Consider the following 144179-nt stretch of genomic DNA (forward strand, 5'->3'; position numbering starts at 1 on the left):
AAGTTTAAAATGATACCAGGGCTGTGCTCTATAATATCATGGCATGCATTTGCTAAAAGAGGCATATTATTTTATTTTCCCTTTTATCCCGCCCTGATGGTAGAAAATATATCCAAATGACCTGTGATGACACTTTAAGATAGCTAGAACTGGTATGCAGACTGACCTTATGACAGGCTAATAAGCTGAAAATGAAACCGAAATCCTCTTTATCCCACTTTAAAAAAAACAAAAACAAAACCAGGAGGCTCTTCTTAGCGCTAAACCAAAGAGCGCCATCTGCTGGCTGTTTGCTAGTAGGTGTTATCTAATCAGGGCCACCAAACAAAGGTGATCGATAGGAGAAAAGGGAGAAGCAGGCTCTGTCCTCACTCTTGCCTCTGTGCCCAGGGGACTCCCTGTCACACAACCTCTGAAACACAAAGATGACAAGGCTTCTTTCTACGATAAAACATTCGCATTTCCCCAGGAACTCATGTTCCCCCCACCCCCCACCCCCCACCCCTTTCTTTGAAAGAAGCGCCCAAGAACTGAACACACCTTGGATTCAGCTTGGCCGTCAGCAAACACATTTCTTACAAACAAAGATTACCTTTAACTCTCTCATTTTCTGTTTCTACTCCCGTTCTTTTCAATAAAGAGATTAACTACAAGCTTGCCAACCAATCACTGCAAATACATGGAGACTTTGAATCTTCTGCCCAAGCTCCCCCAGGATGGACAGAAGGAAGCAAAGATAACAGTCACAACTACTCTAGCATGAAGCGTGCTGTTTGTTTCTACTCACTGGCTTCATGTTGCAATTCGCGACATCAGGGCAAACCCATTTTTTTGTGTAAACTCTTAGCTGAAGTGGATAGAGCTGGGCTTTTGACTGTCTCGCCATTTCCATAGATGGGTTGGCATGAAAAATATTTATATTTTAATCAAGTACAATTGCACATGAAACTGGCTTTTGAGGAATTTCTTTTCCTGTGTAACAAAGTGAAATGAGGGAAAACACTGAACTGACTAAATCGGCTCCACCACTCCAAAGACGCTCAAATGTCATCACTATGGCAACATGGTAGCTAGAGTCCACACTGGTCTCTTCCCTCCGATTGGAAATCGTGCGCAGTGTCCTTGCCAATTAATTAACATGGCAGACACATGGAAAACAGTGAGTTTTGGCTATGAGGAAGGGTCTTAAGGCTGATTTCATTCATGAAACACTCTATCCTATTTTTAGTTTTCTTTCTCCAAATTTAATTAGCCTCTGAGGACCTGCTTGACACAAAGGATTTGCTCATTTGCTGGCTCCCTCTCGGCTTTCAGAGGGATCCCATGTTGTTGAGCCCTTTGTTCTGGGAAGTGACAGGGGTCACTTATACTTTGGCCCCCAACGGGACAAATCTCAGGTGATACAATGCGAAGGGGGAGGCTAGTGTATCCACTAGGGGCTCAGTTTTAACATATTAAGAAGGTATGCAAAAGATTCTCTGTTCCTTAGAAGATCCCTTATTGAAAAACCTGCGTAAGTCTGACTGAACACTTCCAAGGCCAGTGTTTAGAGAGGCAACCGATTAGTTTCAGAACGCAGGAGAAACGTCCCTTTCAATCAGTGGTGTGCCTGACAGTCATGTTCTTCAGGAGAGAAGATTGATGTGAACAGCTAGTCCAAATCCTCTGTTCTCTCCTAAGTGACCATTTCTGTTGATCTATCCTTAAAATTGTAGAAAATGGCTCAAAACTATCTTCCTCGAGATTCTTTTCATACCTCATAAACTTAAATTAGGATCTCACCTAGCTTTCACACAACGAGGCCAATTTGCCAAAAGCTCATTTTCCCAGAAGCCCAATACACCACATTTATGTATTGTAGGTTTAGTTACTTTAATAGTTTTAAGCGGAATGTTGGATTTTAGTGACTGATATGTATTTTTGGAAAGTGAAGCAAACTAAGGGTGGCATGAGAATCCTAAAAATGCCAAAAGTCAGGCAGAAGAGAAGTAAATGTACACTTCATATGGAAAACTATTTTTTTAAAGAGATTGAGAACATGCGTGACCCGGCGAGAAAGGCAGCGGGTGGGAGGGAGAGAAACAGCACGTGAGAAAATCCCAAGCAGGCTCCACACTCAGCTCAGAGTCCAATGTGGGGCTTGATCCCATGACCCTGAGATCATGACCTGAACTGAAAGGAAGAATTGGACGCTCAGTTGACCGAGCCACCCAGGCGCCCCTGGAAAACAATTTTTAATTTAAAAATTGGCATTTTATTTGCAACAGGACTGTTTCAGCTACTTCTGATTTCAGTCTGGATGCTTTTAAATGACACTTCCTGTTTTTTTCTAATTTAAACCGTTTAGCTCATTTTGTAATGGACTATCAGTCTTTTCCTACTACAGCTAGCAACTCAAAACATTTTAAAATTTAAACGTAAAGAAATTAAACTAAGTTTTATTTTTTTATTTTTTATTTTTTTAAACGTTTATTTATTTTTGAGACAGAGAGAGACAGAGCATGAACAGGGGAGGGGCAGAGAGAGAGGGAGACACAGAATCTGAAACAGGCTCCAGGCTCTGAGCTGTCAGCACAGAGCCCGATGCGGGGCTCGAACTCATGGCCAGTGAGATCATGACCTGAGCCGAAGTCAGACGCTTAACCGACCAAGCCACCCAGGCGCCCCTTAAACTAAGTTTTAAATAAGTACAATTGTAAACACAAATTAAAAACACAGACTGGGTCAATCAACGTTTCAAATTAGGAATTAAGCTAAAATTTAATTCGAAGTAAGCATTGAAATTTAAACCCGAAAGCAAGCATTCATACATTGCCCAAACAATTCCATCTTATGCTTTGACTATATCTGTATCAACACATCGATATCCATATATCTATGTAGCTTAAAGAGTTGAGATTTACTGAAGGATTTGAGGGGTAAAATCATGTAAAGGAGTAGAAAGGGAGCATGGCAGCCCAGAATTGGGCATTTTTTAATAAATCAGGAAATTTACACATTAGCTTTTGGTGAACTGACTGAGAGCCACGGTGTGTGTGCGCACGTGCGTGTGTGTGTGTATACGTGTGTGTGTTTGAAATCTAGCTATTTTATACCTCTTCTCTCTTAATCATTGTGTTCTGACCAGTGCAGAGAACAGCGGGTCTAATGGTGTGTTCATTTTAGATGCTACGATTCTATTGATGCAGCCTCAGGATACATTATTTGAACCCTGAGTCATGCTGTGCCTTATATTAGAGCTTTTAGTCAAATGATATGCCCAAGTATTTTTTTTTTTTTTTGGCCAGAACTGATGTAAATTCAAATCTCCCTGATTCTGCTGTCGTGCAGTTGACCCTTTCTGAACTTAAGGATGCGATTTTTTTTTTCCTGGTGATGTTTTGTCTTGTTTTACACACTACGTTGTATCGTTTGTTGTGTATTAGTTAACTCTGCTGAGGTTTAGTGGAAACCTCTTGTCGAATCAAGGGTGTGGCTTCTACCACACCCGCCCCCCGGCCCCCAATTCTCTGCTCCACTCTGGCACAAGGTAGGCTATGTAACCAATCCTTCACTGAGGACTGATATGTATTTGCTGAACATACGTGTCCTGTCCCCAGAGCTAATACCCCCAATATCTTCCAAGATTCCGTTCACCCAGACCTTTAAAATTAGTATTTTCCATTTCTCCTGCCCTCACTTCTTTGAAGTTGAATTACTGAAGTGCAACAAAGTGCACTTACAAATGGCATTTAAGTAAAAAGTTAATTAATCAACAGGCCAAATTAATTAAAAATTGAGATGAAAACAATCTGATAAAATCATTAATCTTCCAGGAAGTGTTTAATTAAAACATAAAGCAGATCTTCATTAACGCAACTGCCATAAATATCTTAGTTATAGTGATATCTATGTATTCAACTCTAAGTTTTAGGCAGGTATCTAAAATAACAGGAAGAGGGGTGCCTGGGTGGCTCAGTCGGGTGACCGTCCAACTTCAGCTCAGGTCATGATCTCACAGTTTGTGAGTTTGAGCCCCTGCATTGGGCTCTGTGCTGACCGGGTAGAGCCTGCTTGGGATTCCGTGTCTCCCTCTCTCTCTGCCTCTCTGCCACTCGTGCTCTATCTCTCTCTCTCTCTCAAAAATAAATAAGCATTTAAAAATAAAACAAAATAATAGAAAGTTAAAACTACTTATATTTTATTGGGGATTTGGATGTATTTCAATAGTGCATACATCCAGCATAACTCAAAAGATAATAATAATCAAACAGTAAAGAGAAGAAACCCTCAACTTCAAAACCTCAGCAATAAAGAGGAGAAGCCCTCTCTTACTCAATTTTTGAATAGGAGAAGAAATCAAAAGTTTTAAGTGAACTTCTCCATATGGAACTCAGAATTTTAAAGGATACCAAGACACTATGGATTTACTGGTAAATTCTTCTCAACTCTCCTATGTTAGCAAAATCTTTCTTGGAGATAATTATGGCCTCAATTCTAAAACCTGATAAACCTAACAAAACATTTTAGTAATAAATAGAATGTAGTGAGGCTTTAAAAAAATCCCAAATCCGGGATGATTTATTTCAGAAATATTATGATGACTCAATTAATAGAAATCCATTAACATAGCATTCTATAGTCTAATGAGAAAGAGCATATGACTGTTTCAAGATATAACAAAAGATATTTGATAAAATGAATGCGTTAAAAAATTTTTTTAATGTTTATTTTTGAGAGAGAGAGAGAGAGAGAGAGAGAGACAGAGTGCAAAAGAGGGAGGGGCAGAGAGAGAGGGAGACACAGAATCTGAAGCAGGCTCCAGGCTCTGAGCTGTCAGCACAGAGCTCGACGTGGGGCTCGAACCTGTGAACGATGAGATCATGACTGAGCCAAAGTCGGATGCTCAACTGACCGAGCCACTCAGGCGCCCCATGAACGCGTACTTTCTTAAAGAAGTAAGTAAGAATAGAAACAGTGCCGTTGAATATGTCATAGCAGACCCAGCTTACACGGAAATCTAACAGGAACATTCTAGCCCATTGCCGTTCAGTAGAACTTTCTGCGATGATGGCAATGTTCTCTATTTGTGCTGTCCGTGCGGTGGTCACCAGCCATAAGTAGCCACTGAGCACTTGACATGTGGCTGTTGTGACTGCAGAACTGAATTTTAAATTTTATTCAATTTTTATTCATTTAAATTAAAAAAGCTACATGTGGCTAATGGCCATTATTAAGCACAGTATAGCCCTAGAGGGCGTTTCTTTCTTTTTTTTCTTTTAAATTTATATTTATGTTTGAGAGAGAAAAAGAGAGAGAGAGAGAGAGAGAGAGAGAGAGATCATGAGTGGGGGAGGGGCAGAGAGAGAGAGGGAGAGACAGGATCCCAAGCAGGGCTCCAAGCTGTCAGTGCAGAGCCCGACACGGGCTTGATCCCATGAACCGTGAGATTGTGACCTGAGCCAAAACGCTTAACCCCTTAACCGACTGAGCCACCCAGGCACCCCTGGGCATTTTTTAACTCAAGGTAGGAGGGAGGGCAATGATGTGCATTTTAACTTTTATTTTTGATGGTGAAGCAGTTGCTGATATCAATTATTAAGAAATTCTTAAAAAGACAAAGAATGAAAAATTTAGAAAGTTACGTAGATATTATAATTTTCTACCTAGACCATCAAAAGGAGTTACCTTTAAAAAGTCGTCTAGGGGCGCCTGGGTGGCTCAGTCGGTTAAGCGTCCGACTTTGGCTCAGGTCGTGATCTCGCGGTCTGTGAGTTCGAGCCCCATGTCGGGCTCTGACAGCTCAGAACCTGGAGCCTGCTTCTGATTCTGTGTCTCCCTCTCTCTCTGATCCTCCCCCCATTCATGCTCTGTCTCTCTCTGTCTCAAAAATAAATAAACGTTAAAAAAAATAATAAAAAGTCGTCTAAATTAGGATTGTGTAAAGGGAAGAGAAAAAAAGTGACTTTACAAAATTCAATGGCACGAATGCCCAAAAGCAGTACTGACATTCTGAAAACAGTGAAAATATAATGCCACTCACAATAACAACCAGGAAAAATAAAAACTATCTCTAGCTATTAGATTACATGAAAATAATATAATATGGCTTATCTAGGAAATGATAGCATAAGTCTATCAAGGAATATCATGCACAGGTCTTAGGGGGCTTTTCTTCCAGCTTCTCAGACTAATACTAGTCTTTCGTGCTGCAGAAGAAGAAAGCTAACATTTAGTTATGGAAACCCGATGCGAGATGTTTTGCTATCTCAGCTTGTTATAGCAGAACAATTGGATTAATGAGTCATTTTCCATCCCATTTTTATAAGTAAGGAAACCGAGGCACAGGGAGGTGAAGTAAAATTGCCCAAGACACAGAGCTAATAAATGGCCACCTTGGGCCCTCACTCTCCAGAGCCAGTACCCAGGGCGTTAAAACATCTGTCTGTTTATTCCCTTTCTCACCCATTTTTCCTCCATATCTGTCCTCTTTAGTTCAGGTATCTGCACATCTGATTTAAAACCCCTCATTTGGGGTCACAGAGGGCGTGAAGGCATAAAACCAAAAGAAACTCCTGATAAATGTTGCAAAAATTAGCTGAACAGAAGAGTTTAGAGTCGATACAAGATAGATATAAGCTGGCCTGGTTTACACACAGGCCAGTGGCCCATGTTGAAGTTACTTGTTTGGGGCATGAAGCACATGTTCTATGAAACACACATAATAATAAGGACACAGAACTCCAGGAGTGATTGCTAATGTACATGCTGGAATCTACACATCTACATGAACGTTGGTCCTTAGAAAGAGCCATCTTGGAAGCTCAAATGTAGATTCTAATTAACCTAAACTTGTTCAGGACTTTCAGAATCGCCCTTTCAAAAGTTCCTCCAGAGCCAGTTTACAAGTAACAGTAAATTAGCCTTATAGATTTTTGAGAAACTTGCAAAACCAATATTGTGAAAAACAGAAAAACAAAATGTATTAGGGTTGCTTTTAAACATGGCCTTAACTTGAATTCTGGCACTCCAGGAAAAACAGCTTTGATGACGAGAGAGCATGGAGACAGTCAAAGGCTTTCATCGAATTCTGAAGGGGCCTCTTTGTTACTTCTAAGTCCACTTCAAATCTCAACAACATTTATTTTCTTTGCTGAAGTGGTACAGTTCTAATTCTTCTGTTTCACATGGATGATCTGGACACCATCTTTGAGCTCTAAAATGCGTTGTATCTTATCAAGAAGCAAATCGCAATGGGTTATTTTGGAGGTCCTGAATGGTACTGGGTATTGGGGGAGGGGGTGGGGATGGGAGAAGGAAAATGGGGGAGACAGAGAGTGAGTGTGTGAGAGAGAGAGAGGACACCAGTGGAGGTTTCACCCAGGTCACCAGGCAGGAGTTGGGAGTGAGAGAGGATAGAGAATGGGAATTATACAGCACGTGAAGAAGAAGAGATGATCTACAATTAACTGGGCCGCAAGACGGGCTAGTTGGGTGGTAAGGGAAGAGCAAAGCAGATTGGCAAGAACGGGGGAAGAAGGTCAAGAAATCTTACGTTAGACATTTCTCCACGTTGGACACCATAGACCATATACGATTCAGATGTGCTTTGGCCCCTCCCTAGCAGAGGGAAAGGAGGGGAGGGCGGGCAAGGAAGCAGGGAGTATCCATGCATTTTTATATACCGTCAAGTCCAATGTTCACTAACTGAGTCACAAATGAATGATTTGTTTTGAGATATCACATTGAGAAGCCGCATGACGGAAGCATAGCACTGAGCGTTATAAAACAGAATAATGCAGGCATTAATGAAGCCCCTGCATCAGACACAGACACTGTGAGTTTCTACCTGTCAAAGGATTGTAGTGCGTGGGATCCTGCAAGCCAGCCGTGGCCTCCCTGAAGACTGCCAGCCTGTATATACAGGTTGATTCAAAACCAGGTGATGCTAGGGAGAAAGGTATTTCTTCTGCTCATTTAATCAGCGATAGCTTCAATGGTTCTTAAACTTCAGGCTCCTACACAAACAGCTCCTGACAGGTAGATAGGGGAGGAAGCTTGTTCTCTTTTGAATCGTCATGAGCTACCGGGGCCAGATGGAGAGAAGAGATTGAATTCCTAAGGTCACTGTCCAGATTACATGAAGGCATTAAGGCCTGCCTTCTATTCCTTCTCCATCAGCATGAAGGCTTCCCAAGAGCCTTCACCTACGAGACAAAGCCAAACACCATTTTTTTCCCCCAAGGCAGACTCCTAACCATAAGTTGCAGTCATATAGAGGTCTGTGCCTTTTTTTGCGATGCTTTCTACGCTCCTGTTTGATCTTGATAATATTGTGAAGCAGGGGCAGGTAAGTTTTCAAAATGAGGACACAGAAGCTCTAAAAGCTGAAGTGATTAACCTCAAGCCACTGCAAACAAGTTAGTTACAGAATCCAGGCGGAGCTTAGGAGGGTTGATGTCTATTCCAGTATTCACGACAGCCAGAATATCTAGTTTCAGTATTCTCATCTGAATTAAAATTTTATTTAACTTGATTTGAATTAATTTCTTACAACAGTGATGAAAGAAGAGCCTCCAATTCAAGTCCATACAAGTATTGAGCACCTAGAATAGTACTCAGGATGCTATGTTTGCGGTCAGGTTACAATAAACTAGACATGGTTCCTGGCTTTAAGCATATTGCTCTGCATGAGAGACAAGAAAACAGAAAAAAAAAAACAAAACAAAACAACCGAACTAAACGAGTTAGGTTTTCCCTGGTGGAGAAGGTGGCAATGGGCATACCAGTTTGTTCATTTATTTTCAGTTGTTTATTCAATAAATATACGTTAAGCAGCGACTATGTGCCTTGCACTGCACTGCCATGTGCTGGGGACACATAGATGGGAAGGTACATGATTCCTTGTCTCCAGAATCTCTAAGAAATAAATACATGTGTAATAGCCAAATGCCAGGCAACGAGGTTACTTCTAGGGCAAAGAGATGTGTATACAGGAAACAGTGGGATCACAAAGAAAGGAGCTAAACGTCAACCTGGGGAAGGAGAGAAGTTTCCACTGAGCATGCATATGTGAAGAGATTATCTGTAATTAACGGAGCGGCAAGAAGGGCTAGCTGGGTGGGGAGGGAAGAACAAGGAAAATTAGAAGGAAGGAGGAAGAGGGAGAATTTGGAATCTGATTAGAAAAGTTACATCACACCTCGTATTGCCCTTGTGAAACTTACCACATAGCTAGAACAATAGCCATATGAACAGAGAGCTACAATAAACTGGTAAGCGCTGCTATGTTTATGAACACAGAGTGCTGTGCCAGCCCAACCTCTAGCAACGTGAGCACGTGAGGAAGTGTCACAGAGCTGAGGACTGAGCTGGCCCTTGAAGCATGAACAAAAGTCTCTGGGGTAGAGAAGGGAGAAAGCCATTCCGGGTAGATGGGAACATACGAACAAAGTCGCAAAAACATGGACGTGCACGGTAATCGGAACTGAGGAACACAGAGACCTGGAGTTTGGAAACAGGATCTGAAATTCACTGGGACAGAAGAACAGGTTAGGAGTCAGGAAAGCAAATTTGGATGGTGTTTAATAAGTCCAGGGTAGAAAAGTAGAGGTTCTAAATGGAGGCAGTAATGATTAGGATGAAAAGATAATATATTTACAAGGAGGTTCAGATGTTGAACATATGGGACCTAAAAAACTTACAAGGTAATGGATGAGAGAGAGGAATGGAAGATGGCTCGGAAGTTTCCGACTTCACTGGCTGAGTCACTGGAAAAACATTCACTGAGATAAAGACAGAGAGAGGAATGGTTTGGGGGTGTGGTAGGCAGAATAATGTCCCCAAAGATGTCCATGTTCTCATCTCTAGAAACTAAAACTAATACCTGAAGGCAAAGGGGTGATTGTAGATGTGGTTAAGTTTAGGATCTTAATATAAAATTTTTTTAATGTTTACTTATTTTTGAGAGAGAGAGAGAGAGACAGAGCATGAGTGGGGGAGGGGCAGAGAGAGAGAGAGGGAGACACAGAATCTGAAGCAGGCTCCAGGCTCTGAGCTGTCAGCACAGAGCCCAACACGGGGTTCAAGCTCACGAACTGTGAGATCACGACCTGAGCTGAAGTCGGACACTTAACCGACTGAGCCATCCAGGCGCCCCAAGTTTAGGATCTTGAAGTACGGAGATCATTCTGATTCTGGAGATTATCCAGGTGGGCCCAACATAACCACAAAGATCTTGTAAGAGACAGGAGGGTCAGAGGTAGAGAAGGAGCTGTGATAATAGAAGCACAGGTGACAGAGAGAGATTTGATGATGTTTCACTGCTGGCTTTGAAGATGGACGAAGGGGTCATGAGCTAGGAATCCAAGTGACCACTAGAAGCTGGAAATGGCAAGGAAATATTCTCCTCTACACTCACCAGAAGAAAGGCAGTAATGCTGGATCATTTTGGACTTTTTGCATTGTTTTAAGCCACTAAGTCTGTGGCAATCTCATATGCTATAAGCTTACGTTATATCGTCAGTAGGAAACTAACACAGGGGACAAACAGGGAAATGAAGAATTCAATTTTATGTGCGTTGAATTTGAGTGCCTGTGGTGCATCCACTTGGAATTCAGACCAGAGCTGGAGCAAATAGGTTGCGCTGGGTGTCTGAAGTATAGTATATAGATGATGGCGATGCCAACGGGCCAAAGGGGTGATCACTAGGAACAAGAACCAGAAAGTGGCCAGTGTTACACCCCAGAAAACAACGACTTTGGAGGATTTCACAAAGGAAAGGGGACCGGCAAAAGAAATGAGAAGGAGGTGGGAGGAAACCTTTGAGAAGCCTGTGCCACGAACACCTCGGTGAGATGACTAGAAAGGCAATTGTCAATGAAGTTGAAGTCTATTTCGAGGCCAAGTGGGAAGAGTTCAGAGAAGAGGACTTTGGACTTGACATTATGGCAGGTCTTTGGTGATGTCGGCAAAAGTAGCTCCAGTAAAGCTGTGGAATGGGAACCAGAGCTGGCGAAAGAGTGAATGTGAGGTGAGGAAGTAGAGACCACGACAGTCCATGATTTCTAGAAGATTCTCTTGAAAGCTGAGTGGACAACAGGGAGAGAATTGGGTTGGTTGAGGGAGAAGTATTTGAGTAGTTGTTCTCTAATTTTGAAGTTGTATGTTATCTGAACGTGTTGTAGGCTGAGGAGTAATGATATTAAAGTAAGAGACAAGAGGGAGTGTCGAGTTGGGGCGCCTGGGTGGCGCAGTCGGTTAAGCGTCCGACTTCAGCCAGGTCACGATCTCGCGGTCTGTGAGTTCGAGCCCCGCGTCAGGCTCTGGGCTGATGGCTCAGAGCCTGGAGCCTGTTTCCGATTCTGTGTCTCCCTCTCTCTCTGCCCCTCACCCGTTCATGCTCTGTCTCTCTCTGTCCCAAAAATAAATAAAAAACGTTGAAAAAAAATTAAAAAAAAAAAAAAGAGGGAGTGTCGAGAAAGGCTGGATTCCCTGGAAGCTTCAGTTTTAAAAGTAACAGTTTTAAGGGAGCCCATCTTTATGGGGTTTACGTGTGAACACATAACATGAGACTAGTTACCAATAGCCTTTCAAGTGTCCATTAGCTGAGAAAGTGGTTTTCACGACTTGTCTCATTAATTTCTATCCATCAGGAGGGTGCTAATTGTGGGTGTGGAGGGGAGGAGAACCGAAAGTCAGGATTGTATTTGTAGAAGTTGCAGGGAGCATCAGAAAGAATTAAAAAACTTAATCCAGGCACTTGGTCCTAAATAGAGAGATAAATCTTTTAATCTGTTATGGGAGTTAAACTAAACTAATTGTTGAAACATTCATTTCAGCCAGGAGCATGTTTTTAAAAACAATTTGGGAGGAGGAAAGCAATGAATCCAACCAGAGTCATAGAAACATGGATGAAGGAAGTGACAATGAATTCCTGAGTTCCACTGGGTTGAAAGTTTGCATTTTAAGCTGAGGATTGATTATTGAAATGGCCTAGATAAATCAGAAAAAAAAAAAAAAGAAAAAATGAGCTTTTCCTTGGGTTAATCAAAACAACTTTTTAATATCAAACTCCTTTAGTTTGTGAACATAAGAATTCTCAGTGATGTAGGAAATAACACATTTTCCACTTTTTGAAAAGTGTAAGAAGTGAGAGTTATATCTGAGAATGAAATTTCCTTTCCTGGCATCATGAAAAATTTCCCCAAATACCTAAGACAGTGATATCTTTAGTGTATACCCTGTGATGTTCAGGTCCATGGAAAATAGTATTCTCAAGATGGCCACACTGCTGTTTGTAGGTTTAAATGTGATGGATGTGTTATGGATATTGAACAAGAAAGAAAACCATCAAATTCTTTTTGGTGACCTGAGCAGATTTCCCAGAGCCTTTCTAGTGTGTTATTTGACATTAATTTGTTGTTGCTAAAATCCCCAAATATTCCATAACTCTTGTTATATTCAAAGGTAACTTTATGATTCACTGTTGCGGGTTTAAAACAGTACCTGCTAATTACTTCCATCACTAGATCTCCATATGTGAATCGTATTTAGGAACCTCTTTTTTTTTAAGATTTTATTTTTAAGTAATCTCTACACTCAACGTGGGGCTCAAACTCACAATCTGAGGTCAAAAGTCGCATGCTCTACAGACTGAGCCAGCCAGGCACCTATAAATGGTAGTTGGGATGATCTTTTGAATAATAAGTAATACATTGTAATAAGTTTGATCAGGTTGTCCATTGTTTTGGGGGATGTGATTTTTATTTATAAAACAACAATACATTTTTCTAAACATCAAGAGATTAAGTTGTTGTATAAAGCTCTCAAGGTGTTTTAAGAACTCTAGACCAATCCTAAATCTGCAAGCTGTGTGGTACTTTTCCTAGGTCTTTGTATTACTAGACTATTATTTACCTGTCATTTTTTTCTTATTCCCTATGTTGTACTTTTCAGCTCTGTAACTTAGTTATTTTACGACTGGAAGTTTGTACCTCTTAATACCTTTCATGTATTTTGCCCAGCCCCTCACCTACCTCCTCTCTGGCAACCACCACTTTGTACTCTGTATTTAAGAGTCTGCTTGGGGGCGCCTGGGTGGCTCAGTCGGTTGAGCAGCCGACTTCGGCTCAGGTCATGATCTCGCGGTCCATGAGTTCGAGCCCCGCGTCGGGCTCTGTGCTGACAGCTCAGAGCCTGAAGCCTGTTTCAGATTCTGTGTCTCCCTCTCTCTGACCCTCCCCCGTTCATGCTCTGTCTCTCTCTGTCTCAAAAATAAATAAACGTTAAAAAAAAATTAAAAAAAAAAATAAGAGTCTGGCCATTTCTTCCCACTCAAGTAAAAAGTCATCATCAGGAGTAAGCAAATTAGGAAAGGAAAAAGTTGCACAGGAAAATGCAAACATACAATAAAAGTAGTAGATGAATGACATAAAACCAGGAAGGAGGTTAGAGCACAAAAGCAGTAAAATCAATTATATCTATAAAAAGCAGTCAAGGGATTCACAAAATAAAAGGATGTAAAGTATTACTTCATATACAAAAATGTGGGAAGGGGAGAGTGAAAATTTAGTGCTTTTAGAATGGGTTCAAACTTAAGTTACCATCAGTGTAATATAGACTGCTATATGCATAAGATGTTACATACGAATCTAAAGGCAACCACAGATCAAAAACTTGTTCCAGATACACAAAAAATAAAGAGAAAGGAATCCAAGCATATCGCTAAAGAAAGCCATCAAACCACAAAGGAAGAGAACAAGAGAAGAAGAAAAGATCAGAGAAAAACTATAAAAACAACCATTAAACAAGCAACAAAATGGCAATAAGTACTTACCTATCAAGAGTTACCTTGGATGTAAATGGACTAAATGCTCCAAACAAAAACAGAGGGTTACTGAACAAGTAAAAAAGCAAGACCTATCTATATGTTGCCGACAAGAGACTCACTTCAGACCTAATGACACATGCAGACTGACAGTGAAGGGATGGAAAAACATTTCCTGTGCGAATGGAAGTGAAAAGGAAGCTGGGTAGCAATATTTATATTGGACAAAATAGACCTTAAAACAAAGACTATAACAAGAGACAAAGAAGGCCACTACTTAATGATAAAGGGAACAATCCAACAAGAGGGTATAACAATTGTAAATATTTATGCACCAACATGGGGACACCTAAATACATAAAGCAACTATTAATCAACATGAAGGAAGAAACGGACAGTAATACAATAATAGTAGGGGACTTTAACACCCCACTTACATCAATGGATAGATCATCCAGACATAAAATCAACAAGGAAACAGTGGCTTTGAACTGGACCAGATGGGCCTAACAGATATATTCAGAACATTCTATCCAGAAACAGCAGACTACGCATTCTTTTCAAGTGCACATAGAACATTATCCAGAATAGATCACATATTGGGTCACAAAACAAGTATCAATTAATTTAGAAAGATTGGAATCATATCATACATCTTTTCTTTTTTTAAATTTTATTTTAGAAAGAGAGTGAGTAGTGGAGAAGGGCAGAATGAGAGAGAGAGAGAGACAGAGAGAGAGAATGAGAATCTCAAGCAGACTCCATGCTCAAGTGTGGAGCCTGACAAGGGGCTTCATCCCATGACCCTGGGATCATGACCTGAGCAGAAATCAAGAGTCAGATGCTCAACCGACTCAGCCACCCAGGTGCCCCTACCACGCATCTTTTCTCACCACAACATTCTGAAACTAGAAATCAAACATAAGAAAAAACCTGCAAATAACACAAATACATGGAGGCTAAATAACATGCTGTTAAACAATAAATGGATCAACCAATAAATCAAAGAGGAAATAAAAAGATACATGGAGACAAATGAAAATGAAAACACAATGGTCCAAAATCTTTGGGATGCAGCAAAAGCTGTCCTAAGAGGGAAGGTTATAGCAATACAGGCCTACCTCAAGAAACACGAAAAATTTCAAATAAACAACCTAACCTTACACCTAAAGGAGCTTAGAAGAAGAAGAATAAAGCCCCCAACAAATTGGACAACCTAGAAGAAATGTATAAGTTCCTAGAAACATATACCCTTCCAAAACTGAATCAGGAAGAAATAGAAAAATCGGACAGATTCCTAGCAATGAAATTGAATCAGTAATCAAAAAACTCCCCACAGACCAAAGTCTAGGAGCAATGGCTTCACAGATGAATTCTACCACACATTAATAGAAGAGTTAATACAATTCTTCTCAAACTATTTCAAAAAATAGAAGAGGAAGGAAAGTTTCCAAATTCATTCTATGAGGCCAGCATTATTCTGATACCAAAGTCAGACAAAGGCACTACAAAAAAAAAAAAAAAGAGAGAAAACTACAGGCCAATACCTCTGATGAACATAGATGCAAAAATCCTCAACAAAATATTAGCAAATTGAATCCAACAATACATTTAAAAAAATCATTCCCTGCGATCAAGTGGCATTCATTCCAGAAATGCAAGGGTGGTTTACTATTTGCAAATCAATCAATGTGATACATCACATTAATAAGAGGAAAGAAAAAATCACATGATGATCTCAATAGATGCAGAAAAGAATTTGATGAAGTACAATGTCCTTTCTTGATGAAAAGCCTCAACAAAGTACGTTAAGAGGGAACATACCTCAACCTTAATAAGGCCATATATGAAAAACCTACAGTCAAAATCATCCTCAATGGTGAAAAACTGAGAGCTCTTCCCCTAAAATCAGGAATAAAACAAAGATGTCCACTCTTACCACTTTTATTCAACATAGTACCAGAAGTCCTAGCCACAGCAATCAGACAACAAAAAGAAATAAAAGGCATCCAAATTGATAAGGAAGGAGTAAAACTTTCACTATCTGCAGATGACATGATACTGTATATAGAATATCCTAAAGACTCCACCAAAAACTACTAGAACTGATAAATGAATTCAGTAAAGTTGCAGGATACAAAATTAATATACAGAAATCCGTTGCATTTCTACACACCAATAATGAAGTAGCAAAAAGAGAAATTAAGAAAACAATACCATTTATAATTGCACCAAAAAGACTAAAATACCTAGGAATAAATGTAACCAAGGACGTGAAAGATCTATATTCTGAAAACTATAAAATATTGATGAAAGAAATTGACGATGACACAAACAAGTGGAAAGATATTCCATGCACATGGATTGGAAAAACAAACATTGTTAAAATGTCCACACTACCCAAAACAATCTCCAGATTTAATGCAATCCCTATCAAAATACCAACATTTTTTCACAGAACTAGATCAAATAATCCTAGAATTTGTATGGAACCAGAAGAGCCAAAGAAATATTTTTTTTTTTTTAATTTTTTTTTCAACGTTTTTTATTTATTTTTGGGACAGAGAGAGACAGAGCATGAACGGGGGAGGGGCAGAGAGAGAGGGAGACACAGAATCGGAAACAGGCTCCAGGCTCTGAGCCATCAGCCCAGAGCCCGACGCGGGGCTCGAACTCACGGACCGCGAGATCGTGACCTGGCTGAAGTCGGACGCTTAACCGACTGCGCCACCCAGGCGCCCCCAAAGAAATATTTTTTAAAATGTTTATTTATTTATTTGAGAAAAAGACAGAGAGAGTGGGGGAGGAGCAGAGAGAGAGGGAGAGAGAGAGAATCCCAAGCTGGCTCCGTGCTGTCAGTGAAGAGCCCAACATGGGGTTCGAGCTCACAAACCATGAGATCATGACCTGAGCTGAAATCCAGAGTCAGACACCTAACTGACTGAGCCATCCAGGAGTCCCACCAAAGAAATCTTGAGGAAGAATGAAACTGGAGGTATCACAATCCCAGATTTCAAGATATATTACAAAGCTGTAGTAACCAAAAGAGTATGGTACTGGCACAAAAATCACACATCACTGACACATAGATCAACAGAACAGAATAGAGAGCCCGGAAATAAACCCATGCTTATATGGTCAATTAATCTACAGCAAAGGAGGCAAGCATATACAGTAGGGACGATGTTGTCTCTTTAACAAACGGTGCTGGGAAAACTGGACAGCTACATGCAAAAGAATGAAACGGGGCCATTTTCTTACGCCATACACAAAAATAAACTCGAAGTGCATTAAAGACCTAATTGTGAGACCTGAAACCATAAAACTCCTAGAAGAAAACACAAGCAATAAACCTTTTGACATTGGCTGTAGAAACGTTTTTCTAGATAGGTCTCCTGAGGCAAGGGAAACAAAAAACTAAATTCTTGGGACTATAAAAAATGAAAAGCTATTGTACAGCAAAGGAACCCACCAACAAAACAAAAAGACAACCTACTGAATGGGAGAAGATATTTACAAATGATATAACTGATAAGGGGTTAATATCCAAAATATATAAAGAACTTATACAACTCAACACTAAAAAATCCCAAATAATCCAATTCAAAAAATGGGCAGAGGACCTGAATAGACGTTTTTCCAAAAAAGACATCCAGATGGTCAGCAGATGTATGAAAAGATGCTCAACATCACTAATCATCAGGGAAATGAAAATCAAAACCACCATGAAATGTCGCCTTATATCTGTCAGAATGGCTAAAATAAAAAAGAGAAGAAATAACAAGTGTTGGTGAGGATGTGGAGATTAAAGGAACACTTGTGCACCGTTGGTGGGAATGCAGACTGGTAAAGACACTGTGGAAAACAGTATGGGGGTTCCTCAAAAAATTAACAGAATTACCATATCCTCTAGTAATTTCACTACTGGGTATTTACCCAAAGAAAATGAAAACACTAATTCAAATAGATACATGAACCCCTATGTTTACCGCAGCATTATTTACAGTAGCCAAGACATGGAAACAACCTAAGCGTCCATTGGTAGAGAAATGGATAAAGGAATGGATATGTGTTGTGTGACACCACACACACACACACACACACACACACACACACACACACACTGACATATTGCTCAGGCATAAAAAAGAATGGGATCTTGCCATTTACAACAACACCGTTGGATGGTTGGACCTAGGAGGTATAATGCTAAGTGAATGTCAGAGAAAGACAAATACCATATGACTTCATTCAGATGTGGAATTTAAGAAAAGAAAGAAAGAAAGAAAGAAAGAAAGAAAGAAAGAAACCAAAAAACATACTCTTAACTCCAGAGAACAAACTGGTGGTTGCCAGAAGGAAGGAGGGTGGGAGAGGGTGAGTGAAATAAATAAAGGGTATTAAGAGTACACTTATCTTTAAGTTTATTTATTTATTTTGAGAGAGAGAGAGTGGGGGAGGGCCAGAGAGAGAGAGGGAGAGAGAGTTCCAAGCCGGCTCTGCACTGTCAGCACAGAGACTGATGCGGAGCTCGGAATCACGAACTGGGAGATCATGACCTGAGCTGAAACCAAGAGCTAGATGCTTAACTGACCGAGCCACCCAGGTGCCCAAGAGTACGCTTATCTTGATGAACACTGAGTGATTTATAGAATTGTTGAATCATATTTTACACCTTAAACTACTGTAACACTGTATGTTAATTATGCTTTAAAAAAGAAACAAAAGCCTTTTTTGGTTTGTTCATTTCTTTTGTCTTTTAGATTCCACATAGAAGTGAAATTGTATGGCATTTGTCTTTCTCTGACTTACGTCACTTAGCGTAATAGCCTCTGGGTTCATCCATTTGCCATCGCAGATGGCAAGATTTCATTCTTTTTTTTTTTTATCTGCACCATTTTAAATGTCCAGTCTCCCATGCAAATAATTTTCATATGAGTTGCTCACCCAACAGGATGCTTTTCTGATGTGCGCACTAATGACCTATGAAGTACGCCTCTGAAACGAGAGTCCACGAACATCCGAAAGGAAAACCACACGGAGGAGTGAAGCTTAAATCTGATCTTAGGGATAACCGCTCCTCACCATAAACTGATTCAGGTGCCTCTCGTGTTTCCTATTTTGGCGAATGCCACGGCTGCCCTTCTGGTCGCACAGGATCGAAACCTCAAAGTCATCATTACCTCTCTCGTCTTCCTCACACCCCACATCCAATTAGCTGCCCAATCCTGCTGATTCTATGACCTCAACATGGTTGGCATCTGACTCCTCCTGTCTGCCGCCCTTAGTTCCTTCTGCCTGGATCTTGTCGTGGCCTTGGAACTGGTCTCCCCAGCTCTGGCAGCCTCCTTTCTCCATCACTCCTCTCCATCGCTACCACATTACCCTTCCTAAGACTTGGCTTATGTAATTTCTTTGTTCAAAAGCTGTGAAGTATCGCTATTATTATTATTTTTTGAGAGAGAGAGAGAGCGCAAGTGAGCAAGGGTCAGAGAGAGAGAGACAGAGACAGAGACAGAGACAGAGAGAGACAGAGAATCCCACAAGGGGCGGGGAGAGAGAGAAAGAGAGAGAGAGAAGCGGGGCTCAGCTGGGGCTTGTGTTTTACCTGAAGCAGGGCTCAAGCTCACCTGATGTGGGACTCCAACTCACGAACTGTGAGATCATGACCTAAGCCGAAGTCAGATGCTTAACGACGGAGCCACCCAGGCGCCCAAGAATCGCTATCATACGCAGCGTGAAATCGCAAGATCGCAAGATCCTCAAGCCGCTATTCAAACTATAATAGTTTGAATTGTGTTCAATTCAAGAAAGAGAGAGAGAGAGAGAGAGAGAGAGAGAGAGACAGAGAGCGGTCCGTGGACCAATGTGGTCCATGAACCCCTTGGTGTGGTTCCCCATGGAGCTACATAGAGAAATACGGAGTAATCACTTAGAACCCTTCTTGATATTCTTTCTTTTTTCTCATATTTGTGCTGATTATATTCATTGAAATGTAATTACACAGCTGTCAAATCTGCTAATATAGCTACAATTTTGTAAGTTACATATATTAAATTTTTTGTTTAATATTTATTTGTTTTTGAGAGAGAGAGAGACAGAGCGTGAGCAGGAGAGGGACAGAGAGAGAGGGAGACAGAATCCGAAGAAGGCTCCAGGCTCTGAGCCAGCAGCACAGAGCCGGATGTGGGGCTCGAACCCACAAGCCGCGAGATCACGACCCGAGCCCAAGTCGAACGCTTCACTGACTGAGCCACCCAGGCGCCCCATGTAAGTTAAATATTTTAATGTCCTTATTGTAGTAATTCATCTTTACTGTTGAACAGATATGTATCAGTATACCACATTTTGGAAATTCACGCAGTGACCATTTGTGAATCACTGTTCTAGAACAGTGCTACGCCAAGTGCGGTTCACAGACTGCCAGCATCCACATCACTCGGGAGCTTGTTAGAGAAGCAGACTCTCCGGGCCCACCCCAGACCTACTGACTCAGAGGCTCTGAGAGTGGGTCTTAGCAATCTGTATTTTAACAAGCCCTCTAGGTTCCAGCTAGCGTTTGAGATACGCTGTTTAACAATCTTTCCACCCCTCCTTAAAACCTTTGTAGCCCATGATGTCTATTAAGCACTTGAAACATGGCTGGTATGACTGAGAATATTTTAAACTTTATCTAGCTTCATTTAAATCTAAACAGTCACACGCTGAAAACTAAAATAATATTATATGTCAATTATATCTCAATTAAAAAATAAAATAGCTACCAATAAAGAACCATTAGCTGAAGAACAAAATCTAAACATCTAAACAACATGGCTGGTGGTGTCCATATTGGATAGACATGTTGGTCTGTTCCCTATACTATACCCTTAAATAGACAGCCACAGTGTCATCTCTACGCTGTATTTTAAGCTTCCCAGTCCATTTAGGAATATTTATTTTCCAACGCCAGCACTCTCCTAGTAATCTATTAAGTTCCACCCATTTTTCAACGTGTTCACCTCTTCCAAGAAGACCTCCAGGATGTTCCTTATTTAACTTTCCTCCTTGTTTTTCTTTTACACTGTTTCTTCTCATTCTCTTACAGAACTCATTGCTTTCTGCTTTGTACCCAAGTTACTTAGGGATGAGTTTGCCCCCTTGCCGCCCCACCAGATGGAGACCTGTTGATTTAATCATGTGTTATCTCTTGATAGCACCTCTCTGATACTTTGCAAATGGGAGGCATTTATCAACCATGCAATTGAATTAAGCCTACATGAAAGCAGAAAGAAAAGTCTTCAACACCAAGAATGCATCCTAGTGTTCTTAGAAGTCGAGACAGATCAAAATGTTAACATACACAATTTAGTTTAGAATAGGAAACAATGTTAAAGCCATGGTGAAACATTTGTCACAGGATCAAAATACATTGTTATAAAAATAAACACAGTGCCTGCCTCATCATTTCTTTAGCAGCAGGAAAGCATTTTCCTTTGGCAATCCTCTACCTCCATCAGAATTGTTCCTTAACTAAATTTGAAATTAAAAACAGACTTGTAGCTTTTTTATTTTTTAAATAGCACTCCTATTGGAGAAACACGGTTTTTTTGGTGATAGAAAAGCAGTTTTCCCGTCAATTTCGTGAAAGATATTAGACTTCTGAATGGACTGACATTTTGCTACAAATAAGAACAAATAATGTTTATTTTTACAGAAAAGGTGAGAAGAAAACACAATTCATTCTGCTTTATCTCAGAGCTCTATACTAGGTCCTGTTTTTACAAAGCTATAAAATTAAAATACATGAAATTAACCACACCAAACCAAACATTAAGGTGGCTAATAATTAAGTATATTCTGCCATCAATGTAATAAACCTCATTAGATTTTTATAGGGATTACATATTCACGCTGACTCACAAATACAGCACTCTAAAGAACTTACACTTCACAATGCCTTCACACAAAAGTCAATGGGAAACGTATGTTACTTTCCAACAATGGGCAATGGCAGCATTCATATGAGATTTGAAAAGCTGAATGTCCAATACAATTGACAGTTTTCTGTGTGCCTGTCATTATGGGAACTCACCAACTAACATTAGTGCCAACTCCCCTTACAAGTTGTATTTCCAAAATTTTTAGGTTGTCTGATCGTGCCATGGTGGAAAAGCACACTATTCAACCAGTTCTAAGTGTCCACACGTGACACATTGGATGCTTTTTTAAATCTGTTCTGAGAAGCTTGGAAAGATGCAGTTTTCTAGGCAATACTTTCTACTATATTTATCTCATAAATGCACCATTTATTAGAACATAATAGCAAAACGATTTTTAAGACATATGGATAACTGAATAAAAAAGATGACACGCATATATAATTCTAGTTATGTAAAAAATAAAGTAAATATATGTGAAAGCAGAAAAAGAACTTGAACACCAAATTGTTAAAACTGGTTACCATTGAGTGAGTAACGATGGTAGGGGTAATGAGGAATATATTTTTAATAAATCTACTTTAGGTATTTTTGCTAGTGTGAATCTTTTATAACCAGAATGTTTCCATGTACTACTTGTGAAACCGAAAGCAAGAATTATTCTAAGAAAAAAAACATTCTATTTAAAGAAAAGCCAAAGAAATATTTTTTTCCCCTGACAAAGGATTTTTTTCAGGAAAACCTAATAAAATATAATAATATAAAAATGTAATAAAATAAACAGGCCTCCCTAATGACCTCTGATTAACTCTCATTAATGATAATGAATATTTGTATTGTACTTTATAGTTTAGAAACTACACTTTACATTCGTTATCATGTTTATGAGTTTAACAGTGAGATAGATTTCACCATCATCATTTTACAAATTCGGATTCCAAAGCTCAAGTGTCAACCCCTACATTCCCTCAGCTCAGTCAAGTGCAGCTCGGAGAAACTGATTCACTGACTCTGGCTAGAGAAGTTAAACAACCCAATCTAGACCATTAATGACTTTGTAAAGTTTAATGGTTTCATTTGAAGCAATTATGTATGACATAGTAATGTCTTATAGAGCCTGGGAGGTCTCTAATAACTTCCCTTCACGCTCTTTCTAGCGATCCTTTCTTTAATGAGAAGAGCCAGCAGTGGGAGAGAATGACTTAAGTCTCCTCGAGTCTCAATCGCACGCTTGTATCACACATAAGGTCCACTCATTGTTCATTCACTCGTTCCACATGGCAGACACATGGAAAACAGTGAGTTTTGGCTATGAGGAAGGGTCTTAAGACTGATTTCATTCATGAAACACTCTATCCTGCTTTCAGGGAACCCCACATCCCTGGGAAAATAGGTGGAAAATTAGAATCCCAAATGGAAGAAAGAAGAACACTACCACAGTATGTGCTAAGCTGGAGTGGTTCTCGATCAGGGCTGACTGTACCACCCAGGAGGAATGTTCGACAGTATCTGGAGACATGTTGGTTGTCACAACTTAGGGTGGGGTGGCAGGAAGTGGCCTGAGATGTTACTGAACAGCCTACAATCCACAGGACAGTTTCCACAGCAAAGATTATCTGGGCCGAAATGCTAACAGTGGCAAGGTTTAGAAATCCTTTGCTAAGGCGTATCACTCCCCCAGATTTTAAACGAGAAAATTTACACCAGGAAAACAAGAGGAATTTACCACTCCATGATAACGAGTAGATCAAAAGTGTAAGTAATGTACTCTTGGGTAAATGCTCTAATCTTATTTTTAGCTGTCTGTGAGATTAAAACAAAAATATAACTCTTTTAGAAGTGGGTTAATAATACATAATTAGGAAGGGTGGGGGATCCTTCATTTTTATGGGAATGGATTCTCCTTCTTCTGCCCCACCCTTGGCCAAGCTCCCATCATCTCTCCCTTCCCAGACTGCCGCACACCAAGGCCAGGTTGTCTCCAGTCCAGTATTCTTAATAAATTCCCACTGCACTGGGGATAGCATTCAACCTTGCTTCAAAACCAACAAGGTGCCCATAACCTAGACCCTGCTGCCTCATATCCTTACCTTGTTCACTCTGCTTTAGCCACAATGATCCCTAAGTTCTTTTCCCAACTCAGAAGCTTTACACATTCTGTTTCCTCTAACATGGAAATCTCCTCCCCGCTCCCTGCTCCCTAAATCCTCACATTCTATCTCATGACCTACATATCATGCCCTAGAAAAGGCCACCTCTAACATCCCCTTTTCTTTCACCCCCTGCTTCCTTATCCATTCTCCACCCTTCAAGCCTTGCTCTGTGCCTCTGATCCCTGTGTGATCTCTGAGTAAGAGATTTGAGGGCTGGAGGAGAAGGTCATCCAGGCATTGCCACCCCAATTCCTACCTGGGTTCCATTCTTTTTTAGTTTTTTTTTAAGTTTATTTATTTATTGAAAGAGAGTGTGTGAGAGAGAGTGAGAGAGAGAGAGAGAGAGAGAGAGAGAGAGAGCACATGCGAGTGGGGGAGGGGCAGAGAGAGGGAGAGAGAGGATCCCACTCAGGCTCTGCCCTGTCAGCACAGAGCCCGATGTGGGGCTCAAACTCACGAACCTCGATCCCACAAACATGAGATCATGACCTGAGCCAAAATCACGAGCTGGCCGCTCAACCAGCCGAGTCACCCAAGCACCCCTACCTGGACTCCATTCTGGTGCTAGTGGGAAGAAGTTTCTCCCAGAATGGAGCCCAGGTGCCATATCCTGTCCCCTTGTCCCTCCAGTTGATGCTAGTTTTAGGTGAAGTTGGCATCTCTCCTGCGTTGCCTTAACTCTGCCCCCACCTCTGGAAGTAACCCCTTCAGTAACGCATTTTTATTTGACCCACCCAAAGTAAATTGTGTTTCTGGCCAGCGGTTTGGCATTCACACTCCTCAATCCCAGTTGGTATAGATTCTTCACAGTCTCCCATTATGTTTCCTCTGAGCTCTTATGGCATTTTATAAAGGTGTGTGCTTGTGTTTGTATTTTGGTTCTTTGTGTAATATCTGTCACCTGACCCAGCACGGTTATGTTCCCCAGGGATCGTGGCTGTTTGGTTAATGGCAGTTGCATGGATGGATTAAAGGGCAGACAATGGCTTTGTTGAGGACAGACACCTCATCCCTTCATGAAATAAATCATGACCAATCTATTAATATGAGGAATTTATGGATAAATAAAATGACATATGTGACGGAAACTGCTTAAAGCTTTATGTACATGCATGCACACGTGCATTCACCTGACATGTGCTCAGACCTTCATCAGGCATTTGGAGCAGAGGCATGGAAAGGAAACAGTCTCTTTTCTCAAAGGCTCACAGAACAGAGGACAGATGGGAATGTAAAGACAACGGGGCATACGAGATACTTGAGCCAGGGGCACAAGGGCGTCAGGAAAGAGACTGCTATCAAAGTGGGAAGATTTACAAGAGAGGCATCTGGAAATGAAAAAAAAAATATACAAGAGCATGATTCCCTGTTGTTAAAAAAACAATGATTAATCGTAATTGGTTGTAATTGTAAATTCTTCGCTGTTTCTTAAATTCAGAGAGGAAACGATGGACGCAACACCCGTGCCAAATATATTGCTTCGGGGTAACGTCTCAGCCCAGATAAAAGAGTCCAGTCGGGATTGGCAGGTAAAGAGGCAATGATGTGAAAATTTCCCGGGTTTTACTATAAGAGCCCAGACCCGTGAGTCCAGATGGTAATGGAAGCCTGTCAAGTTTGATACACATGTTGGTACAATGAGTGTCTGTGATTACAATACGACATTTATAATCCTCAAGGTAACAGTTACGTTCACCGACATTCTTTCTGTCTGGTGATATTAAGAAATATTCGAACATCGTTTTTCATTGAAATAATATTTTTTTAACCCTCCAGTGTAGAGGAAAACAGTTATTTCAACAAATGCTTTTATCATCTTCCTAGTTTTGTCAACGAGCTGCCCCCGTGCAGAGAGGTCACAATGAGTCACAAATCATTCTGATTGGAACCAAATAAGCACGGAGGTCCTGTCCTCAGCCAGACATTAGACCAGGGGTTGGCAAACTTTCGCCAGAAAGGCCAGCTAGTAAGTATTCTAGGCTTCGTGAGCCAGATGGTCTCTCTCGCAACAAGTCGACGTCGTTGTCATAATGTGAACGCAGTCAGGGACGATATGTAAATGAGCAGGCATAGTCATGTTTAATCAAACTCTGGTTACAAAAATAGACGGCAGGCCAGATTTGGCCTGTGGGCTCTAGTATGCCGGCCCCGCACCAGACTATAAAGAAGGATAGGGAAGAAACGAACTGGGAACAAGGGAAGCAAATGCGAAGAAAGAAAATCACCGATGGCAACACTGCGGTGGTACGGAAAGGAGAATATTCTAGTTGTATGAGATGCTAAGGAAGCGACAAGAAATCAATAAACTGTGAGTAACTGAACACACATTCTGCCTTGTGATGAAATGAAAGCCACTGGTAGAATTTCCCATCAGCTGTGGCTACTATGTTAAACAGTTCCTGTTTTGAAAAATACAAATGCATATATAGTTCAGAAACGGGAGCTAACTGTGACATAGATGAGCTTTGAAAACATGATGCTATGTGAAGGAAGCCAGAAACCAAAGGCCACGTATTTTATGATTCCACTTGTATGAAATGTCCAGAAGAGGCAAATCCATAGAGACAGAAAGCAGATTAGTGGTTGTGGGGGGCTGGGGAGGAAGTAGGGAATGGCTGCTAATGGGTACAGGGTTTCTTTTGGGGGTCATGAGAATGTTCTGAATTAGACAGTGGTGCTGTCCGCACAGAGCCGGGCGCAGGGCCCGAACTCAGGAACTGTGAGATCGTGACCTGAGCCGAAGTCGGACGCTCATCCGACTGAGCCACCCAGGTGCCCCTGAATTGTACACTTTAAAAGGGTGCATTTCATGGCACGTGAATTATATCTCAATTTGAAAAAAGGGGGTAGGACATTCCCATACAATGTTTCCATCCTTCTGGAAGGTGATTTGAGGCAATGTATATTAATATATTAAAAGTCCTATAAATGTGGGAGGGAAGCAAAGGAGAAATAGGATCTAAGAAGATGCGGAAACTAAAGAGCAGAAGGAAGGAAGGAAGGAAGGAAGGAAGGAAGGAAGGAAGGAAATGATTTCTGTAGCTGGGATAGTTCTGTATACATCAGTTCGAACACCAAAGGGGCTCTATCACGTCCTAGAGCAATTCAAAGGTAACACTTTACCTTCCCATATCCCTGGAAAATGCCCACAGATACCTGATCTGTTTATATGAGTTAACAGATTTGTCTGGACATGAAAGGGTTATCGCTGGGCACTGTGCTGGGAGCTTTTCACGTCTGTAGACCTTTTCCGCAGTTCCACAGGGTGTGCATTATAAATCCCATTTTACAGATGAGCAAACTGATTGTCAAAGGTCCTGTTCTTTCCCCCGTCCCCGATCTCACGCATCTCGGGCTGCCTGCACCTCACTCGCTTAACGTTCCTCAGCTGCGTTCTTTCCTCCAAACGGGACGCATGGGAGGCACCCCCATGACAGGGGAGGCCCTGCACACAAGATCTTGACACGGCCCATCTGGATTTCAGCAGCAGTCTCTCAGCTGCCCTCCCTGCTCCTTCCCCGGCTCACCACCACCAGAGGGATCTATTTAAAACTTCACTCACTCATACACTCACGCCCCACTCCCCCTTAAAAAGTCAGCCTCCTCACCCGATTAGAGGGGCCTGGGTGCCCTGGTTCATTGGCGAGCAGCCTGCCCTTCCCCCTCCTCCGTCAGCCCAAGAGCCTTCCTTCACATCCACCCTAGCTGGTCCCTCTGCCTGCCATGCCCGTCAGTCACACGGCTGACTCCTTACGCAGGTCACCTCCCGCAGAGACGGTCCTTGTCTGCCGTCCTAGAATAGCGACAATTCACTCTATTTTAATCCTCGGCAAAGCCCTTACCATCCGATATTTTCTCTTCCCTCCCTCTCTTCTATCCTTCATCCCTCCCTCTTTCTTCTTTCCTCCCCCCTTCCTTCGTCTCCTCTCCCTTCCCCCTTCCTCTAGAACATAAGCCCTACAAGAACACGAGCCCTCGTGCTGTTTACTGAAGGATCACCTGCCCCTGGCCCATTTCAGGCACTCTAATGGATTAATGAATGCGGATGGAACTTGGCCGAGTCTCCTAGGTCTAGCTAAATGATTCAAGATCTTAATCCCACGGCTCGCGGTCTTGGCTCTGCAGAGGGCTAACCAATAAATGGGACTTCTAATAACCACAAACTTCAGAAGGTCCTAACCAACACTGACCATTTACTACGGCCCCCACCCCCAAAGTTCCATGTCTGAGACAAGTTTCTGCCTGGAGAGAGTTTTTATTACCTACTCATAAAGCCCTGAATCATGTGGTTTACAGGGCAAGTGCTAATGCGGTCATAATTATATTGGTGCGAACACATTGTCATAGAAATGTAGCAAACATAGACACAGGCATTTAAGAGAAACCAGCGGCTCTCAACACGACATCAACCGTCACAGAGAAACCAGTGAGCAGGCACACAGCTCAGGAACTTGAGCCGACTGACTGAAAGTGACACGCCCTGTGACTCGCAGAGTCAAATGACAGTTTGCACCAGCGCCTCGGGGGGAACCGCCTCACTGCCGGGAGAGCAATGCATCCGGGGGCAATCTATAATCGAGGCAGGGATACCACCTTGCCCAAGACGGTGACTGCTATTCATTGCTGTTTAATTAACCCGAGCACAAAATAAGCAGAAACTTCAGTCTGTGGGTGATTTCCTGTCTTTTCTCTTTGGAAGCAGATCAAGAAACAAGAAGGGACATGACTTCATTATAAATTCACCACTTACCTAGGCTTCTTTTCCTTTTTAATCTTTGAAATAACAGTTGATCCATTAAGAGACTTGAAGGTGAAAAATGTCAAGTCTTTGACCTTTCCTTAATTCACACATACTTACTGAGCCAAGGAAAACATACTCACCCCCCCCCCACTCCGTCTCCCCATAATTAGTGCTCTCCATGGACTCGGTGATGATTCTAAGGCAAAGTTTCCCAGCCTAGGCACTGCTGACATTTTGGATCAGGAAGGGGCTGTCCTGTGCATTGAAGGATGTGTCTCCCCCTCTCTGCCCCTCCCCTGCTCACGCTCTGTCTCTGTCTCTCAAAAATAAATAAATGTTAAAAAAAATAAAATTGCAGGAAGACACCTTGAAATCCACCGCAGAATTGTATGCCTTCATCAAGAGTTGCATGCCAAGATTACGCTTTTTAAAAACAACAAGGGCCTGTAAATGCCTCTGCAACTCCGCAATATTTGTAGTTGGTGGAAGGATCTTAAAACTGGTTTCAAACCAGACGTGTCAGGATCACAATATTTGTACGGAGCGCTCTTGAAGGAGAAAGAAGAGGGCCGGGTTTAGTTTGAAATCAATGAAAAAACAAGTCTTCTGTCTCTGCCTTTTGCTAAAGTAACGAACCTCTCTTAACGAGGACGTATTTAGATTAACAACAGAAAGGGCAGAAGTGGTCTCCGAATTGGCCTTGCAAGATTTTACAATTCTGAAAAGGCCATTAATCAGCACACAATCTATACAGACAACCTAAAGAAAATGTATAAAAGCCACCAACCAAATCTCTACATACTGCTTTTCCCCCTGGGGGAATGAGGCTGTAAGTTTGTTCAGTAGGTGGGAAGGAAGAATAATAAGCAAGAAATCGAAGATAAATCTTCATCGGCATTCTCACGTAAAGCTGACACGGATTTAGAAAAAGCTTTTCTTCAGGGTTTTCATAAATTTTACTGTTTGCCCGGAACAACGTATTCTAGTTTGAAAGAGTGCATTTTAAAAGCTGTTGACAATCGCACATGGGTTATTTCACATCGCACAGGAAGCTGACCACTGTAACATTCCTATGCCATAGTCACAGTATCGTCTGATTTCGTTTGCTTTCAGGATTTTCTCGTATGATATTTTATGGTTTTTGACTTAGCACCAGATGCACATTTGGCACGAATGGTATAATTTCCTTAAAAGGCTGTTTACAGAGAGATGAAAAGTTGAATAGTATTATTTTGAATCTTTTTTTTTTTTTTTCCTGATGGGTTTATGACTTGCTTTGTGCAAGGCCCACATGTTTGTTTGGCTGAAGAGAAAACTATTTGACATCGTCCGCCTCAGCCTAACTTGTGATCCATTTAATACCTTGCTTTTCTTATTAACAAAACCCGAAGTAGGCCACGTTCAGGGTGATCAGCAGGAGAGAACGTGGCTCATCAGAGAGGGCGGGTGTGTACCCAGCATTCTTCTCCAAGAACAGTGGCTCACCACAGATGGAGGAGGGGAGGTGTTTGGGAAGTCTGGGCCCCTTGTCTAACTTTTGATTAGGGGGCTTCTGAGCTTTGATTGATTTATTTTTAAGTTTATTTATTTATTTTGAGAGAAACAGAGACAGTGTGAGTGGGGAGGGGCGGAGAGAGGGGGGAGAGAGCGAATCCCAAGCGGGCTCCGCCCTGCCAGTGCAGAGCCTGACATGGGGCTCGAACCTGAGAACCGCGAGGTCAGGACCCGAGCTGAAACCAAGAGTCGGATGCTTAACTGAGTCACCCAGGCGCCCCACCCTGAGCTTTTATTAAGGACAATTTAAAACACCCTTCCTGGGGCGCCTGGTGGCTCCGTCGGTTAAGCATCCGACTTCGGCTCAGGTCATGATCTCGCGGTCTGTGAGTTCGAGCCCCGCGTCGGGCTCTGTGCTGACAGCTCAGAGCCTGGAGCCTGTTTCAGATTCTATGTCTCCCTCTCTCTCTGACCCTCCCCCGTTCATGCTGTCTCTACCTGTCTCAAAAATAAATAAACGTTAAAAAAAAATACAAAAAAAATAAAACACCCTTCCTTTCTATAGGTGTCCCACCAACTAATTCAACAGCTGCTTGTGGGGCAAAATGGCATTGTGGACTCAGTGTCAGAGAAGGAATCTAAATGCTTCTGAATAACCTTCATGTACTTTCTAAAATAACTGATCATGAATAGCAAGCATCTTGTAGTGATGAGTCAAGGAAATTGATGACGCGACTACTACCTGAATAAGAGAGCACTAGTGTTTTCCCTTTCATTCCCCCTGTCCAGGAAAGACATACCTATCAATGTACCCTCTTTGCAAAACTTTGGTTGCTAATGTTAAGGTGATCTAACACCAATTAATCCACTCAGCTTCCTGAACTCTCAAGGTGCAATTCACGGGAGAATCTAGCTCAACGCCAGATCCGACGTACGTTTGCTAGGACACTAACGCATGAAGGGCCTCAGCGGTCAACGTTAGCACTCACTGCTGAGTATTGTTCCCTTCCGTTACCCCCTCGCTGAGACAAACAAATGGCAGAATTGCCACTCCTTAAAAATCTCACCAGCACGGTCTAGTCACCTCCTGCTTTCTTCTCCGTGCTTTGCCAATCAGCCATTCCTTATTCTGTTACCTCTTTAAATAGACAAAGAGTAGGCACTGAGTGGGAGGCTGGCCTTTGAAGGCGCCTTGAGTACAATATGGGAGCTGCAAACGGGAGCCCTGTGTTCTGAAACAGTAGCTGTTTTATTGTTATGGATGCCTAGACTATAGGGAGCATGGCGAGGTGTTACATTTGCAACTGGCTCTGCTGAGGGGGCGGGGTAAGCTGTGGCCGTGACCTGTAGAATTCCTTACATTTTCCTTTCAGAGCAATTACTCTCTGCCGCTCCTGTCCCCATAATGTGTCCCGCAGGATCCCTCCCCTCTGCTTCGTTCCTCACTAGGTTCACATCCTTGCTTTGTCACCTTGCGTTAAAATGTGTCCTGACTAGGGGCGCCTGGGTGGCTCAGTCAGTCAAGCATCAGACTTCGGCTCAGGTCATGATCTCACATTCATGAGTTTGAGCCCTGCGTCAGGCTCTGTGCTGACAGCTCAGAGCCTGGAGCTTCCAAATCGGTGACTCCCTCTCTCTCTCTCTCTGCCCCTCTACCGCTCACACTCTGTCTCTCAAAAAACAAATAAATGTTTAAAAAAAAACAAACAACCCCAAAAACGTGTCCTGACTAGTCTGTGAGGACTTGGAGCCCCTCACAAGTAGATACGCTGCTCATGATTTTGGATTGCCTAAGGGTCTAGCACCCATGCCTGGCATGCCTTGATGCTCCCCTCCCCTATTTTCGTTTATATCCTCTGAAAGTTCGCATCTGAATTCTTTATTTTTTAAATGCTGATTTATTTTTAAGAGAGCGAGAGATGGCGCACGAGTGGGGGAGGGGCAGGGAGAGAGAGGAAGACACAGAATCAGAAGGGGCTCCAGGCTCTGAGCCATCAGCACAGAGCCTGACGCGGGGCTCGAACCCACGGACCATGAGATCGTGACCTGAGCCGAAGTTGGACGCTGAACCAACGGAGCCACCCAGGCACCCCTCATCTGAATTCTTTAAATTTCATTGATGCAAGTAACTACCCAGCTTTACAATAGTAATTTACCACCTTGACTCCTCACTCCGCTTTGCTTCTATTAGTGATTTATCGTCCCTTAGATTTCTAGCTCAAGTCAGAAAAGTGAAGAAGAAACACTGCAGACTTGGGAGTCACTAGCTAGCTATGTGGCAAGGGGTGTCCATAATCATGCTGAACTTATCATTCGTATTTCTAAGGAGAGAGTTGAGTGGGTTAGAAGGGAGAAAAGGGTAGAAAGGAAGAAAGGAAAAGAAGAAAAGAAAAAAAGAAAGCAAGAAAGTTCAGTCTTATATGGTGGTTGCAGAAATTTTCGAGACTGTGTTTTATAAGCACCTGGCATTTAACGGTCATTTATTTGATGGCAGCCATCCATTTTTGTGTTTCTGAGTCTAAATGTGAATACTCTAAGGCCAAATTCAAGATACACCACATATCAGAGTAAAAGAAGATGTGCCTTTTAATTTTTTTGTGTCACCACGATGGTATCTGTGGGTGGATTTTCTTGTTGTTTTTGTTCAGTCTCATTGGACTTTTTATTTATAGAGTGAATTCATATTACATTTAGTTCTTACTGGTGTTCAGATCAACCTTCTAAACTGTGTAATATTAGCAACCAGCACTGAGTTGAGGTCACCAGATCAACCCTCTCACTCGCCAGGCCACCATTACTAACATTGCTGTGCTGTGGCCTCTCCACCTTGGTTTCTGCTCTTTAATACAAATTTTATTCATTCTTCTTCCTCCCCACTCCCTCAAGCAAATGTTAGTGGGAATAATGGGCAAGCAGACTTAACATTTTCTAAATACATAACAGGCCCTCAAAACATTGTTTTAGAGATAATTGTATTGAGTTTGGGCAAAATGATCAATTATTGGCCAGCCTACCGAGTACAGCAAGAAACAACAAATACTGTAGAGCTTGTAGAAACCTTAGGTTTCTAATTGTGCATATAGACCATGGCATGAAGGTAGCAGAAAAAAATCTTACGACAGTATAAGGCCAGAAGTGGGTCCCTTGGGATATTTTATAAAACTATCCTGATTGGAAACCATCATTATGGAAAAGTATTCATTACTGAATGCTTGGAAGGCTGTTCTTCCCCAGTCAAGCCTCCAGATGAGATACCAGCCTCTGTGGACTCCTTGATCATAGTCAGTAAGGCCCTGAGCAGAGGATTCAGCTGAGCTATGCCTGGATTCTTGACCCATAAAGCCTGTGAGATAATAAATGTGTATTGTTTTAAGCCTCTAAGTTCTGCGGTAATTTGTTAGGCAGCAATAGGTCAGTGATGCAAGGGCCTCATGGAATGGCCCAGTAAAACCAACTGGCTAGCCACCAGTCTGAGATCCATGGAAGACAGCGATGCTAGTTTTCAAAGTGATAGATACTGCAACTCCTCCACTGCATCAGACCCAGAAAACAGGCGAAAAACAATATGGCAAACACATTGCCACCCGGGCCTAATACGTTTGCTTAACTTCCATGTCAAAAACAGAAAGGATGCAACCATTAGGCAGGGATATAGTCAACTAATACACAGATGTAACAAATCAGTACAAAGGAGCAAAGAACAAGTACATACTGACTGATAGGAGTTTTAGAAACCACTTGATTTAGCCAGGCTACAGCTAGAGAGAATTCGAACCTAAGGTGAGATTTAAAACTAGAGAGTGGCTGAGTCCCTCCCTCAGGAAGCATTTTGGTATCCTGGTTGGTTAGGCTAGCTCTGTGTGGCTTCCTCATCAGGGAATAGTCTTTCAGAGGAGAATGTTTCCATCTTTTACAGAGCTTTTATTTAAAATAAATAGACAGTCAAGACTCGAATGCAACAAATGTCTGGCCCAATTACATCTAGTAATATGAGAAAATTATGGTATTTCCCCTGGCTTTTAAAAATCAGTCAAAGCTCATTTAGAATTTTAAGAATTCCTGCTATTTGTTTGATATTGTTTTTCTCTTCGTTTACAGATTGGCCTTTATGTTCAATATCAGCTCCTTTGTATGAATATTGGAAGTGACAATATACGTTTGATGATTTCTACACTAATGGGAAACCACGGCTCTAAACTTTATTAACAAAATGCTGAAATTTAGAACTTTCTGTTCTGAGGTGAACACTTACTATTTCTTAGTACTTAGTACACAGCTTTTGGGGTTAAGTAGTCCTGACTTTGAATTCTGGCCAAATTCACTTCTTAACCAGGTGGCTTTAACATCGCTGACGCTCAGTTTTATAATCTGTAAAGGGGGATAGATATAAAATCCTTGAGATGGAGGTTTCCATGTAAAGGAAATGACATAATGTATGTGAAATGTTTACATTGTGCTTGGCACGTAATAAGTAGCTGCTACTATGTTTTAGAGATTTTTGTCTTCGGTTTTCTGCAATTTAAATATGATATGGCTAGGTGTACACTTTTTGGTATTTATCCTGCTTGGTGGTTTTTGAACTTCCTGGATTTACGGTTTGGTTTATGTCATTAATTTTGGAAAATTCTCAGCCATTATTACTTCAGTTATTTTTTCTGCCCCTTTCTCTCTTTCTTCTTCTTGTATTCCCATTAGGTATTTGCCTTTTGTAATGATCTCACAGTCCTTGGATATTCTGTTGTTTTTTTGTTTTCTTTCCTTTTTTCTCTTTGCATTTCAGCTTGAGAAGTTTCATTGGCATACTTGCAGCTCACTGATTCTTTCTTTGGCTACATACAATCTCCTAATGAGCCCATCAAAGGCATTCTTCATTTCTGTTACTATATTTTTGATTTGCAGCGTTTCCTTTTCATTTTTTTCTTAGAGTTTCCATTTCTCTGCTCTGTTACCTGTCTGTTCTTGCGTGTTGTCCATTTTTTTTTCCATTAGAGCTATTAGCAAAGTAATTGTAGTTATCTTAAATTCCTAGTTTGGTAACTTCAAATTCTCTACCATATCTGAGTCTGGTTATGATGTAGGAAATTCTTTTCCTATTTAGAACTGAAAGAAAAATGTTTTATTAGAATACTCATTTAAAAAAAATCAATACTGGGAACTTCTAAAGAAAGACAGTGACGAATGATATATTAGTTTTCTATTGCTGCATAACAATTACAACACATTTAGTGAATTAAAAAGACACTTTATTAGCTCACAGTTCTGTAGGTTTGAAATCTGGATGGGCTCTATTGGGTTCTATGCTCAGGGTGTCACAAGGTTGAAATTAAAGTGTTTTCAGCCAGGGCTCTTTTCTGAAGGCTCTGGGAAAGAATTTACTTCCAAGATCACTCGGATTGTTGGCTGATTTTAGTTCCTTGTGGTTGTAGAATTAAGGTCCCTGTTTCCTTGCTAGCTGTCAGTGGAGGGCTGCTCAGCTCCCATAGGCTGCTCTTCCATTCTTGCACATGGCTCCTTCCATCTTCAAAGCCAGAAATGGTGCATCAAATCTTTTTTGTGCTTCAAGTCTCTCTGTCTTCCCCCTCTGCCACCAGCCAAAAAATGTTCTTAGCTTTTAAGAACTCATGGGACCATATCATGCCCACCCAGATAATATCCTTAAGGTCAACTGTACCATATAACATAACATAGTCATGGGAGTGATATTCCACAATATTCACAGCTTCCAGGGCTTAGGGAAGGAGATATATAGAACCCTGCCTACCACAGATGGGTATCTAAAGGACTTTCAGGATGGGAGGAAGTCAGGAGAATTTAGCACATGAGAAATTTTTCTAAAAACTGGGCCAATTCAGTCTGCAAAAAAAGAAATGGGCAATAGGTTTTACATTTTTCAATAGCTTCATACAGAAAAAATGGTATACATATATTCATTCCACAAACAAGATTAGGTACCTATTATGTGCCAAAGTGTGCCTTCAATGTTGGAAATGTAAAGATGAATAATGCATGCTCTTGCTCTCAGGGAGCTCACAATTTGGTGTCCAGAGAGGAGAAGCTGACATGAAAACCTCCAAGATGTTCCTGTCTGATAGACTTCTCTAGGATGGTCCTATGTTGCTTCCCTCTATGATGACGTTATATGTGATAACCATCAAACCTCCTTCCTGTGAAGTCCATCTCTGTAAGACCTTCTATGAAGTCCCTTATTATGATGCCCTTCTTTGTGATGAGCCTGTCTATGATGCGGTCAGTCTATGATACCCCTCTCTGTACTGTCCCTCCCTATAGTGTCCCCCCAACAGTGATCCTCTTCATTATGCCTCTATGTGAAGCCATCATCCTCCCAGATTGAAATTCTGTATACATTAAATAATAATAATAATAATAATAATAATAATAATAATAAAATTATAACTACCCATTTCCTCCTTCCCCTCCAGACCCTGGTCATCTCTATTCTCCTTTCTTATTTTTTCATTTTGTTTTATAAAGTTATTATGCTTCTTTTTGCTTCCCCTGCCTTCCAGCTTTATTGAGGTATAGTTGACAGATAAAATTGTGCATATTTAAAGTATACGGCATGATGAGTTTTTGTGTGTATACACACTGAAATGACTACCATGCTCAAGTTAATTGACCCACCCATCACCTCATACAGTGAATGACCTTGTATGTGTGTGTGTGTGTGTGTGTGTGTGTGTTGAGAATACTTGAGATTTATTCTCTTAGTAAATTTTAAGTATACAATACAGTATTATTAACTACAGTCACCATACTGTGAATTAGATCCTCAGAACTTACTATCTCATAACCAAAAGTATGTGCTCTTTGAGCAACATCTGTTTATTTCCCCTGCCCCCAGGGGCTGGCAACCATCATTCTCCTTTCTGTTTCTATTGAGTTTGACTGTTAGATTCCACATACAAGTGATACCACGAAGTACTTTTCTTTCTTTGTTTGGCTTATTTCGGTTATAATAATGTCCTCCAGGTTCATTCATTCATCTTGTGAATTATAGGATTTCCTTCTTTTTAATGGTTGAATAATATTCCATTTCTCTCTCTCTCTCTTATTCGATCTTTATCTATAGTGTCACATTTTCTTTATTCATCCATCAACAGGCACTTAGACTGCTTCCATATTTTGGAATCATATGGAAGTTGAATTTTTAATCTTTTGAGAAAAAATTATTATCATATTATTTTCCATAATGGCTGTACCAATTTACATTCCCACCAACACTGAACAAAAGATTCCCTTTCTTCCACATCCCCACCAACATTTGTTATCTCTTGTCTTTTTGATAACAGTCATTCTAACAGGTGTGAGGGGATAATTCAGTTTTGATTGGCATTTCCCTGATAATTAGTGACGTTGAGCACTTTTCCATATACTCATTGGCCATCTGTATGTCTTCTTTGGAAAAATGTCTCTTCAGGTTTTTAGCCAGTTTTTAAACATATTATTTATTATTTTGCTATTCTGTTGTAGGAGTTCTTTATGTATTTTAGAAATTAACCTCTTATCAGATATATGGTTTGCAAATATTTTCTCCCATTCTCTAGGTTGCTTCTTTCATTTTGTCGATTGTTTCTTTTCCTGGCAAGGAAAACATCTTTTTTCTTTGACGTAGTCCCACTTGTTGACTTTTGCTTTTGTTTCCTCTGCTTTCGGTGTGATGTCCAAAAAGTCATTACCAAGACTAACCTCAAGGAGCTTTTTCCCTATGCGTTTTTCTAGGAGTTTTATGGTTTTAGATCTCACATTTAAGCCTTTAATCCATTTAGAGTTAATTTTTGTGAGTGGTGTAAGATAGGGGTCCAGTTTCATTCTTTTGCATGTAAATATTCGGCTTTCCCAACACCATTTATTAAAGAGACTGTCCTTTCTTGATTGTGTGTTCTTGGTGCCCTTATCAAGGATTAGTTGACTGGATATATGTGGGTTTATTTCTGGGCTCTCCAGTCTGTTCTGTTGAACTGTGTGTCTGTTTTCATTTTGGTACCATACTGTTTTGATGAGTACAGTTTTGTAATATAGTTTGAAATCAGAAAGTAAGATGCCTTCAACTTTGTTTTCTTTCTCAAGTTTTGTTGACATTTTCTATTGTTTTTCTAGTTTCTATTTCATATATTTCTGCTCTGATCTTTGTTATTTCCTTCCCTCTCCTAACTTTGGACTTACTTTTTTCTTCTTTTTCTAGTTCCTGGAGGTATAATGTTAGGTTTTTCATTTTAGATCTTTCTTTTTTTTTCTTTTTCTTTTTTAATTTTTTTAAATGTTTATTTATTTTTGAGAGAGAGAGAGACAGGGCACAAGCAGGGAAGGGGCAGAGAGAGAGGGGGACACAGAATCTGAAGCAGGCTCCAGGCTCCAAGCTGTCAGCACAGAGCCTGACACTCTTGAACTCAACAGCCATGAGATCATGACCTGAGCTGAAGTCAGACGCTAACCAACTGAGCCACCCTGGTGTCCTGATCTTTCTTCTTCCTTAATGTCAACATTTATTGATTTCTCTTTTGATTTTTGTTAAGTTTATTTATTATGAGGGAGGGAGGGAGGGAGAGAGAGAGAGAGAGAGAGAGAATAGGAGGAACAGAGAGAGGGAGAGAGAGAATCCCAAGCAGGCTCCCCACTGTCAGTGCAGAACCCGAACTGTGAGATCCTGACCTGAGCTGAAACCAAGAATCGGATGCTTAACTGAGTGAGTCACCCAGGAGCCCCCTTTTGATTTCATCTTTGATCCACTGGTTTTTCAGGAGGGTGTTGTTTAATTCCTACATTATTCGTGATTTTTCTAGCTTTCCTCCTGTTACTGATTTTTTTAGTTTCATGCCATTGTGGTCATAAAAGGTACTTGATATGATCTCAGTTTTTAAAATTTGTTAAGACTTGTTTTGTGATTTAACGTATGGTTTATCCTGGAGAATGTGCTGCACACATGAAAAAGAATGTGTATTTTGCTGTTGTTATATGTAATGTTCTATGTACTTCTGTTAGGTGCATTTGGTCTAAAGTGTAATTACAAAGTATGCCCATTATTTTCTTAGTGATTTTCTGTGATCACTAAGATCACTTAGTGATGATCTATCCATTGTGGACAGTGGAGTATTAAATCTCCTACTTTTATTGTATTGCTGTCTGTGTTTGTCTTTAGATATATTAATATTTACTCAATATATTTAGATGCTTCAATGTTGTGTTCATATATATTTACAATTGTTTTATCTTCTTGATAAATTGACATCTTTATCACTATATAATGACCTTCTTTGTTTCTTGCTACAGTTTTTCACTTAAAGTCTATCTTGTCTGGTGTAAGTATAGTTGTCCGAGCTCTCTTTTGGTTTCCATTTGCATGGAATATATTTTTCTATCCCTTCATTTGAGCCTATGTGTGTCTTCAAGGTGAAGTGAGTCTCAGACCTCTTCTATGGATGCATCTATTCCACACTTCTTGTTCCCTCTTGAGCGAGAGATTCTTAAGATTGTAGGCCTTCTCTTGATCCTGCAAATCCGGGTTGGATGCTGAGAGCCTCACAATTGTTTTCCTTATGGCAGTGCCCTGAAATGCTCAAGTTTGTGAATGTGCTTCCAGTCCCACAGAGTTGAGTAGGCTTTCTGTGCTTGCTCACCAGCTGTTTGTAAAGGCTTGCGTTTGTCATTTGTGGGAGCATGTGCTGGCAACTGGCCACAGCTGGGGAAAGAGAGTGTGTGTGAGGTGTGTGGGTTGTTGTGAGTACCCATGGGCCAGTTGGTAGGAGCCTGCAGTCAACATGTCCCCAGTGGCTTATGGGCAGACTTCCTGATGGAGTCTGTGGATTGGTTAATAGGAAGAAGTGTATAACAGTTACTAGTGTTCCTTTGATGAGTTCCAAGCCCGGGCTGTTGTGCATTTAGTCTCTCCTAACTCCTCAGTCTTGCAGATCACCTCAGTAATACAAGTGAGTGAAAAAGAAGTGGGTCTCTTAGACGGCTGGGAAAGCTAGGTGGCCACTCACACACTCTCACTTTCCCCCATGCCTGAGATGGTCTGTCCTGGAATTGAGTTGTGCTGCCTTGGGGGAAACCAGAGAAGTTGAGAAATTTGTCCAAATTAACATAGCTGATAAGTGGGGAAGCTAGAATTCAAACCCAGGAAGTCTGGCTCAGAATCTATGCTCTCAGGCATTGAGTTGAAAAGTCAACAAATGTTTTTTGAAGATTGACCATATGCCAGCTACAAGATATAGATATAGTTCTTGTGCTTACTAAGGATTCAAGTCCAGAGAGGGAGAGAGGCTTCCAATGATAGTGATTCTGACACACAGAATGCATGTATGTGAGTGGTGAAAAATATGGTTGGGAAAGTAGGCAAGGGCTAGATTGAGAAGAAGAGTTTTGCCATGGGTATTGGAAGTTGGAACTATGGGGGATCAGACTAGGATTGATTCATGATGAAGTTTCCAGTGAGGAATGTGAAATGAAGAAAATGTAGACAGTTTAATAATTTCTTAATAAGGTTAAATGTATTTACTATAAAAATTCTCTATTCTAAGATTTGTCCTACTTGTATTTTTTGATGGTAAAATATCCATTTTTTTAATATTTTGTAAGTTTTCTTTGTTATCTAATTAGTGGCAAAATTTAAAGTCATATTGGTCCCCTGCCTTTTTAAAAAAAATACTGGTCCCCCTAGCAGCGCGACAGCATCATGGTGTGGATATACCCACTTTTAATGTGGCTATAATTGGCATGATATCCCATACCAAAATGTCTTTTGAGCAGAAGAAATAGAGGTGAACTATAAAGTGAGAGCCAGTTTCCTCTCTACTCTGCAATCTAGAAGAAAAAGCTTTTGCTCAAGGACAAATCAGCCAGATCAACACTAAATCATCTTACACACCTAGAAAACTGATTTGAGGATTAACACAACAATCTGCACAACCTGAACCACAGAAGTCAGCAGGTATGCAGCGTGGAGAAGTGAACTGGGGGAGAGAGATGCCGCAGAGGGCAGGAGGGCAGGGAGCTATTTTTGCTTGTGGAGAGAGGACAGAGATGGGGGGAATGTATGGGAAAGTCCCCCCTGCCCTGCCCTCCCCCCCCCCCCCCCCGCTGAAAGCAGCTGGAGAGAAAAGGAAGAGTATGTAAGGGACTGACACAAAAAGGGAGAAAGGAGAAAGGAGAGGATTTAAATTCCATTAAGACACTATGAACATTGGGGGGGGGCAGAGAATCTGAAACTCTGCAGCTCAATACCTGGTGGTGCTCTGGTGGGAAGAGCAAATCCCCAAGATCAGAGAGCAAGGTGCAAGGGGTCCGCAGGCCACATGGGGAGAGGCAGTTCCCTTGCTGGGAGGACATTTGGTAGAGACGGTGTGGCCTCCCCACAGGCAAAGGTCCCAGCAGACCCCGGAGAACAACCACATTTGCTGGCATTGAAACAAGGACGTTAAGGGTGAAGCCTGGTGCCAGATGTGGGTTGTGATTTTCCATAATCCTTGAAACGCTGCTGCTACAAGATCGCGTGAACATTTTCTGGGGTAGGCTGGCACCCAGCGGCAGTCTCTGGGCATCAGCAACAGCACAGTCTCATGAATGTTCCTGGGGGCAGGTGGGCACCCAGCCATTGTTCAGTGAGACCCTCCCCCAGAAGGTCTGAGTGGGTCAAAGCTGCAGTCCTTCAGAAGTGAGGGGTTGGGAAACACAGCTGTATCTGAGATAAAACTCAGGAGGGAGGTGCCTCCTGGTAGCCTGACGGCTTGATCATGGGTGGTGTAAAAGTGGGGAGTAGAGGGAAGCTGGAGACAAAGGAGGGGTGCTTGATTGCTGGTCAGGGAGAGCATAGAGTTCTGATACCAGAGACGGGGTAGCTGGGTGATGCCATTTTCACCACTCCCATGCATGCGCATACATACCTACACACGCCACAACAATCCACCCCAGGAAGCTAAGCAGCGCCATCTAGTGGAGAACAGAGCCGTTACACTAAGCCCCAGCCAACAGGGCCAACCACGCTCTTGAGGACCACCACAAGTCTCTTTGCCTGCTTAGTTTACAGACTATAACGTGCTTCATAGTTTGACTTCTAGGGGAAACCAATGCAATTTCAATCTTATTTCAGTCTGTTTGCTGGCCCATGTATATTCAATTTTCTTTTCCTTTCTTATTCTTGAATACAAGAGAAAAAAATTATTTTTATTTTCCATTTTTATTACAAAGATTTTTCTTTAATTTTTTTCTACTATATTTTTTACTTTAGTGTAAATTTCTTAAATTCTATTTTACTTCCATCATTTCATTTTATTCTATTTTTTTGTACTCATTTTTTCAAATTTTCAAACGTTTTTCTTTTTTTCCTTTTTTCCTTTTTTTTTCCCTGTTCTTATCTTTCCATTTTTTTCTCTAATCTATCAAGCTCCTTTCAACAACCAGACCAAAACACACCTAAGATATAGCATCCTTTATTTAATTTTTGGGGGTTGTTTTTAATTTTCTAATTTTTATTTTTTTACTTTATTAATTCCTTTTCTTCCTTCAAAATGACAAAATGAAGGAATTCACCCCAAAAGAAAGAATAGAAAGAAATGACAGCCAGGGACTTAATCAACACAGAGACCAGCAAGATGTCTGAACCAGAATTTAGAATCATGATAATAAGAATACTAGCTGGGATTGAACACAGATTAGAATCCCTTTCTGTAGAGATAAAAGAAGTAAAAGCTAGTCAGGATAAAATAAAAAAATGCTATAACTGAGCTGCAATCTCGAATGGATGCCATGGTGGCAAGGATGGATGAAGCAGAGCAGCGAATCAACGATATAGAGGACAAACTTATGGAGAACAATGAAGCAGAGGGAGACTAAGGTAAAAGAGCATGATTTAAGAATTAGAGAACTCAGTGACTCATTAAAAAGAAATAACATCAGAATCATAGGGGTCTCAGAAGATGAAGAGAGAGAAAAAGGGGTAGAAGGTTTATGTGAGCAAATCATAGCAGAAAACTTTCCTAGCCTGGGGAAAGACACAGACATCAAAATCCAGGAAGCACAGAGGACTCCCAGTAGATTCAATAAAAACTGACCATCAACAAGGCATATCATAGTCAAAATCACAAAATACTCAGGTAAGGAAAGAATCATGAAAGCAGCAAGGGAAAAATAAGTCCTGAACCTATAAGGGAAGACAGATCAGGTTTGCGGCAGACCTATCCTCAGAAACATGGCAGGACAGAAAGGAGAGGCAGGATATATTCAATGTGCTGATATGGAAAAAAAATATGCAGCCAAGAATTCTTTATCCAGCAAGGCTGTCATTCAAAATACAAGGAGAGATTAAAAGTTTCCCAGACAAACAAAAATTAAAAATTAAGAGTTCGTGACCACTAAACCAGCCCTGCAAGAAATTTGAAGGGGGACTCTCTGAGGGGAGAAAAGACAAACAAAACAAAACAAAACAAAACGACCCAAAGCAACAAAGACTAGAGAGGACCAGAGAACATCACCAGAAACTCCAACTCTACAGGCAACATAATGGCAATAAATTTGTACTCACTGTGAATATCAATGGACTAAATGCTCCAACCAAAATACATAGGGTAACAGAATGGATAAGAAAACAAGATCCATGTATATGTTGTTTACAAGAGACCCATTTTAGACCTAAAGACACCTTCAGATTGAAAGTAAGGGGATGGAGATCCATCTATCATGCTAATGGTCACCGAAAGAAAGACAGAGTAGCCATACTTATATCAGACAATCTAGACTTTAAAATAAAGACTGTAATAAAAGATGAAGAAGGGCATTATATCATAATTAAGGGGTCTATCCACCGAGAAGATCTAACAATTGACACATTTATGCTCTAAACGTGAAAGCACCCAAATATATAGATCAATTAATCACAAACATAAAGAAACTCATTGATAATAATACCATAATAGTAGGGGACTTCAACACCCCACTTACAGCAATGGACAGATCATCTAAACAGAAAATCAACAAGGAAACAATGGCTTTGAATGACACACTGGACCAGATGGACTTAACAGATATATTCAGAACATTTCATCCTAAAGCAAAGGAATGCACATTCTTCTCCAGAGCACATGGAACATTCTCCAGAAAAGAACACATACTGGGACAAAAATCAGCCCTCCACAAGTACAGAAAGATTGAGATCATACTGTACATATTTTCAGATCACAATGCCATGAAACTCGAAATCAACCACAAGAAAAAATGTGGAAAGATAACAAATACTTGGGGACTAAAGAACATCCTAGTAAAGAATGAATAGGCTAACCAAGAAGTTAAAGAGGAAATTAAAAGGTACATGGAAGCCAATGAAAATGATAACACCACAGCCCAAAACCTCTGGGACACAGCAAAAGCAGTCATAAGAGGGAAGCATATAGCAAACCAGGCCTTTCTAAAGAAGGAAGAAAGATCTCAGATACACAACCTAACCTTATACCTTAAAAAGCTGTAAAAAGAACAGCAAATACAACCCCAAACCAGCAGAAGACAGGAAATAATAAAGATTAGAGCAGAAATCAATGCTATCAAAACAAAACAAAAACAAAAACAAACAAAAACAAAAAGTAAAACAAAACAAAACAAAAAAACCCCAGAACACATCAATGAAACCAGAAGCTGGTTCTTTGAAAGAATTAACAAAATTGGTAAACCCCTAGCCAGTTTGATGAAAAAGAAAAAGGAAATGAACCAAATAAATAAAATCAAGAGTGAAAGAGGACAGATCACAATCAACACAGCAGAAACACAAACAATAATAAGAGAATATTATGAGCAATTATACACCAATAAAATGGGCAATTTGGAAGAAATGGACAAATTCCTAGAAACATATAAACTACCAAAACTGAAATGGGAAGAAATAGAAAATTTGAACAGACCCATAACCAGTAAAGAAATATAATTAGTAATCAAAAATCTCCCAAAAACCAAGAGTCCAGGGCCAGATGGCTTTCCAGGGGAATTCTACCAAACATTTAAGGAAGAGTTAACACCTATTCTCTTGAAGCTGTTCCCACAAAATAGAAATAGAAGGGGAACTTCTAAACTCTTTCTATGAAGCCAGCATTACCTTGATTCCAAAACCAGACAAAGGCCCCACTAAAAAGGAGAACTGTAGACCATTTCCCTGATGAACACGGACGCAAAAATCCTCAACAAGGTACTAGCCAATGGTATCCAACAATGCATGAAAAGAATTATTCACCACAACCAAGTGGGATTTATACCTGGGATGCAGGGCTGGTTCAATGTCTGCAAAGCAATCAGTGTGATACATCACATCGATAAAAAAAAAAAGGACAAGCACCACATGATCCTTTCAACAGATGCAGAGAAAGCATTTGGCAAAACACAGCATCCTTTCTTGATAAAAAAAAAGCCCTCAAGAAAGTACGGATAAAAAGATCATAACTCAAGATCATAAAAGCCAAATATGAAAGACCCACTGCTAATATCATCCTCAATAGGGAAAAAAACAAGAGCTTTCCCCCTAAGGTCAGGAACACGACAGGGATGTCCACTCTCACCACTGTTATTCAACATAGTATTGGAAGTCTCAGCCTCAGCAATCAGACAACACAAAGGAATAAAAGGCATCGAAATCGACCAGGAGGAAGTCAAACTTTCACTCTTTGCGGATGACATGATACTCTATATGGAAAACCCAAAAGATTCCACCAACAAACTGCTAGAACTGATCCATGAATTCAGCAAAGTCACAGGATATGAAATCAATGCACAGAAATTGGTTGCATTCCTATACACCAACAATGAAGCAACAGAAAGAGAAATTAAGGAATCGATCCCATTTACAATTGCACCAAAAAACATAAAATACCTAGGAATAAATCTAACCAAAGAGGTGAAAAATCTATACACTTAAAACTATAGACAGCTTATGAAAGAAATTGAAGAAGATACAAAAAAATGCAAAAATATTCCATGCTCCTGGATAGGAAGAATAAATAGTTAAAATGTCAATACTACCCAAAGCAATCTACATGTTCAGTGCAATCCCTATCAAAATAACACCAGCATTCTTCACAGAGATAGAACAAACAATCCTAAAATTTGTATGGAAGCAGAAAAGACCCTGAATAGCCAAAGTAATCTTGAAAAAGAAAACCAAAGCAGGAGGCATCACAATCCCGGACTTGAAGCTGTATTACAAAGCTGTAATCATCAAGACAGTATGGTACTGGCACAAAAACAGACACTCAGATCAATGGAACAGAATAGAGAACCCAGAAATGGACCCACAAACGTATGGCCAACTCATCTTTGACAAAGCAGTAAAGAATATCCAGTGGAATAAAGACAGTTTCTTCAGCAAACGGTGCTGTTAAAACTGGACAGCAACATGCAGAAAAATGAACCTGGACCACTTTCTTACACCATACATAAAAATAAACTCAAAATGGATGAAAGACCTAAATGTAAGACAGGAAGCCATCAAAATCCTCGAGGAGAAAGAAGGCAAAAACCTCTTTAACCTCGGCTGCAGCAATTTCTTACTCAACATGTCTCCAGAGGCAAGGGAAACAAAGCAAAAATGAACTATTGGGACCTCATCAAAATAAAAAGCTTCTGCACAGAGAAGAAAACCATCAGCAAAACTAAAAGGCAAGCGACGGAATGGGAGAAGATAATTGCAAATGACATATCACATAAAGGGTTAGCATCTAAAATCTATGAAGAACTTACCAAACTCAACACCCAAAAAATAAATAATCCAGTGAAGAAATGGGCAACAGACATGAATAGACACTTCTCCAAAGAAGACATTCAGATGGCCAATCGACACATGAAAAAATGCTCAACATCACTCATCATCAGGGAAATACAAATCAAAACCACAATGAGATACCACCTCATACTTGTAAGAATGGCTAACATTAACAACTCAGGCAACAACAGATGTTGGCAAGGATGCGGAGAAAGAGGATCTCTTTTGGACAGTTGGTGGGAATGCAAAGTGGTGCAGCTACTCTCTGGAAAACGGTATGGAGGTTCCTCAAAAAATTAAAAATAGAACTACCCTGCGACCCAGCAATTGCACTACTAGGCATTTATCCACGGGATATAGGTGTGCTGTTTTGAAGGGGCACATGCACCCTAATGTTATAGCAGCGCTATTGACAACAGCCAAAATATGGAAAGAGCCCAAATGTCCAGTGACAGATGACTGGATAAAGAAGATGTGGTATATATATATACAATGGAGTTTTACTCAGCAATCAAAAAGAATGAAATCTTGCCATTTGCAGCTACGTGGATGGAACTAGAGGGTATTATGCTAAGCAAAATTAGCCAGTCAGAGAAAGACAAATATCATGTGACTTCACTCATATGAGGACTTTAAGACACAGAACAGATGAACATCAGGGAAGGGAAGCAAAAATAATATAAAAACAGGGAGGGGGACAAAACATAAATATGGAGAACAAACTGAGGGTTGCTGGAGGGGTTGTGGGAGGGGGGATGGGCTAAATGGGTAAATAGATAAGGGGCATTAAGGAATCTACTCCCGAAATCATTGTTGTACTATACGCTAACTTGGACGTAAATTTAAAAATAAATAAATTAATTAAATTAAAAAAATATTGGTCCCTGAAATTTGAACATCTGGGAAGCAGTGCATTAGCAATGTCAGAACAAACAATATAAAGTGTCACAGAGGTCAAATACAGTAAGGGCAAAAGCACTAAATGGATTAGGCCAAGAGGAGATGATCAGTGACATTATTTGGGGGCAGTTTTGACAGACTGATGGGGGTGAGAGGCAGGCTGCTGTGCAGATAGAGAATTCTCATTTATCTCTAGGCAGCAAAACTTGAGTGGCCACACAGAAAAAAAAAAACTATATTGGCTCATTTCATACATGTAGTTGCATTCTGCCGGGGGATACAAAGAGACTAAGTAATTCAAGCTATAGCTCTAAGCAAAAAGATTGACAAACTCCAAAATACCCATTTGACTCAATAAGAAAACCCAACCCTTCATCAGCTTTTTGCCCCCATCGCTCCAGAGAGAGAAAGTCCAGACACAGATGAGAGCAAGCAGGGCCACCTGCCATGCCAATAGCCTCTGAGACCGGAAGCCAGGTAAATACCAGCACCCTAAAAACCTCCTCTGTGAGCATCTACGACAGGTCAAAGTGATGATCGGGGACACACGTGCCCGGCAGCATTTGAGTCACTGTCGTCCTGCTCTGCCTGGCCCAGAGTGGGGAGGGCAGCTGAGACTGGGGTTTGTGTCCTTCCCAGTGCATGTAAGGCACGCAACGCAGGCCTCTCAGCCACCAGGCTGTTTTGCCCTGGGAGAAGGTGTGTGGGACGCACACCCGAGTCCCTGCTGAACCAACGCAGAGAGTTAATCACAAGCCAGGGCACTTTGGATTGAACATTTGCCTGTGATGAGCTGCGAAGCTGGTCTCCTGCACGCTTCCCTGCAGACTGTACGATTTCACTGAGAAGGTTGTCTTTACAGCCTGAAGGCTTGGAAACATTTTCAACCCTGAATTGGCCTATTCCTGGAGACTAGTGTGAGCCTACTGGGATAACATCAATCTGCAGGTTTCCCCCAGCACAGAAGACATATTTCATCCTATAATTGAAAACTAGATTTGATTTATATTCCATTGTGTCGGAGCCTATACTTGGCTTTCTCAGTGGAGAGGTCTGGGCAACAGGGAGATGATCTAGTTTTGAAAAAAGATACTCCACAGACAGTGGTGTAGAACGCTGCAAAAAAGGAATCGGAGTGATGTTTGACAAAGCATTCCGATGCCTCTTTGTAGATTCTGGGGTCAGACTGAGGGATGTCAGGCATGGGGAACCCAGACTAGTGGCCTTCTGTACCGGAACTAGCATTTGTTGAGTCTCACTACATGCCAGACGCTGACATATGGGTTCACTGAATCCTCTCAACATCCCAGAGACTGGGTATCATTAGCCTTCTTTTTTTTTTTTTTAAATGATTATCTTTTCTGAGAGAGAGAGGGAGGGAGAGGGAGGGGTAGAGAGAGAGAGAGAATCCCAAGCAGGCTCCAGGCTTGTCAGCACAGAACCTGACTCAGGGATCGAACCCACGAACTGTGAGATCTTGACCTCAGCCCAAATCAAGAGTCGGACACTCAACCAACTGAGCCACACGGGCACCCCTCATTAGCTTTCTTTTAAAGAAGAGTGAAGAAAGCCCAGAAAGATGGGTCATGTAGCTGGCAAATGACTGAATGCTGACTTGAACTTGAACCCAAGTCTGTCTCGCTCTGAAGCCACATTCTTTCCTGTGCACCACAAGAAACCCTGCTCTTTCTAAACAGATGCCTGTTGTCCTACGGGCTGGGTTTGGAAAGTGTAATGTTTCTGCCAGAGGGGTAGAGTAAGCACGCGATATAACCCAAGATTACGTGCTATTGACTCAGGCAATGACACTTGGGACATTTTCCTATGGAGCTGATGTTGTGAACTGTTAGCATTATTTTCCTCATTTTTCTCAGGGAATGCCTGGAAAACACATGTCTCTTGTCAGGACTACCTTAGGAAACTTAAGCGACAAAGGGAAGCCAGCACAGACCAGCAAATCCTGGGCAATTGTCTCTCTAGTGCAGAGGTGAACAAACTTTTTCCGTAAAGGGTCGGCTAGTCAGTGTTTTAGGCTGCATGAGTCAGACACTCTCTGTCGCAACTACTCAACTGTGCTGTTGTAGCCCCAAAGCTGCCAGGGACAGTACATAAATGAATGAGGGTGGCTGTGTGCCAATAAAACTATTTATGGAGACAATTTTGAATTTCATGTAGTTTTCACTTGTCACAGTATATTATTTTTCTTTTGAATATTTTTTGAATTAAGAAATGTAAAATCCATCCTCAGCTCATGGGCTGTACAAAAGCAGGTGGCAACATGGGTCTGGCCTGTGGGCCACAGTTTGCCCATCCTTGCTGTAGAGGATCATTCTTTGTTTTATTTTTTCATGTGTGGTTTACTTTCACAAAGTTTATAAAAGTAGAAGAGAAAATCCATTGATGAATAATTAGTAAAAGCTACTGAGCATAACTTGACATTTTACGTGTGTATGTATGTATGTATTTTTTAAATGTCTCTTTATTTTGAGAGAGACAGATCGAAAGCAAGTGGGGGAGGGGCACAGAGAGAGGGAGACAGAGAATCCCAAGCAGGCTCTGCACTGTCTGCACAGAGCCCGACCTGGGGCTCAAACTCATGAACTCTGAGATCATGACCTGAGCCAAAACCAAGAGTCAGATGCTTAACTGACTGAGCCACCCAGGCACCCCATAACTTGACATTTTAAATAATAAAAACACCAAGTTTTGCTTACTATGGGGTGACCCACACAAAACAATTCTGTATTACTTTTTAAAAAACCTTTCTAAATTGGAATTTCTCTTGTGATCATTGTAGATCACAGGCAGTTGTAAGACATAGCACAAAGAAATCCCTCGCACACTTTGCCTAATATCCTCCCACAATAACAATCTTTAAAACTATAGTGTAATATCACAACCAGAATACTGACGTTGATACAACCTACTGATCTTATTCAGATTTCCCCAGTTTTGCATGTACTGGTGTGTGTACCTGTGTGTGTATTTAGTTCTACAGGATCTTTTCACACATACAGATTTGTCTATCTACCACCAGGATCAAGATACAAAAATAATTTCATCACCACGTGGATTCCTTGTGTTATCCTTTTATAACTATATTCACCTCCCTCCCTTTCCCCCAGTCCTAACCCCTGGCAGCCACTAACCCGTTCTTCATTTATAAAATTTTGTTATTTCAAGAATGTTATAGAAATAAAATCATATAGTAGATTGGCTTTTTTGACTCAGAATTCCTCACAGATTCCTTCAGGTTGTTGCATGTATCAACAATTCATTCCTTTTATTGCCGTGTGGTATTCCATGGTGTAGATGTACCGTAGCTTCTTTAACCTTCTACTTGTTGACGGAAATTTGGGTTCTTTCCAGGTTCAGGCTAACACAAATAAAGCTTCTAGGGATGCTCAGGTACAGGTTTTTATGTGAACATTTCACTTCTCTAGGATAAATGGCCAGGAGTGCAATTTCTGGGCTATGTGGCAAGTTCATACTTACCACTTACAAAAAATTCCCATTACACCTATTTCAAAATAAGCCCATTAACCTTATCACAGAAACACTTGATAACAAACAATGCCATAGAAAAGGCCTTTTAAAAATTCCCTGCCATCCTACTGGGTATTTATCCAGAGATACAGGAGTGCTGATTCGAAGGGGCACATGCACCCGAATGTTTATAGCAGCACTATCGACAATAGCCAAAGTATGGAAAGAGTCCAAATGTCCATTGACTGATGAATGGATAAAGAAGATGTGGTACCTATACAATGGAATACTACTCAGCGATCAAAAAGGATGAAATCTTGCCATTTGCAACAACGTGGATGGAACTAGAGTGTATGATGCTAAGCAAAACAGTCAGAGAAAGACAAATATATGATTTCACTAATATGTGGAATTTAAGAAACAAAACAGATGAACAGAGGGGAAGAGAAGCAAAAACAAGATAAAAACAGAGAGGGAGACCAACCATAAGACACTCTGAAATACAGAGAACAAACTGAGGGGTGCTGGCTGGGTGTTGGGTGGGGGGATGGGCTGAATGGGCGAAGGGCATTAAGGAGGACACTTGTTGGGATGAGCACTGGATGTTGTATGTAAGTGATGAATCACTAAATTCTATTCCTGAAATCATTATTACACTATACGTTAACTAACTTGGATTTAAACCAAAAAAATAAAATAAAAATAAACAAATAAAAATAGGAAATGATATGCTTTGGAAATCAGAAAAAAAAATCCCTGCCATCTTACATTGTCATTGGAGAGACCCAGGAACTCCAGACTAGAGAACTTAACTGACCCCAAAGGGCCTCAAGTCACAGAACGGGCAGTGTGGGTTGAGTGAGGACAAGGAATCGAATCACTTCTTCCATCTCACCATAAATTGCTCTCACGCTAACATGCTGCACCAGTAAAATTACAGATGGAAACAACCAAAGACAGGGTGTTCCCCCTCATGGAAGAAGAGACATGACTTACTTGGCTCTCAGGGACGCCGTGAGCTCACATCCAACCATCTGTCCTTGCCACTGCCTCACGGCATGGGCAAGCGATCAGGGACGGCAAAGCGCAAACATGCAAACAACATTTAATCATGCTCCTGAGTGTGTATGTGAACTGGAAAGTCTAAAGCTCTGTGACCACATCAAACAAATCCTTTTTCATCAGGCCCCCGGGGGTTATACAGCTGCCTGGTTAACAAGTGGACTGTATTGACTAGAGAGGGCTGAACTCGTTTTGAGAATTACAGTTCCTCAAATCTAAAGTCCTACCAGACAAGTTCTGAGGTCCTGAATGATCCAAGGAAGAATTGATTTCCTTACTACATTAGAGTAAGCAATTGGTTTTTTCATTCCACTGGCCATGACCAGAAGTGCAGATTTCCCACCATCTTTCACTGTCTCAGAATCTACAAGGCACTGCAACGTGCGTCTCGATCTTAAACCGGTTCTACTCAAAATAGGGTCTTTGGACCAGCAGCAGCAGCAGCACTGGCAAACTCAATAGAAATGCAGACTCTCAGGTCCCACCCCAAGACCAGTAGACTCAGAATGTCTGCAGTCTTTCCTAGCTCTGGCCTGGAGATTCCGGAGCTCATTAAAGCTGGAGCACTGTCTTCAACCCTTTCAGAGCTATTTCCGGTAGACAATGGAAGTGTAAGTACTGGCTTGCAAATGAGTTAAAAGAAAAACGAGCCAACAAAACAGCTCCAGTCCTTTTCTGTCAATTACACAGTCTTTATGAGGTCAACATTGATATATGTATAAGCCAGAGTAGTTATTTCTGACATGCGACAGATCATAGCTTTCTTCACACATGCTGTATTTAAGTTATGTTTCTAATGAAAATGTTAAGTTTGTGCTTCTACTTAGCACCTATTTAAAATTCTTTATCAAACTGTAATTTCCTTGAGGGCAGGAAATGTGTGTCTCCATAGCCTAATAACTAGGTGCCTAATAAATGGTTGTTGAACAAATGAATGGCTTGTGTTTTATATTATAGTTGCTTCGTCCTCCACCAAACAGTGCACTTTAAGGTTGTAGAAGATGCTGGATTATTGAAAATATTCTGGCTATCCCTAAGTATCCATCAGACTTCCCAGAACACAACAGGTTCACCAAAATTGTTGAATGGACAACAGCCACCAACTAAATTATATCTTTGGTGCTACTCCATAGACTCCAAATAATTTTACTATCAACATTATTTCCATTATTTCCACAGCACATGGGAAAAGGGGATTTCATACGTGCCATTTTGAATACGGTTTAACAAATATCATTACCTACAAATGGAACTTGAGAGCATGTTTGGGGAGGCTCGTGGGGAAGCAGAGGTATCTGTGACAGAAGCACCTTCCTTCAGGAGGGTCCCTCATGGAACAATAAAGGAGAAAGGAGGCAATGGAGAGCCAGCCAGATGAGCAGGCAAATCCCCAGCTTCTTCTGCTTCGACCACTGAGTTTCTAGTTAAGAACGCAAATGACACAGTTTCACCAGATGATCCAAGTTCTGGCATTAAGGTAGGGATGCCTCAAGCCCTTCGAAGTTGATCTTTTAGGTTTGCCTGCCTTGTTGGTTATTCTAAAAGACTGAGAGTAACCGACAATTCCATGGAAAGGTATTACGACAAATAAGCACTCTTGAAGGATCGGACATGCGTGACGGCAAAAAACACAACATCTCTGCTCAGGGATCTAAGTTAACTCAGCAAGGGCCTGAGGTAAGACAACTGTCCTCTTGAATTTTCATACGGCTCATGTGAAGGACAGGAACTTCTAAGTGTTTTCCTCAGTGTGTTACAAAACACTACAGAGGGGTACAAGTTTCATAATCTACCTTGCAGTAAAACAAGCAAATAAATCATCCATCTGTGCCTCGGAATCAAAGAGGAGGAAAAAGTAAAATTAAGTGTTTATGATAAGTAGAATTTAGCAATGAAGTACTTTGGAAAACTTCTACAGTTATTAATAATCTTAGGAAATCTTCAACGTGGGTTTCAAAAGAATGTTTCCTTGAGAGTGACAGGAAGAGGAAATGACTACAGATATTAACTTCTTTCATTCAATATTGCTGCCATTTTGGCATGTTTATAGAACTAGGATTTTGTTGTTGATTAGGGTTTTCGTCCTCTTGAAATGTGTCTACAGGGCATGCATAGTTCTTTTTAAAAATTTTTTAAACGTTTATTTACTTTTGAGTGAGTGAGAGAGAGAGAGAGAGAGAGACAAAGGGATGAGCGGGGGAGGGGCAGAGAGAGAGGGAGACACAGAATCGGAAGCAGGCTCCAGGCTCTGAGCTGGCAGCACAGAGCCCGACAGGGGGCTTGATCTCACGGACCGCGAGCCAAAGTCGGACGCTCAACCGACTGAGCCACGAAGGTGCCCCAAGACATGCGTATTTCTGAAAGGACCTAACATGTTTCTGATCCAAGAGGGAATACAAAACCAGTCTGGGTAAAACATCATCTTCCAAACAAATTTTAGCTTTGTATTTAATTTGTTCAAGCATTTCACAGAGAATTTGTCTCCAGGCAAAATTCTTAAAAGCTCGTTTTGAGCCAACATATGTTACGATGGTTGCCTGCAATCACTTGAATATTTTAGTAACATTAGTCCAAATTTATTTGAACAATGTTTTATATGCAAAACTTCAGGCTGATCAGTCTCAGAAAGATCCTTTAAAGGTATAAAGCTGTGCATTGTGAACTGAATGGAGAGGGTGATAAAAAAAAAATGAATGTCTACCTTCCAACTGTGGCAAGTCACTGTCTCGACATGCTATCAATCCTTGGCATTAACTGTATTAACAAAAAGATCCTAAGTCCCGCTTAAGTCCGCAGACCTCTGAAGGAAGTCTAAACAATCCTGAGTGATTTGGAGTAAAAGCAGCATTAACCAACAAATACAAAAACTTTTTAGTGGGAACCCTCTCACCCAGCGGCAATGTGTTTTGTATGACTTGTCCTTGAGAGTGACAGCTCCATAGCTCACATACTTATCAAATATTGGGCCATCACTCTCAAGGAACTTAGCAGGGATACTAGCCAGCATGTACTGAGCACTTAGTCTGTGCAGAATACCGCATTTCTATCTTTTGATTTACTCTTAGCAAATGACCCTGGGGAGGCAGGCGATAAGAGAAACCAAGGCCAGGGAGCTAAATGTTAAGAAGGGAAAGCCTAGCTAGCAAGTGGCATGGCAGAGATTCTAATCCAGGTTTTCATGGCTCGAGGGTCTGCTCTCCTAACTTCTATGCCACTCTGCACGCCTTTACAGGGCATCGAACAGCTGGTGATGGTGGCCGTGGAAAACCGAGGGTTGGGAAAACAAAGTGAGTTCTTTTTCACATCTTTCCTCAGCTACAGTGGGAAGCAACACATACATATTAATTTTATTTTGGTTAATTTATGGAGGGATAATCTGCATTGCGTGTGTGTGTGTGTGTGTGTGTGTGTGCACGTGTAAGCGAGCTGTGTGAGAAGGGGGAGGGGGAGTATTTAGAAGTACTGGAAAAGTTTGAAGACCACTCATCTAGTCTTTTCAACGAATTACACAAAATTAGTTTGGACTGAAGTTCATCTCCCTTACTCACACCCCCTACTTGTGACCTATAGAGTAAGTCTTAAATGCCACATTGTAGCGGTTACATTTACTCTATGCAATGACCTCAAATTTTCCCCATCCCCTCATCCTTTTCTTCTTCTCTGCCCACTCATGAGGCAGTGGGTATTCCTCCCTTCCATTTTCATAAATTCAGCATTTGGAACCCAGGGAGAGCAAGAAATATACAGATGTTAAGTGGAGAGAAATCATTACAACCCAACATTTCCACATTCGCTCTGTCTGGTTTCTCAGAGTTCCTAATTAGTCCTTATCTTAATTCTTTGGCCCGCTTCAGGAGCTCTTACAATCCTCCAATTAGCATCTTCCAATATTCCTCCCTGGGGAATTTCACGGAAGCCTCCTCCCTCAGTGCAATCCTAGGATCTGAGTAAGGGCCCTATTTTATAGAATCCCATGACAGTACTCTTCCAGATGCGCTCTGTTGTCACATTCTACAAGTTATAGGACCCAGCGTGTACAGATATGCCTTCCCAAGCTTTTCTAATCAGCGGGTGAAGGAGAGCCATTTTATTATCCATTAGACCTTATGCCAATCTTTTCTGAAATCTGGAATCACAATCGATGGGGTTGGTTTTTCCCATAGGTAGAGCCTTTGTTTCATGGCTCTTGTTTTCTTGAGCAGTCCCATTGGCTTCAAACCCTTACTTACCATAAAAGTAAGATAAAATTCCCAACAAGAGGCCCTGGAATACAGCCAGTTGTTGGAACTAAAGTGACGGTCCTTGGTGCCCTGAAGCTTTTCTGTATGGACGTGCACACAGCCTGTAGGGCAAACAGACTGCCCAGCAGTTGCCAGTGGAGGAGAAATACGCAGGGAAGGAAACAGCAAAGACTTGCAGGGCAAACTGAAGTAGGCAGATCCTCAGAGCTATGGTTAGCGAGCAAAAAGTCGTCAGGTCGACTGTCCCATACTCAGGAAACGGAAGTGTGAGGTTTCTTTTGACCTAACGCGCTAACATGGACCTACGATTCGCACAGCTCCCCAAAGACAACAAATTCCACAGCAGTCCAGGGCACTTTAGTCATAATGTCATCCTTGAAAAGGCTCAGGAAAGTAGAAAATGTGATCTCGATAATTTCTGTGTACCTAAAGGGCCAATTATCTATTAAACAATTGAAAGGAGTGATTGTTTCAGGGAAACACTAAAAGAGACTTTAAAAATAGTTGATTCCAGTGATTTACGTCATCAAGAAACAGACCATCTTAAGTAACACATGGGCAATAAAAGCAAGCAGATGTTTGCATTCTAACCAGGGCACTAATGGAGGTGCAATGGCATCGTATCAAAGTGAAGTTTGCCATCTTCCGAATTGCCCACTGGAGTTTTAAATGCAGCTGCGTAGCTTTGAGTCAACAACCGGTAAGCTTTCCCCAATTACCCTGAGTATCATTGCCCGCTGCAGGTAAGAATTAATAATTCACCATTAACATGCCGCGTCAAACTCGTTTCCTGAACTGGGCCTTGAAACGTGTGATTGACTGCAAGATCCGAATTTGCCATAAAAACAATTCCTCGGGTTGCTGAATTGCAAACATAAGTTATTACGAGCGAAATCACAGTAAAAATAAACGAGCAAGCCCAAACCCACAAGAGACTGGACTGGGAATTTCACGTGCAGGCTCTGAGCCTGGCAGTTACAGAGTCAGGCATTGGGCACTCGGGTGAAGCTTGGCAGCGGGTTCAGATGTAACAGCCTCTCCCTCCTCTCCCCCCCTCTCCCCTTCTGAAATTCAAAGTGTTTAATAAATATCAAGCCAGGTACTGCTGGCTCAATAAATGACTCCTGGGAGTATGGAAGGCATTTGGAGGATTAACTCTTCAGGCCACCAAGCTATCACTCACTGCTCCAGAATAATCCTCGGTTAGATGGGGGAATAGGCAACCCACTGTGGAGCACCGTATGGCCTAGAAGATGGGGACTCTGGCTACACCAGCCTCATCGAGTAGGGACATTGACACAGTAAATTGCATTCACACGACTGTTGCAGCACAGGACTAATTACAAAGACTAGACCAGCCCTGCCATCTTCGGGGGGCAGTTTCACCGGGATGAACCCACCCAGGGCATTACTACGCAGCCACTCCCCGGGACCTGGCACTTGGCTGAGCTAAGTTGCCCTCTTCACCTTATTCTCACCTTCCTCCTGCCGTCTTTTTGCCTTCATTTCTGTGCTGTCTACTCCTCCTTTCATCAAGACGCCCAGAGAACAATGTCTTCACCGCCATCCACCAACTCAAGCACAGTGGCCATCTCTGTCTCATTCCACACTTCCTGAGTTTTTCCTGTGACCTCCTCATTTCCTACTTTCTTCTGTGTTTCCTTTTGGCTCATCTGCTTTCACTGTGCAAGTATTTCCCCCACCATTTCGTTCTCACCCTTTCTTTTGTTCGCTCTCTCTCTTTTGGTCTCCAACACTTTCTAGCAATTTGTGTCTTGCCCCTTCTTTTCTTGATGCCTTAGTCTGTCTGCTGGGCTTCTGTTTATACAGGGACAGTGCGCTTGGCTGCGGAAGGGAGAGCAGATTTTTGTTGCTTTGGGACCTCCCTTCCTCTCTCATCTCTTGCTTCTCTTTTCTTTCCTTTTCTTCTCCCCTGCCTCCCAACCCCTTTTGGACTTCCATTTGTCTTCTATATAATTATATGTGGTCTTAAAAACTTGTGACATTTTCTCTCTCTTTTTTTTATCTTTCACGTGACTTTGAAAAAATATCAGTAAACAATGGCGACAGCTCACCCTCCTTCATAAAGAGAAACTTTCAAATGGGCTCATACATGTGCACATAGATAATGTATATAGAAATGTACACAGATACATATGTATCATTGCTTTATCATTGATAGTGACTCTGGATGTACTAACACTTGTAAGTGGAAATAATTTACTAGAACTGGATAAGCCCTGAAAAGTTCTTGGAAGCAGCAATAAAAATTAAGTTGATGAAAAAATAAATATATTTTGGCAGATAACAACATACATCACTAGTATTATATACTGAAATCTACAGTTTACTTTGAAATTCCCGATCAACGGTAATAAATTATATACCACACACACACACACACACACACACCCCACTGTTATTTTCTCCACAGAAGGCAGGTCATTTATAAATAAACTTTCGTACAATCTAAAACTCATATATTGACTTACGCTACCAAAATACAGCCTGGAGTAAGCAGAGAAACAAATCAACTGGACAAGTATGTATAAAATAGGCTGTTTCAGAGATAACACAGGACAGATTTTATTAACTAATTTATGACCTACAATCTGTTGGCAGAGGCCCTTCCTTCCCCCCATTTTCAGTCTTTCCGAGCAGGATAAACACACCAGAAGGCCTGATGGTGTGCAAAGCTCACAGCTTTATCTTTGCAAGAACTTTATTTGGGGGCTTGAAAACAGAGGTTCTCACCGTTTTTTTTCGTGCATTGTAACGTGTGATGTGTTTTCTCTTTGCCGCGACCTTCATTCGGGATCATTCTCCCAGGTTCCTTCATGATCTTCGAACTATCGGCACATTATTTGTTGGCACATTCATAGGGCAAAGTGAACTCTTTCTCTCCTGGCTCCCTGATACTGTGCTGTGAATTGTAACCCATCCAGATGTGGAGGGAGGACTCACACACTCACACATGCTAATGGCAAGTTTCTGTGGAATGCTCCTGCCTTGAGCTCAGCAAAACTAAAGCCAAGTGGGTCTTTATGAAGTGAAATGGCAGCCCCTCCGGAGACACAATTCAGATTTAGAGTTGCCTTTTTAAACTGCCCTTATATCTTGGAATGCATTTGTGCCAAAGTGGGTTGCGTAGGAAAAAAAAAAAAAAAGTGAAGGCAGGGAAAGGTAGAAGAAAGGGGAAGCTCTTAAAAACGCGTCTACGACTTCTATTCCAGATAACAGCTTCCACTCCGCTTCCCTCCCCGCGCCTCCCACACACCCGACCCCCAGGCCGGGTGGAGATGGTAAAATCCCAAGTGTCCGGATGGAGAACCAAGCTGGTTGTCTGAAAGTTCACACGAGCGTTTCAGCATCTTCCACGCAAACGCGGCGCAAGTGAGATGACCAAAGAGAAAGCCTCTCACTCTCTCCCATGTGCTTTTCCGGATGCAAATAAGTGTGTCCTGCATGGCCAAAGAACTGAACGGTCGTGGTGGGAAAGTTAATCTTCCTGATAATTACTGAGAGAGGACTGTGGCTCTAAAATATCGAGACTTAATAGTGTGTATCAGGAACAAAGGGAAAGAAATGGAACAAGGCAACTGGAGGCGAATTTTGGTAGAGACTCGGATCCTACAATTCCCAGAACACCTGTGGAGAGGGAAGCTAATACCTGGATTCCACAGGGCTTAACCCCCTCCTCCCCTTCACCTGCCCATTACAAGGTTTTCCTAACGCTGCCTAACGGTTCCCTTTAATGAGAGCATATTTGGAAGCCGGAAAGGAATTCGCTGAGGTCACTCGAGGGCAGTAGAATTACACATGTCATATAAAATGCTCTCGCTAAATTGATGCTAGAAAAACAGAATGGTAAAACCTTCACCCAAACACTACAGGGAGCGTGAAGTTAATCGAGTGTGCTCATCTGTTAGTGCAAACTCTCGGGTTACATTTTCCTAAATCCTATAGTCCTCTTACAAGTGATAAGGGATCTCAGCTGAGAAAAGGAACGGAGCTGATTCCTACAGGGGCTCCCTTAATCCAGGCTGAGGAAGCGAGGAGGAGAGGGGGCTGGGATGAAATAAGAAGGAATCTGTACATTATCAACAAGGAGAAAACTGCACTTCGGTAAACTTACCAAGTGTTGAGATCTCAGCTGTCCAAATTCGGACACACCACCCGACTCCCTCGCCCCCAGGAAGGTGGTGAAAATAGTCCTTCCTCCTCGACGCTTCACTGCTGGCCAATCGGGTGGAGTAAGAACGGTAACTCATGCGCGCAGGACCTCTGACCGTTTATGAAGCTATTTCGATTGTCCCAGCAACCCCGTGAGGTAGACGTTTATCCCTTTTTCTCAAGATGCGAGAACTGAGCCTCAGAGAAACTGAGCATCACACGGCCAGTAAATGGGTGGGCTGGGACTTGAATCCACGGCAATGCTCTCAGCCCTAAAGCTCGTGCACTTTCCACTCCATCGGGCTGCAAACGATACCCCTCCCTACCCCGAGAACAGGTCAGCTTTAATATTCCCGAAATCTTTAATGATGCCAATACCCCTCCAGTGAGGGGAACAAACTTCCTGGGAGTCTGCCTTGACGCGTCCTCGCCCCTTGCCATCGCCCCTGTCCCATTCATCGCCCACTCCTGTCTATTTCACCTCTGAAATGTAACTAAACTCCATCCACGTCTCTTCATCTCTACCACCGCGATATTAGCACAAGTAGACATCACCTGGTGCACCTGGGTGGCTCAGTCAGTTAAGCGTCTGACTTCAGCTCAGGTCATGATCTCCTGGTTCGTGAGTTCGAGGCCCGCATCGGGCTGTGTGCTGACGGCTCGGAGCCTGGGGCCAGCTTCGGATTCTGTGTCTCCCTTTCTTCTGCCCTTCCCCCACTGTCTCTCTCTCTCTCTCAAAAATAAATAAACATTAAGAACTTTTTTAAAATAGTAGGCATCACCTTTCCCTGCACCCCTCTCTTAGGCTCCTGTTTGGTTCACCCACATTCACTCTGACGCCCCCTCTGATTTCTTCTCTATGTTGCTGCCCAGGTGGCCTTTCCAAAAGACAAATGTCATCCCTTGTTGAAAACTCCCTAACACAGTCTGCCCACTTCCTACCCCTCCGAACCCACCGACTCACATCCTTTCCTACTAGCTCTCTGTATAAGCATCTCTTTCTTGGGGAAACTTTCTCTGACTTCCATCCTCTGATGGGAGCTAAAGCGCCCCTCTGCCCCAGTACAATCTCATGGCAGCATATAGCTATGCTTCATAGCTTTTGTTCCAGGTGCATCTTTCCCCTTGTTTGTGGGCTATTTATTTCATCAGTGTTTGTCTCCTGCAGCACACCGTTATCCACTCGAGTGCCTCAGCATGTAGGGTGATGCCTGGTTCGGAGCAGGAATTCGATAAATACCATGGAAGCTTCTCTTTTTTGTTTTTCTCTTTTCCCGTCCTCTCTCCATTCCTGTATCCTCATCCCTATATCACCCCTTGTCCCACTTTCATGGGATCTTGTTCTCCTACTTAGTTTCAATTGGAAAGAAATCCATGCCAAAGACAATGAAATCATTCTCTAAGGCCGAGATTTTAGACATCCCTATGGGATGGGGGAGTTTCACTCCATTTCATGGGTTCTCAGGGGGACATCCTCCCCAATTTAGCATAGTTGGTATTGGGATGTATCTTACACGTGTTGCTGCCTAGGCCGCAGTCATGACATAATTGTCATTGCCTGCCCATGGACTTTCTTGGTCACAGAAGTTCCTGTTATGTTCACTACTGTTGAGTTCTGTTGAGTTCTAGGCATTATTTGAAACAAGCTGCACCCCAATGGCTCACATGCCTGGCAAAGCCGGTCAAAGAAATGGAGAGGAGGAAGGGTGTCCCCCAGGCCAGAGAAAGATCCTCTCAGGGCTCAGGTGGGACCGGAGGGAAGTGGTCTGGACAGATACCCAGGAGATCTATGGAATCCACCGAGCACGCTGGTTCTTAATGCATTTGTAGACATGTGATAGAAAGGTTAAGGAATTAGCTCACAGAGGAGTGTAGTAACTTGGTGGATGTTCCTGGAGGTGTGAATGGACAAGTCCATTCCCAGGTAGGACCATGTGAGGAAGGAATATAGTTCTGGTATAGTTCTGGGAGTGGGGAGGGCCGCACAATCCAGTCCACAGCAGTGGCTTCATCAAAATGTCGACGCCTATCACGATGAGCATTGGGTGATGTATAGAAGTGTTGAAGTGTTATACTATACACCTGAAACTAATAAACCAGTGTATGTTAACTAACTGGAATTAAAATAAAAATTAAAAAAGTGTAGGTCCCGGGGCGCCTGGGTGGCTCAGTCGGTTAAGTGTCCGACTTTGGTTCAGTCATGATCTCACGGTTCATGAGTTCGAGCTCCGTGTCGGGCTCTGTGCTGACAGCTCGGAGCCTGGTGCCTGCTTCGGATTCTGTGTCTCCCTCTCTCTCTGCCCCTCCCCCGCTCACGCTCTGCCTCTGTCTCTCAAAAATAAATAAACGTTAAAAAAACATTAATAAGAAAAGTGTAGATCCCCTATTTCTGACTTCATTGAACTTGAGATAAGATACAACACTAAGAAAGAAAAAAAAATCTTCCAATTCGACCATAAAACAATGTTTTCTTCGCATTTAAATATTTTATGCTGTGTTTATTGAAAGAGTCCTTTTAGGCTGATTTAGACCAATTTGTATAAAAAAATACGTTCCTCCTGTATGTGCATAAATGGGAAATATAGGCAAGATAAACTTTGTAAGATTCCAACTTTTCTAAATCACTTTTCAGTTGGAGTTGCTTTGTGCCAGAATATAACAATTCTTTTAAAAGAGCTTCTCTACTGTTTTTGGGTTTCTACCAAAAAGCAGAGGGATGTAGTAGGTGGGGGGTGGGAGAAAGAGAGTGGGGTCTGAGGGTAACCTTGGGGGCATGACACCTTTCGAGAGGTCCATCTCCAAGACTCCTGGAAAACTGTTATAAATTGAAGCCAGGGAAATGTTCTAACTTGTTAATAAAGCAAGTGGCTTTTATCAATGGATTTACTAGCCCAGTCTCCCCCCACTGCCATCGGAAAAGCTTTCAAGCTGTCAGATTAGTAAGCGCGGAAGTGAATATTTTTGTTTTGTTTATAAAACGCGTTACTTTTCAGAAAACACCTTAAACGGAGGAAACCTGTGGTTGAGATAACATAGATCGCCCCAGAAGGCAGAAGGCTTTCAAACAAGCGTCTCACACACAAAAACCTATGGGGGACAAGCAGGTGAACACAAATAAGCAAAGAGAACCTGGAACAGGACATCAGAAAGTATATCATGCCTCACTGAAAAGCAGATTGGAAGTCACTGCATGGGCAAAATCGCACCCAGGCCCCCAGTGTGTGTGTACTTCCTCGAGCCCTTAATTGTTTACTTCAAGACGCCCATTTCAGCTCCAACTAGTACTTATCGATTGGCCTCATGCCCAGCATCTCACTAGGTGCTTTGACAGACATGACCATTTTCAATATTCATAACCACCCAATGACTTGTGTATTTGTGTCTCCATTGATAGATGAGGAAAATCGAATCCCAGAGAAGTTTAAGATGACTTGGCCAAACCCACCATCCACTGCTTTGTTTCTTAACTTTAAGCCAAGTATATCAGTTCGAGTAAACTTGTGATCCGTTCTCTATAGTTTATATACTGTTTCGTTCCCCAAGGCAATACATGATGAGTGCGTCAGGACAGATCTAAATAACTGTACAATTAGATACTCAGGGGGGGAAATAATTTTGGTTTAAATAACCAAGGCCTCGGTTGCGGAACGATACCTATAAATAATGCAGCATTTCCTGGCTCCAGCTCTTCAACCGAAATTCCAATTCTGTCACGTGTTAAAACTCAAACTGCCAAATTGAGGGGGTTCTGCTTAATTTCATCTCTGTCTCAAGTTCAGACAAGTGAAGGGCAACTCACAAGAGAGCGAACCGATGAGGACATACAGTTAGAGCCATTCTTTATGTAGAGCCAGCTGGTAAGTACCATGCCCATTGGAGAATGCTATGTTCCGCAAAGCACTGCCATCCATTTTTATTTTCCTTTTAAATAAAAAATAAAATTAACCGAACCCTTGGCAATAATATAGAACGTAACTTAATTTCTCTGCCACGTTCACTCGCAGAAGATTCCCTTCTATGTGATTGCAAGCAATTAATTAAAATATGGAAATGTACTTTTACATTTAACTAGAAACCCTAGTCTCGTCTATCACCTCGCCAGCTAACCTTTCTTCAAATATAAATATATTTTAAATTGGTTTTGCCAATGCCCTAGGTACTTGGAGAATCCTACTGACACAAACCAGTTATTAATTCATGCTCCCTCGTTCTAAGCCTGAGACACACAACCTCAGAAGTAACGGCAGCTGTTTTTGTCTGCTTCGTAAGCACTGTCACTGGAACTTGAACCTTGATCATTTCCGGTGGTTAAAAACCAGCGTCAGAGCTCTCCTCTTCACGTGGTGCCTCGGGAATCCCTAATGCCCCCAAGGAAGCGTGGTCAGGAAAATTCCACGAAGAAGCTGTAAAGAAGTGCCATCTGGCTCTCTGTCACTTACAGATGCGCCGCAGCGAGCCAGGTGGCACCTCTCTTCTGTAAGTACAGCCACGTCCACTGGCGCCTCCCTGACGTGTTCTGACATGGAAATCATCTGGTCACTGACAGCACGACCATCATGACCTGTGTGTCACCTGCTTTATGCCCACCAGTTGGGAAGCTCTGCCTTAAAGAACGTCCCTTGGGATGATCAGCGAAAAAGGAAGCGGTCAAGTGCGTTTGTCACAATTCACATCTCATGAAGATTTGGTTTAAATTCATCTGTGTCTTATATACCCGCTTTTCCTCCAGAGTACTTAGCACAGAACTTCAAAAGGCACTCAATAAATATTTGCTGAATGAATGTAACAGGAATTAATAACGCCAAATGTTTTTGAAAAGGTAATTGATGTCAAATGGTAGGCAGAGAAAGCCAGAGAAAGTTCACCAGGGATAGGAATGCTGTGTACAAATCTGGTACGGGGTCCAAGGAAAGAATTTACATTTAATAAATCACTTTTGAAACCAGGTTCTTTTATGTCATTGCCTCTGGACTAGGCCACACTGGCAGCAGTGGAATCCCGGGCAAACAAACCCTGATAGCAGTTTGAAGAAGGGAAGTGTAAAGCATAACTAAACATTAGAAAGGATCCCATGGGGAAATGCTTTGTCATCAGGTTTTTTTAGGAGATCTTTAAGAATAGAACAACACACGCACACACACACACACACACACACACACACACACACACACACGCACACACACATCCCTCTTTAAATTCTTTAGGGAATAAAGAGGGCAAACTGGATAACTTATGGAGGGCCTTGACATCCCCACCACGGCATGAAAAACGGTAAGAGCGAGGGTATTTTCCTTCACATTTAGCCCCAAGGCCCAAGTTAACACAGCGTAGCAGAATTTTGACTTGCTCGATCTGTATTCTGGGCCTGGGCCGTCAGACAGTTTCCTAACGTTTACACATCATGTCGGATACAGAAATTGATCCTATCTGCACGTTGCCCTGGGGCCAAATGGGGAAGCTGCGTGGCCCAGAGATAAATTTCAGGGGGATACACCCGGCCCAGGCACAGCTTGATGGCCCAGATGACAAACGAGGCCAACATCTGGGCAGGTCTGTGACCCATTCATTGTCTACCAGTGCTCTGTGGCCCAGCCACTGGGAAACTCTGCCCAAAAGAATATGCATTAGGTGATCAGGCAAAAAACAAGCCATCAGTCCAGTTTGCAGCAAACCACACTTCTGACGTTACACGTGCTCAGGGAGTCACAACACATACTAGCGAACGGGCATGGTAAGGCTCTGAGAAGACCTGCTTCTCTTTGGTTGTTTCCCCCCAAGTGTTTTCAATCTCCTTTAACCAAGACCCCTCCTAACATCTCACGATCTAAAGAGGCTGCCAGATGGCTGTGCCCTCCACACAACACACTAGCGGTGGCTCGAACGGGGCTAAGGCGACAACACAGCATCCCAGCGCCTTTCACTGCAGGATCGGTTCAGACCCTGAAATAACTTGCATCTTCGAGAAGGAATCCTCCTCAAACTCTATTAACACCAAGGTGTTAAGTTAAATACATTCATCACCATTCTTGCCCCCAAACGAGCTGCCGAGCAGCCAAGGATGAGTAGGTTGTGGAGACAAGACCCCTAGTCGTCTGCAGTCACGTTGTCACAAGACTCAAAACCCCAACGTCTACCCGAGGCCCTCCGCGCCCCAAGAGACTTATCTGTCTTTCTGGTTATATATTCCCCTGGCTGTCGATGTAATTAGTATATAATAACTGTGTACATATGAACTCGCAGGAAAAACAGCGGACGTGCTGGTTGATTTGGCCTGGGGCCATCGCATCGGCAGGGCGAGACAACCCGGTATAAACATCTGTTATTAACCGTGTATTTTCAAATAGTGTTTTGTGTCTCCTGGGTTACTGATTCCCGTTGGGAAACTGGCTCGAAAACGTCTGCCTGTGTCTTCCAAGTTCTGCTGCTTTTGCTATTAAGAATTGTATGTACCAAAACGTCTACTGTACCACACATACAGCTTTTCTAGGTTTCCTTCCCCTGGACGTGAGCAGGTTTCATTTAAACTATGTTACCGTGGAGAGTTACGCTTTCTCAAGTCAAGGACCCTACATAAAACTGGCCATAGCTTTTGTTTTTCTGAGCAGGTAGCTGCTGGTCCCCATATTTAATCAGTAGCCTCCTAGAGAATGGGTGATCACTTGCGATTTTTTTTTTTTTTTAAAAAGCGATCACCCTCTCCTATCTGTTCACACTGATTACTTTTCTGGAAGTTAGTTTCGGAATGGGACGACCCAGAAACCGGGTCCTTAACTCGCCGCGGTCACTGGCACAGCTCACTCAATTAGGAAAACCCCCTTGCCGTGAAAAAATAAAAAAATAAAACTTTGTACCAGATTCCAAATCCCTTTTGACAGCTCTCCTATAAGGAAATTCACTTTCTTTTCCAAAGTTTTACCTATGCCCCAGAACTCAGTTGGAATAGTTTTTTCTTCTTCCGCAGTTGTGTCTTACAATTGGCTGTTCCCAAGTATAATACAATTCCCCTGGAAGTCTGGTAAACACTTTCACGTTTCCGTGTTTAATTACATTCAGATTGAGACTTTTGTATACGTAGAGAGTATAGCCAAATTCCAACTTAATCGACCGCAATGCCTTTGACATGAAGCCCTTGTTCATCGTTCTCGCCTCATATATAAATAGACACCCGCTACTTGTCAAAATGCACGAGTGATCTTTACATTGTCTAGAACAAAGAGCCCAGCCTGGCTTCTTTCTTTCCTCGGTGTCTCAGAAGGTGTCCTTTACTGCAATGTGCAGGACGCAAAGAGTTTGCTGCTGCATGAATGAAAAATGATACCTTCAGACTGCCTTTTTAGTGACAAATTGCCCTTCTGCAGAATATCACACTGCCTGTGGTTTTAAGAACCCACTTAGATTTACTATTACTTCCTTGGGGACTCAGCCTTCTCGCAAAGCACCCCAAGGCTCATTTCCACTGTTTCAGCGTGCAAAAAAGATGAGAAAGTTTGCTCATCGCGACGGTCTACAAACTCTTGGCTAGTAAAAACACTCTCTGCAATGTCTCAGGTGCTAAAGTCATTGCCTCCGTGAATTCTCGGTGTACGAACCAGGCAGGAAAAGTTGTGTGGAGGTATTTGCAGAGCATTGTGTTTGTTCGCGAAGGAGCTGTGGGGTTGGACCCTGAGCTACGCCTCTCCCTTCGCTTCCTGGGTGAGAGCATCGAGACGCGCCACTTAGCTGAAGCAAGCAGAGAGAGATCGGTAAGACTCACCGGCTTCCCCATCTTTCCCAGGACGGGGGTTTTTGTTCCTCAGCTGTGATCTGGGAGAGACAAACCTGTGGGTCCTCCGAGCAGGCTGCCTCGGAACAGCTGAATGGCCGGGGCGTTCAGGAAGCTTGCTCTGTCCAGCTCCGAATCACTCCCCTTTCCAGGCTGTGTGCTTACACGCCTCCCCGTCAGCGCAAAAATCTGCCAAACTCAGGTCAGCCTAACAGGTTTCCTTATATAGGTAAACATGAATTGCATTCCTGGTGAAAGAAGTTAACTAGGAATCCCGGTAACCTGGTTAACTCTATGCATGCCAGAACGGCTCAGAGTCCGCCAGCCTGCCTGGGCTCTGGTTGCAGCACAAAGGGATTTGTGCGATTTAATTAAAATCATCTTTATGCTGGCGGTCTGTGAAATTGGCCCTTCTGGTAGAACTGTGAGTCAACAGCTCGTATTTTATATCGGGACCCGGGACCGACCTCATAGTGTCCGAAGGCACTGGCAGGGGCAAAACCAAAGGACGGGATGGTATCATTTGCCTTCTAGGTTTTTACACCCAGGTTAACTCGTCTTGAAATGGTTTTCAAAGACGCAAACAGGAGATGTGCTAGGACGAGAGCGTGACTACACGTCCACCAAATAAGGCTCAAGTGCCTTACGTGAGCGGGGGAGCTCCTCGTTATTCAACTTTCCCGGGGCCCTCAGTAGATAATGCAATTGGATCATTTGGAGTGTACTCCCTTGACAAGGCAGTAATTGCTACTGTATTTTCTGACGGGCGAAACGACACATAATGACATCTATTTATCCGCCGTAATAACCCTCCCGAGCCCACAGAGTGACGTGTTATTTGATGGTTTCAGGAAGGAAATCTAAGGCATGTGAATTTGCATAATTGCACGGAAAAACATTTTCAACAGCTTCCTGGACTTAAGAGGATAAGACAATCCACCTTTAAGAGAACTCCTGGAAGGCCCGACTCTGGGCTCGAACTGTAGCTTTTAAATGCAAGCGTGTGACAGAGCACTTGTCTAATAACTGGCTCTTCCCCCCCTTATGTTTATGCACCGCCAAGTCCAGTAATAATTCCGTGTAAGTCTAACCAAGTCGGCGGCAAGTCTTCCTGTGACTCAGTAGAGACTCGAGACTCTGCAGCGCCCGGCCGGGTGTTGGAGGTGGAGACTGCCTGCTAAAGAAAACCTCTCTTCAGATGAATCATCTGTATTTCATCCACTGGGTGTCCCCTCTTCGCGGAGCGTCTGTCTTAGTAAAAACAGCTCGGCGCTGCGTCTTAGGCCTCTGCTCGGGAAAGGGGAGAGGATGTTTACACAGCACCTAAGCCAGCACCGGCACAAACCAACTGCGGAGAGCTTCTGCTGGGGGCGCTCCTGGCGCCGCCTCACTCCGATCCACGTTGGCTCGGATCAGCTCTTGAAAATTGTGAGCTTCTGTTGAGAGCGGTGAAGCGCAAAAGTCGCACTGTCAGGCCGGGGGACTAATCTCTGAACAGCATTTTCGGCGGGGCGAAGATGCTCCACACGGTGTTTCTTCTCATCTCCACAGGAGCGCAGAGATCAAGCGATCGCTCTCGAGTCTCATGACCAGCCTGTGGCAGGCCCCCAGTCCCAGGTCTTCTAGATTTGAACTTCCAGAGAATTCCCCAAAATAGAACCAACTTGAAGGGACAGAAGAACATTAAAATGGCAGCTTTCCATGTTCAAATCTAATTTTTAATAATCGTACGCCCGGAGAGTTTAAATGCAATATACAAACGGATTAAAATGCTCTTTCTCTAGTCATAACTTACTGCTAAAACGACTGCCTTTAAATGACTCCAGAAAGATCATAAAATGAGATAGGAAGTATATTTTTATTGAAGACGAATTTGGGTTATAAAATGTTATGAAGATATAACTGCAAATATTGCACACATTTTTTCTGTTCACGGTACACACGTTTCTACTGCATCAAGTTAGGACTCATCTCGACTCCCCCACAGGAAGGAATATTAGTGTTTTCTACTTATTGGGTTCTCATTAATCTTAAGTAAAACTCTCTGTTCCATGCCACGTAAATGGCTTACACTACTAGAGTCCATTTATGATCGTGCACCCTTTATGTTCTCATAATTCCCGCTGAAGCAAGTTCTGTTTATGCAGGAACGTTAGACTTTATTAACATGTTGATGCAAGACAAAGAATGCATTTTTTTTTTTCCCAGGGCAGGCTAAACCTTTAAGTGCCTTAATCTGGCCTCCAAATTTGTTCTTACAATTCTAAGCAAACACTCATTTAGGTTTTAAACATAAAATATCTTAGGCTATAATTATTGAATTGGAAGGTCAAAATGAAATTTGGATCTCAAAGTAGCAGATTTCAAAGAAGGAATATAACCCTCTGCTAAATCCATTTTGGACGCCTCAAGAAATGGTTTGGGAAAGGCTGGCTCACTGACACAGCATGAATTCAGCCTAACCATAGAGGCCCCCAAAGAGGGAGTACTTACGGCGGAATAATTACACCGTGCCCCAAAAATAGCACTTATGGGAAACTAAATAAAATATAAGACCTACTCGAAGGGGAGAAAATATCATAGTGGTTTAAGGAAAACATCAGGGGATAGATTTTAGAACTTCCCAATGACATACAACTAATGAGTAGTTGAGCGGTAATTCAAATCTCAGTCCGTCAGACTCCAGGACGCTTGCTATTTCTACAGCACCCTGGGTGTACCACGCTAACCCAAGGAAGAGCAGGTGCCTTGGAGTCAGAAGGTGCTTCCACTCTGGGTCCATGTCTTGGTTGTGTGACCTTTGGTAAGTTACTTCTAATGTTTTGACGTTTCACCTCTCGAGGGAAAATAAAGATGGCCACGCACCTCACAGATTACTGCAAGTACCTACTGGGTTTGTTTTTTGTTTTTTGTTTTCGATCATTCCCAATACATTTATTGATGCTTCACATGGTCCAGGAGTTCTTCTAGGTCCTGGGAATACAGCCACAAGCAAGTTGGGCACGCCTGCACCATCACAGAGCTAATGATCTTCCAGGAAAGGCTGTGTACATCCATGTTATGGAATGTGAAACTCTCACGTTGCCCTGGATTTCTCATAACACAAGAATGTTTAACTGAGTTCCACAACAATATAGAAAGATTAATAGACAAATGTCCAAGCTTAACGCTTTCACTGTAGTCAGTGGCCTCTCCAAGGCCAGAGGCCGGCCTTCCCACGATCAGACTTGGTGGGCCTGGGCTGAGCCAAATAAGGCGAATATTGGGGAAAGGTAACAATTGATGCGTCTGTCATATCATGAAACCTCCTTCGGCCAATCGAGGAGGACTGGCACACTCAATTGCACGACATCTTGGAGATGCTCGGGAAACTGGATGCACAAGGAGTTATTCTTGTTAATTCTGTTTGTAAAGAAGTGACGGAAAAGCCTAACGCTGCAGCCTGATATCTGTCTGCTAATCTATTTTGAGTTCGTTTCCACTCAATAAGCATTTAATTGGTACGTACTATGGAGAAGGGTCTGTGCGGGGTACTGATCGTAAAGGACACACAGAAAAAGAATGGTCCCTAGTTTTAGTGGAGCTTTCTAGAAGAATGTTGTGGTGCTGTATCAGGCAGGATGGGTGAGGTTATGCTCTGTTAACAAGGAACCCCTGGATCTCAGTGGCTTGTAACAACAAAGGTGTTTGTTTCACTCAGGCCAAATGTTTATGGAGATCAACGGGGAAGGTTCTCCATTCACAGCCACTCGGGAGCCCGGGCTGATGAAGGTTCCTTTCAACACATACTTCCACGGCTGCTGAGGCAGGAAACGGGGACCCGGTGAATCATGCTCTGCCTTTCAAAACTTCACCTCATAAGGGACACTTAACTTCTGCTCACCCTTCATTGGCCACAGCAAGTGCTCTGGCCCCGCTTAGCTTCAAAGCAAGAGACAGAACTAGAATACACGACGAATGGACACATGGCAGATACGGCAGACCATGTAGCTGGAGGAAAGCATCAATTAGGTAGGCATCTTCAATACCCCTTGTGGCCTAAAGACTGGCCATTTCAGTTCAGAAGTTACTGACCAGCTCCGGTGTCCATGAGAGTGCTTGCTTAAAGGTGGACTCCGATTATTGGTGGCTCTGCCTGAACCCTGGGGGAAACAGTGACATTTAAAAAGGATATCCCGAGGCAGGCTCTTCTTAATATTTCTATCAGTTACTTGAGTGATGAAATAAAAGACAAGTTGATTTAATTTGCAGATGGTGCTAAATTGGATAGCTAACACCTCAGGGGATTGTATTATAATTCAAAATGACCTTGAAGAGTAGGGGGGGGGGAATGACGGTAAAAAAGCAGCTTATGTCCAACAGGGACAAAAGGAGGATTAGAATGAATGGTCCACAAAATACATGCTAGAAAACCTATATTCAGCAAATATAAGCCTGTAAGTTGAATATACACTGGCAGCTTAGCACTCTTACTTGTAAAGCCCTTGGCATGGGGGCATTAAGTGAGCCTCATCTCAAGAAGTAAGAAATCAGAGCAAATTTAGAAGCAAGAGCTGACATTTCCAAAAGACCAAGTACCCTAGCTCAGACAGTCGCATACTTTTTCTGCAAAGGGCCAGATAGTGAATATTTTTGACTTTGCCACGCATAAGTCTCCCTGCTACAACTACTCAACCCCGCTGTTGTGGCTCAAAACAGCCACAGATAATATGTAAGTGAACGGGTATGGCTGGGTACCAATAAAACTTTATTGACGAAACTAGGCAGCCAAGCTTGGGTGCAACTGTGCAGAGCCCTGCTGTCTACATTATAAGAAGTGTCCCAGAATGGCAAGGTACTAAAATTGACTGCAAACGCCTAGAAGGCAAGAGGAGCTCTATTTTGGCCATTTTCTATTGTTCAAGTTCCTTTAACAGTACTTTCCACACAGGTGCTAGTGAATAAATTGGTGAAATAGATTAAATGAAATTAGCCAGAAGTGTTACTATACCAGCCTCCTTATTAAATACTCAGAAAGAATTAGAATATGCCATTCTTTTTGTGTGCTTGTTTTTTATTTTATTTTTTAAAATTTACATCCAAGCTAGTTAGCATATGGTGCAACAATGATTTCAGGAGTAGATTCCTTAGTGCCCCTTACCCATTTAGCCCATCCCCCCTCCCACAACCCCTCCAGCAACCCTCTGTTCTCCATATTTAAGAGTCTTTTCTGTTTTGTCCCCCTCCCTGTTTTTATCTTATTTTTGCTTCCCCTCCCTTATGTTCATCTGTTTTGGATCTTAAAGTCCTCATATGAGTGAAGTCATGATTTTTGTCTTTTTCTGACTAGTTTCGCTTAGCATAATACCCTCTAGTTCCATTCACGTAGTTGCAAATGGCAAGATTTCATCCTTTTTGATTGCTGAGTAATACTCCATTGTGTGGAGATATCTGTATCTATATCACATCTTCTTTATCCATTCATCCAGTGATGGACGTAGAATAGGTAATTCTTGAGGACGTCATGGGAATAAAATCCAAAATATAACTTACTGTCTTACTTTGTCAAGTATTTATCAACTATATTGCCTTTCGGCTACAAAAATATTAACAAGGAAAAAAATAGAAGAAAACCTAGAAGGATTACAACGAGGAAATTAAAGGAAACACAAATTTACGACAGAATATACACACACAGCACTTTTAAGTTTTTCCCCCAAGTTCCTCATGACTAGCTGAAGTCAATGAAGCAAATGTTGTCCTTATTAGACAAAGGTGAGAAGGGAGACAAGGAGAGGTTAAGTCAATTGTCTCATGTCAACAAGCTAGTGGTGATGGAGAAGGAAATAGTACCCAGGTTCCCTGGGTTTACAATTCGAGACCACGATAAACACCATGTGCACAGAGGCTGGGAGAATAGAGCCAATATGAAGTGCAACGGAAACCCTGTGGTGTATCTTTTCGGGCGCGTCGAGGAAAGCCCAGCACTCCAAACACCATCTGTCTTTTCCTCCCCCACGTACACCTGCACCCCATCCCTCTCCAAAGCACTCTGGTTTGCAGCCAGCCCCATAGCCTCCCCCTCCTTTGATAAAGCCCTGAAAGCTAAAGCCTGGCTATGGGTGAGTCTTTGTCCCACTGCCCCTGAATCCTGAAACTGACTGCTCGTTTTGCCATCGCCTCTGACTCTTCCAGTCCAAGTCAGTGTCGTCTCGTGCCTAGATCGGTTTCTCAGCCTCAGCACGATTGGCCTGGATCATTCTTTGTGATGGGGCGGTCCTGTGCTCTGCAGGAGGCACAGCAGCATCTCTGACCTCCTCCCACTAGATGCCAGGAGCACTTTCTCTCCCCTTACCGTCCAGGTCACAGCAACCAAAAGTATCTTCAGGCATTGTTGAATGTTCCTGCAGCTGCGGTGACGGGGGAGGGCATGACATTACCCCTTTTGGAGAACCTCTGAACTCGATGATTGTGATTGCTTCTTAATTGTTCTCCCTACTTCTGCTCTTGCCTCTCTGAAGTCTATTCTTCACAGAGCAGCCCAAACCATCTTTTTAAAACATACATCAGATCATGCTACTTCTCTGCTTAAAACCTCTAGCGGTATCTTCGTATAATTAGAATACAATGTAGTTATCAGACCATGGCTCCCAGAGTTCTCCATAGTCCACACTGGCCTTCTTTCTCCTTCCCCAACATACCCACCTTGCTCAGACCTCGGGACCTTTGTATACGTTGTCCCCACCGCCTGGAACGCTCCTCTTGGTGTGGAAGGCCGCATGGTGGTGGCCTTCCAAAGATGTCCACATCTGAATTTCTGGAACTTTGTGAATAGGCTATGTTAAAATGGCAATGGGGAATTAATGTTGCAGATGGAATTAAGGTTGCTAATGGGCTGACTTTAAGATAAGAAGATTATCCTGGATTATCTGGGTGAACCCATTGTAATCACAGGGGCCATACAGTGGAAGAGGGAGGCAGAAGGATCAGTGTCAGGGCAATGCCAGGTGAAAGACTGGGCTAGCTATTGGTGGCTTTGCGAATGGAGGAAGGAGACCATGATCCAAGGGATGTGGGCAGCCTCTAGAAGCTGGGAACAGATTCCCCCCTAGAGCCTCCAGAAGGAAAGCAACCCTGTGGACACCCTGACTTCAGCCCAGTGAGAACTGCATTGGACTTCTGACCTCCACAACTGTAAGATAATAAATGTGGGCTCTTTTAAGCCACTACGCTTGCGGTAATTTGTTACAACAGCAATAGGAAGCCAGCGCACCTGGCGTCTTCACCGCTAGCCCCTAAGCCCTCAGAATGTATGCAGACTTCTTCTTGTCCAGGAGGAGGCCACCCGTGATAACCAGGACTCACTGTCACACCCGTCCCACCTCCAGTGTTTCTACATCAACTTACCCATTTGATTTCCTTCATGGTTCTTGGTCGCTACCTGACATTACCATAGTTCATTCATCGCAAAGCCAAAAAACAAACAAAACAAAAGGCCCACCTTGACAAAAAGTAGACAACAATGACAAACTTGAAAAAAGAAACCCAGCGGTCATTTCATGTGTCTCAGAACAGGAATGTTGGAGAAAGGGCCAGGTTTGGATTAAGTAGAGAACGTTTACGTTGGATGAAAAGACATTCTGGACGGTAGTTGGAGTAATCGTGCAATGAAACCGGCTGCCAAGAAGGGCCACGGAGGCCTCGATTGTGGCAACACTCACGAAAGAGATTAGATAAGTCAAGTCAGGAGAATAAGCGGAGCCCAGCCTAGAGCATTTACTCGGTGACCTGCGTGTTCCTCCTCCAGCTTGAAAACGTGTGCAGCACAAAGCAACGGGTCACAGCACAACATCTGCATGTAATTGCATTTCTGTTCCAATAATAAATGTTTCAACTGCTATGCTATTTACCAAAGCTGTTATCATAAAGAGCCAAGTGGGGGAAATTTGAAACACAAATGCTTATCTTAAGAAACCTTTCCTTTGCAATTCCCGGTCCAAGTACTGAAACAGCAACTTTGCTGTAGGATATGAATCGTCCTGAGGAGTTAATTTTTGATGTTCTACTTGAGACTGATTTTTAGGTGTCTGATTCCCTGTAAAAGCCCCTTCTGTCACTCATGGTTTTCTTGGCAGTTTTTGAACCCAAAGAGGAGGAGAGGCTAGAAATTGTCCAGGTTTTCCTCACAGACCTATCATCCGATTTGGGGGACCATTGTCAATGAGGGAGAAAAGGTGCCTTTTCTCTTTTAGTCAAGAATGTTTATTCTCAAAACAGAAGACGAGAATTATAGATTTCCCCCACCCATCCTACTCCCACAAACTACCCCCACCCCGGGGATTTTTGGCCTTTAAACTGCTTGCAAAATGCCAGGACATTTAACAATTATTAACAGCTAATGTAGAAAAGACGAGAAAATCAAAGAAACTCTTCTTTCCTCGGGTCAGCCTCGTCCTCCCACCTCCCCACAGCAGGAGATAATTTTTCTGTATGCCTTGGCGCAAGAGAAGCTGACTTCCCTGCAAAACCACCAGTGACACCAGCAAAGGCGAGCAATTATTTTGGCCTTTTAAACTCGACTTTGAGGGGACGCATGTTCCGCAAAATAAAGCAGGTTGAATTCTTAAGCAATTCGCTTAACTTTGCGTCATTTAATTGTGTCTGTTGGCCACTCAAAACTTCACCGCTTTGAGTCAAGTATGAAGACTCCCGTCAAGCTACAGAGAAAATAAAACCACAGCTCTCCATTTGGCTGCCTCTCTCCATTTGGCTAGGCAGGTGTTTCAAGACCATGTCGTTGAGAGTTTCCCTTTTAATGAGATGGCAAATAACCACGCGGGAGGGCCAATCCTCAAAGGGCAATGAAAACAAGCAATTTTACAGCAATCATGCTAACCCACCTCCCCGTTTCCCAAGGTCTGTATTTCTTCACTCCTAGATGCTTACTTCTCACTTCATTAGCACCGTTTAAAACACCACAGTTGAATATCAAAACCAAATGAAAATTTAGAACATTCTTTTAGGAAGATGAAAATACATCACGGTTTTCCAAAGTGATTTTTAACTAACGCTTTAAAACCCAGATCGATGGCAGTGGTTGGACTATCAGATGGCCAGCATCTAGGCTGCCTACAGTTTCTCCTTTTCCCACCCGGGGCCCCTGGCCCATAGTATAGGTGACGATGGAGACAGACGTAGAGAGATTCATTCATTTGCCAAGTAATAGCGGGTAATGTGTCAGCCATGTGTCCAGATATTAGGGTAGATAACAGCAACTTAATTAAAGGTTGGAAGAATGTCAAAAGTTATGTTTTAGTGAAGCATATAAAACACCCCTGTTACGATGTCACGAGAAGGACACTTCACTTCACCTCTGTGCTATTTTTCCCCAAACCCATAGAAGGGGCTTGAAGTCCAATACCAGGAGGCCGGCATGGCTGGATGAGCGCCCTCTTCTGGGTCGCAGATTTCATGCCGTTCCTTCACAAGGTGGTCGGGGCCAGGGAGCTCTCTGCTGGGTCTCTTTCATAAGTGCATTAATCCTCACGACCTAGTCACCTCCCAAAGACCTCACTTCCCAATATCATCATGACGTGGGTTAAGACTTCAACATACGAATTTTGGGGGCACACGAACTTTCAGATCGTAGCAGCTAAATTGAGAGTGACATTCTACAAAATACCTGACCAACACTCCTCAAAACTGTGAGTCTTGAAAAGGAAAGACGGAGAAACTCATAGCCCAGGGGATCTCAAGGAGACATAATGACTAAATGCACTGAGTCCTGTGGATGGGATCCTAGAACAGAAAGAAGACATTTGTGAAAAAAAAACTAGAGAAATCCAAATGAAGTCTGGACTTCAGTTAAGAGTAAGCTACGATGTTGGTTTCTCAGTTTTGACAGAATTACCATGGTCATGGAAGACATTAACGTTAGGGAAAACCAGGCCAAGTGTATACAGCATGTCTCTGTACTTTCTTGGAAACTTTTTTGTTGATCCCAAATTATGTAAAAATAAACGAGTAAAAAATTTAAAACAATTTTAAATATTTAAACATGTTTTTAAATGCCTCCCCCCCACACACCAAACAAGAATAACACATTAGTTTTATACTGTAGCCAGAGAAGGAAAGACAAGAGGAAGAAAAGAGCCATCCAAGAAGGACAGGGACAGAGGCAGGAACATGCAAAGGAAACAGACAGATATGGAAATAGACTCTGTATCCCTCTGGTGGACTCCAGCAGTTCGAGCTCCCCGGCCTGGTTAGGTGGCCCCCTGCTATTATTCTCTTAAGCTACAGGGATCAGAAGAAAGGATTAGTCTTTAAAAGAACTGAGAGATTTGACACAGATTGGAAACATATTGGAGTACTGAGAAACTTCTCTGCCTTTTTCTATTTTCAAATGTTAGGTTTTTTTTTTTTTTTTCTATGTGATTTTGAAGGCAGATGTGTCAATGAATAGCTCTGGTTTAGCAAGTTTTTCAGGAACCTTGGAGAGAGAGACTGATCAGCAAGCTTTTGACACTGAAAGCTGTCATGTCTTAGAGGGCTGTTCTTTGAGAATCCCATACTGTCTAGTGTCCCAATGCTGAAAGGATACATTTAGGATTGACCTCGGCTTCATCCTAATGGGTACTTCTATTTAGAAACCAATCTAGCTTTTGGTCTACCTGGGAATAGATATAATGGGAAGCCAAAAAAAAAAAAAAAAAGTCAAAATCCCTAAGGTTAGGTCAAGTTTTCACAATTGCACATATGAAGTCTTTGGGGTTCTCTTCTTCAAAGGAGTCCCAGCACTTCACAGACGTTTCCCTGATCATCTAACCTCACAGTTAATCTGCAATTAATGCGTGCTTAGAATTTCTGAAGACCAGTGTGCATTCACTTACACGTTCCATGGTGTTTTTCTAAAAAGGACTTGAAACAGTAGTAACTATAAGTCAGGATAGTCTTGACAAGGTTAAGTGTGAGATATTAACAGTCAATCAAAAGTATTTGATTAGTGAGGCACCTGGATGGCTCAGTCGGTTAAGCGATCAACTCTTGATTTCTGCTCAGGTCATGATCTCAGGGTTCGAGAGTGTGGCAGGAGCGGGGAGAGGGGCGCCTCAGGCTCTGTGCTCATAGCAGGGAGCCTGCTTGGGATCCTCTCTCTCCCTCTCTGCCCCTCCCCCATCTGCACTCACTCTCTGTGTCTCTCTCAAAATAAAAAAATAAACTTAAAAAAAGTGTTTGATTAGTGTGTGCCCTAAATCAGTCCAAACATGTATTTCCTGGACGGGCTACTCACACCCAGGGCTCCAAATCTTTTATTGATGTTGGTCCCAGAATCCACAAGCCATATTAGATGCAAGAAATCTCTGTCTAGAAACTGATTGAGATTTTGGTAATGGTTGGCATATTGGAAGTGGGAGAACAGGGAGAGAGATCTGCAAAGACATCTCAGGGGACTGCATAGTTCATCTTGAATTAGTTTTATATCATAAATGTGAAGTTATTGTGAGCTTGGATTTAAACTTTAATGCAGCAAATTACATAAACTCCTAAACAAGAGCCAAAGTTCCAAAGTGCCCTCTTACATTTGTTTTCCTTTTCCACTGAAACAGCATACCAAATCTGAATCTGATTAAGCCGGCTGAATTTGTTATCAGCGCTAGGAACTATGTATGCTATACAAAAAATTACCTTCACCTAGAAACGCATGTTTAGGTGGTTTTACTCCTAAAAGGATGCTGATTAGAAAGATGTCAAATCCTGGGAGAGGAGACACTTTCTTTTTCCCAAAAAAGAACGGGGTTTGTACTTAGGCTGGAAACAAGGCTGGGATGTTGAGGTGTGAAAACGCACAATGACTGTACAATAAGTTATGTTGTCAATGCGGGATGCCCTGATCATTGTCTGCCAAGCACAATGTCTGGCACTTAGCATATAACTAGCTTTATTCCTGTGTGTCTGTGTATCTACCTATGTATCTAGCTATCTTTGTATTTATCTCAAAGTGTCTCAACCTCAGCACAATTGACATTTTGGATCAGAAAGTTCTTTGGTGTGTGTGTGTGTGTGTGTGTGTGTGTGTGTGTGTGTGTGTCCCTCAGAAATTTCCCCCAGGGAAGAACCACTGATGACCTCCACCTCTACCTCTACTTCTAATGTCCAATTTCTAATCTCTAATGTCTAAACACCTACATACCTACAGAAGACATACATAAATGAACAGATTTTATGGTAAAACCTCCAGGCTTCAACCTGGCATGATCAACTGAGAAAGTGTGCAAGATTAATGGGATTTACTGCATATGATAATTTGTATCTATGATAATAATGAACTATCATACTATGGTAATAAATGCAAGAGAATTTGGGGGGAATCCCCTGTGCTTGTCTCCCCTAAGCCTTCTTATCTGTTACTTTTCTTTTACGTACCAGGTAGAGACAAACTTCTTGAGTGCACACTGCTTTCAGATACTGCATAGAACACATAATTCGACTGTTTTTGCCGCATCAGGTTAGTAAACTCATAGCAAATCATAATAATCCCAAAACAAAGCTCATTTGATACATAAAAAGTAGGCTTCTTGAGGGGGAAAATGGGATTTTTTAATTTAAAAGGTTTTTCTTTAAATATCAAGAGCCAGAGCCCCAGCTAATTCTGACCATAGAAATTTTTAAAAAGGACCAGAGAGGGGCGCCTGGGTGGCGCAGTCGGTTGAGCGTCCGACTTCAGCCAGGTCACGATCTCGCGGTCCGTGGGTTCGAGCCCCGCATCGGGCTCTGGGCTGATGGCTCAGAGCCTGGAGCCTGTTTCCGATTCTGTGTCTCCCTCTCTCTCTGCCCCTCCCCCGTTCATGCTCTGTCTCTCTCTGTCCCAAAAATAAAATAAAAACGTTGAAAAAAAGAAAAAAAATTAAAAAAAAAAAAAAAAAAGGACCAGAGAGATTTGATTTTTGAAAGCAAAGAGAGTTGTGTCCTACTTCCCATCTGGAATATGAGGAAAAGGCAGCTTTGTGGGGTGCACTGCCCCATGAACCCAGGGGCTTATATAGAGTTGATACTCAATTATTACCATCTACAATAAATCAGGGTACATATTTAAGAATACTTAACTGGTATCACTTCTATTAAACTTTAGTCACAAACAAGATCATAATTCGCACGACTTCGGTCACTTTCTTTGAATCGAAATCCCCACGTCTGCTTTCTCATTATGTATCAGACTCCCATGCACCACAACTGAGTAGAACACAGCCAATTCAACTAGGAAGTAGACAGACGGCCTTTGGTATGCCATTAAAACTCTTTGAAGCTCTTTGGTTCCGTCATCTGTAAAAAGGGAGGGATACTAATTTCTATCTCTTAGGTTTTCTCTAAGGATGAAATCATGCTCAGAGGACCCACAGGTTTGTCTCTTCCAGATCACAGCTGAGGAACAAAAACCCTGTCCTGGGAAAGGTGGGGAAGCCGGTGAGTCTTACCAATCTCTCTCTACTTGCTTCAGCTAAGTGGCGCGTGTTTGATGCCCCTGGAGACTCTCTTCCATGGTCAACAGATATGAATACAGTAGCAAAATTAATTTTCCCCCGAGCTTGAATCAAGAATGTATATGTGAAAACCTGCTGCAAAGTGTAAAACACGATATAAATGTAGGTAAAGCAGCGGGACAGTATGCCCTACTCTCCTTAAACTCATCCTATCTCTCTTTAAACAGGAGCAGGATGCACTTAAAAATATCGGATTCCCTTTTAACCTTGACCACTGTTTAAGGGCATCCAGGCCACCTGATCCCAGGAGGTAGACAGAGTGAAGACCAGCTTCAGCCTGAAGTCAGGGCCGAAGTGTTTGTCCAGAGCTGCCATGGCTCACCTGGCTTACTGACCCTTGTCTAACTCCCAAACATGGTGGACTTGACGGTTCCATCCCGGGCTGGGTGAACTCCATTAACTTGACCCCTCATTTACTCCCTCCTCATTCATTCACTCATTCTTCTCTGATGAACCATATTCAAATTATAGTAAAACAGTGAGAGCGAATGAATGTGAACACACACACACACACACACACACACACACACACACGCACACACACACATTAAATACAGACGTTATGGGATATTAGAAGAATCCAACTAAAATGGTCCTAGAATTTAATGAAAAAAAAAAAAGATTACAAGGAGGAAGCTTATGCAAGTCTTTGTGGAAGAGCATCTAATCTGGTCTTTGAGGTATGGACAGAATTTGGGCATAAGGAGAGAGTGGCTATGTAGGTGTTCATTTTATAAAAATTTATTAAGCTGAACATATATGCTTAACTTCAAAACATTTTGGCAGACACTTTAATAATCATGTTTCTAAAGTTTGCACTCCATTTTCTGCTCCTCTGACCATTCCAAAATAGGGAATCTGAAATCTATATTTTAATTAGGTTAACAAAATTATTTTGTCAAACCACTGCTAACAATAATTGGGGTATACTGATGAAATGGAAAACTAGGATTGGGATTCATCCATCTAAGTCATATAAAACCCTGAAACTGAGATAATTTTCCCGAAGAAATAGAATCTATAGCTCTCTTTGCCTTCTTTGACTCAATATTTCCTCTTGTAACATATGGATAATATTATTTGTCTCCCTGAGGTGTGTGGCTATTATGGGAGTTACTAGGGCAATTTGTTCAAGTACTTTAATGAGCCCAGTGTATTTGAGATCAGTTCAGAAGATCTTTCTTCCATGGGCAGGCTGACCAAGGGTTCAGAGACTAGTTCATCCATCACAAAATAAAGGGCCTTAGCAGAATCTACCCAATGGGTGGAGACTGAACTACTCACTCACAGTCCCTTGGGGGAAAACTGACAACTAGATTGGTGAGTGGCTTGGAGGTCCAGAGATGGCTGTGGGAAGGACAAAGAAGGAGTATTAGAGTGAGATACAGAAGGGAGAAAGTCCAGGTATCAAGTGAGAAAATGTTTCACTCGGTGCTGACCTTGGAGGGCAAGAGATTAGGAATCAGAGGATCTAAGGGTTAAGCTTAAATATGGGGATTTGTATATTCTAGTTATGTTTCAAAGTCAACTTATAATAGGTGACACAGACAAAACAGAACTGCTAAAATAAGAATAAAAGAGTAAGAACAAAATAATGAACCAAGGGCAGCAGTTGGATAAGAAAGCAAGTCAGCAGACTTACTACAACTGGACACAACTATTAGCTCCAAGAGCACCGGTAGCTAGGAAAGAAAGGGAAACCAGACAAATTACATAGTTTGTGTGCTATAAAGAAAGAGACAAACATGTTACCAGCATCAAGACATAGATATTTTATTCAATGGATCTTGTGGTAAGCAAAATAATGGTCCCCCAAAGATGTTCATGTCCTAAACCCCAGGCCTGTGAATGTCACCTTACATAGCCAAAGGGACCTTGCAGACATTATCAAGTTAAGCAGCTTGACATAGAGAGATTCTCCTTAATTATCCTGGTGGGCCCAACAGAATCACAAAGGGCCTTAGATGAAAAACCGTAGGTGGCAGGGGCATAGTCAGAGGGAGATGTGATGACAGAAGCAGAGGTCTCAGTGATACCATTGCTAGAAGGGAGCCATGAATCAAAGGCAAGGAAACCAATTGTCCCCTAGAACCTCCATAAAGCATCACCACAGCTGAAACCTTGATTTTAGCCTAGTGAGATCTAATTTTGGACTTCTGACCTCCAAAACTGTAAGATTATAAATTTATAGTTTTTCAAGCCATGAAACTTATGGTAATTTGTTACAGCCGCAATAGAAAATAAATGCGTATGTTTCAATAATGGACCGAGAGAAAAATCACTGAAATGTAACTTCTACGTCACTTCTGTTGGGAGTAAAAATAATACTGCTGAGTTATAGAACTTTCTGCTGAGGATGACTAGATATAAGAATAAAGCTGAGAGAATTTGGAGTGATTTCTACACCAGGTACTTCAGAATCCATCTGAGGTGATGGTGAACACCTTGGGATTCCTAAGTCCGTCTCCAGTCCTGCTAAACAGATTCTGTGGCTAGGACCTGGGAATCTGTATTTTCAACAAACAACTATATTCGTTATCATTGCTGCAGACAAATGATCACACATTTAGCAGCTCAAAGCAATACCCATTTATTACTCCACAGCCTTAGATGGTACCTCTGTTGTAGGGTCTTACAAGGCTGTAGTCAATCCGCCAGTTGGAGATGGGATCGCATCTGAAGGTCTGACGGAGGAAGGATTCACTTCTAAGCTCATGCAGGTTGTTAACAAAATTCAGTTATTGAAGGGCCGTTTGACTAAAGTCCTAGGTTCCTTGCTGGCTATTGGTTGGAGGATGCCCTCAGTACCTTTTCAGATGGGCCTTTCCAACATGGCAGCTTGCCTTATCAGAGACAGCAAGAGAGAGAGCCCACTAGCGAGATATGGGTTACAATCTTGGTAATGCGATCATGGAAGTGACATCCCATTACCTTTGCCATATTGTTTTGGCTAAAAACAAGTCCCAGGTCCCACCCACATTAAAGGGAGAGGATTACACAACGGGAGGAGGGGGAGTACCAGAAAAAGAAATTCATTGGGGGAGGGTGGTCTTAGAATCTGTCCACCATGGCATCCCAGATGATTCTTGCATACAACCAACTTGGGCAGCACTAACTTAGGAGAACAAATTCGATTAGAACGAGTCGAGCATTTCACAGCTGGGCTTTTGACAGGAAGTGGATGTGAGAATTTCAAGGCTGGTGATGTCTGAGCTGTGTCTTTTCTGTAACAAATGCTATGGGTTAGCATAGTGTCCGGACCTTAAAAACAGCCCGGATCACTACTTCCAGGCCCCTCTGTGCTGCCAGCTCAGTTGCTCACTGTCTCTGAGCCGACCTCAACATCTCCGGGTAACAGCCCAAGCTGCAGGAAGAGTGGGGAAGGAACAAAGGGGGATAAACTGACAGGGTAAGAGCGGGTTTCTGAAATTCATGAGTTTTGATTATTTTTACTTTCTCGTCAAAGAAATGTAAATTTTGCCCTGCCAGACTATAAAGAGAATCCATTTCACAATTTATGCAGCTGATTTCAAATACTATCCTATTTCAAGCTCCATCACATTTCCCTCAGATACTGAAATGATATCCTGGCAGAAACACTGGCATGTGCTTGCCAATCCCTCCTGGGCACAAAACTAAACACTTCCCAGCCCCTTACAGTTAAGTGAGGCCAGGGAATAGAGCTGGCCTGGGGCAAGTCGCCTGCCTCCTAAAACCTTCTGCGTAGTCTTTGAAATTCTCTCTTCAGTCACCTCTTGGCCAGATGTTGAGAACATCGCGAAGGTCCCTAAGGCTCTGGTGGTGACAGAGCCGCTCGACTGAAAGAACCTGTGTCCCTGGACACCTTTTCCACTGTCACCGGTCAACCACACTGGAGTGAAATGTGTGTGAGAAACACACGGTTGTGGAAAGTCACTGTTCATTACAACAGCTGACATTAGTTATCCTGACTGGAACAGCTGTCTTATTTTCTTTGTGGGACAGATGTCACATGCTGGTGCTAGACACCAGTTGTCTCTCTGTGGAGACTGAGGTCTTTTCTTAGTGTGTCTGTATGACAGAGTGGAACTTCCCATTCTACCTCAAACACTGATTCCAAAGGGGTCGATTGCCTGGAGTGGCCATACTCTCACCCACGTGACTTGACATCATAACACCGCCAACCTGCGCCCCCAGTCTCAGCTGCAGGGGGCCTCGTAGGACATTTGACAGCATCCCTGGTCTCTGCCCACTAGATTCCAGTAGACTTTCCTCCAGCTGTGACAACCAAAAATGTCTCCATTCATGGCCACATGCCTGGGGGGGGGGGAGGGCGGGTAGGATCAGGACATTGATCTTGCTTTCTATCTTAGTTGGCTCCAGGCCTCTTGTTTACCAGGTATTCTGAAACTGACCAATGACCTAGCCCAACTGGGTATGCGCCCAATTTTTTTTTAAATTTTTAATTGTTCAAATTGTGAAACAACTGACCGTTTAAGGTATACGATGTATTGATCTGATACATTTATATATTACGATATGATTCCCACTGTAGCCTTAGCTAACACCTCTCTCAAGTCACATAATTACCACTTCTTTTTTGTGATGAGAACTAAGGTCTAGCCTCTCGGGCAGCTTTGAAGTTTATAATATCGCCACTACGCAGTGCATTTGATTCCCAGAACTTCTTTATGTACTAGTGGGAGGTCTGTACCCTTCAACAACCTCTCCCCATTCCCTCACCCCAGGCCCTGGTAACCACCATTCTACTTTCTGTTTTTATGAGTTCAGCTGTTTTAGATTCCACATATAAGTGAGATCGTACGGTATTTGTTTTTCTCTATCTGGCTTCTCTCACTTAGCAGAATGCCTTCGATGTCCACCCATGTGGTTGAAAACGGCAAGATTTTCTTCTTTCGAGGCTGAATAATATTCCGTTGTGTATATACACCACATTCATCTGTTGATAGACACTTAGGTTATTTCTGTACCTTGGCTATTGTGAATAATGTTGCAGTAAATGGGTGCAGATATTTCTTCAATATCTTGTTTTCATTTCTTTTGGATATGTACCCAGAAATGGAGTTGCTGGATTTTAAGGTAGATCTATTCTTAATTTTTTGAGGAATCTACGTACTGTTTCCCATAGTGGCCAAAGCAATTCATATTCCTACCCACCCAGTTTGAACTCTGGCCATATGGAGAGGACTTTTTCTTTCCTCACCAGAACAACTAAAGTTTAAAGTTTAATCCTCACCTAACTGTCTTGGGATCTGGAAGAGGTACTTCAAAAAGAATGTGCTGTTATATGGGCTACGTGTTAACAATACAGGCTATTTTCAAATCCCTTAGACTGGAACAGATATTAAACATGATGTATTTCACTGACTTGACATTGACAGCTATATAGATAAAAAAAACAAAACAAAACAAAACCCAATGAGGGGCGCCTGGGTGGCTCAGTCGGTTGAGCGGCCGACTTCGGCTCAGGTCATGATCTCGCAGTTTGTGAGTCTGAGCCCCGCGTCGGGCTCTGTGCTGACGGCTCAGAGCCTGGAGCCTGCTTTGGATTCTGTGTCTCCCTCTCTCTCTGCCCCTTCCCCACTCATGCTCTGTCTCTCTTTGTCTCTCAAAAATGAATAAACGTTGAAAAAAAATTAAAAAAAACCCAATGAGCATACATGATTACACACATCTTCTTTCTCAACACAATCTCCCAAGTAAAAACAATCTCTTTTGTATACATTTAAATGAGCTTTTAATAATGTTTCATTAAGATCCCCATATGATTTGTATCAATATTTACATTTTGTTTTCAGTGCTGTAGAAATCAACTGTTTTTTTCCCCGGGGAAACCAAAGCTTCCCCAAACACCTTACTGCTTAAGGGAAACAGCCACAAATGCTAAAGGTTAACATTTCGGCCCAAAGGTAAACTGAACAACCTCTCTTATCCTCAGAAACAAATGGAGCTAATTTCTGAATTTGCAACCAAAAACATGGTTTCTCTGATGCTCCCTGTGAGTTAAAACAAGCCCACAAAGTAAAAGCATTATGCGGGCAAGTGAGCAGGTTCAAAGCTTTTTTTTTTTTTTTTTTTTTTAAATTTTTTTTTCCCAACGTTTATTTATTTTTGGGACAGAGAGAGACAGAGCATGAACGGGGGAGGGGCAGAGAGAGAGGGAGACACAGAATCGGAAACAGGCTCCAGGCTCTGAGCCATCAGCCCAGAGCCTGACGCGGGGCTCGAACTCACGGACCGCGAGATCGTGACCTGGTTGAAGTCGGACGCCTAACCGACTGCGCCACCCAGGCGCCCCAGGTTCAAAGCTTTAAACGAAGAAACACAAACAATTATGCCTCTTCACAAAAAGGAAAGTTCTCCAAGTCACTCTCCAGTGTCGCCTCACCGTGACTCAAGTTTCTTTATGTTTCTGTATCCAGATTTGCAAATGCTATTGTCAACAAAGTCCTCACAAAACCAGAACATAACGTTCTAGGCTCATTCTCTCTTGGTAATTGTCCAGTAAGTGTATTTGGAACCAAGGTATGTTATTTCAAGGTCTTCAACACAGCATGAGAAATCTGGGTTGTCTTTCATCCACTTCTTAAATCTTTTCTCTTAATAATGATACAGTAATCCAATTTTAGTTTTATTTATTTAAATGTTTTATTTATTTTCAAGACAGAGACAGAGCATGAGTGGGGATGGGGCAGAGAGAGGGAGACACAGAATCTGAAGCAGGCTCCAGGCTCTGGGCCGTCAGCACAGAGCCCAACGCGGGGCTCGAACCCACGAACTGTGAGATCATGACCTGAGCCGAAGTCGGACGCTCAACCAACGGAGCCACCCAGGCACCCCTACGGTAATCCAATTTTAGCTTGCATTTTACTCAGTGCTCTTTCAGGCAGTACAGAATTCGGTTTGCTCACTTGCTTCCCAAGCACTCGGGCTGAAAAAGGGTTATTGTCACAGCAAATGATGTGATTTGAAGACTTAAAAGGAATTAAAAGGATAAAAAAGAAAACGAGGCCCTACCCTGTCAATAAGTCATCTCTCCGATTTTATGACTAAAAGGGCAGCGGAACATGACTTTGTTTTCAATACAAAGTAGAACTCAGGAAAACCTTCTGTAAATAAGGAACTTTCTCAGGTGCTCCGAGGGTGGCTTTGAAGCCTACAGGAATAGAATGGAATGTGGCCCACAGGATGTACTGATGAATAGTTAAGGTGCAAGCTTCTTTCTTGTCACACCAACTTGCCCATGTTAAGTCTCACAGCTCAGACCACATAGGAAGCCAGCATATATTCGGCCCTCTATACACAAAATTCTTAGCTTATATTGCCAGCCCAGATCATCTCCCCCAAGGTATTTTAACCAGAAGAAATATTTTGCTTTAAATCAAGTGGCCCAGATCTCAGCTTAAAATCAGAGAGGCAAGTAACTTCCATCTCTTAGAAGAGAAAAGGCAACCCGGAGAAAAGCTGAAAACAGAGCAGGGAATTTCCCCTTCTCACCATGTCCTAGACATCTTCACCCCCCATTCCAGGTTTTCAAAAGTCACCCTACAATTCAGAACTCCAAGCTTAGGCTTCTCATGTTCTTGTCATGGCTTCTGACCTTTCAGCTGACCCCCTGATAACCCAGCAGAAGAGAGATTAACTTACCATATGCTGAAAGGTTCGACCATCCCTTAGGGGATATTGAACTACATGGAGAACTCCGCGTCCTGGCAGGGGAAACACAGTCTAACCCAATTTTCTTACCACTACATGCATTTCATGGGCCTGGGAAAAATGGATCTTCTTACTTGTTTTACCAAACTCCATCAAAACATGACTAGGTGTCGCCCAAACAACTAATCAGACCCTGGATTTTATTGTGGCTCGAGGGGAAAGCAGAAAGATCATTGACATTTTCTTGGCTCTAAAGCTACATTAGGGGACCTCACAACCCAAGCATTCCTCAAGGGATACCAAATGTCACATGATGTGGAAAGAGGTATTAACTCAAGAACCCAGATATCCTCATTCTTGTTTTGGAAAACTGATTGACATATAGGAGGGCAGTCATCCACAAAGACATGGTGCTATGCTTGTTCTCAGTACCTTCTTAGAGTTTAGTCCAAAATATTTGGCTAATTCTTAAAGTCTCCCTTCTCATGCCAGAAAATGTGTATTCAAGAATTCTATGCATTATCATCAGCAGAGAGCTACTGCTCAATCCAAAGGTATTGCCTGCTGGGTAATCTCCCTTCCATAGCTGCAGATCTCTGTCTTCGCTCACAGACATCCATCACCAGGATGGCAAAGATCCATAGTCTCTTTCTCAAAGCATCTGGGTCAAGGTACATAAAATTTTCAGTCATCTCTCCTGACCATAGGTGGCATTATCCGTTTCAATAACTTCTCTACTTTTCATCTCCACTGCCCCTACTTTGGTTCAGGCCACCATCTTGTCTTCCTTGTGTTATCAAAACAACCTGTCTTGTTTTGTTGTTTTGTAAAAGTTATTGAGATATAGTTTACATATCATAAAATTTATCCCTTATGTGTGCATCTCAATGATTTTTAGTAAGTTCATGGAGTTGTACAACCATTACTAGAACCTGGTTTTAGAACATTTCCATCTCTCTACTGTTTTCAGACTCTCTACTGTTTTCTTTTTTTTTAATTTTTTTTTTCAACGTTTATTTATTTTTGGGACAGAGAGAGACAGAGCATGAACGGGGGAGGGGCAGAGAGAGAGGGAGACACAGAATCGGAAACAGGCTCCAGGCTCCGAGCCATCAGCCCAGAGCCTGATGCGGGGCTCGAACCCACGGACCGCGAGATCGTGACCTGGCTGAAGTCGGACGCTTAACCGACTGCGCCACCCAGGCGCCCCTCTACTGTTTTCAATTAATCCTTGCTCACACCTCTAGTCCTTGACAACCTCTAATCTTTGTCTTTTTGACAGATTTACCTTTTCTGGACATTTCACATAAAGGAACCATATAATATGTGACCCTTTGTGATTGGCTCCTTTCACTTAGCGCAATGTGTTTGAGGCTTATCCACGCAGTAGCATGAATCAACACTTAATTCCTTTTTTATGGCTGAATAATAGTCCATTGTATGGATAGATCATATATTGTTTATCAATTTACCCGCTAATGGACATTAGAGCTTTTTTTCATTTTTGAGTTATTATGAATGATGTTGCTATGAACATTCATATACAAATCTCCCAAGTGGAGACAAATTTCATTTCTAGGATTGGAATTACTGAGCTGCATAGTAAATTTTGCACGGTGCACTCATAGTTGTTCTACTTATCTCACATCTTGATCCACTTTAATACCTTCTCCCTACTACAGGTAGAATGTTATGAGAGTGCAAATCTAGAGGTTGTTTTTCCCAGTTAAAACACTCTACAGAAGCTTCGCATTGTTTTTAGGTTAAAACCAAAACTTTGCGAGGTGCCTGGGTGGCTCATTTGGCTAAGCATCTGACTTCGGCTCAGATCACGATCTCACGGTTCATGAGTTCGAGCCCTGCATCGGGCTCTCTGCTATCAGCACAGAGCCCATTTCAGATCCTCTGTACCCCCCACCTCTCTCTTCCCCTCCCCTGCTCACACTTTCTCTCACAAAAATAAGTAAACAGTAAGAACAAAACAATACTTTGCTACATTGTTTACGGAGCCCTGCATGATGTGTTTTCACTTCCGCAGCCTCTAATCCTATTAATCTCTCAAGCCCTTAGCTTGGGATTTTCCCTCTACTTTGAACTCTCCTTACTTGTAGGGTAATGGTTTAAGAGGCAGCTCTGGAGCTAGATACCTGAATTCACCAATTAAAGCTGTGTGACGTTGGCCAAGTCATGTCCCTATGCATCAAATTCTCCATCTTTAAGCTAGGTAATAATAGGGACGCCTGCGTGGCTCAGTCGGTTGAGCACCTGACTTTGGCTCATGTCACGATCTCACGGTTCGTGAATTCGAGCCCCGTGTCAGGCTCTGTGCTGACAACTTGGAGCCTGAAGCCTGCTTTGAGTTCTGTGTCTCCTTCTCTCTGCCCCTCCCCTGCTTGCACTCTGTCTCTGTCTCTCAAAAATAAATAAACATTAAAAAATGAAAAACAAATTTTTTAAATAAAAAAGAATTGGGTAATGATGTATCCTGAGTCATAGGTTCCTTGGAAGGATTGAATGTGTTACGTGTAAAGCCCTTAGAACAGTCCTCGCTGAAAGCCAGTGATGGCCAATGAATTCATATTTTGGCTTAGATTTGACTCCCTTTTAGAAACCTTCACTGACCTCTTATGTATAGGCTTGTTCCTTTAAGTGTTTCCATAATACTCTGTTCTTTTTGTGTCATAGTATCATTGCCATCATCTCATCATTTATTTTTGTGTCTTCCCCTGGCAGTCTGTGAGTTTTGTAAGGCAAACTAAACCACTTCTATCACTTCTACCATGTGCATCTCACAGAGCATGGCCCACAGTAGGTACTCGTTATAGTATCTGCTGAATTGAAAAACTGCTATATATTCGTATGTTCCATTCATTCTTATCTTGCTTTGTCCAGTTGTCTCTCCCAAAGAGACACCCACGGACTGTATCATCCAGACGACTGACCAGCTGCAATTTGGGTGGCATTGGCCAAGGGGAGGCTCTTGCAAGAGACAGATGGGTGGGTAGAAGATGACTTCATGGTAATTGCCCTTCCCACTTCCTCCCTGCTGTGGTTCTGCCAGTGGTTGCCTTCTGCTGTGGGAATGGCTCCTGTCAGGACATCCTACTTAGACAGCTCTAGTCTCTGGTACCAGAAAGAACATTCCTTTCCTTTGCCCCTCCAGATATAGGAGTGGTACCAGCAGCTTCCCCCTATTGCTGATCCTTTGGTGCCTATGATCACTCCATCAGTCTTTCAATCCTGTCCAATCCTCTGTACAAAGTTCGTCAATGACTGTCTATGTAAACTCACTTGGATGTGTCATCTGCTTCCTATAGGGACCCTAACTGGTACAATGACAGCCATTAGTGCACGATTCACGTTCTTTCTGGACGGCTCAGGTGGCAGAGGGGGGCCAGGGTACTCTTTGCTGTGTTTTGTTGGAGAGGTGGTGGTGGGGAAGGATATGATTTCATTATTGAAATAGCTTGTGATGTTTACAGTTCTTATTTTTATATGTATACATGTCACTTGCCATATGCTAGGCTATGCTATTGCCAATGGTTTCCATATGGATTGTTCTTAAAGCAATTTACTGGTGGATCTCGCTCTCCAGGGCACTGTGTAGGGAAGACTGGGTAGCAGCACTTAATCTGACTACTGGAAAATCATAGTCCACCCAGGGTGCTAAGACTCATCAAGTATCACGATTGTTTCCAGTTCTGGCTAATGGTACATTTCCCAGGCCATTATTTCTAGTTCTATTTGAGAAACAATACTGGATATGTGATCCCATCGGTTCCATTAGAGGAATGGGTTGTAGACAGCCAAGTATCAGACTCTGAAACCAGGGAAGATCTGTAGGTCTGAAGACCACCTCCCAGCCATCTGTGTCTCTTGACAACATTTCTCGAGCACCTACTCCTGCTCAATTCCCAAGAAACAGAAGGCTTAGACTGAACATTCAGATAGTTTACGGTATAGCTATTGCTTTCTGTCAAATAGGTGTCTTTTTACATAAGAACTGAGTTATAAATAATCACCCACACAAACTTGGCATTATTACCTAATTTGCATGATTTAAAATGATTTTCTAATACGATAAAATCTCAGATTTCAAAACTCTAGCTAAACTATTTTGTTGAAGCCATCAAAATTTGTCATGGGCTGAATGTGAGAGGCTACACAGAGGAATTGATGAACTTTTTTAAAATGCGTATTTGAAAAAGATGGCTGTATTAGTTTCATGCTGCTGTTCTAACAAATTACCGCAAATTTAGTGGGTTAAAACAAAACCAATTTCTTATTTTATCGTGTTGGAGGTCAGAAGTCCAGAATGAGTCTCACTGGACTAAAACCAAGGTGTCAGCCGGGCTCTGTTCTTTCTGGAGGCTCTGCGGGGGGATTCTGTTTCCCTGTCTCTTCCAGCTTCTAGAAGCTGCCTGCATTCCTTGGCTCACGGCCTTTTTTCCATCTTCAAAGCTAGCAGTGGCCATCTGAGTCTTTCTCACACCACATCGCCGTGACACTGCTTCCATCCTCACATCTCTGCCCCTCCTGCCTCACTTTCTTTCACTTAGAGGAGCCTTCTGATTACAGCGAACCTACCTGGATTATCCAAGATAATCTCCCCCGCTCAAGATCCTTCACTGAATCACATCTGCAAAGTCCCATTTGCCATGTAAGGTAACATACTCAGAGCTGCAGAGATTAGAATGTGGACATCTTTAGGGGCGCCTGGGTAGCTCAGTCAGTTAAGTGTCTGACTTTGGCTCAGGTCATGATCTCAAGGCTTGTCGGTCCGAGCCCCGCATCGGGCTCCATGCTGACAGCTCGGCACCCGGGGCCTGCTTCCGATTCTGTGCCTCCCTCTCTTTCTACGCCTCCCCCACTCGTGCTCTCTCAAAAAGAAATAAATTGGGGCGCCTGGGTGGTGCAGTCGGTTAAGCGTCCGACTTCAGCCAGGTCACGATCTCGCGGTCCGGGAGTTCGAGCCCCGCGTGGGGCTCTGGGCTGATGGCTCAGAGCCTGGAGCCTGCTTCCGATTCTGTGTCTCCCTCTCTCTCTGCCCCTCCCCCGTTCATGCTCTGTCTCTCTCTGTCCCAAAAATAAATAAACGTTGAAAAAAAAAATTCAAAAAGAAATAAATGTTAAAAAAAAAAAAAAAAAAAAAAAAGAACGTGGGCATCTTTGGAGGCCGTTATTCTGCCTGCCACAACATCCATTAAATACTTAGTTAAAATTTTAGAAATGTTTGTCTTTGCTATTATAAATAATGGAAAATGGTGGAAATAAAAACTATTTTGAGTGTTTTTTGTTTTTCCCTAAGACTTAAAAAAAAAAAAAAACAACCCTAAGTACATTCTGTTGTCTTGATGTCTACATATTAAATGAGAATAAAAATAACCACTATAAATGGTTTAAATTTTTGAATTTTAAATTACGAATACTGGGGCGCCTGGGTGGCGCAGTCGGTTGAGCATCCGACTTCAGCCAGGTCACGATCTCCCGGTCCGGGAGTTCGAGCCCCGCGTCGGGCTCTGGGCTGATGGCTCAGAGCCTGGAGCCTGTTTCCGATTCTGTGTCTCCCTCTCTCTCTGCCCCTCCCCCGTTCATGCTCTGTCTCTCTCTGTCCCAAAAATAAATAAACGTTGAAAAAAATAAATAAATAAATTACGAATACTGGTAAAATTACTGACATAGAGGAAGTGCTCGAAACGGTCTCCTATTCACTGCATGCCATTTTTACACATATTCTTTTCCCTGAGTTAGGAAACAAATATTTAAATAGTAATAATTATAATCATTTAGGTTTCAGATGTCATTTTGTGACCTGGAAAGGCTCCATGAAATAATTTCAAAGTTTGTAGCCTCTCGTCTTCAAAGTTAATACAGAGGAAACAGAGTTTTTGAGCCTCCATGTAATTTTCACTTAAGTAGTCTGGGTTTGGAATTCTAGAAGATAGGAACTGGAAACATTTTTTGGTTTCTGTGGTAGAAGCTAGGAATTCTTCTCCAACTTCACAAGCTAACCATCATATGTGATGATCCATTTCAGCACAGGAGAAGGTAACTGGAACATGCGACTAAGGCCAGGCTGTACTTCTTAGCGCTGTAAAGGTATCATAGTCGTGCCACTGTATTGAGGAGAGTGGAGTAAATGGTACCCACCTAAATTATATTAACATCACAATTACATTAATCAAAGGTTTAATGGATCATCCAGTCAAGGGACAAGGAGGTGTAAACAGACAGGATACCCACTTCGATATAATTCCAACAAGGGTGTGATAATGGTATGCTGGGCTCTATTTGTGCCAGAAGGGAAGCTACGCTAAGGAAAGATGTCTCTGGAGAGGGGACATTGGAGCTGTCATTTGATGACAGACAGTTCATGCTGTGGATTCTTAAGAGCCTAGATGACTATGGCCCCTCTCTTCATCTCCAAAGTGAGGTAGATATACTACAGAAGATAAGCAAGATAATCAACAGGAAGAAGAGATTAGAACTTATATTTGCATTTACTTTTAATCTAGAAAATAAGAAAGAAGTTACGTTTTGCCAATATTTAAATTTTTTACACCGGCGCCCTACACTCGGTCCTTATGACAGACCCCTGGAGAATTGCAATGAGAACCTTGTTAAGTGAATTGAAAGATTATATTACCCAATTTTAACTAGAATAAACCTCAAATAATGGACCAACGGCTTGAAAATTTGTCTGTAAGGAAACCATGGGTTGAGGTAATACTATTATTGCAATCTCAAGTTAATAAGAAAATGTCAGAAGTAACTCTTTTCCTCTGCCAAGTTGGCCATCATCAGCCACTTTACGGCCTCTATTCATAGCTGAAGAAAACTCAGCCACACATATTTAACATTATCAAGAAATCCATATAAAACACGAATTGACAACCACTTCCATTATAGATCAACCTTTCCTAGCCTTTCCATAGGATGAAGCCATCACAGTGAACAACACATTTAAAAATATCAGTTATTTACCTCATCTTTATTCCATTATGTATGTTTTATAATATACAAAATGTATGGTTACTGATTCATGTATATAATTTATAAATTGACATACATACATTTAGGATTCGTGTGTATTTATTTTGACTTCTAGGCTTGCATAATCAAACATGCTTCGTGATCGCTGTTCTAAGCTATTTGATAGTTTATGGCCCTTGTCAGCGACTGTCAGCAACCATGTACGGGACAACCCAGCTCTGAACTCTGAAACGGATTTTCAAGACGGTGTGAAGTTTTGAGTATAATTAAGGTGCCAAGAATCACACCATCCAGCAGAATCTGGGTGGAGCGGCAATTCTCCAGTGCTTTGGAAGGAACATTCCAGTTCCAGCTAGAAGCTGCAGGGAATCTAAGCTGATACCTGAGGCAGCACTACAATTCCTGTCTCTTTGGTTCATACAGGATGTTGGCCAAGATTCCTCTGCAAATCCATTCCTCAGAAATAGACTTCCAGGAGGCCATACAGGGTCTGATCAGTGACAAGTTTTATGTGAGTGTGTGTATGTGCACTAACGTGACCCTCAGTGAGTTTTCCTTTGGTCCCTTGTCATTTCATCAAACACCCTCGAGATGCTTTGATGCGTGCCATATCTTAACGATAAAGTATTTCATAAAAGAGACTTACTTTCGGTAGTCAGTGGCCAAGAAAATCCAAACTATAACTGTGGGAACATTTAGAATTAAGAGTTAAATGTATTTTTTAAGTGAATGTGTGGCATTGATGAAATGATTTGCAATTGTGTTTGCCCTTAAGCATAGGCATTAAATGCATCAAGTTTTCAGACACTCTAACATAATCAATTGCCTGTGGTAAAAAGCAACTGGTAATCTGTAAGGATTTCTTAGTGGTTCGATTGTGGATGCTTCAACATGCATGACAGAATGCATTCCTGGGAGAAAAAGGACACTAGAAACTCAAAGGTGCTCCAGGTAGGTCTTCCATGTGCTATATTCCACACTCATCAATGTAACAACTGTCCTGTCAACAGCTTTTTCTCTCACTCTCTTCTCCTGCTCCCTTTGTCCCCCTCTCCAGCGAGGCACACCCACCCACTTCTTGGAACACAGACGAAATCATCCCAGAACAGAGACTAACTCATCCAGGGTAGAGTTACCCGAGGCTCAGCCAATGACCGGTATTTTCAGAGATGTGATGCATTTCTCATCTATATCTGTGCCATCCCATGCTTTGAAGTGTAATAATTGTTCCATCAAGAACATTAACGAGAGCATCTTGTGTAGGTAAATATATGTGCGAGTGTGCATGTTTAGGTTATGGTGCCCAACATCTCTGAGGAGACATGTAATGTCATGCAAGTTTTCCTAGGAGTCACCGCTCTAGGCATTTGAGCTGTGGTGGTGGTGGTGGTGTGTGTGCATGTGCATACACATTGGAAGAGGGTGAGGGAACAGGCTTTCACAGAAAACACTTTCCCCTACTGTGGGAAAGAAGATAGGGTCAAATCCTCTTGAATTTCTAAACAAATACTACTTGAGGGCCCCTATCAGGCATATTGAACTTAGGAAAGAGGCTAAAGATCCATGAGAACCCTGCACTTGGACTTGATTATTTGTTCCTTTGAAAACCTCTTCTATCCCTTTCTTCTTCTTCTTCTTCTTCTTCTTCTTCTTCTTCTTCTTCTTCTTCTTCTTCCTCCCCTCCTCCTCCTCCTCCTCTTCCTCCTCCTCCTCCTCCTCATCCTCCTTCTCCTCCTCCTTCTCCTCCTTCTTTTTAAAATCAAATATACCCTGAAGGTAGATTCTGGATTTAAGAATCAGGGAATCTGTGAGCTCCAAATTTATTTTAATTAAAATGTTTTTTCAGTTCTAAGCACATTGAGGGGCAGTGGCAAACTAGCCCCTGTCTGAGTGAGGTGATAAGTTTAGAGTGGGACCCCACAGATCTGATCAGCCTTGAGAAGGAACGGCGTGGGGGTGGAACCTCCCAATCGTTTTGGCTGACACTTTCTTCTCCGCAGAGACCTACTTAGTCACTTCAGCCTTTGAATATTGAGGTCCTAGTGGATTTCCTCTGCAGAGGACGATGTCCCAGGGGGCTTTGGAAGTCTGATGGCCTAAACCAAAAACACAGAAATCCAAGCACCTCCCTCTCCGTCATCACAATAAACATGTACCACAATAGGATGGTTTAATTCATTTTCCATGTGGAAGATTTTATTAAGTTTAAAGTAGACTGGGTACACACTTCTTTCCTGCAGCTGCAGTTTATGACGAGGGTAACCCAAAACACATGACCACATGATGAAACAATGTAATGCAGGGCTTCAAGAATGCCGAGTGGACAGAAGGTTGGAAAAGTGATCCTTTGTGTAAATAAGAGCTGGCCTCACATAATGGTAGATGCTTGTAGATGTTAAAATCCAAAGAAACACGCACTTTCCCCAGGATGTCATTCTCGGCATAATAAACATGATTCCAAATGCTTTACACAAATATCGTCACATGAAGAGCCTGGACGTCAGTCATCCGCCAGCACCATCTATTTGGAAAAAATATCAATCTGGAAATCTCTGGAGAGGCTTTTTCTGTTTATGAAAGTGAATTCAAAAAAGATTACAGCATTTCTCTTCCTCTTGATTCCGCTGTCAGGTCACCAACCAACTTCCTTCCTTCTGATGTTAGCCCAAGTGGAAGAAACTTCTTAGATGACTTACAAGTTCCTCATTTCCCTGCAGCCTATTGCCTCTTCTCTGAGCCAGTCTAGATACTTGCTTCTCCTGCCCCCCCCCCCACCAGTGATCTGCTGTAGCAGTTAGGAAGATTTGCAGAAAATTTGCGAGGAAATATTTTGGATGATATTCAGGATTGCACTAGGCACAAAATGGTGTGATTTACTGAAAAGAGGATATGCTTCTCAGTTAGAAGGCTTGATCTCAGGCCAATCACCACCTGGAGCATTTGGCCTCCCTAAGTCTCACAATCCTCTTAATCTCAAAAGGGACCAAGAATATCTCTCTTACCTACGCACAAGGTGTTTGTAAGAATTGGATTCTTTGTAAAGGGCTACCCTTGGGTTACTTATTGGTATACAACGATTGGTTACTGTGCTGAAGAAAGTTAGAACAAAGAGGTATCGGAGATGATTTTGTAAAACGAGTTCATTTTCTAGATGAGTGATCTGAGGCACAGAGAAGAGAAGACACTCAAAGTTCATTATGGTTGCACAGTCATGTGTTTTCAGGATACATAAGAATGACACAAACAGTTGTGTTGGGCTGTGTACTCACTCATTATAATAATTTCCATGGTATCTTTATGGAACTGGTTTACAGAACATGACAAGAATATTTCTTCTCCAACCACTCCTTTCAAACATTCTCTGTCCAGCTCCCTTTTTCCTTCCTTAAAGATATCCCAGCTAGATTTTTTAGTTGCCTGATTAGTCTTCTATTTGAAAATGCCCAGGTCAGTGCAGTTTGAAACTTCGATCTCCTCTTCAGTTTATCATGAACTCTTCCTCTAGGCCTCCAGTGCTGAGCCTGGGCCTGAGGGGTTGTGAATAAGGGAGAGGTTTTTCGGATGTCTTCTATACTGCTCTCTTCTGGGTTCTTTCTTCCCGCTTTGTACCGGAGCTCAGGGAGATACAGTAGGGGTGGTGGTCCTTGGGGCAGACATCTCTGATAGAAGAGGCACCTTTGTAGTCTTATGTGTTGACTACTACTGCTCCTCCCCAGAAGCCTTGTGTGTGCGTGAACATAAATGCTCCCTCTGACCTGAGGCTTGTAGACATATTTTTTCAGAGGTTCCTTGGATGGCTCTTCCCACTGTACAGTTCTTATATATAAAAGATGTAAGATGTACGTCAGTTTGAACCCACTTCAAATACTGCCTTTAGTGGTATACCACATAGCGTCTTATTGCCAGGAGCCCTTTGCCCAATAGGCAGCCATCATGGGTGAGGTGAGGACTCAAGCCCAAGTGTCATTCTTTGTATCTGTTTGACTCCTGGGAAACTCACATATCTTGGCTTCACCCAGAATAAATGCTCTTTGATCTCTGTCTTGCTATTTCTCTCCAAATGACTATCTTGCCCCTTGGTCCCATAGAAGAAATCAGCAAATCTGTTACATAGGCAAGTAGCCAATGATAGAATGAGATGCCACCCTCCATCTCTAATAATGATTCTTTAGAACCTTCCCTCACCTGACTTAAAATTTATAGCTGTTCTCTGATGATTCTCCAATGCATTCCCAGACTTTTACCACTATAGGTAGAGAGAGGTGGCGAGGAGACTGAAGCTATGTTGAGCCTCCCAACTCTCATTAAGTTCAATGGAATTTGTGAATACAATGTGGAAACATTTGGTGCCTGATGTTTTCATCTGGTATCTTTATCTGCTCAAATCCTCTGTTGAGCCCCTCTAGTGAATTTTTCCTTTCAGTTGTTGTACTTTTCAATTCCAGAATTTCTTTTTGGCTCTTTTTAAGGAGGTGTTTATTTATTTTTGAGAGGGGGAGAGGGGCAGAGAAAGAGGGAGACAGAGAATCTGAAGCAGGCTCCATGCTGACAGCAGCAAGCCCAATGCAGGGCTCAAACTCACAAACTGTGAGATTGTGACCTGAGCTGAAATCAAGAATTGGACGCTCAACTGACTGAGCCACCCATGCACCCCGGTCTGGGCTGTTGGTATTTTGATAGGGATTGCATTAAATGTGTAGATTGCTTTAGGTAGTATAGACATTTTAACAATATTTGTTCTTACAATCCATGAGCATGGGATGTTTTTCCTTTTTTTTAGTGTCTTCTTCAATTTCTCTCATCAGTGTTGTTTTCAGAGTATAGGTCTTTCACTTCTTTGATTTAGGTTTATTCCTAGGTATCTTATTGTTTTTGGTGCAATTATAAATGGGATTGATTCCTTAACTTCTCTTTCTGCTGCTTCATTATTGGTGTATAGAAATGCAACAGATTTCTGTACATTGATTTTGTATACTGTGACTTTACTGAATTCATTTATCAGTTCTAGTGGTTTTTTGGTGAAGTCTTTTGGGTTTTCTATGCACAGTATAATATCATCTGCAAATAATGAAAGTTTTATTTCTTCCTTGCCGATTTAGATGCCTTTTGTTTCTTTTTGTTGTCTGATTGCTGTAGCTAGAACTTCCAGTACTATGTTAAATAACAGTGGTGAGAGTGGACATCCCTGTCTTGTTCCATAGAGGAAAAGCTCTCAGTTTTTCCCCATTTAGGATGATATTAGCTGTGGGTTTTTCATATATGGCCTTTATTATGTTGAGGTATGTTCCTTTTAAACCTACTTTGTTGAGAGTTTTTACCATGAATGGATGTTGTACTTTGTCGAATGCTTTTTCTGCATCTATTGAAATGATCATATGGTTCTTATCCTTTCTTTTATTAATGTGGTGTATCACGTTGATTTATTTGTGAATATTGAACCACTCATGCAACCCAGGAATAAATCCTACTTGATCTCGATGAATGATTTTTTGTAATGTATTGCTGGATTCAGTTTGCCAGTATTTTATTGAGAATTTTTGCATCCATGTTCATCAGGGATATTGGCCTGTAGTTCTCTTTTTTAGTGGAGTCTTTATCTGGTTTTGGTATCAGGGTAATTCTGGCTTCACAGAATGAATTTGGAAGTTTTCCTTCTTTCTCTATTGTTTGGCATAGTTTGAGAAGAATAGGCATTAACTCTTCTTTAAATGTTTGGTAGAATTTGCTTGTGAAGCCATCTGGTCCTAGATTTCTCTTTGTTGGGAATTTTTGAAAAAAAAATTTTTTAAGTTTATTTATTTATTTTGAGAGAGCAAGAGCACAAGAGCAAGGGAGGGGCAGAGAGAGAGAGAGAGTGAGCAAGAGAGAATCCCAAGCAGGCTCTCACACTGCCAGTGCAGAGCCTGACATGGGGCACCAACCCACAAACCGTGAGATTATGACCTGAACTGAAATCAAGAGTCAGACTCTTAACCATCTGAGCCACCCAGGTGCCTCAGGAGTTTTTTGCTTACTGATTCAATGTCTTTGATGGTTTTTAGTCTGTTCATGTTTTCTAATTCTTTCTATTTCAGTTTTGGTAGTTTATATGTTTCTAGGAATTTGTCCATTTCTTCCAGGTTGTCCAATTGGTTGGCATATAGTTTTTCATAATGTTCTCTTACAATTGTTTGTATTTCTGTGACGTTGGTTGTTATTTCTCCTCTCTCATTTGAGATTTTATTTATTTGGATCCTTTCTCCTTTCTTTTAAGTAAGTCTGGCTAGAGGTTTATCAATTTTATTAATTTTTTCAAAGAACCAGCTCCTGGTTTCGTTCATCTGCTCTATTGGACTTTTAGTTTCTATATCATTTATTTCTGCTCTAATAATTATTTTTTCCTTCTTTCTGCTGGCTTTTGGCTTTTTCTTGTTGTTCTTTTTCTATGTCCTTTAGGTGTAAGCTAAGGTTGTTTATTTGAGATTTTTCTTGCTTCTTGAGGTAGGCCTGTATTGCTATATACTTCCCTGTTAGAGCTGCTTTTGCGGTATCCCAAAGGTACTTGACCATTGTGTTTTATTTTCATTTATTTCCATGTATATTTAAAAATTTTTTCTTTGATTTCTTGGTTGACTCATTCATCGTTTAGTAGCATATTGTTTAACCTCCATGTATTTGGTGGTCTTTCCAATTTTTTTCTTGGGTTGACTTCTAGTTTAATAGCATAATGTTCAGAAAAGGTGCATGGTATGATTTCAATCTTTTTGTATTTGTTGAATCCTGTTTTGTGACTTAACATGTGATCTCTTCTGGAGAATGTTCCATGTGCACTTGAAAACAATGTGTATTCTGCTGTTTCTGGATGGAATGTTCTGAATATATCTGCTAAGTCCAACTGTTTCAGTGTGTCATTCAAAGCCATTGTTTCCTTGTTGTTTTTCTGTTTAGATGGTCTGTCCATTGATATAAGTGAGCATGTTAAAGTCCCTTCTTTTTTTTTTTTTTTCAACGTTTATTTATTTTTGGGACAGAGAGAGACAGAGCATGAACGGGGGAGGGGCAGAGAGAGAGGGAGACACAGAATCGGAAACAGGCTCCAGGCTCTGAGCTATCAGCCCATTGCCCAACGCGGGGCTCGAACCCACGGACCACAAGATCGTGACCTGGCTGAAGTCGGACGCTTAACCGACTGCACCACCCAGGTGCCCCTAAAGTCCCTTCTATTATTGTGTTATTATCAATCAGTTCTTTTATGTTTGTTATGTTTCATTTATCTGGGTGCTTCCATGTTTGGTGCATATATATTTACAATTGCTATATCTTCTTGTTGGACGTCCCCCTTTATGATTATATAATGCCCTTGTCTCTTTTTACAGTGTTTGTTTTAAAATCTAATTTTTCCAATATAAGTATTGTTACTCTGGCTTTCTTTTGATATCCATTTGTATGATAAATGTTTCTCTACTCCTCACTTTCAATCTGTAGGTCTGCAATGAGTCTCTTGTAGGCAGCAAATAGATGGATTTTGCTTTTTTATCCATTCTGACAACCTCTGTCTTTTGATTGGAGCATTTAGTCCATTTACATTCAAAGTAATTATAGATAGATAGATAGATAGATAGATAGATAGATATTGCCATTTTATTACTAGTTTTGTTGTTTTTGAAGATTTTCTCTGATCCTTTTATGTCTTTGTCATTTTTGGTCTCTCCTTTGCACTCAAAGAGTCCTCTTTAATAGTTACTGCAGGGCTGATTTAGTGCTCACAAACTCCTTTTAGTTTGGGAAACTCTTTATCTCTCCTTCTATGTTGAATGACAGCCTTGCTAGATAAAGTATTCTTGGCCGCAGATTTTTCCCATTCAGCACTTTGTATTTCTTTTTTTAAATTTTTAAATGTTTATTTATCTTTGAAAGAGAGAGAGAGAGGGTGAGAGAGAGAGAGCGAGAAGGGAGATGCAGAGAGAGAAAGACACACAAAATCCATAGCAGAACTCCAGGCTCTGAGCTGTCAGCACAGAGCCCAAAGCAGGGCTTAAACTCACAAACTATGAGATCATGACCTGAGCTGAAGTCAGATGCTTAACTGACTGAGCCACCCAGGCACCCCTCCCCCCACTCAGCACTGTGAATATATCATGCCATTTTCTTCTGGACTGCCAAATTTCTGTTGAGAAATCTCCAGCTAGCCTTATGGGTTTTCCTTTGTCAGTTAAGGACTTTTTGTCTTGCTGTTTTTAAGTTTTTTTTCTTTGTCGCAATTTTTTTGCAAATTTAATTACAATATGTCTTGGTGTTGGCCTGCTTTTGTTGATTTTGATGGGAGTTCTCTGTGCCTTCTGGATCTAGATGTCTGTTGCCTTCCCCAGATTAGGGACGTTTTCTGCTATTCTTTCTTTTTTTTTAATGTTTATTTATTTTTGAGAGAGAGAGAAAGACAGAGCGTGAGTGGAGGAGGGGCAGAGAGAGAGAGAGAGAGAGAGAGAGAGAGAGAGAGAGGGAGGGAGACCAGAATCCGAAGCAGGCTCCATGCTCTGAGCTGTCAGCACAGATCCTGACACAGGGCTTGAACTCGTGAACAAAGATCAATATCTGAGCCGAAGTCGGATGCTTAACTGACTGAGCCACCCAGGCACCACTCTATTATTTCTTAAAATAAGTTTTCTGCCCCCTTTTCTCTCTCTTCTTCTTCTGGGACTCCTATAATATGAATGTTATTACATTTGATGGAGTCACTGAGTTCCTTATATCTATTCTTGTGTCACATAATTCTTTGTCTCTTTTGTTTAGTGTCATTATTTTGTCTTCTAGGTCACTATATCATTACTCTGCTTCTTCCAACCTGCTGTTCATTGCATCAAGCCTATTTCCAATCTCGTTTATTGCGTTCTTAATCTCTGATTCTTTTTTTAGCTCTTTTATCTCTGTGTTAAGGGTCTCACTGATGTCTTCTGGTCTTCTCTCAAGACCAGTGAGTATCCTTATAATTGTTCCCTTAAATTCTCCACCAGGCATGTTACTTTTATCTGTTTTAGATCTCTGGCTGTGGCCCTCTCTTGTTCTTTCATTTGGGATACATTCCTCCATCTTGGCATTTTGCTTAAGTTTCTGCCTTTTTCTCTGTATTAGAAAAGCCAATTATATCTCCTGCTTCTGAAATTAATGGCCTTATGAAGAAGATGTCATGTAGCAGCCAGGGCCTGAAACTTAAGAGTGTGTCTCCAGTGTGTGTTGCATGTGCTCTGCTGTTGTGTTTTGGCTGCTCTATGCTTCAGGCAAGTCGTTTGTAGAGGCTCTACTTGCCTGCTGTGGGTAGTGTTTGGTCCCTGACCTGAATGTGGCAAATTTAATTAGGTGTGCTCTGGTCTGCTTGTGAAATGAGGCCTGACACCAACTCCACCAGAACTGAGGCCCTGCAGGACTCTCTGGTTTGGAGACATGGTGTGGGCAGGGGTTTGTGCTGGTGTTCTGGGGCAGGGGCCCACCACACTGGGACTGAGGCAAGCTTGACTGAGAAGCATAGTGCTGCCAGAGAGCAGGGGGGTGGGGCTTGGTGTAAGCAAGGTAAGCAGCCAGTGTCTGGCACTGCTGGCTGCTTCCCATACGTGGCTCTGTGTTTATGCTGAGGGGCGGGAGAAGAAAATAGTGCCAGCCAGATCCTTTGTTCCTGGAGAGGCATCTCTGTGAATGCTGCCTCTCAGGGACATGCTCTGAGAAGAGCAAAGAATATCCCCACTGTGTGCCCCAGGCAGTCACTCTTCAGATCACTGTTTCTACATGGTGTGCCCCCAGGTTATTTGCCTGCCTTCTCTCCAGGAGCAGTGCAGTGCCCTCTGGGCTCTGTTGCAGCCAATCCTGCTGACCTTTAAAACTTCAGGTTTTAAGCCCTGCTGGTTGCAATAACTCACAAATTTCAGCCCCTCTTGTTTTCCAAGCCAGTGGCTTTGGGGAAATGTTCTCTTTGTGCATTCCCCTGTGTGCTCCTCTCTCTCTTGCCCTTCTCTGCAACTGTGGCTCCCTCCCCTCTGCAACACCACAATCTGTTTCTCTGTATTTCCTAACTTCTTTGATGTGGCCTCTTTTCTCCCTTTAGTCATGGACTTTATTCTGTCAGTCTTCAGGTCAATTTCTGGGGTATTTGGGACAATTTGACAGTTATCTAGTTGTGTTCATGGGACAAGATAAGTCGAGGGTGCTCCTACTCTGCCGCCATCTTCCTCTCCTCTCTCTTTCTGCTCCAAGACCCAAATTTACGTTAGGTCCTGGAGGATGAATCCAAGGTGGAAAGATCACATGGGCTGTCAAGCCATCAGATCTCAGCTCACTATTCTTCCTGCCTGCCTTTGCTTTCATTCTGATGATAGTGACTTCTGTTCAGGCATATCTGGGTCTCCTTTCCCTTAGAACTATGGGAGGATATACACTTAACAAACTTTCTTGACATTGGACCGAGTCAGGTAACTGGTAATAGCCAATAGGCTGTTGACAGAAGTAACTTGTGTCATTTCCCAGCTGGGGAATTTCATTGCCATTGTGAGACCCTGCAGCACTCTCTTTCCACTGCTGTCATGACTGGTGGTGTTCCACATGTTGGTATCTCTATTAGCCTGGGTTCCAGAGGTAGAATGACATAGAGAAGCACCCTTCAAAGACATCTGCTATTTATCAAGTGTGATAAAAAAAAAATAAACCTCATTGTGTTACATGACTAGGATTTTGGGGTTGTTTGTTAATGCATCATAATCTGTGCTATCCCAACTAGCATCTTATTTTGTTTCATGATTTTAAGCTTGACCCACCTACAGTCCTCTGTCTTGGCCATCTGCACCATTTTAACCACATAGGTCACATTCATCAGCATCCTCATGCTTATTTGAGACAATAAAGGGAGGCAAGAGGCTCATAATTCTTTTCCTTTCCTCTGAGCCTCCCACTAACATATGAAGCTATGACACAAACCATGACAAACCACAGTCTGTTCTATATTTAAATCACATTCTCTCTCACTCTCTTTCTAAGATAGATTTGACATGGAACTCAACTATCAAAAAATTAACTGATGAGAATATACACAATACTCAGAGTTCCAATGCCTCTTTATAACTTGAGCAAACCACCATCATCTTAGGTTTCCTTTTGCTGCTCTGAAAAGCAAGGACAAGAGTGATATTTCCCAAGGTGGTTATGAGAATGAGTGTGTGCGGGTGTGTGGGGGAGTGTTAGGGGAAATGTGGTGTATTTTGCATAAAGTGAGCTATAATTGAAAAAGGCACTCCATTTCAAGGGAGCAGTCAGGAGAACTATAGACCTCCAGAGCATGCTGGAATCTGTTTTCTATTTTCCCACGTTTGTTACATGCTAAACTCTTTGGGTCCCCATTCCCCATGGAGATACTTGGCCTCAGCAAAACATGGACTTGCTACACTTATTTACTGATTTAAGAATAGTAGCCAATCCAATAATACGAAGATGATTCTTGTATGAGGGGGATAATAAAAATTGTGTTTTTGCAAATTCTAAATTTTTAACTTTTCCTTATTTTGTTTATAAAATAACTGGTCGTTTTTCATTTAAACATTAATACATTTATACAATGCTAAGATAATTATTCAGTCTTCTAAAATGATATGCAGGGAAAACCACATTTAATTTTCATCCCCCCTCCCCTGTATCCAGGTTGCAGTCCTTCCCAGAAGCAACTCTTACTATTATGTATTCTATGCATATACTAATATAATACATGATATATACAATGTACAAAATCTGCTTCTGCCCCATATTTATCAACATAAATGGGAGCAGAGTGCACACTGCTCTCAATGTTCTCCAGGCCATTGTTCCTCTTCATAGACTTACCCATTTTTTCTAATGGCTAAATAACATGTCATCATACATTTAAGACTTGACTTAATGGTGCAGTTGGCCAAACTGGAGGGGTGAGAAGGGTCTAGTTCAAAACCATAAGATGCAGTAGAATATCTGTTCTGATAGTGCAGGCTATGCTGCATTAACAGACAATCCCCAGATGATGGACATGTATGTTGTTTTCAGTCTAAGGCTATTGTAGACGATGTCGTGAAGATCTTATCTTACCTTTGCATACATGTGCAAGGATATCTAAAGGATAGAATCCTAGGAATAGAGTTGCAGGCATAAAGGGTATGTACGTCTTATTTTTAATAAACTTTATTTACATATGATCAAAAGCACCCTTTTAAAGTGTAAAGTTTGTATATACCCATGTTACCGCCAACACAACTAAGAAACAGAACATTTGTTTTAATAAGCTTTATTATTGTTGAGGAAAGGTAAGGCGATGACAGATCAGGAGATGACTGTCATTGAAAGGGTGGTTTGTTACACTCACAGTTTCCAAGCGAGGGAGTACATGTCAATGAGAATCACCAAAGGTAAGGTATCAAAGTTGGTGGGCAAGAGAGAGAGGAACTGTGTGTCCAGGCCTTTATTGTGGTTTTTGCAGGAAGCACAGGGGCGAGAAGGGACCTTTACTGGTGATTACAGAGGAGGGCATAGACTTTGGATTGGTTGGTTTCTATTTGAGATGACTCAAATCAGGCTGTCTAGAACAAGGTGTGTCTGGCATCTGCATATAGGGCAGATGTTAAGCATCAAGGTTACTGAATCTAGAAATATGGCTAATACAATTTCCATTACTGCAATAGCTCCCTCACAACCCTTTACAGAAAATCCCCCCCCCCCACAACTTCTGGTTCCAGGCGACCATTTTTCTGTTTCCTATCACCATAGTTTCTTTTGCTGGTTGTAGAATTTCGTATAAATGAGATCAAACAATATGCATGCCTTTGTGCCTGACTTCTGTTGCTCAGGATAATGTTTCTGAAATTCATTCAAGTTGTTTTGTATACCAATGGTTCTTTATTTTTGTAATTGTTGAGCACTATTCCATTGTACGCATATATTACAATTTGTTTATTCACTCATCTTTGATAGACATTTATTTCTAGTTTGGAGCTATTATGAACATTGCTTCCTTGAGTATCCTTGCAAATGTCTTTCATGGGCACAGATGTACATTTCTCTTGGGAAGATAACCAGGGGTGGAGTTTCTAGGTGTATGTTCAACTTTATAAGAGGCTGCCAAATGGTTTTGCCAAGCGGTTGTGCCATTTTCTACTTATGGAAGTGTATGAGAGTTCCAGTTGCTTCACATCCCTGCCGATACTTTATATGGTCAGTTGGCATGTGCATTTTGATATACTGTTCTCCAGATGTGTAGCAGACACTGCAAGTTGTCTGAAGCAACAACTGCTCCCACCTTCTTTCTCTTTCACTTCCCATCATTAGGCTAAGACTTTCCCAGTTTCCCATACAGCTATGTGTGTTCAATATACCATAGTTCCCACCAGTAGGGTGTAAATGAAAGTGTGCTTATCTAGGTAAACTTTTGTTTAGCTAATAAAGGAACAGATGTACCAGCGTTGATCCCACCCTCCCTCCTTGCTCTTTACTGACTTGATTGCAGACACGGTACCTGGTGCTATGGTAGGCATCTTGACATATCACAACCCAGAGCCCCTGAACCAGCAGCCACTTCCCTCCAAACTTCAAATTATATGAGAAAAGCAAACATGGACTTACTTAAGCCATTGTGCTCCGTGTATTCTCTTATTTGCAAAAGATCAGGCTAACATGTCTCACATTCTTTATCATTCATTTAAGCAATACCAAAGGAGATCACCAGTTGACATGCCTAATCTGAGAATGCCTATTTCCCTACATTTCTCCTAACTCATGGCGTGGTTTTAATTTTTAGTATTTTGGGGGCGCCTGGGTGGCGCAGTCGGTTAAGCGTCCGACTTCAGCCAGGTCACGATCTCACGGTCCGTGAGTTCGAGCCCCGCGTCGGGCTCTGGGCTGATGGCTCAGAGCCTGGAGCCTGCTTCCGATTCTGTGTCTCCCTCTCTCTCTGCCCCTCCCCCGTTCATGCTCTGTCTCTCTCTGTCCCAAAAATAAATAAACGTTGAAAAAAAAATTTAATTTTTAGTATTTTGGTGTTTTAATATATACCTACTTAATCATGGCTGAAGTGGGAACTTCATTTTCTTAAAAGCTGTTCATTGCTTTTTCTGTGACTTGCCTATATATGTCTTTTGGGTATTGATTTGTAAAAACTCTTTATATCTATAAAAACTCTTTATATCAGCTCTTTATCTGCTGTACTTCTCATTTGTTTTGTGTATGGTAGGTTTTCTGCAGGTTAGAAATTTTCAGTTTTTATATAATGTATTTTGAAGTGAGATGTCCTGTATTCAAATTCTATTGATCCCGGGGCTATTCCACACTCAATTATCTATCTTTGCTTTATTTTGTATATCTCTAAGTTGTGCTGGGACTTGAACCTAGGTCTACCTGACTCTGAAGTTCATGATCTTTTTACTATGAAGCAAAGTACTTTATTTTTTAAAATTTGTTTTAATACGAAATTTATTGTCAAATTGGTTTCCATACAACACCCAGTGCTCATCCCAACAGGTGCCCTCCTCAATGCCCATCACCCACCCTCTCCTCCCTTCCACCCCCATCAACCCTCAGTTTATTCTCAGTTTTTAAGAGTCTCATATGGTTTGGCTCCCTCCTTCTCTAACTTTTTTTTTCCTTCCCCTCCCCCATGGTCTTCTGTTAAGTTTCTCAGGATCCACATAAGAGTGAAAACATATAGTATCTGTCTTTCTCTGTATGACTTATTTCACTTAGCATAACACTCTCCAGTTCCATCCACGTTGCTACAAAAGGCCATATTTCATTCTTTCTCATTGCCAAGTAGTATTCCATTGTGTATATAAACCACAATTTCTTTATCCATTCATCAGGTGATGGAAATTTAGGCTCTTTCCATAATTTGGCTATTGTTGAAAGTGCTGCTATAAACATTAGGGTATGTGTGCCCCTATGCATCAGCACTTCTGTATCCCTTGGGTAAATTCCTAGCAGTGCTATTGCTGGGTCATAGGGTAGATCTATTTTTCATTTTTTGAGGAACCTCCACACTGTTTTCCAGAGTGGCTGCACCAGTTTGTATTCCCACCACAGTGCAAGAGGGTTCCCATTTCTCCACATCCTCGCCAACATCTATAGTCTCCTGATTTGTTCATTTTAGCCACTTCGACTGGCGTGAGGTGGTATCTCAGTGTGGTTTTGATTTATATTTCCCTGATGAGGAGCGACGTTGAGCATCTTTTCCTGTGCCTGTTGGCCATATGGATGTCTTCTTTAGAGAAGTGTCTATTCATGTTTTCTGCCCATTTCTTCACTGGATTGTTTGTTTTTTGGGTGTGGAGTTTGGTGAGCTCTTTATAGATTTTGGATACTAGCCCTTTGTCCGATACGTCATTTGCATATAAATTTTCCCATTCTGTTGGTTGCCTTTTAGTTTTGTTGATTGTTTCCTTTGCAGTGCAGAAGCTTCTTATCTTCATGAGGTCCCAATAGTTCATTTTTGCTTTTAATTCCCTTGTCTGTGGAGATGTGTCAAGTTAAGGAATTGCTGCAGCTGAGGTCAGAGAGGTTTTTTTCCTGCTTTCTCCTCTAGGGTTTTGATGGTTTCCTGTCTCACATTCAGGTTCTTTATCCATTTTGAGTTTATTTTTGTGAATGGCGTAAGAAAGTGGTCTAGTTTTATCCTTCTGCATGTTGCTGTCCAGTTCTCCCAGCACCATTTGTTAAAGAGACTGTCTTTTTTCCATTGGATATTCTTTCCTGCTTTGTCAAAGATTAGTTGGCCATACTTTTGTGGGTCCAATTCTGGAGTCTCTATTCTACTCCATTGGTCTATGTGTCTGTTTTTCTGCCAATACCATGCTGTCTTGATGATTACAGCTTTGTAGTAGAGGCTAAAGTCTGGGATTGTGATGCCTCTCGCTTTGGTCTTCTTCTTCAATATTACTTTGGCTATTTGGGGTCCTTTGTGGTTCCATAAAAATTTTAGAATTGCTTGTTCTAGTGAAGCAAAGTACTGTAAATCCTACAGATTATAGTCTGTCTCAGCCCATTGGCATGCACAGTCATCATTCTAAGGGAATCATACCTGAAGTCAGAGAGAAGACTGGCTTTTTTTTTTAAATTAAAGTTTATTTAATTGAGAAAGGTAGAGGCAGAGAGAGAGGGAAGCAGAAGATCTGAAGCAGGCTCTGTGCTCACAGCAGAGAGCCCAATGTGGGACTCAAACTCACAAACTGCAAGATCATGACCTGAGCCAAAGTCAGATGTTTAACCAACTGAGCCACCCAGGAGTCCCGAGAAGACTGGCTTTCTTAATTATGAGTACTTCCAATCTTTGTAAAAATGTGGCACCCTATGCCTTCATCTGTAGGTTATGAATGTGGGTCATCTTTCTAAGAGAGATCATACCTAAAGCACTGAAAAAAAAAAACTGGCTTTATTTGGTTTATGAAAAGGTTGTACTCATACTTCCAATATTTTATAAAAACGTGCCTCCTCTATGATTTCATATGTTGGGTATGTATAGATATGTTGTAGGTCCAAGTTGATCTCCCAAGATCAAATCATATCTCCGTTTTGATGATCTCTGCCAAAATAATTTCTTTTAGTTCATGAAATCGTCCAATGCCATTATCAATTGAGCCCCCAAATGTTATCAACAATTTATATTATTATTAACATAAAAATTTAAGAACCGTGGACAATCAGCTTAGCGTGGGCTTGTCTTTCCCTCTATGGCTACATAAGGGTGGGCGTTTCATGTTTTTAAACCTACATGAAATTAGAATTTTACAGTGCATGCCAAACAAAATCAGCCTTTTCCTCAATCCCATTTCCATTTTAGACTGTGATTTTGCTTTGGCTTACGTTTTAATAAAGTTGGCGTTTTTACCTCTCTGCATCTGGAAATTCCCAATTGGCTTTGTCACATTGTCAACTGAAATAGTAATTCAATTGGACTGAATTTGCTTTGAGGAATAAACCACCCCTTTTTACATTTTTCTTCCTTATGATTTCTTGATTTGCAATATATGCCATGAAATATATACATGTCTGTATATATTTATCTACACGTGTGTGTGTGTGTGTGTGTGTGTGTGTGTGTGTACACACCCACACAAACTGAACTTTAAAAAGGACAAGAGTTGCATGCATGGCTCAGTTTACTGTTAATTTGATTTCTTCATTTAGGGCAGCCCCAAGGAGTAGGAAGCTGAATAAAAGTAAACTCAAAAGAGAAGACAAACAATAAATACATATGAAGATTGTTGAAAATGCAATTGTGTCCATCCCTTTATTGCTTTTGGAAAATAAGAGGTATTTTTAACGTGTTTAGTATTTAATTTTATGAAGAACATATTCTGATACAGCAATGAGTACAGGTAAATGCACTAGATATCCTACGCCATTGTAACTCTTAAATGTTTGAAATAATGTGACAGCAATCAAAGATGTCTATAGGGGTCCTGCCTTTTCACCACCTTGGAAAGTAAACAGGAATGTCACCTGCAGGCCAAGAATGGCCACCCTGCTGATAGAACTTTCTTATTTTGTTTGAGGATAAGAGCTGGCTAGGATGACCAACCCTCCCCAGAACTGGGGAGTTTCCCAAGATGTGGGACTTCCAGTGCCCAGAAAAGTCCTGGGAAACCATGATGAGTTGGTCAGCCTAGAGCGGGGAAACCTGTCACGGGTGTTGCAAACTGCACCCATCTGGGTTTGATATTGGAACACATGACTGTCCTTCATGTGCCCAGAACTGAGATCATCCCTGGAAATGCTCGTGGTATCTAAATGGAAGAAAAAATTCTGAAGCCAAAATAAGACCTTAAATGTTTTAAAAGTGTAAAATGAGTGCGGTTTGGAGTTTAATATCTCCAGAGTAATCAGGATATTGATATAAACACGATATACTCTAAAACAAATTCAGGTAAAGAAAAGCAATCCTCCCTAAGCTATATGTCAAGTCCTAGGTGCACATAAACTTTGTGTGTTGCTATGAGGGGAAGAGGGACATTTACAGTACGGGTGCAAGTGTGATATTAGGTACAGAAAAGAATTTAGAAATTAGCTTCCTTTATCGTTACAGCACTGAATTCTCCAAGATAATGCAGTGTCCATTTTACGTGAAAAAGTCCCCAGTCGCTAATAGTCTGGTGGCAACTTTCAGAAACGCTGTACCTGAATCTGCCACTGCTGTCCACAGTCAGCTATGCCCAGAATTAGGGGGCACAGTTAAATGAATCTGGTGTGAAGCAAAGACCTCTGAAAAGGAGATACAGTGGCCCGTTGAACAACACGAGGGTTAGGGGTACAGACCCCCTGGTGCGGTCAAAAATCTGTATATAACTCTTGATTCTCCAAAACATGAACTACTAATAGACTACTGTTGACCAGAAGCTCTACCAATAACAAACAGCTGATTAACACACACTTTGGACATTATATGTATTACATGCTGTATTCTTACAATCAAGTAAGCTAGAGAAACAAGAATGTTACGAAGAAAATCATAAGGAGAATACATTTACAATACTGTTCGGCATTTATTGAACAAAGCATCCGTGTATAAGTGGATCCACACGGTTGAAGCCTGTGCTGTTCAACGGTCAACTGCGTTTACACGCATAGATTAAATGTTACAAATGTTAAAAACAACTAGACACCTCTCTTCTCTCTCCTTCATAACCGGTCATTTCATAGCAGGTGTTTTGGTGTCGAGACTCTGCTGTAGCGACTCTCCAAGGACTCACAGGGGTTGGCGGGCCTTGGACTTCTACTCGTTTCTGACCGCAATTCCTGCTCCTGATGAATCAGTTCAGTGTTTGGACCACTTCGCCCTTCGGAGCTTATCCCTTTTGGTGGCTCTGGGGTTGCTCAGATCTCTCTTTCAGGAGAATTTCCAGCTAGGAATGTGGTCAGCAGACACAACGCTATGCCAACACTACCCTGCCTCAAGGCTGCTCCCGACCAAGAACTGAGCATGGAAGGGGACTAGATCCAGGCCCCTGTCTGATTCTCCCAAAGGGCAAGCTCTGCTCAGAGGTTCCCCATCAGCCAGGCCATAATGGGCCTAGAGCTGCACTGCAGGCTAGGAGGCTTCTGTCCCAATCTTCTTTCCTTGTCTCACCTCACAGGTATTAGAGTTGAATCATGGATTAAGGGCTCTTCCTGCCTACTCCCGCTCTCTCTCGCCCTTAACTTTCATTGGCCTTTTCTCCATCTGTGTATCTGCTTCTCAGGGGTCCTGAATGGACATAGTTCTTATGGCCTTACACTAGATGCCACTCAAAGTACCAATGACACGAGGCTCTGGGTGTAGCAGCTTTTTGGTGAAGGTTGGAGGCAAAGGATGCCATTTACCTTATAGCATACAAATGTCAAATTGAATCTTTAGCATCTTTCTCCTTAAAACCTTTTTTTTCCCCACACTCTTGTGTTAGAATTTCCCATAAGCTCTTTTTCCACAGGCTCCAACCTCTTGCCCCATCTCTCACATTCCCAGTCTTGCCCCATTTCTTTGATCTCTACTCTGCACTCAGTATTCGCTGTGCCCCCTAGATCTTCATTAACATCCACCTTTACAGACCAGGTCATTGGGATATCACCTGCGACCACGTAATTCGTTATTATTTTTCTTCCTGAGAAGAACTGTCGGGCCAAGGCAAAGGTAACATTTTTTTTCAAGCCCACTCTGCAAATATTCTCATATTTACAGATAAAAAAGAGGTATCTTGGGGTGCTTGGGTGGCTCAGTTGGTTGAGCGTCCAACTCTTGATTTTGGCTCAGGTCATGATCCCAGGGTCGTGCAATCGAGCCCCCCGTCGGGCTCCGTGCAGAGAGTGGAGCCTGCTTAGGATTCTGTCTCTTTCTCCCTCTGCCCCTCTCCCCCACTTGCGTTCACTCTCTGTCTCTAAAATTTAAAAAAAAAAAGAGAGCGAGAGATCTCCATAATTTTACCCAACCAAAAGAGTATTTCTTTACCCCTATGAAGACATGAGGAAAAAGGGAAGGGAAAAAAGCTAAATTAGGTGGTACTGTGGTAATGATTTTATACATTTGGGATTTACTATAGAATATTCTTATTTGCCATAAAACCACCTTTAGGTGTCTACGGATAGTCACCAAATGTAATAATGCAGAATGTGGAAGAGATTAATAGCCGTTTGCTAAACCCGTTTTCCTCGTTTCTTGGGTATGACTACCCATGTATGACTACATGACTGGATTGTGGCCAATGAAACGTGGGCCGGAAGTGATGTGTATACCACACACCCCCAGGTCTGGCTCATAAAATTCCCAGTTTATGGACCTTTCATGTAATCCTACATGACGGAAGGATCCTGGGTCTGTGAAGTCAGGCATGGAGAAAGCATCCTATCTATCAAGAATTTTGCCAGTTTCTGAATGGGTGGCTGGTTTCCTCATTAAGTTTTAAGAGTTATTTACACGTTCTGGATATGAGTCCTTTATCAGACATATGATTTGTAAATATTTTATCCTACTCCGTGCTTGTCTTTTGATTCCTCAACTGTGACTTTCAAAGAACAGATTTATTTTTATTTTGGTAAAGTCCGTATTATCAATGTGTCCTTTTATAGATCATATTTTGGTGTTGTATCTAAGTAGTCTTTGCCTAATCCAGGATGAAAAGTTTCTCTTACACTTTCTTACAGAAGTTTTATGGTTTTAGGCTTTACATTGGATTACAGATCATATATGTTGTATATGTGATATGAGGTATAGATCAAAGTTTCATTTTTCTTTTCTTTTTTTTTTTTGAGTATGGACATTCAATTGTTCCATCACCATTTTTTGAGACTATGATTTGTCTATTTTTTTCCACCTATGTCAAAATTCAGTTGTCCATATATATCTGGGTCTCTTGCTGGATTCTCTATCCTATTCCATTGATGTATTTATCTATATTTATGTCAATATCACACTATCTCGATTATAGCAGCTTAATTATAAGTCTTGAAGTCAGGTAGTGTTAGCCTACCTTTGCTCTACTTTTTAAATGTTGTTTTGATTATTCTAGGTTCTATGCATTTCCATATGAATTTTAGAATCAGTTTGTCATCTATAAAAAAACACGCTAAGATTTTGATTAGGATTGCATTGAATCTATTAGCCAACTTGTGGGGAATGACATCTTAACAATATTGATTGAGACTTCTGGTACTAGAATAAGGCATATCTGACTATTTATGTGGGTAATTATTTAATTTCTCTCAGGAATGTTCTATAGTTGTAACTGTAAGTTTCTTTTATATATCTTTTCCAATGTATCCCTAAGCATGTCTTACTTTCACGCTATTGTAAATGATATTTTAATTTCAATTTCCTATCGTTCCATGCCAGTTATGAAAGTACAATTATTTTTGTGTATTGATCTTGTATCTTGCAATTTTCCTAAACTCATTTATTTAGCTCCAGCAGCTTTTTTTATATGTAGATCAATCCGATTTTTCACATGGGCTATGATGTCATCTGCGAATATAGACAGCTTTACTTTTTTCTTTCCAATCTTTCTTTCTTTTATTTAAGTAATTTCTCTGGTTAGAATCTCCAGTACAATGTTAAATAGAGGTGATGAAATAGACATGTTGATCTTGGTTCTGATTTTAGAGAGAAAGCCTCGGTCTTTCACCAGAAGGATGATGTTAGCTGTGGGTTCTTCATAGATGCCCTTTATCAGGTTGAGGAACTTCTCTCCTATTCCTATTTGCTGAGAGGCTTTGTCAGGAATGGACACTGGATTTTGACAAATGCTTTCTCTGTGTCTATTACGATTAGCATATAGCTTTTTTACTTCTTTTGTTAGTTTGCTAATACAGTGAATTAGATTGGCTGATGCATTCCTGAGATTAACCCCACATGATCACAACGTGTTATCCTTCTTCATATATTGTTGGATTGGACTCACTCAGATTTTATTTAGAATTTATCTGAGAAGCACTGGTCTAGCACACATTAAATATTAAAAAATTTTTTAAATGTTAGCGACCCCTCCCATCAAGTGTACATACCTCTTCTATAATTGTTATTTCTCTGGAATATGATGAACAGAAGTCCAAAAAAATATGCCCAGTAGTGCATTTAAGCACCTGGGTAAATTTAACTAACCTGTGAAGAGTTGTCATAGGAATTTAGATTACATTTAAACTTGGGGCACCTGGGTGGCTCAGATGGTTAAGCATCTGACTTTGGCTCAAGTTCGTGAGTTTGAGCCCCACGTCGGGCTCTGTGCTGACAGCTCGGAGCCTGGAGCCTGCTTGGGATCCTGTGTCTCCCTCTCTCTCTGCCCCTCCCCCAATCGCGCTCTCTCTCTCTCTCTCTCTCTCTCTCTCTCTCTCTCTCAAAAATAAATAAACATTAAAAAATTGTTTTTAAATAAATTACATTTAAACTTAAGTTGAACTTCTATTTCTCAGCTACATGAGAATAACGAGCACATGTCCCTTGTCGTTTGTAACAAAGGGTTTACCTGCAATCTCAAATTTCTTCCTGGCTTTCTATTTCCAGTTTCTATATACTGCCTTTCAAAACCATGGCTAATGGGGTGCCTTTACATCCCCACAGAATAGTAGGGTCAGGCTTCCGGTAGAGAGAACTGGGGCACCCATCCAAACACATTATGTTCTGTTCAACCTCACACTTGAGGTCCATTCACCCTCGAGCACACAATATGTCCAATTCACATTCTAGGTAAGCAGGGCTGTTACACAGATTGACACAATCCCAATGCTTGTAATCCTCTACCTCACTCTTACACGTCACGCAAAACCGGGAACAACCAGATGCAAGGGTAGACAATCCGTCTTCAGATCGAGTCCCTTGTGTCATCACCTTCCAACATTTTCTTGGTCGGTGTCATGGGCTGCTCAACACAGCCTTTCTTTTTTTTTTTTTTAAATTTTTTTTTCAACGTTTATTTATTTTTGGGACAGAGAGAGACAGAGCATGAACGGGGGAGGGGCAGAGAGAGAGGGAGACACAGAATCGGAAACAGGTTCCAGGCTCTGAGCCATCAGCCCAGAGCCTGACGCGGGGCTCGAACTCACGGACCGTGAGATCGTGACCTGGCTGAAGTCGGATGCTTAACCGACTGCGCCACCCAGGCGCCCCTCAACACAGCCTTTCAAGCTGCCCAAGCCAAAAGGACAAACAGCCCTCTCTGTTACCAACCACAGACTGTTTACAGAAGAGCTAGACAGACCCCTGGGCAGTAGCTATTAGGAGGCCTGGGAGAAGGGAGACAGCAAAAGAATCAGCAAATGTTTGTGGGGACAGGTGGGGCTGTCTGCTGTCCCATTACGTATGATGTGGTAAAATCTGAAAATCTCTGCATAGAAAACAAGGTTTAAGCTCGGCACATTTACGTCTAAGGACCTTGAACGTTTACAGTTACATGTGATAGCAGGCTGAAGCATTCAGGGTGTGAGAGAATTTAATCTCAGTGGTCTCAAGTACCCGTAGGACAGGCTTGGTTGGTATCCCAGTTTGTCTTCTGACCGTCTTCTGAACGAGCCCACTGGGGGTTCAAAAGAGTCTATAATTTAATCTAATGATCTGTAATCAACTTTAGACATGGTTGAGTGTAAATACGTTTCCAAAATGAACCATGGCCCTAATGTTTGCTTAATTCTCTTTTTCCACCTCTTAGCCTCTATTTGCTATTACTATATTCTAGGCAAAGATGAGATGGTAAATTACTCGAAGTTTTGCTGAGTGGGACATATGGCTAAGAAAGCTCTGAGCTGTTTTTCGTGGGCAAACATTTCTGAATTTATGTCATTTTTGGCATTCGGTGAAAATGAAGCATTCTTTCCTCCATTTCTTATGACCAACATAATTTGAATGCATGTTCTTTCATTCAACTTTTCTTTTTGAATGCTATCTCGGTGCCCGATGCAAAGTTTCTGTTTTTAAGATAGTGAGGCCCCTGTTTGCAGAGATAATCTCTTATATTTATTTTTTAGACGTCAGTATACCTAAGACAGTACAAGGCATATTATAAAATGTTCATAAATACTTCTAAAGAATTTGAGAAGTCGTGTATTTATTTATTTTTTTTTTTTTTAAATTTTTTTTTCAACGTTTATTTATTTTTGGGACAGAGAGAGACAGAGCATGAACGGGGGAGGGGCAGAGAGAGAGGGAGACACAGAATCGGAAACAGGCTCCAGGCTCTGAGCCATCAGCCCAGAGCCCGACGCGGGGCTCGAACTCACGGACCGCGAGATCGTGACCTGGCTGAAGTCGGACGCTTAACCGACTGCGCCACCCAGGCGCCCCGAGAAGTCGTGTATTTAGAGCAACACTCTTTGTGGCTTGGTCCAATGGTTTCCTTAACTCCTTCTTATTTTCTGTGATTTTTATCATAGACAAATCCTGCTTTCACTCTGGCAAGAAGTAGGTTTTCTTTTAAATAAGCAAATCAATACCGAAATAAATACACATTTAATAAATGTATATAGTAGATATTTCTATACTTCTGTATTTGTGTATTGATGTATTTATTTCCTTCTGAAAACATATTTGGCCATAGTCAGGAAAGAAGGTCATTGCCAGAGACCCCCCTCTGCGCGTTGAACATGACTTTGGCAAGACTTTCTCAGCGATGCCCTCCCCGGAAGGAGGAAGCACAGAGCGGCGGAAATGCTGGGCCGACACTACTAATGATGACGCCCCTTGTACTTGAAAGGCAGGCTGAACCGTGAGAACGCACATCCTCAACCAGAACAGTCTGGCTATGAAAAGCCGTAGAATGGCCTGCAGCCCTTCCTCGGCAAAGGAGGTCTGAAACGGAGGATTTCAGGACAAGTAACCCGGACACCTTGTCCAGTGCCTCAGGCCAGGGCTTAAAACACCCCTGGTGTGTGAAGTGTGAATGTTTGGAAGGTCAAAAGGCTCACATTTAAATTTCATTGCAAAGAAAGCACTCAGAAGCCACAGGCAAATTTCATGTTTAGGTGGCAGGATTATCTGGGCCTCTGCTTCTCTCCAGTCCATAGTTAATAAAGTGCAAAGAGAAGTAATACCCTGCCCGTATTCACCCAAACACTGCCCATCTCTTTGCATTATTTATTATCATTCGAAGCAACACGATGCCACCAATCTTCCCGCTCTATACAGCCTGACCAGTTCCCTGGGAAATACCGCTGGGGCCCAAGACAGCAGAGGGTAAAGCAGATATAGGCATGCTTGCTAGAAACTCAAAGCGGGAAGGAAAGCCGAGAAGCATCTGCTGGAATTGCTGGAGGGAGACACCAAATACAATGACAAAAAGAATGACAGGCGCCAGGAAGAACAATTCAGGTTGAAAAGGAAGAATAACGTCGGAGATTCCCAGGAGGAACAGGGCTGGCGTCACCGGTCAGGAGGAAAGAGAAAAGAATGCTTAAAGTCTTGAGAGAAAACAGAACTCAGGGTCGACCTGGGACTCAAGTCCCTCAGCCCGTCCACGTCTCAACAAACCCCTTTGTGCTCCATCCCAGGGAATTAGGCTGGAACATTCTGATGTCTAAGAGTCTAGGAATTGAAGTACATGCATGTATATTTTTAATGACATCGGCGCTTTATCCAAACTCTAAATTTAACATGGCATCCTTTAAAGCCACTGGAATATTCTGATGTCCAAGAGTCTAGGAACCGAAGTATATACATGTATATTTTTAACGACATCGGTGCTTTATCCAAACTCTAAATTTAACACGGCATTGTTTAAAGTCACACCCCTTGTGTTTCATTTCACTAGTTTCTTTATGAAAAAAAAATTCGTTTGGAAACCAACTAGTAAGCATAAAATAAAATGAATGTGGTGAGAGTTGCCAGTATGTGTCAAGAGGGGGTGAAAGGGATTGTCTGATTTGTTAACACCTCATTTTGGGATCAGCCCCTCCATAAATACTCTTCTCACACCTCAGAAAGAACAGGAACAGAATATATTTAAGCTGGGCTTACTGGATGAGTCCAAAGCCTTGTCAGGAGATCTGAAACCTCGAAACCGTAAGTTCTCAGTATGTGAGTACAGTGACATTTACATTTATCCCAACCCTGTAGTCTGTTATTTAAAGAAACCACATTCTTATCTCTCCTTGGTTTTCCTTGTTTGTTTTGTTTTGTTTTGTTTCAATTTATTGAATTTTCTTAACATCTGGCAAATGTCTGTAACGGTAGAAGGGAGAGGGAAGGAGATGGAACAGGAAGAAGGAAATAAACTTGGGATGGGTGGGGGGGGGGGGAGTCCCAGAAATACTTTCCATGCAAGTTTCCATACCGAGGCAATGGTAATGAGAATTTGCTACATGCCAGGCATTGGGTGAGGCATACAAGGCACCATGCTAGATGGACATCAAAGAGAGAGCAAAGAAACACAACAGCTTGGCAGCCACACTGACTTAAAAACCCATTTGCACAGGCTTGAGAGAGCCTGTTGTCTCCCAGGGAGGCTTTGGCATGGTCAGAAGAAAACATCAAAGACACTCCAGACTTCAAATCCCTTCCAAGGGCGTGATCAGCAGGACAGGAAATGGGAAAGTCATCCTGAAAGGAATCTGGAAGGGAAGGGGCTTAGGCGAGGACACCCCTGGTCCTGCACATGAGCTCTCACCCCACGTACATTCAACAGACGTGATATGGCGAACAGCTTGGCACCCAGTCAGTAGCAAGTCTTGCCCCAGCCGCCCCCCGACCAAGAAACTGCGGGGAATAAGGCGGCACGAGAAAAGATAATTCAATAAGAGTCTTTTGTCATCGTCACGGTCGACTTAATATTTTGAAAGGACCTCATGGTACGAGAAAGCCTGCCTTCTAAAACAACAGAACAGTAAACAAGCATTCAAAGATAGAAGCCCAAAGGGATGGGAGAAGACCAAACTTAACCAACAGAAAATGAACAAGTAGGATTTGCCCGAAATAATATCTAGTATGCTCGACTAAAACTCCTGGTAACGCGGCAGGGTCGCCTCATGCTTATAGTACCTCAGTATGACCGAGGAACCAAAGGTTGCCAACAAACACAAGGAAAGGCCTTTCATTCCACGCCGCTGGGAAATAACGACAGACTACGAAATGTGCCATGTGCAGAGTCCAAACGAGATCGAAATTTCACATGCGACCTTGTCACTAAAGTTGGATGGCAAAAATGAACTCGGCCAAGCTTTTTTACAAAACAGAAAGTTCCTACGAAAGCAAGGGGTAGGAGCCTCCTCGAAGAGATAGGAACATTTAAGCAAATGTATAAGACACACGGATGTATATTGGTTGCATTATTGTGTGTATGTTGGCTAAATACTTTAAAAAACATTTATTTTAGGGGGAATAAAGCTGAGATTCACAGAAAATGCGGAATTTTTAGATGAGCCCCCAAGTCCAGTAATCCTTCCTTCTGCATGCCCAGTAAGCAAGGACCCACGCATGCAGTCTGGAGGCCCTGTAGCCTAATGGTCAAGCTTGGAGTTTCTAGAGTGAAATCTTCAGGCCTTAGATTCCAGCTTTACTACTAATTATCAGTGCGACTTAGAAAAGTTCCTAATCCGGGGGCACAGTCGGTTAAGCATCCGACTCTTGATATCGGCTCAGGTCACGATCAAATGATTCGTGGGATCGAGCCCTGTGTCGGGGTCTGCTCCGACAGCGTGGAGCCTGCTTGGGATTCTCTCTCTCCCTCTCTCTCTGCCCCTCCCCCACTTGCTCTCTCACTCTCTCTCTCTCTCTAAATCAATCAATCTTTTTTAAAAATTAAAAAAGAAATTCCTAATCCAGAAAGCATGGGCATAATATTGGTACTTACTTTACATGGCTATTGTGGGAACTGAGAGAGATAATAGATGTAAAGCATTAGACTGGATGCTAGCACATATTAGGAACTCAATAAACACTCTCTATTAATACCACAAGTCTATTATAAGCTCTGCAAACCATATCCCTTGGGAGTGTCCACAGCAACCAACAGAGCAGAGTAACCAGTAGTATTCAGCGCATGACTCTTGCTCAATTTAGAAATTAGACTTCCATAACTTGTTTGATTTCCTAAACCCCACAATATAAACAGATATATAAAACGAAAAATTTCTCTTCTTTTTTCTATGTGGTTATTTCCACCCGCTACTAAACAAGTGCATTGTTTTCAGTGTACTTAATTTTCTGTTTAATTTCATCTTAGAACAGAGTAAATGCCTATTCCTTGTCATCAGCGTTAAATCCCATAAAATAATTCTAGATGTCAGCACCATATTAGTACCTCAGGACAAGGTTCCTCAAGATTTCTCTGAGGGGCAGATTCTCCGGTGTGAAGAGGTCCTCCTATTAGAAAAAAAATAAAAGAATTCTATGTTAATTTGAAAAATGTGAATTAAACATGTCAACCAGGCATGCAGGATTTATCAGAGCTTTAAATGTGCTAATATGTGCGATGGCTCTCCAGATGAATATGAAATGCCAAGCTGCCCCAAACCATTTGTCCACAGAAGTTCATTTTTCATGGAATTACCTCTTTCACAGCACTGTGACCCTCAGACAGAGCTAGTGCTCTATGATCCGCACTTTGGGATACCCTATCTTAGAGGGATGGCCTGAAATCTGCTGACTTTATCCTGGAATGTGGGGTCACAATCCCATGAGAACACAATCATTTTTCTACACAGAAGGGCTGCATGTAAAGCCACAGTGGCTATACAATGTCAGTGCTGAGCCCTAGGGTCGATCCTGATGATTTTGCTGGTCGGGAAGGTGTCTCCTTTTCCTTACGCCACCGCCTCCTGCCTCTGGAAGGTCAGAAAAGCCCAATTCTTCAAAAGATGAATGTAGTACTATTTTCAGCCGAGGCCGTCACTTGTTTTAGAAATGTGTTACGCTAAACGCGTCATCAGTGAATACAACGAAAGGTAACACAATCTACATTTCTATTGTACTTGCCAGTTATTTAAGCCTGCCTTCCAATTTTGTCTCTTGATCAGCACTTCCCAAACTTTAGGGTCATAATAATCACCCACGGGATTTGAGATACACAGTGATTCTCAGGTTCCACCAACCCACGTAGTTTGAAATGCTTCCCTGGTGAGGCTAATGATCAAGCATCCCTGGGAAATTCAAACTTGCCTGCCCCTAAACAAAACCTACTGAATCAGAATCTCCAAAAGTGCAGCAGTTACCCGTTATTGTTTTTTAAACCTCTGACACATTTGGAGAGTCAGTTCTCTGCGGGGAACCATGGCTCTACACCTCAAGTTCATCTACCGACAGCGCTAGAGATAGAACTGCAAGGCAGCTCCTCTAACATTAAGTCCCAGGCTTCTCTCCGGGATCAGTTAATATTGGCCACAAGGTACTGACCAGCACGATGCCCTACACAGTGGTGAAGCCCAAATACATACTGAATGAGGAAGGAAGGAATGTCATAGTATCCAAAAATAAATAACTTTCTTTGAAAACTGGCAGAATTGAGAGCAGGAAATTTGTCCCCAAAGCCCCAATGTGGTTTGATCAAGAGGCTCTTCTTTAGATCATTCTACTCTACCTTTCAGTATTTTCTAGGATGTAAACTAGCTCCTTAGGCCTTCTGTTCATGACATCAAAGACGTTCCCAAAGTTCACCAAGTGGTTTTCTGACTGGTGATGTGGTTGCCCTATATGGTATTTCTGTTTCTGTCTGGTCACCCACCACCTTGAGCCTGGGTCTGTTTAGAATGAGCGTCTACAAGGGCTGTCCTTCCGAGTGGAAAATGAATTGCCCCTTGCTAAAAAGGAGAAGACTCATAACTGGCTTTTGGGTGCTGGACGCTTCATGCTAGAGGAAAGAAGCAATCTTAACACAGGTTATGGGACTACATCATTCGGTCAACCTTGGGAATCTTTTATTTGGAGAATTAGCAAAAATAGTAGAAGTAATTGAGAAGTCAAAAAGGATTAAAAGGAAACTTCTGGAGCTAATTTTGTTACATGATTCCCACAAGACACCCCTCAGGAACTAAGATGCAATTTCTTTTTAACAGCTCATCTTTTCTTTTGGAGATATTTGTAGACTTAGGGAAGAGTTTCAAAGATAGCACAGAGAGTTCCCATATGCCCTTCACCCAGCTTCCCCTAAGAAATTAACTTTAGCATAATGCTATTAGCAAAAGTACAGAACTTATTCAGATTTCACCAGTTTTCCCACTAATGTCCTTAAATTTTTTTTTAATGTTTATTTATTTTTGAGAGAGAGACAGACAGAGCATGAGTGGGGAGGCACAGAGAGAGAGGGAGACACAGAATCTGAAGCAGGCTCCAGGCTCTGAGCTGTCGGTACAGAGCCCGACGCGGGGCTCGAACCCACGAACCGTGAGATCATGACCTGATCTCAGGTTGGATGCTGAAGTTGGGCACTTAACTGACTGAGCCACCCAGGTGCCCCATAATGTCCCCCCCCACTTTTTTTTTGGTTCCAGGATCCCATCTAGGATTCCACATTGTATTAAATTATCTCGTCTCCTTAGTCTCTTCTGGTTAGTAAGAGTTTCTCTTTCTTTCCAGACCTTGACACTTTTGAAGAGTACTGGTTGCTTGTCTTGTAGAATGCCCATCAACTTGGGTTGGATGTGTTCTCATGATCAGACTGAGGTTATGCATTTGGGGCGAGAACAAAATACTGCAGAAGCGATGAGCTCTTCCTGGTGTCACATACCTGGAGGTGCATCATGTCTGTAGGTAGGACCGATGATATGAACTTTGATCACCTGGCTAAGGTGGTGTCTACCAGGATTCTCCACTGTCCACTTACTATTTGTCTCCCTTGGTAATTACTAGATATCTCGAGAGAGATACTCTTTAAGCTAACATCCTGTTTCTTCTTCGACTATCATCCACTCATTTTAACATCCACTGGTGGACTGTTTTCTGAGGTCATTATTGTGGTTTTCTAACTCTATGTAAAACTATTTTCTTTAGAAATTGTATTTTTTATTTCTATCATTCTTTCTACTTGTATTAATTGGAATTCTTCTGTAAGGAAGAGCTGGCATTTCTCCCCCATTTAAAATAAGACATTCAAAGGATAGAAACAGGCTACCTGATTTTTAGGTAGGCCAGTAGGATGGCATGTAGAGTTGATTTGGTCTTCAGAACATGAGGCTATACCACCATTCCCTGATGGTATTCTACCCCAAAGACAACAAAATATACACTAGGCATGCACAATTCTAGAGTTTAAACCTAAACATAGAGCTAGAGCAAGGATGGCAGGGTGGTGATGATGTGAGAAGTCATTATTCCTGGTGGTGTCCATCCGAAGAAGATGGAAATGCCAGTCAGGAACAAAAGAATGTCTGGGGTTCATAGAGTATAGGCAGAAAAGGTTAAACAGATTGGTGGCAGTTGGATACTTGGTCAAAAAACAAGTCACTATCAAGAGTTCAGACAAAAGGTGGCAGGGCGAGTAAAGAAATTCTAGAAAGAACATAGATGTCAAGGCGATTAAGACTGGGCACTGAGGAGTCTGGGTGAAATCATGGAGACCAGGCAAAATGTGACAGACCTGGAAAACAGGAAAGATTGGCTGGCAGACTCAGAATTACTCTCTGTGGAGGGCCAGGGAGTATATGTTTTGGGCTTGTGGGCTGTACGGTCTCTTTCCAACAACTCAATTCTGCAACTAGTGTGAACGCAGCCACGGACAGTATGTAAGGGAATGTCCATGCCAGAATTTGGTTTGTGGTGAATCAAATTTGGCCTGTGGATTGTATTTCCCTATTCTGAAGCAAATAAAGCCAACAGTACACCCAGGACCAAAATGTCCTTTGGGCTCTACATACAGTGCCTTTTGGTTGGTCTTGACTTAAAGACATCCCTAAGGGGCAGAGGGTTAAAAAAAGGACTACGGTCACTTCAAATAAAGTATACAATGTTGGCGATTCTTTAATGAGGGATCCTGGAGTTACTCGTTGCTCTATATCTAGATATAGATTGTTTAAAATACATTCCTCCAAATTAGATATATTATTGTACACTTTTGTCTGGAGGTCAAATTTTAGAAGTACTTTATGTTGAAGTTTCTTGAGATATTTTGAACCAAAATGGAATATAAGCCACTATTATTAAATGGTCTCGTCACTTGGAACTTTATGGTATCGGTAATGTGAACCAAGTTCTTGCCTTAAATTATTTCAGTAAGTTGAAATAAAGGAAACACTAACATTCTCTCCATCCTCTGATCCGGTGTTTTGTTTAATGTTCTTCTTAAACATTATGCCTTTGAAATATAAGCTTGTAAAGCATAATGGTGGCTAAATAGAGGACGATGAACTAAAGCAGAACTTCAGATCGTTTTGCCGTAGGAGAGTCAGAATATATCAAAAGCATTTTAGTAACCCTTTTAGGAGTGAGATATCAATTCTATTTTCATCACACCCTCTGGGCTTTTCTTCAATCTCTGAAATCCTTTCTCTATACCTGGAATCTCTGTGAAGATATTCTGTATATTTATCCTCAAGGAGCATGAAAACATTTTTGAATTCTTTGCTAAATGAATTTTATGATAGTTTACAATTTTAACAGGCTTGGAAGTTACGGAGATGCAAACATAATGCAAGATAGGTAACGTGCACTGCCACTCATCTTGGGGATGAATAAGGAGAGAAAAAATCCCTTTCAGCATTATCAGTTTCCATAATGTCTTATTCATTCCCTGGAAATTTAATTTTGAAGCTGGGTCATACTTAAAAGATTTGATTTGAAGTAAAAAAAAAAGCCAATTTCAGCAAAATATTAAGAAGCTGTTCTCACGTTTTAAATTTCATTAGACTGATTTTTGGTGTAAGACATACATAGATCCATGTGTCAATCTACTCTGTAAGTTGAGTTACTCTAATTATTGAGTATTAATAATTGAGTTATTAAGCATATTGTTTTCCAGGTAAGAAACTTGTCAGCGATTTGCTTTTATCTCGTGAAAAAAATAAAATAATCGTTTCCTACCCAAACACTAGTAAACAGACTATAGAATAACGTGAGTTTCAGGGCTACGGATATTCTGATTATTATATTCATGCATTCCTTTGGGCATAAATTAAGTCGGCCACAGGGCAGCCGGAGGGTGACCACAACTTGACAAACCTTACGGTTCAGCAGATGTGGTTGTAAGATACGGCTTCACTGAAAAATATTTCCCACTAAGCAATTTTAGGACTCTACTCTGAGGTTTTCATTTAAAAACTTGGAATTTCCAACAGAAAAGTGGGTGGTACCATCATATTGGTCTTAGGATACAGAAATATTTAGTTGCCTCAAGTCAGCGGTAATGTGAATCAACAATATCTCAAATTGCAATATTTCTCTCTTTTTTGAAATTTTGTAACGTTTATTCATTTTTGAGGGGGGGGAGGGGCAGAGAAAGAGGGAGACAGAATCCGAAGCAGGCTCCAGGCTCTGAGCTGTCAGCACAGAGTCCAACGCGCAGCTCGAACTCCCAAACCGTGAGATACTGACCTGAACTGAAGTTGGACGCTCAACTGACTGAGCCACCCAGGCACCCCCAAATTGCAATATTTCTACAAATATGCAAGTCATGAGCTGGAAACGTTTTTCAGCACGTGCAATGACCTTATTCAGTTTCTTTTTGTTGATTTCCAGACCCCAGGGGCTTTTCTTGGCATATATATTGGAAACCTTCATGTGGGTCATTCACTTTGAAAGATCAGCTCAATATTTGAGTGAATTATTTGAACAGTGTTATTCTCTGATTTAGAAAATAACATGTATTTCCAAGTAAGTGTAGAATTATTGAAATGTTCCAAGGTTTTAGAGGAAATATCACATATACAGTCATTTCCTGGGCTGTGGAGCTGAACACCAGCATTTATAATATGCATTGAGAGATTCCATAAAATCACGAAATGCGCAGGACTCAAGTAAGTACCTAGACGTGTGGGAGAATAGGGACTAAGGAGCTTCAGAAATAACCTAATGTCAACCTCATGCTTCAAAGTTTTGGGTTAATAAAAATTGAGTAAGACCAGCAGTACGACTTTGATCTAGATCAAAACTTCCCAGTCTTGGCTGTAAGAGGAAAGTGAATTTCCAGATTTCTCTTTGTAAAGGAAAAAAAAAAATGTGAAAGATGCTGACATAATTCCTCAATGGTTCTAAAACTTGTGGTTAAAACAGGAGTGGGGGGGAGGCTGATGAAATTAACACGTCCAAAAGTTACAAAGGAAACCTCTAAGATAAGGCTGGATTGCCGTATCTTTTCCTTAATGGGTTCTGGTTCTACACCGGGGGGGGGGGGGGGATAATTCCTTCTGGGTGAAATACTTAGTCCACAAGACTCTTGATTTGTTCCATTTTCTCACTTCCCTTCCCACTGAATATTCAGAGTATCACTTCCTGGCTTTATTAGTCAGAACTCTTTGGTTGCCCAGTCATGACAAGATTTATTTTAAAATATTCTTATTTACTTGTAGTGGCTTTGAAAATGACCATGTAAAACATCACTGCACTCACTCACACAGATGAATGAAGACTAAGAAAAAGAAAAGTTGTGTTCCTAGTGCCTAAGAAGCAGGCAGTGTTCCCTCACTAGACTGTAAGCTCTGTGAGGGTAGGGGTATTAAATGTTTATTCTTCCGGGTGTCATCACCCCAAGCACGGTGGTTTGCACATATTATAACAACTCAATAAATATTTCAGTCTGATTTACCACATCTGGGGTTATCAGCTCGTGTGCATTGTGTTTCCTCTGTTTATTGTCAATTACGCTTCACAACGACTTGCTAGTTAGGCAGTATTCTCTTCATTTCATCAAATCCCAAGGTCACATAGCAGGAAAGCAAAAGACCTGGGATTAGAACCCAAGCTTTCTTATTCCAAGTTTATTACTCCCACCCACATCAGATGCCTGAAACAGTTCAATGGAGAGAAGCAGTTTCAAAATCTTTTCTTATCCCAACAAATAAAGGATAATATTTGATTCCTCTCATTTTTACCTGAATATCTGATATAGGAATCCTTCCTTAACTACAGAAAAGGTAGAGTTTTCAATCTACTATTTCTTCCAATTTTGAAGGAACAGAAAGGTCTTCAGTTAATTATTTCGAGAAAAAGCTTCCCAATTCCCATTTCAATATTTTCCTAATCACATTTCGGTTTGGAACACAGGCACTGGATTTGGAACCTGAAGCCCATTTCCTGTCTAAAATGGTTTTCATTCATTGAATGTGAACACTTGTTTTTTATTGCAAAGTTGTTTACAAAGCCGAGCTGCTGGAATTCATTTCTTTTAATGAACAAAAGAGTGATGGAATATTTAGCTGGAAGGAATTCACAGAGGGTTGCGTGCAACTGGCCAAGAGTTTTAAGGAAAAGTTTTCAGTTCTAATGGAGGTTCCTTGGTCCAAAGTGAAAGAACATTCAGGTAAAATTCCTCCAGTGAAAGAACTGAATAAATGAGAAAAGGAAGTTTGATAACCTCTTTAAACTAAACAGAGATGGTTCTCGTCCAAAAGAATCATGCGTTCAGGAAATATTCATACACATAAAATCCTTCCTACATACCCAGGCACCGGGATCCAAAGTTCACGAGGACTTTGTGATTTGTACCCATAAAAGATAACCGATAATTTTATGATTTTGTGCAGTGTGCCAAATGACTACTGTTCTTAAAATAAAACTCATCATTTTAAAGTGAACGGTTCAGTGGTTTTTAGTACATTTACAGACTTGTGCAGTCATCATGACTATCTAATTCCGGAACAGTTTTTATCACTCCAGGAAGAAACCCTGTGCCCACGAGCAGTCACTTGCCATTCTCTCCTCCTCCCAGCCCTGGCAATCTTCATGGACATTTCACATAAATGGAATCACGCAATATGTGGTCTTTTGTGATTAACTCCTTTCACGCAGCATAATGTTTTCGAGGTTCATCCGCATTGTGGCATGATTCATGTTGTTCCTCTCTAGCTGAATCGTACGCCATTTCATGGATAAACTGTAGTCTGTCCATCTGTTGGTTGATGGACATTTGGGTTGCTTTTACCTTCTGGCTGTTGTGGAATACTTTTGCAGTGAACATTCACGTGCATGTTTTTGCGGAAACATGTTCCTTTGATATGGTCGACTTAGAAACAAAGAGACGCAAGACTCAGAAAGGTGCCCAGCACCGTGCCAAAGACGGCACATGCATCAGTAGCTTGTTCCCGTTGTTGGTGAACAGCATTCCACTCTATGAAGACACCACTGTTTATTTGTTTACCAGTTGTAGGATGTTTGGGTTGTTTCCAGCTTTGGGTAATTATGAATAAAGCCACTGTAAACATTCACATACAGATTTTAGAGTGAATATAAATGTTAATTTCTCTTGGGTAAACACCTGGGGGTAGGATTGCTGCATCGTTTGATTCTATGTCTAACTTTATAAGAAACTGCTAAGCTCTTTTCAAGGAGACCTGACCGTTTTGCATTTCCACCAGCAGTGGGTGAGTTCCCATTGTTCCACACCCTTGTCAACACTTGATATCGCCAGATTTTGTTTACCTGTTTCTTTCGTTTTGAACCATTGTAATACATGTGCGGTGATATCTCACTGTGAGCCCTTTAAGTTTTGATGCTCTAAATTATCCTTGGTGGGGTTTTGTACATTGCTTTTTAACCAGCAAGTAACCTGTTTTTATTGTTGTTTTCTAGCATTTTTAAAAACTTGCACAGGAGTAGAGAGAATAGTATAATCGTAAATCTGCATAAACTGGCCACCCACCTTCAATGATTATCAACATTTTGCCAATTTGTTTCATCAAGCACCACCACTATTTTCTGGTTTGTTCTTTCTGGGGTCCTTTTAAGCAAATCTCATACTTCATGTCATTTCACTATTAAATAATTCAATATGAATCCCTTCAATAACTTTAAAAATAAAACAAAATGTAATCAGGGCACCTGGGTGGCTCAGTGGGTTAAGTAGCTGACTTGATTTCAGCTCAGGTCATGATCTCAGGTTGTGAGATCGAGCCCCACGTCAGGCTCTGCTTGCTTGGGATGGAACAGGCATGGAGTCTCCTTGGGATTCTCTCTCTCTCCCTCTCCCTCTGCTCCTCCCCTGCTCATGTGCTCTCTCTCTCTCTCTCTCTCTCCCTCTCTCTTCCTTTCTATCTCCCTCTCTCTCAAAATAAATAAACATTAAAAAAAATAAAATAAAGGGGAGCCTGGGTGGCTCGGTCAGTTAAGCATCTGACTTTGGCTCTGGTCATGATCTCGCAGTTGGTGAGTTCAAGCCCCACACTGGGCTCTGTGCTGTCAGTGAAGAGCCTGCTTCTGATCCTCTGTCCCCCTCTCTCTCTGCCCTTCCCCACTTCACAATGCCCTCTCTCTCAAAAAGAAACATTAAAAAATCAAAATAAAAAGGATTTCTTAAAAAAAAAACACAAAATGTAATCACAAGTAACAAAATTAATGATAATTCCTTACTGTCCTCTAATATTTAGTCTGCTCAAATATCCCCAATTGCTTCAAAAGTGCCTTTTTAAAAGTTGCTTTATTTAAATTTAACTTGCTTATGACATGAGGTAGAAGCTAAAAAATCTGAGGTCCTACTTCCAAATGATTGAGGTTCTACTCAGTTTTCAGAATCATTTTAAAGTTAGTTCAGGCTTTACCCAAGTTATAGTTTAACTATTCCAAATTATATTTTTATGACACAGCAGCAATTGGGAGATTATAAGGCAGGTATTAAGGGTACAGAGTCGGCATATCATTTAACCCACAGATCAAAGCACTTAAAAGATGACTGCCACAATTAGAGAGTGCAGCCAATTGATTTTACTGGCAGTGAATGCACAGGTTGGCATTGTTCATAGTAGGCCCTCAACACAATTGAGAATTCAGAAAACATCCTATCAAGAGGTGTTGTGCGTGCGTGTGTGTGCGTGTGTGTTGCATTAGCGTCTTCAGCCGAATGAAATTTTGGTTTGGCAATAAAACCCAAATAAGGAAGTTTTTGCCACGCCAGTGTAACTTTTGCTTTATTTAGAAACGGGTAAGACTTTATTTTGAATTAGCCCCGTTGTAGTTTGCAGTCGAGTCAGACAAAAATCCAGAAAATTAATATGTAGATTTAAAGATAAGCAACTTGGTTGTGTTCTGCTCTAATTTTGAAATTAACATCTCAGTTTAAATTCCTGGTTGTAACAAGACTTCCCTTCAATCCGAACTACAGTGCTGTGTTCTACGGTTCCCTCCAGCCCCTGAGCTCTTTTTCAACATTTGCACAAATGTATTTGCTCGCTCTATTACCATTTAGTCCAGATAACAAGGCTCAAGTAAATGTAGCCTGCGCAATAAGTATATAATCACTGTTTAAAATCAAACTTCAGAGTAGGTCAACATGGCATAATGTCCTGCCTAAGTGATCTGTAATTCACCTCTCCAGATAGTCATCTTGGCCCTGGAGTAGTTTAAAAGGTAGTAGCTGCCAAAAATTGTTAACCATTAAACAAGGGTTTGCTTTTCTTTTGTGTGGCAGGAACAAAGGTGCACTTCTAAATCTGTGTCTAAAAAATGTGTAGGGTTTGAAGAATTCAATCCACTCGACAACTCTTGCTCTCACCGTTCAGAACAAACCTTTTAAAAGTTTGGGGGGTTTTGGTTTGTTGTCTTGTTTTTTTATTTTGCCTTGATTGGGTGACCTGAGCCACAGTGTATGTGTATTTCTGGGGGTGCAAGTTGACATAAAGAAAGCTTGGAAAGCCCAAGACAGTCCTAAAAGCAAGGTGTATTACACTGAAATGTGTTCCATCAATTGCCAGAGTATTTAAGAACAATGAGTCATCATCATGGGTAATGCCCCTTCATGAGGGCAAAAATGAGTTTTCATCATGGAGAATATTCACCTCTCTTGCTGAACCATGGTGCAATTACCTTTCATGGTAGCTCAAAAGTAAACATTAGCATTTTTGCTCACTGTTCAACTTCAGAAAGTTAGCCCACCGCATTACTTCCAGCTTCAAAGAATTCTATAGTTTCATTCTCAAGACAACTCTAGAAGACATGGCATTTTAAGCACTAGGAGACTCGAGACTCACACACACGCAGCCTCTCATGGATTCAATTAGTCACCATTAGAACCTGAAGATCTAAGTTTCTACTTCGTTGACTGTGCTCAAGGCAGGTTTCTCCCAGAGCGTTGTGTCTTTTCACAATTACATTTGGTTTCTGCCAAGTTCTCCTTTTGGAACTTAGAATGTCTTTTTAGACCCCTCCCAGTGGAAGGACAATGCCAGGTTTTTCATTAGTGTAACGAGCCCATTCACCAGAGCCAATGGGGTATCTTGTTACTTTTCAAATTCCGTAGAGTAAAAATGTTGGCAAAGTCATTGCTATCTTCTACCTATTACAATTTTTTTTTTTTTTACTGCCAGATAAAAGACACGAGATACTTGAAGTGATATTTTATAACCATGGTTTTTCAACCTCCCTGGCACTGTGAACATTTGGGGTCAGATAATTCTTTGTGTGTGGGGGGGGGTTCACTGTAGGATGCTTACCAGTATCCCTGGCCTACACCCACTAGATGTTAGTAGCTTCCTCACCCAGCCATGATGACAAATGTCTCCAGACATTGCCAAATGTCCCCTAGGGGACAAAATCACCCCCTGTTGAGAACCCTGGTTTTATAACCAGCCAGACAGGTATTCATTGTCAGTCTTTTAGATTATTTATTAACACATTCCACAGTCAACTACTATTTAAGGAGTGCCACTGGACACAAGGTGGTACTAGACCAGATCCTTACATGATGCTTGTCCTCACAGAGTTTATGGACTAGCCTGGGAAGCCCACAGTCTAACCCTATTCTTAACATCTCCATAGCAAGAGTCCTGAACCATGGTCAGTATAGGCTAGGATCCATTCTGTAACTCACATCTTGCCTTGGCTCATGACCCCCAAATCTCCAAACCAGAGCATCTATGTGACCTCGGTGGTCATTCCAAAGGATGATCCTGTTCTCTTTTGAGTTCTTTCATGGCACCGAGTTGGTGCCGTTCATTACCTACTTCCTGGTTTATAGATGCTGTGTGTAGCTCATCATTTTCTTATTCCTAGTGACTAGCACCTCCTGAAGATAGATGTCTGGCTGATTGCCTGGACAGACGAGTTGGGTCAGTTACTGTTGAGTACCTTGGCATCCCAACTAGAGCTTGGAGACAATTGTGGGGTTTTTTTTCTTTTTTCTTTTTTTGTATGAGAATGACACGATCAAAACAATTACCTATAAATATCATCTGTGTGACACTGTGCTGGAAAGACTGGAGAAAGGAAAACCTGAAGCCATGGAGACAGTGATGAAATGATTTTATATGCTTCCCATAGATGAATTAAGTACATTAGTAGAATAATGGCAATGTGAATGAGGAACAAATGAACAAAAAGGAGAACCATTTCAAGGAAAAAGTAAATAAGAGTTTGGAAGAGGAAGTGATTATTACAAAGAAAATTAAAGTCAAAGTATTCAAACTCTGAAGGTTGGAGTGTGGGGATCTAAAATATGGTTTTTCCATTAAATACAAATAGAAGTTCTGAGATGATTCAAAGATGTTAGGACATACTGAGATCATCATTCTTCATGTAAGTCTCCTCTTTTGAAAGCAATATTCTTATACATTTCCTACTCTTACATTAAGTTTAGCAGTAATCTAAGAGCAACCAAATTAGGGAGTCAGATGATTGACTTTGTGAACAACATCATGTGGAAAACAGTGACGAGGAAAGCGATACTTTACAGATAAAAGAGGAGTTATAGGACCCCTTCACCATTTTGAGAACAGACCGTGGTGGGGCTAGGGTAGAAACTGAGGAATATCATTTAGGAATCTATTACATGAAACCCCAGTGTCAGGGGTGAGACCCATGAGAAGTGGACAGATTAGGGATACATCACAAAGACTGAGCTAACAATTTGTAAGTGAAATCAGTACTAAAAAAATGACTCAAAAAAGACCCCAAGGTTTATGGTGAATTACTGAGGTGAGGAACTTAGGGAAGTAGCCAGTTTGAGAGCATATCAAAAACTCATTTGTTAACATGGCAACACTGAGGAACTCTTTAGCTATCTAAGCATAGACATCAAGTAGCCATTTGGAAATACGTATTTACAGTTAGGTGCTTGGCTGAAAATAAAAACTTGGGAGTAGTACAGCACAGGTTTCTTAATGGAAGACAACAGAACTCACCCTAGCCAGCTTAAATAGACATGGGATGCCACAATATATGCACTCTTACGTTTACTACAGCATTACTTAAAATAGCCAACATATGGAGGCAACCTAAGTCTCCACTGATTGATAAATGGATAAAGAAAATGTAGTGTGTATATATATATATATATATATATATATATATATATATATATATAATGGAATATTACTCTGCCATAAAAAGGATGAGATTCTGCTTTTTTTTTTTTTTTTTTTTTTCAACGTTTATTTATTTTTGGGACAGAGAGAGACAGAGCATGAACGGGGGAGGGGCAGAGAGAGAGGGAGACACAGAATCGAAACAGGCTCCAGGCTCTGAGCCATCAGCCCAGAGCCCGACGCGGGGCTCGAACTCACGGACCGCGAGATCGTGACCTGGCTGAAGTCGGACGCCTAACCGACTGCGCCACCCAGGCGCCCCGAGATTCTGCTTTTTATGACAACATGGAGGGGCTTAGATGGTATTACGCTCAGTGAAATAATTCAGACTGAGAAAGACAAATACCATATGATTTCACTCACACGTGGAATCGAAAAAACAAACAAACAAACAAACAAACAAAAGAATAAGCGAACACACAAAAAGCAGAATCAAACCAATAAATACAGAGAACAAACTGATGGTTGCAAAAGGGGAGAAGGGTGGAGGCGTGGGCAAAATGGGTGAAGGGGCGTGGGAGATATGGACTTCCAGTTACGGAATGAATAAGCCACAGGAATAAAAGGTACAGCATAGTGAATATGGTCAATGATATTGTAGTAGCATTGTATGGTGACAGATGGTACCTACACTTGTGGTAAGCATAGTATACTGTATAGAGATGTTGAAGCACTATATTGTACACCTGAAACTAATGTAAAATTGTGTCAACTATACTCAAAAAATAAAAATAAAAACCATAACGACTAAAAAAAAAAAAAAGAAGTAACACCTTCAGCTCTACCTGGAATTGCAACAAAAGTGAAAGTAAAAGTTACCTCTGATGTAGATGTTCCATATTAAAAATGTAGGACTATAATAATCCTTAATCAGTAAATGCTGGGGAAAACAGTTGTACTGCTCCTACTTTTATTCTGTATTATGCATTTAGGCTAAATCAAAGTACAAAAATGTGCTGAATAAGGGAGTGCTTGGCTGGCTTAGTCAGGAGGGCATGCAACTCTGGATCTCGGGATTGTAAGTTCAAGCCCCACGTTGGTTATAGAGATTACTTTAAAAAATGGAATCTGAATAAAATGTGCTAAATGAAATATTTTTAATTTGTGTAGAATTGTATAGGCTGGTCAAATAAAGAAAACTCAATAAAAAGAAAAGAAATGGAGTATTACTTAATTCCAAGAATTTCTGGATGGGTTGGAACAAGACCTAAATGTGATGCGGCCAAATACAATGAAGCCAGGGCAAATGTCCAGCCACACCATGGGAAAGCTCTAATAGAAACACCACTGTTGGTACTACCCACTGTGACATGAGGGACTGGGCATTGGAAATCTGACTTCCCTCAGACAAAGCAGATGCCTTAGTCGTGAAAGGCGACCCTATCTCTCCTAGTCCTGTGCACCCAGATTTTGCACCTGTGCATATGAGTTGAAGAAATTCAGACACATGTCTCTACTCCAGCTGTAAGAAAAACATGCAATTTTAGCTATACAACCTCTCTAGTATTAGAAAGAAAGCTAGAGGGGTTTGAAATGAGCGTTGAATAAGTAAACTTGCTGCATTTGCTTCGGGAAGCCAGTGGTGTATAGATAGTATTTACAGTTATGGTATTAGGTGAGGCCACTTTGGGAGAGAAAAGAGACGGTGGCTGGACTGAGTCCTTGAGCACCCCAATACTTAGATATCCAGGAAGGAAGCTGAGAACAATCAGGTAGTGAGAAGAAAAACCAGGAAAGTATCATGTCCTAGAAGCTCAAGGAGTAAGGGATCAACTGTAGTGAATGGTGCTTTGCGATAGATTAAGAACAGAGAGCTGACCATTGGATTTGAACACATGTAGCTCATTCATAACTTTGACAAGAGGTATTTCAGTGGAGTGATTAGAATGGGTGCATAAGAGATTTGGAAAGGATGAGATGGAGACAATGTGTATAAAGGGTCAAAGATATGGTGATGGGAGTTGGAGCAGAAAATGGGACCAAGGGAAGGTCTTCTTTCAAATGGGAGACGCTTAAAAATTAAGGATGAAAAGGCATAACACAGCCACATGTCTAAACAACCCAACCCACTGGTATGTTTTAAATTCTCTTTCACAAAAGCTGATTTACTGCCTGATGAGTGCAAATACTGTGTTTTTAAACAGTTTTTCCTAACGTGTTGGAATGTCCCAATGGGGGGATGTCAAGGGCTTTCTGTTTGTCATCTCACTGGGCTCTGAGTCTTGACACAGTCATCCTTTCACAACTGAAGAATAAACTCTCTGATCTTGTTCACACTTTTCCTGAAGCTTGCCTCATTTCAGCTTTCTCTACCTTTAACAAAAAGGTTCATCAGAAAATATTACCCTTGTGTTATCCAGAAGAGGAAGGCATGTACTTTAGAAAGTGCTAGAATATGAAGGTCGAATCATATAGTATGCAGCCATTGGAGACTGTCTTCTTTTACTCAGTTCAATGTTTTTAAGATTCATCTGTGTTGTTGTATCAATAGATGCTTCCTTTTTATTGCTGAGTAGTATTCTATTTTATGGATATACCACCATTTCTTTATCCATTCAATTGGTGAACATGTGAGTTATTTCCCAAATTAAGAATGAAACTGCTATCCAAAACTATACTATGTACTTTATAAATATACAATAAAACACATTGATTATTAAAAAAAGAATAAAACTGTGATATGGCATATATATACAATGGAATATTACTCAGCCATAAGAAGAATGAAATCTTGCCATTTGCAAAGACGTGGATGGACTTAGTATTATGCTAAGCTAAGTAAGTCAGTCAGAGAAAGACAAATACCATATGATTTCACTCATATGTGGAATTTAATAAACAAAACAGATAAACATAGGGGGGAAAAAAGAGAGGCAAACCAGAAAACATACCCTTAAAACAGAGAACAAACAGGGTTACTGGAGGGGAGGTGGGAGGGCACTTGAGGTAAATGGGTGATGGGTACTAAGGAGGGCACTTGTGATGAGCACTGGGTGTTGTATATAAGTGATGAATCACTAAATTCTACTCCTGAAACAAATATTACATTGTATGTAAACTAACTGGAATTTAAATAAAAACTTGATGAAAAAGAAGACTAAAACTTCTAAATATATTCACATTTATTTTTTTTGTGTGGACACATAAAGAAAAATGTCTTCAATGTCTTCATTTCTCTTGGGTAAGTATGGAGTGGAACTGCTAAATCATAAAATAAGTGTATGGTTAACTTTAATCTATGCTGGAGGTGGTAACCATTTTATATTCCAACCAGCAATTTATCTGGCATCCTAAAAACTTGCTAAACTCACTTATTAGTTCTAATAGATTTTTTGTAAAATCTTTGGGATTTTCTGCATAGTCAATCATGTTGCTGAAGAAAAAAGACAAGTTTTCTTTACTCCTTTCCAATCTGTGCCTTAAAGAAAAACTGCCATATTTCACTGGCTAGAACCTCCCAGTAGGATGTTGACTGGAAGTGGTGAGAATAAAAATCCTTGCCTTATTCCTAATCTTGGAAAGAAAACATTCAGTCTTAAATAGGAAATTATGATGTTAGCTGTAGCTGTTTTTGTTGATGCCCTTTATCAGAATGAAGAAGTTCCTTTTTTTTCTAGATAGTTTGCCTGATGAATAGATGTTGAATTTTGTCAAATGAGTTTCCTGCATCTATCAAATTGATCATGATGAATTTCATTGATCTTTGAATGTTGAACCAAACTTGCATTCCTAGGTTAGGTCCCACTTGGTCATAATATAATTTAATTCCTGCATTTCATTTGCTAATATTTTGTTAAGAATTTTTGTGTTTATACTCCTGACGGATATTGGCCTGTAATTTTCTCTCCTTTAAATGTCTTTGTCTGGTCTTGGAATCAGGGTAATGCTGGCCTCATAATTTGAGGAAGAATGTGTTTCATGTTCCTCTATTTTCAGGAAAAGTTTATATAAAATTGTCTTCCTTTATTGTTTGGTAAAATTTGGCAGTGACGTTATCAGAGCCCAGAGTTTTCTTTTTTGGAAGATGTTTAACTACAAATGTCATTTCATTATTTGGCATAGGATTATTCAGGTTACCTGTTTCTTCTTGAGTGAGCGTGAGTGGTAGGCTTATGACTTTTGAGCAATTTTTTCCACTGCATCTAAGCTATCAAATTTATTAGCATAAAGTTGTTCATAATAGTCCCTTATGTCCCTTTTAATGTCCTTAGGATCTTTAGTGATGTTTCCGCTTTCATCCCTGACACTATTAATTTGTGAGTTCTTTCTTCTTTCTTTAGCAGTTCAGCTAAAATTTTTCATCAACTTTATTGATTTTTTTCAAAGAAATAGATTTTGCTTTCATTAATTTTCTCTTTTCTCTGTTTTTAATTCCATTGATTTCTGGCCTCATCTTTATTGCTTAATCTTTTATTTATTGCTTTTAAATTTGTTCATTTTTCTAATTTATTCAGGTAGAAGTTTAGGAAATTGGTTTGAGACCTTTGTCTTTAAACATTTAATGCTATAAATTTTCCTCGTAGTGTTGCTTTAGCTGAATTCCACAAATTTTATATGTTGTCTATTTAATTCATTAAAATCTTTTCTAACTTCCTTGTGACTTTCTCTTTGACTAATGGGTTATTTGCAAATGTGTTATTTCATTTCCAAACACTTGGGCGATTTTCTAGATAACTTCTCATTATTGATTTCTACTCTACTTTTTAGTCAGACACAGAGTTTTCGTATTTTCAATTATTTTAAATCTGTTGAGGCTTAATTTACGGCTCAGAACATGGTCTGTTCATCTTCTATGTTTATCGTACTTAGTTTCACATGCTTCACTACAGAATATTCATATGATTGACTTCCTGGGGTTTCCCCAGCCTCCACTGTAAGTGTTATATAATACACAGTATATGCAACACATAAGCTTCCTAAAATCTGAAAACTTGTGAATTCTAAAATGCAACTGGCTTCAGGGATTCAGTATAATTGTGGACTGATTTCTTGGTTACATTATCATACATGTGATCCAGCATGTTTATATTATTTTTAGATCATCACTGACATAAAAACACATAAATTTAAAAATTCCTCGAAGAACTTTAAGATTCTAAAGAATATTTTCCTAGACCATGGAGACCATGGCTCCTAGCCAGAAAACTTAGCAATGATGAATTTATGGTATAACAGTGTTGAGTTTTCTTTGGCTGCAGCTGCTTTTCTTAGAAGAGACCTCCTTTGAAACGCTAAACTATCTGACAGGCAAATTCGGGTGGCACTTTTTGTTTTGGATTTTCTGAGACATGATCAGAATTGCCAAAGGCAATTTTACTGCTTTTCTGTGATGAGTCCTAAAAATTCCAAGGACATCCCTGAGGAGATAGAGAAGATAAACAGCTCATGACAAATATCAACCTCATTCTAGATCAGAACTATCTTGCTTCTTGAAATCCTATAATTGTCCATTAAAACTAAGAAAAATTGCTTATGAAACCAAGAAAGTTGGCAGTTTTAGAATAAATTCTTACTAACACTGTTCCCAAACCCGTAGTAATGAACCAGAGGAAAAGAGTACATTTAAGTGTCCTTACAATTGCAAATCTTAGCACAGATTTAAATGCCAATCTTTATTAAAAAATATTGTTGAATGGAGGGGTGCCTGGGTGGCTCAGTCGGTTGAGCTTCCGACTTCGGCTCAGGTCATGATCTCGCAGATTGTGAGTTCGAGCCCTGAGTCGGGCTCTGTGCTGACAGCTCAGAGCCTGGAGCCTGCTTCGGATTCTGTGTCTCCCTCTCTCTCTCCCCTCCCCTGCTCATGCTCTGTCTCTCTCTGTCTCAAAAATAAATAAAAACATTAAAAGAAAGTTAAAAAAATATTGTTGAATGGAAATGATAACTCAAGGGGGCCTCAATTTTGTAGAATTAGGGGAAAAGCCCCAAAATCAGCAAGTAGGAGTTCAATTAGCAAATTCAATAGAAAACATGTAGGTCAGCCAGACCCACGGGTAGGAAGCAGACGATGCAGGAAGAGAAAGAAGGCAAAGCTATGACACAGTTTGCATTCTTTTAACCACAAGAATTTGAGGAATCAAGAGAATTGTGGGAAACTGACTAGATATCCTAAAGATTGATGCCACAACTGCTCTGCACATTTTCCACTCTTTGCTGCCCCGGATATAAGACCCTACCTTAT

This window comes from Lynx rufus, unplaced genomic scaffold (genome assembly GCF_022079265.1).
Source record: "Lynx rufus isolate CCGP_SWC_20201006 ecotype Redwood Valley unplaced genomic scaffold, mLynRuf1.p SCAF_14, whole genome shotgun sequence".
Taxonomy (NCBI): Eukaryota; Metazoa; Chordata; class Mammalia; order Carnivora; family Felidae; genus Lynx; species Lynx rufus.